Here is a 144,179-nt window from a genome sequence, read left to right as displayed (position 1 = left end):
TTGACTTATACAATGAATATTTGATCCCACATACAATGTGTGGGGTGGTTCTTGTATACACACTTTCCTGCGTAATATGCTCCTGGGGATCGCAGGTTGCAGGAGGTGCTTAGGGTGGGAGCTGGGAGGATTCACCCAGACATGCTAGGAGACCGCGAACAGCATGTGGACAAGACCTTGGGGTGAAAAGGGATTAGTGGGGAGTATTAAAACTGGGAAGGGTGGGGCTTCCAGAATCTCAAACAACCTTTTCACAAAACAAAGTCCCTGAGATTTAAAACAGACAAAGATCTTCCTCACGAAGAATTGAGGATTTGTATTTCCTTTTAAAAGCAGAAGGGAGTGGGGCAAAAAAAAAAAAGATATGTGGCTTGTACTGAGCCTCCCTCCCAAATTGAATTTTTAATAAGGCTCTTTTCTGAGCTAGCCTGGCAGGGAAAGTTGGGCACAAGCAAAGGTCCCCACATTCGCATTCCAAGCAGGGGTAAGAGATGGGGTGCCTGCCCACCATAGATACACACCATGTCTCTGTCCACACACATGCCAAGCCATGCCCGCATCCCCTGTAAACCAAGAAGAATGAGTCCACATGACTTAGAAAGAACCCTGAGGCTGGAGGCACTGACTGGGTCCTGCTAGACACTTAACAGGCTGTGTGACACTGAGCAAGTCCCTTCCCTAATAGTTCCCTATGACCAGCTAGCCTCAATTTGACCATCTGTGAAGTGCAGAATTGAACGAGAAGCTTGCCAAAGGCCCTCTAGCCAGGATATTCCATGATTCCATACCTTCTTGCTTCAGACCTCCCAGAGAAATGTGCCTCCTGGTGAAAAGGGTTGTAGGCCAACATCTGCTGGCAGTAGAGTTCCCCAGCAAGGGACAGTAACCCACATGGAGACAGTTAGCATAACCGAAATCTAATCAAATAAATGGCTAAAACTTAATTGTTAAGTGGGAGCCTGCCTATGCCATCTGACAAATGGCACACTCGCTAATCCTGCAGCTTACTGCACTGCTGGACTCCATCTGAGGGACGGGGTGGGACCGAAGCAGTTCCCGCTCACCTCCCAGTTGGCCCCAGACCACTCACGCTCATGCATTGCTGAGGCCACTTGTCACCAGAAGGCCCCATTATGCTAACAAGCAACCGAGATTAAACGTGTAACTATTTGAGGGGGCGAAAGATCCCTGGTGGGAAAGGCTCATGGTGAGAGAATGCACCTCCCTGGAAACAGATGTCCTGATCCTATAACACAAATTGCAGTATCACATCCCCAAAATACAAGCCCTCCCATAAATCATTCAGGGGAGCCTGTTTCGTTTTCCTGTTCTGATGAAAGTGACCCGTGTGTGGGGCTCAAGGCCAAAAGTGCCACACTCGAACGACTCCACACTTCCCCACAGCTTACTGTAAAGGTGCTGACCAAAACCACTGTGGCTGGGACCGCTTCCCCGGCTGCCCTTTCGAAGTTGGCATTCCCCCGGGTTCTGTCCACAGCCAAGCCCCTGCCCTTCCCCTCCTCCTGTGCCAACCCCAGCAAGCCCTCAAGGCCCATCCACGCAAGTCTCCTTTCTCCCCACCTTCCCAGGATCCTCCCACACAGAGTTGGGAGCTAGGTCTCATCTTTAAATTTCTGTGGTTCTCCTTCTGCCCCGCTTGTTTGGGCATTCTCTCTTACTCTGCCTGGCAATGTTTGTTTCATGCCAACATATTTTCTCTCTCACTGTTACGGTAGTCCCCCCTTATCCCCAGTTTCGCTTTCTGTGGTTTCAGTTACCCACGGTCAACTGCGGTAGGAAAATATTAAATGGAAAATTCCAGAAATAAACAATTCATAAGTTTTAAATTGCATGCCATTCTGAGGAGCATGATGAAATCTCATGCCACCTAGCTCCATCCTGCCTGGGACGTGAATCATCCCTTTGTCCAGTGAATCCACGCTCTATCCGCTACCTGCCCGCTAGCCTGTTAGTTAGGAAAAAACATAGTATATATAGGGTTCGGTACTGTCCACAGTTTCAGGCATCCACTGAGGGTCTTGGAAGGTATCCTTTGTGAATCAGGGGGACTACTGGACATTTTCTTTAGTCAGCTTTATTAGGTGTGATTTACATAAATAAAGCTCGCCAATTTTCAGTGTGCAATTCAATGAGTTCTGACAAATGTACACAGTCATGTAACCTCCACCACAGTCATGGCAGAACATTTACGTGACCTCTCATCCCTTTGCAGTCAACCCCCCCCATCCAGGCCCCCTGATCTTGGCATCCTGTGATCTGTTTTCTATCACAATTGTTTTGTATTTTCTAGAATTTCACTTAAATGGAATCATTCAGTGTGTACTCTTTTGTGTCTGGCTTCTTTCACTTAGCACAATGTTTTTGAGATTCATCCATATTGTTATATGCATCAGAACTTCTGCTCTTTTTATTACTGAGTAGTATTCCCTGTATAGCTACGTCACAATTGGCTTGCCCATTCATTAGTTGATGGATATTCCAGTTGTTTCCAGTTTTTCACTATTACAAATAATGCTGCCGTGAACATTTGAGTACAAGTCTCTGTGTGGATGTATGTCCTCATTTCTCTCATTAGCAGAGGAATTGCTGGGTCATACGGTCAGTGTATATTTAACATTATAGGAAACTGCCCAACTCTTTTCTAAAGTGACTGCATCATCATGTATTCCCGTGAAAGGGAGTTCTAGTTGCTCCATATCTTTGCCAATGCTTGTTATTGTCTGTCTTTTAAATTTTAGTCATTCTAGTACATACGCAGTGGTATCTCTTTGTGTTAATCTCTTTAATTTACATTTCCCTAATGACTTATGACATTAACTAGCTTTCCACGTGTTTATTTGCCACTTATATATCTCCTTTGGTGAAATGTCTGTTGTTCAAGTCTTTTGCCTATTTTTATTGGGTTGTTTGTTTTCTTATTATTAAGTTGTAAGAATTCTTTATTTATTCTGTATGCAAATTCTTTATCAGATATATTTTTTACAAATATTTTCTCCCTGTCTCTGTCTTATCTTTTCATTTTAACAGTGCCTTTTGAAGAGCATAAGTTTTCAATTTTGATAATGCTCAATTTATCAATATTTTATTTTATAGTTTAGTTTGTGTGTGTCCTATTTTAAAAGTATTTGTCTCACCCAAGGTGGCATAGATTTTCTCCTATGTTTTCTTTTATAGTTTTAGCTCCTACATTTAGGTCTATGATCCATTTCGCATTAATTTTTGCATTTGGTGGAGATTGAATGTTTTTTGGGTTTTTCTGTCTGCATATAGATTCTAATTACTTCAGTTCATTTGATGAAAAGATTATCTTCTCCCCATTGAAGTATCTTTGTATCTTTGTAAAAATTCAACTGATCATATATGTGTGGATCTATTTCTGGACTCTATTCTTTCTACTGACCCACATGTCTGTCTGTACACCAACACCACAATGTCTCGATTATTCTAATTTTAAGTCTTGAAATCAGGTATTATAAGTCCTCCAACTTTGTTTTTCTCTTTCAAAATTGTTTGATTATTCTAGGCATTTACATTTCTATATAAATTTTAGAATAAGTTTGTCAATTTCAACCAAAAAACCCACTGGGATTTTGATTGAATATGCGTTGACCCTATTGATCAATTTCTCTCCCCATTATGTTTTAAACTCTTGGAGGACAAGGAAACTATCTTACATTTTTCTATGGTTTCCGAGTCAAACGTCTACCTCTCTGTGGAAATGTGGCTACGGTTGGGGGCAGGGAAGGCAGAGGGTAGAATGGGAGAAGGCAGAGCTAAAGGAACCCAGGCGAGGAATGGTGTGGAGTCAAATGCAGACCTGAGAACAATGAATGGGAACTCTTGGGTGGTGTCATATATCCTGGAGGTGGCACAAGAAAGTAGTAACTAGGAAGAATCCAGTTTCTCTCACAACCAAAGTCACTGTGTTTCACAATAAGGGAAAGTTCCAAGATGCCCAAAACTTGGAAATTCTAGAGGGAGAAGCTGGGGTTCCCAGAGGCTGGAATCTGATCAATCACCGAGAAATGGAATAGAAATTGATTTCATTTCTGTCTGAATTCAGCTTCCCCCTAGAAAGAGTGGGAAAGGTCTAAGAGACCATCTAGTCCATGTTTTACAACTGAGCAAAACAAGAATTAGAGAGATTGAGGTCACAGAGTCAAATAGTGAGTTAGCAGTACAACTAAGACTAGAAAACAATACCAGTCTTCTGTCCCCAAGGTCAGTGACCTTCCCATTGTATCCCAGCCTCTTTTTTTGGCAACGTGTGTCCGCTCCTGTCTGTCAACTAACAGAGCCATTTGCTTCACAGAACTGGGGCTCTAATCAGATGGTTCCCGAAAGTCAGAGACTGGTCTACGGGTTCGCCTGATACTTCCTCCCTTTCTGTCCATCCTACAGCAGAAGCCATTTTCAAGAGACTTTAGTGGCTTCTCCTCAAAATCCTCAAAAGGAGCTAGTAACCTAGCTCCTTCTCTCTGCCATATGCTTCAAGCCGCCTTTGGCTTTCCCAGGTGCTTTGGTGAAACAGGAAAGGCTCTGAATCAGAAGTCAAGAGACCTGGTCTCTGGACCACCTGCCCCCCGCTCACCAAAGTCACTGAACCTCTCCAAGCCATGGTTTTTCTCCTCTGTCAAATGAGGACTGTAACACCTACCCTGTCTGCTTGAAGGCATCGTGAGGATACAGTGAAAATAGAGCAGAAGTGCCCTCCGATGCCTGTCAGGACTAACAACGGAGATTTAGGGGCATGTCCTGCATGTACGCTTTCTTCCTGCCATTAAACTCCCTCCCTGCTTGTAAGAAAACCTGATTTGGCCCTTTCATTTCCACTGTGTGTGTGCTTGGAGGTTTTGTTGGGGGGTGGGGGGTGAGTGAACATCCCAGCTCTCCGACAATCTCTCCATCTCCCTCTCTTTCTGGAAATAGGACCTCCTATTTCCACAAAAAAAGAGATATTTAAACTCACTTTTGCTCTGGTCTTGGAAGCCCCTCCCACTCTCAGATAATTGTGCTTCTCAAGTCCTCAACTCGCAGCACCCTACTCCACCTCCCCAGTCACTCCAGTGTCCTGGCCCATCGCTTGAGAGGCCTCCAACGGTACACTGATTTGTCTCTTCAAAGCTGCCCCAGGCAACCCATGGCTAAATTCCCCCATAAGCCTGCCACCATGCCTAAACTGAGGTTGTTCATTCATTGAACAGAGATTTGAGCCCACGTAAGTATTAGTAAGTGGGAAAGATCCATGAGAGCCATCAGTGGTCCCCTCCTGATACCAAGCACTGACCATTCTAAAATATCCCAGATAAAACTCCCATCTGCTTCCCAGAGATGTGTTCCTTTCGCTTGCCTTTCTCTCCCCAGAAAGGCAATCCTCCATCTCTGCTGAGACTGAACCCTGCTCACATGAATATCCTTCTTCCTGGTGACGCAGGATTCAACTCCCACTCCCGGAAGGCCCAAAATTCAGTGTGCCTGGAATTGACCCCAGGCTTTGCTATCTCTCCTGCTTGTAGCAATTTAATTACTAAATTAAGGTAATATCATTGTTTTCCTAACCACAAATGGTGTTAAAATAATCAATGTCACTAATGGGTAGCTGAATCTCCCTCCAACCACCTCCCCCCCCACCTCCTAACCCCATCCCGTCCCGTCCCCACCCCCCCACCCTCCCACCCCCGCAAGGAGAACCACACAGTCTCCTCTCCTAGTGAGAATGCCACATTTCCATGCAAATTGCGTGTCCAGAGGGAATGGGGTGGGGGTGGTGCCGGACTTTCTCCATGGCTGAGTTGCTGGAGTATTTGCATAATAAAATGCATTAACAGCTTGGAATTAATCATCGCTGCTACCCTGGATGGCCTAAAGAACTATTTTCCTGGCCTTCTTCTGTGAAAACTCTGGATGGCATTTGTAAGTAATGGAGCCTCTGTATATTTTCCTAATTATCACTGTATTTTTCTATCTGTCTCCAAAATATGCCCCCATCCCAGAATATCACAAACTGTTATAGGCTTGTTAGGATATTTTTATTATAGGAAAATCCTTAAGGCTCAATAAATTAAACCATGCATGCCTTGATGCATGAGGATTACACTGGAACAGGATGAGCAGAAGTTTGCATGATATAGTGGACAGAGTACAGGCTTTGGAATCCAAACTACCCTGGTTTGAGTCTTCCTCCATGGATGATTTAGGGGCAGTCACACATCCTTCCTAAGCCTTGGTTTCCTCTGCTATAAAAAGGGGATGTGGTAGGCAGCCTTAAAAACGGCCCCAATGCCTGGGCCTTCCGGTATTCACACCCTTGTGTGTCTCTTCCCCTTGAGTGTGGGCTGGACCTAGTGGCTTGTTTCCAACAAAAAGAATATGGCAAAAGTGATAGAATGTCAATTCCAAGATTAGATTACAAACAACTGTGACTTCTCTTTCTCTGTCTCAACTTGCTCACTCTGATGAAGCCAGCTGCCATGTTGAGAGCTGCCCTATGGAGGCCCATGTAGCAAGGAACTTAAGATGGCCTCCAGCCAACAGCCGGTGAGGAACTGAGGCCCTCAGTCCTTCAACCTATGAGGAACTGAATCCTGCCAACAACCACTGAGCAAGCTTGGAAGTGGATCCTGCCCGGTTGAACGTCAAGAACACCTTGATTGCAGCCTTGTGACGGACCCTCAGGCCACCTAAGCTGCACCCGGATTCCTGATCCATAGAAACTGTGAGATAGTAAATATGTATTTATGGAAGTGCTAAGTTTGGGGGTAATTTGTTATGTAGCAATAGATAACTAACACAGGAGATCAAACTATACAAGCTACTTCACAGGAATGTTTTCTCCTATGAGGTAATAGGGTTTTATATAGTAAGGCAATATACAGATGTATATTATCATTTGTTTTCAACTCAAGAAATAAGTTCTTTTCCTAAATGCTTAACTTGCCTCCTTTGAATAGCCAGTGGAAGTTCTGCTTGCCTCTTAAAGTCCCCATTCATATATTTTTCACGAAGTTTTATCCCTGTGGTGACTTTTGCTTCAGGGCTTGGGGTTCATTTTGTCCGGATTGTGGGCAGGACCACCTCACAGAAGATAGTGGGTAGGCAACGGTGGGAATGTATTGAGAGCAACCAGAAGGCTGTCCCCACAAAACTGTTCTTATGTGAGCTTTGTCACCAACAAACTTCTACTACTAGTAAATAATAAGAATCATAATGATAACTACTACCATTTATTGAGCAACCACTATGTGCAAACATTCTTTCAGATCCTCACTACAATCCTGAAAAAATTCAGAGGGTTTAAATCACTTGTGCAATGCTGAGAAGTTAGAATGTGTCAGAGCTGAGGTCAGAACCAAACTCTTGTTGTGTGTATTTATTCCTTGTCTTTCATGTCTGTGTGCCTAAATAAACTATTTTTAATAAAGTTAGAATTTATTTGTTTTGTGTCCATTTTTTTCCTCTTAACACTTTATTGTGAGCATTTTCCCATGTCATTAAATATTTTTGAAAACACTATTCTTTTTTTTTTTTTTGGTGAGGAAGATTGGCCCTAAGCTAACATCCATTGCCAATCTTCCTCTTTTTTCTGAGGAAGATTAGCCCTGAGCTAACATCTGTGCCCATCTTCCTCTATTTTGTACATGGAATGCCACCACAGCATGGCTTTATGAGTGGTGCTTAGGTCCACGCCCAGGATCTGAACCTGCCAACCCCAGGCTGTCAAAGCGGAGCACACGAACTTAACCACTATGCCACCAGGCCAGCTACGAAAACACTGTTTTTAAAGGCAGCATAATATTCCATTATCCAACAGATTGACCTTACCCTTATTATTCAGCATTTAGGCTGTTTCCAGGTGTTTCACTATTATAAATTATGCTGTGATAAGCATTCTTGTACATACATTTGTGATCGCATCTCTGATTATTTCCGTAGGATAAAGCCCTAGAAGTGGGACTGCCAGGTCAAATACGGAAACGTTTTTAAGGCTAGTGATGCACGTTGCCAAATTGCTTTCCCTGAAAGGTTGTACCAATTCATATTCCCAAGGAGATAAACATTTAACTTCGAAAGCAAAGGGAGTTTAAAAATGTGAGAGAAGTCAGCACCTTGTTTAAAGGAACAACTCCTTAAGTTCCCTGCAAAGGCCCTCTGAGAACCCCTGTGAACTGCTGGCTGAGGAAACATTGTTTCGCCTTCCTGACTGGCTAAATTCCCATCGTCCCAGATGTCATTTTATTCACAGTTATAGGAGGGGATTGGGTGGGGTAAGAAGGGAAATGGAAGCATTTGCATGATAATAAACCTGAAACTTAATAATCATGCTTTTACAAAACATGTATATGGTCCTTTCTTGAGTCAGCTTTTCGAGAATTGGATGACCTTCTCCAAGGGGATAAGGATATTTTTCTCTGCCAGATCTTAAGCTAGGGCATTGAAATTGTTTCTATACACATACACAAAGAGAAGGAGGAAGCCAAGGTGCAAATATTTAGTCACCCAAAGATAGGAGAAAAAATACCACGGTGGCATTAATTATCTAGATGCTACTTAAGGCCAAAGGAAGATTCAGAAACATTTTTTTTAATTGTTAAAATTCTCCACCCCAATTTGTTATGCGTTGACATAGCCAAAGAATCATTGGTCTATTTTAACCTTTGAACATTTCCATTTTACTTCTATAAATTGGGAGAGAGAAGGGAAAAGAATATTCACAAAGACAATGGGGGAAGGATGGCTATGGGAAGCAGACAGAAACAGAAGAGGGGAAAAGGCTATTTCAATTCCCTGTAGTTACATGAGTTTTCAAACCATAGGCTAGGTCTTAAGAAATCGAAGTTGGCTTCACATACAGGCCAGGTAGGGCAGGGACTGAGTGGTATGGTTTTAAGAGGCCAAGAAGATTTCAATATTCTGCTGCTATTTGAAATGCCCTTCATTGGTCAAGGTAGGCCAACTGCTATAACAAACAACCCCCATTTCAGCAGCCTAACACAATAAAACTTTATTTATTGCTTGTATCACTGTCTGATACAGGTTATCGAGAGGGTGGGGGGTGAAGGAGGGCCTGTTCCACATCATCATTCAGGGATCCAGGGAAATGTGAATTAAACCAAGACCATACCATTCTCATCCATTGGATTGTCAAAATTTGAATTTTTACAACAACAACAACAACAATATATATATATATATATATATATAATATATATATATATACACAAATTGTGAGATTAAAATAGATTTTAGAAATTATAAAATGGCTGCTCAGTGTTCTGTGCCCCCAGAACATGTAGAGAAGGCCCTTGTAAGCAAAGCTGGGAGTAGAAGTAGAATTCGACGAGGGAACAACCTGCATTGCTCCTCAACTCAAAAGAGGTTTAGAATAAAGGGGAAAATTGGCCCCAGCCCCAGAAAGAGGTGGTCTTATCCCTACAAAGAGTAGTGACTGGCAACAAGGAATAGGCTGTGCCAACACAGGCTCTTTTAGACTCCTATGGCCACTCTCAGAACCCTCCCTCCAAGAATAAATCACCCAAATCAGGACATCTCAGATCCTGGGCAAGAATCATCCATACCCACCTCTTCCGGCTCCTGCTCTCTTGTGGTCCCACATTTCTTACTTAGCAGCCCAGTCAGAGCATCAGTTGAGGTTACTTGTTCCCAGGCCCAGGGTGAGTGGCGGGAGGGTATGTGGGAACTGGGGCAGAGGCCTACCCATGGTCGCATTGGACTCAGTTGAATCTTCCCTCCCGCCCTGGACAGGCGAATGCTGGACGAGGAGGCAGTGGTGACTGAGAAGGTGGTTTCAGGGACCTTTGGTGCAAGACCCATTAGACCAGGGCCACACTAGTCTCTGGGATAGGAAGTTACTCAGTTACTCAGGCATGGGGACTGGAGGAAGTAAACCTTTCATCATTTAAATTTCAATATTTGTCTAACAGAGACCTGAAGAGACTTCCAGGGAAATACGGTAATTGCCAAGAGAAATTGGCACTTTCTAGAATTTTTCTCATCTCTTAGTGATACCTTCACTGGCCCTGACTGAGCAGCACCTTAACGCTAAATTGGTGGACACTGTCCTTCTTAGTGCAACCACCTCGTCCCACTTTGCCTAGAACTTTGCCGGTTTTAAAACTGAGGGAAACCCCTCCATCTCAGGCAAACCATCATAGTTGGTCATCTTAGTCCTTCTACACAATTTTGCTGACAGCATCAAATGGGAGCTGTTTTACCCAAAATGACAAGGAATTAGGGCTGAACCGCTGACATTCTCACCTAGAGGAGTCAAGATGAGGGTGGGGTAGGGCCACTGTCTGTGACTCTGACACAAAGTGGCATTATCTATCCTACGAGGAGACTGAATTCACAACTTTGGCCTGTAGTCATAGACTTGGGAGGGAGCTTGGAGATTATCTAATGCAACCGTCTAGATGGCAAATAAGGAAATTAGGATGTAGAAACATTAAGGAACTTGCTTAAGGCCACACAGCAGGACGGTCCAGGGCAAGGCTTCTTTTCCAATCTGATGTTCTTTCCGTCACAAAAACACCCAAGCAACCAAATTAATGGGGCCCACGAGATAAACCTGGACATGCCTCCCAAATCCCAGGGGAAAGGCTCCCAATAGTCAACAGCAGTGGCCAAGGAGAGGATGACGGTGGCAGGCTTCCCTTGGGGAGCATCAGTGTGGTGGCTAAGAGGCCGCACCACACCACCGCGAGCCGCCGTGTCCTTCTGGGGCCCCACCCCAGCCTCCAACCTCTCTTGACCAATGGTGGAGCCCAAGCTTTCCCGTACTCCCCTCCCATCCCACCTCCTTGGGGTTATACAGGGCTGGGAAAAAAGGTGAAAAGAGGGGTCATGGGGTGCAATAAGTCAGAATCACCACAACAGCCTCCTCAAAGATTTCTTTAAAGTTTATTGGCAACTTTTGATAAGCTGAATGATGTACCCTGCTCAAGTCGACTCCACAGAAACATTATTTCTGTTCTCACAAATCAAGCCAGCAGCCAAGCAACTACTTCTTCAACCATAGAAGCACCTTCTTACAAACGTCTTATTTTTAAAGGGAACAAAAAAGGTTTTGATCACACACAGAAAGGAGTCTGTGCAGCTGGTAACATACACCCCTTGGGAACACAGGGCTTTTAAAATCATTACTCTTATGGCTTCTCCTATTATTATTTCAGATTTATTAAGCCTCATCTGTGTAGATGTACCTATAGAAAGGTAACTCAGGTTGGGTATAATTTCAGGAAACATGTGGAAATTGCCATAAAAAAGTAATTATTTTATATTCTCACCCCTCCCAGCTCTCTTTCTGGCCTTAGAGACAGTCACTACTAAGGCAGATGGAGGTAAGACAATACAGGTTACTGCCACCCTCTCCAATATTTTGGGGATTGAAAGGCCATTTCAGGTAGATACATTTGAACTCAAAAGGCTGTGACATTGCAAAAGTTAAGGTAACTATTCTGGTTTTACCTCTGTACCTCACTGTTCCCCCAGCCACAGCTTGTCTGCCTCTCCTCTCTGTGCTCTGTCCCTGCAAATCTTTCCTATGCTCTGAGATCCAATTTAAGATCCTCCCGAGACATCTTGCCAAGTCTCTCCAACCCACATCATTCTCCCTAATTTGAATTCATGTAGCTTCGAAAGCAGCACTTAATTACAAAATGTTATATTGTACTTTGTTTCATGACTGTTAGATTTGTCTCCCTTGGAGTACATAGAATGCCCCACACAAAGCAGCATGTTTGATGGGAAATGCTCAATTAATATTTGTTGCATGAATGAGTGAACAAGAACAAGGATTTTGGAGTCAGAAAGACCTGACTCCACCTCTCACTAGCTAGATGACCTTTATCAAGTCACTTAACTAGTTTAAGCCTGTTTCTTTATCTGGAAAATGGCAACAATACTCCGTAAGCTCAGAGGAATAAATGAAATACCAGGTGCTCAAGACCAGAGTGTGCCCTTGACCTTTGCCCAAGTGCCCGATGAGTCAGCATTCATTTACCAATTGTCTAAACCAGTTTGTATTCCAGACTCTTTTTTTTTAAACAGTGTTTGTGCGGGGACATATCTACCAAATTTTGATTAGGACAAAGTTTGGCCTACGGATCGTGAAAAAGTTTCCAGAAACCAAGACCAAGTCCTGTAGCAAAAAGACATATGGAGGTCACAGAGTAGACATGTGTTGATGTGCCTTCTTATCTGAGAAGGAAAATTCACAAAACTTAGTACAATTCAGAAAATGATTGAGTCACCTGCTGTGGCGCTGGTATTGCTCATTGCTGTTTCCCTCAAAATATCCTGTACTGTGTCTTGCATGTAGTAAGACGTAGCAGGCCCTCTGTTTTGTGTGTGTAAACTGAATTATAGCCATGATTCAAAAGCGTTGGGACTTCAACTAGTTGGAGTGGGAGGGAATTGTATTCAAAATGCATTTAATTCTTTGTGTCCTAAACTATATTCAATGAAACAAAACTCCAAAAGATCACCCCAAGCTGTAGCCAAAACAGCCCTGGGCCACGAATTGTTGAATGGTGTCCTTTCAACCCTGCCGCATAAATACTCCCAGCCTGATGAACCCATGCCCCCGAACAGCCCCTGAACTGGTCTACTAACCCTAATACACGTTAAATTTATGATTTCTAAACAACATAAAAGACCTGATTGGATTTATTTCCTTAAAAAAAAAAAAGCATTCCGTTCCTGACCAAGTTGAGACCCTGAGCTGGGTTGTTTGCTATCAGCACCTACTTGCCCGTCACTTAGGCAGAACCTCCTTCTATAGCTTCCCTGGTCTTTTTAAGAGTCACCTTCCTTCCCTGACTGGCCCAAGCCTACTCCTCTCACCGTGGATGGCTCCTGGCAGTGACTCCTGGTGGATTCATTGATTCCTCCTACGGCTGTGCCAAGTGACTTCCTCTACCCTGGTCACCACCCAGCAGTGTTCTCCCAGGTTTCCCTCCCAGGTTCTCCCTTCTGGGGAGAGTCACAGAAAATCAGAGTTAGAAGTGACCTTAGAATTCATTTACCCACTTTATAGATGAGAAACTAAGGCTCAGAGAAGAAAATGAACTGAAAGAGCAGGAACTAGAACCCAGGTGTCTTGGTTCCACCAAGTGCCACCAGACACGTGGCCTGAAGACGTCCTCAGCAGCCCCTCCCCCAGCACATGTTCCAGTTGGATCACGTGTGAAGTCAGGCAGGTTGCCTTCAGTGCCTCCAGCTTAGCCTCCAAGATGTCTGCCTGGATAGGCTCGTTGTGGCTGCCACCCTCCCTCCCAACGCCCTGCCCACTCCAGTGTTATCTTAGCTGACTTCCCTGCATCTTGTCTTCTCCAGGTCAGAGTTTTTGCTTTTGGAATGGTTCAAATGAGATGACAAAACCTGACAAACTAATCCACCTGAGGAAAGGAGAATATGAAACAAGGGCCTTCTGAGGGAAATGGCTTGGCTATCCAGACCAGAACAGTAACTTTTAAAGAAGGCATCTGAACTCGGAGGGTGAGGCAGTGAGCTGCCCTCTTAGGGGCAAGGCGTAGGAGCTGGCCAGGCTCAGGAGTGGCCCAGAGGATGCAGGTTGTACGTAGATCCTCCTGCTTTCTCGGCCTGAATGGAATCACTGAGAACCACACATCAGTATCATGAACGCAACACTCACATTCCTTCCTTCCAGGAAAGGGTCTGTCCTCTGTTCCCATCACCTCACCGTGGCAGGGTTAGGACCAGCCCCGGGGCGAGCATGTCAGCACCTTCAAGAGCCACTCCCTAGGCCCACACTTATCCCACTACTTCCAGCACCCTCCCACTAGCACCTAACATGAGTCTAAACCCAGGAATGGGCATGTCCAGAAAGGACAAAATTAAAAATCCCAAGGAAAATCTGCAGGATGGGTCACAGTACCTGGGTCCTAATCCCTACCTGTTCTCCTAACCAGTTCTGTGGCCCCCAACAAACCGCTGGACTGCTCTGCACCTCAGTTTACTCATTAGAGAAATGAGACTAATGCAATACCTGGATAGCAAGAGGATAAAAGGAGAAAATAAAAACTCTTTGACGAAGTTTAAAATATTTTTCAAAAGTATGATTATATCATTATGTTACTAGTAATAATACAATCACTTCCTTGTCCTCCTCCCAGACATATACTCACATTTCTTTGCTTAGAGAGAACTCCCAGATTAACCAGGTAGCTCATGTGAATTAGCCTCTACTCCTGCTTAAATTTCCTTGCAGCCTGTATCAAGTGATTTTTTCAAAAATAAGATAGAAAGGGAAGATTTGACCAGGACTCAAGACCCAGACAACAAAATCATTTGGAAAAAATGAATTCCAACTCTCTGCCTCCATCACCAGAAAATACATGCTGAATGCTTCCTGAGAATAAGTCGCAGTGCTGAGGGCTCAGGGTCATTTGCCCTGGTCTCAGAACGTTAACTTCAAGTCTCTCAAGTTCCTTTGCTTTTGAGGCCAGTTCTTGACCTTCAAGTTCTTAAAGCCCAACGGCAACCAGACAAAACTCTTGCCTGCACTCCGTTTTATCTCAGTGTTCACACCTTGCATTCTGTCTACAGACTTGAACCTTCAGGGCTTGACAGGCAGGGAGTTCGATAGGGTGAGGACAGTGATGCAACCAACTTGTCGCTTAAGGGTGAAAAAAAGGGGGAGAGAATTCTAAACAAACAAGCAATGACCACACAAATTAACAGGCTGGGTGTGATTTAGAATGTCTTCCCTGATCCAGCCTGAGGACGTGTTAGAAAGCCAGATCGTGCACTTTTCCTAAGGGAAACTTTTAGAATGATAAAAGTAGATTTCATCAACTCACAGTAAAGAGCCCGGTTGTAGGGAACATCTTAGCTGTCTTTGGAATGCGCCCTGAACTTGAAGGGCCCCCACTTCTTGCGCTCCCTAAGTGCTCAGAAGTTATTCAAAAGTGAGACTATAATTAGAGGGAGCAGCAAGCGTGGAATTTGATGACTTTTCCCAGTTTCCTCCCAACAGAAACCCTCCACTAAAGTAAATGGCTCTGAGGGCGCAGTTCATCTAGAAAGCACTCATATCAACCACCGGCCTTAAAATGGACATTAATATCAGGTCAGTTTCACAGTCGTTTATCCCACTCTCGGGATAAAACACATAAATAAACTGGAAATGGACACTTCTCCCACCCCGGGGAGGTGATCCCGCCCGGGGCTCTGGGCACAGTGTCATTTAGTGAAAGAAAATCAGCTCTTCTCTGGCTGAAACTGGCTGGGCTGGTTTCCCTGCGGGAGTCTTGGACCTGGAGAGTGCTAGTCTCCCCCACAAGCCTGCAGACCCCCAGGCAAAGCGCTTCCCAGCCCTTCCCTTTCCCTCTCCTCTTCCATTTCCATGCCCTTTTCTTCCAGGCCCAGCCTTTACCATGTGCCCTTTACGCTGTGAGTCTCCGCTTGCCTTGCCTCCTCTTTTGCTTATTTTGTTGTTTGTTCTTGTTGTTTTCTGTTTGAGTTTTGTTTGTTTACTTTTTTTTAACAGTTTTTTTTTTACGGTGGTAAAATATATATAACATAGTATTTATCATTTTAACCATGTGTAAGTGTACAATTCTGTAGTGTTAAGCATTCACAATGCTGTGTACTCATCACCACCATGTGTCTCCAGAACTTGTTCATCATCCGCAACATAAACCCTGTGCCCCTTCAACATCCCCCTTCCCCTCTCTCCCCGGACCCTGGTAACCTCTATTCTGCTTTCTGTCTCTATGAGTTTGCCTATTTTACGTACCTCACGTAAATGGAATTATACATCATTTGTCCTTCTGCGACTGGCTTATTTCACTAAGCATGTTTTCAATGTGCATCCACATTGTAGCATGTGTCAAAATTTCCTTTCTTTCTGTGGCTGAATAGTATTCCATTGTGTATATATACCACATTTTTTCTATCAGTTCATCTGCTGATGGACACTTGGGTTGTTTCCACTTTTCAGCTAGTGAACATGGGGGTACAGATATCTGTTTGAGTCCCTGCTTTCAATTCTTTGGGATATATACCTAGGAGTGGAGTTGCTGGATCATATGGTAGCTACCTAGCGCTGATGAGATGCTTCCAAAGTTTGCCCAAGGAGAAGGCACTGAACCAACTTATTGTCTTGGAGGGAGGAAAAAGCAAAGCAGAGGACTTGAACTTGTCAGAGAAACAGTGGTCTACAGATCTCGTTTTATACCATCCCTACACAGTACTGAAACACCTGCCCTGGGACTTGACTTGACTTCTAACTAGCTGTGAGATCTCAGGAGAGCCCCCAACTGAGCCTCAGTTTCCCTGTCAGTGAAATGGAGGTAATAGTACCTGTCCTGTATCATATCACAGGGCTGCTGTGAGCATCAAATGAGAGAATGTTGTGAACTTTTTGTAGGCAAATATTTACACAAATGCAGGGAGTAGCAGTAATAAGAAAATGGCTGGGAATTTAAACAAAATTAAAGCCCTCCATGAACTTCTTCTCATGCCTCCTCCAAAAACCAGGGGCAGCTTCCCCAGCACTCCACGGCTATCACTTGAGCACTTCTCTCAGGTGCTCAGGAATTGTTCATTCTGATTACACACGGCAGAGTCAAGCACCTAGAGCTCTCCCTTCCAAAGGAAGCACCTGGAGAGATGGCTTCTCAAAGGTCAAACTGAAACTGAGGCTAGAGCCCGGATCTGAACTATTGGAAAAACATGAGCCTGTTAATCCACATATTTAGAAACGTTAATTAACAATCCTATTTCCACCCCCTCCTCAATCCCCTGCCCATCTGAGAGCATTTAGATCAATCTGATGGGGTAATCTGAACATTGAGAGCCTCATGAAAAATATCTTCTTTGCTTTTAAAAAATGGAAGAAAAAAATAAGTATGTTACTAACTCCAGAGACCTGGATGCATGTGGGCTGTCCTGGTGATAACACAATGAGTAAAATTCACAGGAGCGGGGTGGGATTATCCCACCAAAGGTCTTTTTGGCCCTTCCAAAGGGCCACTTACATCTGGGCATCTGTACAGAGAATTATGTGCAGACACTGTGCTTGCTCCAGGGAAAGCCACAAAGTGTGGGACAAGGACAAGTGGAGAGATAAGATATTTAAATGCAATGCTCCAATTAACAAAGCCCTAGGAGACAAGCTCCTGTATGTGAAATAACTTGGGTTTAAAAACAAAAAATAAAAACCTTCATTGAATAATGCAAAACTGAGCTGTGGCCTTTGCAGCTGCATGACTAAAATTCTTCCTTAGATACTTCCATTCCTTTCCTCAGTGTGAAGTAAACTGGGCCCCACTCATGGCTACAAGAGTGCAGTCTTCAAAATTCATGTTCTGCACCCAGCCCTCTTCTCGTTTTAGCTGAGTCTGTCAGCCCAGCAAAACCAGGGCAGGTCCATCTCTTCATCTGTCGAGGCTCGAGGATTGATTGGCTGGTTATTCTCTAACTCATTCACACTTAAGTACTACCTCAACCCAGCCTTTGCCGCGTAAGCATTTTTCCCTCCTAACTGAGTTATGAAAAGATTTTCATCTTATTAAAGGAATGTCAGGCATCGGCAGGTTAGTGGGAGCGGAGTTAGTCCAAATAGCCTCTGAAATCACTGAAGGCTTACCCAGCCTGCCTCAAGGTCAGCAAGTTTAATCATCTAAGGTGGCCTGGGGGTCCCCGCCCTCTGCCCCTTTCCTCTCCTGCCTGCCTCTCTAACTTCCACTCTCAAGGAGGCTGCTGGCAGCCTATTTCTGGAGGGGGCTAGGCAGGAGCAGACCACCCTTACGTCCACAGCTTCTTCTAGGACTTCAGCCAACACCATCACAGCAAACATGTCCCTTCAGCAGACCCTCTGTGCCCCCATGGGTTGGATGTCCCTTCTCTCCCCAGCCAACGTCAAGGTGACCCTGATGTTGTCTCATGTAGTATTTAATGGTGTGTCATACTTGTGCCCTGACAACCTGCAATGCACCCCTATGCTTCCTATAAGATTTTTTTCTATCACAAAGATTTGACTCCCCACCCCCTACCCCCCCAAAAACTAGATGTTTGGAGAACTCTTTCTTCGTTATACAAACCCTACAAACCCTAAATGATAAATGCCAAATGAGGCGCTCATGCAATAGGTCAGAGGGTGGGCTTGGCTATATTTCTCAGAAGTTAATGCACATCATTAAAGTGCAGATCATGACTCAGTAGCTCTGGGGAGAGGCTGCAGGTTGTGCATTTCTAACTGGCTCCCAGGTGATGCCCACGCTCTGTGGTCCACTGATCGCACTTTGAGTCTTAAGGGGGAGAGATCCCTTCCCCCAGAACCCCCAGGTGAGGAAGGCTTCTGACAGGAGGCGAGAGCTGAGGCTGTTGAGCCTCACAGGAACGGCCACCTGGAGAGATACGGGGCACAACCTCACGTTGTCACCCTGAGAGGGAAGCATAATTCACCTACTCAGGGGTGGAAGTGGTGGCAGGAAGTCCGAGTACACCCAGCAGGCTGTTTGTGCCACCCGAGGAAAGAGGAACTGACCTTTTTCTTATGGGGAAGTGCATCGTCTCTTCTCCAAACCACAGGCTCACAACCATACCAGCTCAAGTGAAGTTCCTGCGATGACCACCGGGCGTGGGCCTGCCTCTTCTGGCCCCCACCCACAGAAGCTCCCTCCCCACGGGCCTGGACCAGCCCAGCAGGGCCACCATTCCACTGCCCTGTTGTAGGACCCCAGCCTCCCCGCTGAGGAGCACAGCCCCACTTGCCTTCCCACGCCAATGCTGTGCCTCCAAGCCCAAGACAGGAAAGAAAGCTGTGTACACTGACACTTAAATTGGATCCTTGCAATTATCTCTCAATCCTGGCTTGCCCTGTGCTTCTTTATCACTTTTTTTATAGCTAAAGTTACTCGCCCTCATTTTAAGTACATTGTGCAAAAGGCATAGGCCAACTTCTGATATATTCCCACAAGCAAAATTAAATACCAGTAACATGTGTTTTAGTGAATTGGGTCCCTCAATTTGCATCTTATAATAAGGATGTTATCATACTGGTTTATGGCTCAGCTCTTTAGTTTTTATCTCTCTAGGGCTAGATTCCCCCTCATGAGTTCAATATAAGTCTATGAACTAATGCAATTTTTTAAATACTTTTCTTCTGTGTTAACATTAACACCCTTATGAGTGGAAAGGTTTTACTCCCCAAAGTGTACAGAATGGTTTCGTTCACTGGAGGATGGGGGGGATATTAGCCCTTAGCGGTATCCGTGGCTGCTCTTAAGTGAAAGAAGTCGGGTCAGTAATCTGGTCCGCCACTGCAGAAAAGCCTCTTTCACCTCTTTGTGCTGAGACATAATCTCTCGCGTGTTCATTCCCTTACATTTAGATTAATTATAAAACATTGTCACCAGAATATTAAAGTATGTTTAATACACAGAAGGGAATAAGGTATTCTGGAAAATGCATAATTTCCCTATGACGATTTTGCCAGTTGCATGCAATATGATCTTTTGATTGCCAGCTATAGAAATATTGTGACTAAGCTTTCACTAGCTTTTTATTTTTGCAACCATCCTGTCATAGCACTTTGAAAACTGTAAGCTTGGCCCATCAAAAAAAAAAAAAAAAAAAAAAACCTAAGGGTGCCCATGCTAAAGAGTTCTCTCAGTTTGGTTCCAAAGGAGGGTGGTGGAAGGAGAGGTGTGTGGTATATGGTAGCAACCTCCACTTCACCAGTCCTAACACAGCTGGGCAGTAGAGAAGGGACTGACCCCCACCCTCTGTACAAACCCAACACACACATACACACACGCACACACACACACTCCGTGTCCCTTGAATATGGGAAGGTGTCAATATTCCTAAATGGAAATCTCAAGTCCTCTCGCTTGCTTCAGATTTTCCAAGCTCCTGCTGCAGCCACACACCCAGGAGGGACGGTCTAAATCAACACGGAGCAGCAGCAAGTGGAATGTTCCTTGCTGGTAGGGGCTGAAATGGGACCAACACTCCTGGGGGGACCGCTCCTGGGGATTGGTTACCTCAGCCATCTCCCTCTAGGTTGCTGGGCTCGGCCTTGGCTGTGTTGGTTAACAACCAAGTGTCATCACCAGCGGAGGGCTCCTGTCCTTCGAGGTCTCCCGCCAGGTCTCTGCAGGTGAAACTTTTCCAATTCAGTAATTTTTTTTTTTAAATAATAATAATGACAGCAGAAGGAGCACTCCAGCCCACACTCCTTCCCATGAGCACTCAGTGGGTAAATTGGTGTCCCCATTCCTCTGTCACACCACCAAGAGTGCTGGCAAACTCTTCAAGCTTTTTAAAACTGGAATTAATTTTTAAATATATGTCCTATTTATCCATGCCCCCTAACGGCAATACGCCCAACACCTGCCATCTTGTTTCCATTCTCTTCAAGGCTACCGACACCTCTCTGCTCCCACCCTCTGCTCTTCAAAAACATACTGGTTGTGGGGTCGGCCCCGTGGTGTAGCCGTTAAGTGCGCGCGTTTCGCTACTGGCGGCCCCTTGTTCTGATCCCAGGAGCGCACTGACGCACTGCTTGTCAGGCCATGCTGTGGCGGACTCCCATGTAAAGTGGAGGAAGATGGGCACCGATGTTAGCCCAGGATCAGTCTTCCTCAGCAAAAAGAGGAGGATTGGCATGGATGTTAGCTCAGGGCTGATCTTTATCACAAAAAAAACATACTGGATGTATATAGGAAAATTAGCCCTCTCACGCCAAAAGGCTCAGAGTCTGGAGGCTTAATTACCTCTCCATTTGCGACACAGAGGCCCCTTGGGTCAGAATTAAATGTGATTTCCAGTAGGAGAGAAGATACGTTTACGCCACTGCCGCCCATTGCACATCTGCTCTGTAGACACAATGACTCCTCAGGCCGGGAGAAGATAAACCAACCTTCTATAGCCCGGCTTTGGGGCCTTTACTTTCAACTCCTGGAGAAGAGTGCGAGCCCAGAGTGAATTCAGTTTCTGAAGATATGACTCGGAAACTAGGGGGTGGTGAATATCAATGATCAAAGCCCAATACCATCACTGAGATCATCACAGTCATTACAGGTGAGTGTGTTTTCTGGTCTGGAAAAATGTGTGTACTGGTGGCACACACAAGACATGAATATGCTCATGTTATAAATAGGTGTATACATAAGGAATTAGAAGTGTAATTGTGCATATATACACACTTCCTGTACATACACCATAATTCTGACTCACGGGGAAAATGCAAAGGGTGATTATATGCAAACTGTTACATTAAACAACTATATGGACACTTGCATTTTCTAACCAAATATATGTGACGCTCAGGGATTATCATTTTGTTGAGGTGTGGACTGAGCCCTGTGCTGACATAGAAGAGGAGTGCTCAGCTACAGAAGGGACCTTTGTCTTCTGCTCCGCAGACTTCTTCTCACAGAGACCTTACTTACTCTCTGTCCCCTAACAAGGTCTGTAGGGAATTCTTAACTTTTCGGTTATATTTTACTCTTTTTCAGTGGGAGGGGAAATATGGGCCATAGTGGTAACATTAAAGTGTTTTCACACCTCAGGGGAATGTTTCCACGTGTGTTCAACCTCTTGGGCAGCTCCCAGCCATTCGCTTATGACTGATCCTTAGCATGTACAGTCATGCGCCGCATAAGGACGTTTGGATCAATGACGAACTGCATATACTACGGTGGTCCCATGAGATTAGTACCACACAGCCTAGGTGTGTAATAGGCTATACCATCTAGGTTTGTGTAAGTGCACTCTCTGATGTTCACACAATGAGGAAATTGCCTAACGACGCATTTCTCAGAACGTATCCCAATCATTAAGCGACTCATGACTATTTACATCCTTATTGCCAGATGACCCTCCTGAGGGATGGAGCCAGTGCTGAGGCTTGTGGCTGTGGACAAGTCACAGGAGTGAGGAGGAAGTTCTGGGAGAAATAGAGAGTTCACAACCCAGCGTCAAAAATGAATTCTTTATGTGCCTTAAATGTTCTGACTATGACGTTAGACACTCGTAGACACAATCCTGCCTCCAGGAGGAACGGGGTGGTAGGCTGGGGGGAGGGAAGTATGGAGGGTTCCCGGATGATATGACTGCAATACAAAAATGCAAAAGTTTCTATTTTTGAAACATAACCTCCGAGAGACTGAAGCCCCAGCCTGCTCAGCTTTGCTTTGCGCGGAGAACATTTCTCCGATTCCGTGTAAACATGTGCGCTTGCTTTCAATTCATGCCTTCATTATGAAACTCATCTAATGCTGTGGCCAAATGACAACCAAATCATATTATTACAGGACACGGCATGTATCAGCAAGCATATTGCAAAGAAAAAAGCAGCATAATACAACTTTTACAAATAGTCAAGGGAATCAAAAAATTCTTAAGAAGTTTTCCCCCCAAAAAAGAAAGTCCTTGGAGCCTGCTGACCTACAAAAATCTTGTAGCTTTCTCTTCTTTTTCCAGTTGAGTTTATCATTTTCCTTGAGACATGATGTGTTAAATGCTAAAGTGTTAAAAGCTTGATGAGACATGATGTTTTCCCTTTGTACTGTAGAAGTAATCAGTCTCTAGGAACTAACCAACCTGTTTGGGCCTCAAGGTCTTTATCTTTAGGCTCTTCATTGTGTGGGCTTCTAACAACAGTCAACATATGAGAAAGACCTTTTGTTGGCTTCCATAGATGGTCTGGGATGGTTCCAGACCAGGGCAAATGGGGAATTTAGATATATCATTGAACAATGGGGTCATTGTCTGCTTGGATGTGGTGAGGATGACTACATAGTTTGACCCAAATACTGCACTCTTAGCAGAGCCCTTCCTCTAGGAAATTGTCAACACCTTCAAGGATCAGCCTCCTACTGGTTTCTTGGTCTCCCCTGAGTTCCTCTTCAATCCATTCCAGACCCTGCTACACTGTTTCTAAAACTTTTCTATGGGCATGATTTTGAGAAACTACTTATTGACTATAATACAAGCCCCTCAGCCTATCATTAAAAGGCCTCCATAATATGGCTCCAAAGTAGTTTCCAACCTTACATTCCATGATTTTCTTAGACAACCCTTCTCTTCCTGCCACACTGGTCTAGCCATTGCCCTCCAAGTACCACAGCACTGCCTTGAACTGGTTTGCTCTCATCCTTTCTTTTTATCTTCTAAATCCTAGCCTGCATTGATGACCAACTAAAAGCCCAATATCTTTGTGGGCCCCAGAGAAATTATCTTCTTTCACATTCCTACAGTTTGTGTCTCTCACTTCTGAATTAATCATATTGCATCCTTTCATTGTTAATTATCTGCTTTTATGCTTACAATCTTATTCCCCCCATTAGGACCAACTATAATCCTTTTGAGGACAAAGGTTAGGTCTTACTCTTCTTTAAATTTGCCCGAAGTGCCTAGAATACCACCTCGCACACTGTAGGTGGAGAAAACAAACTTATCTTGTGCTGATGTTCTGAAAGACATCATAGGACTGCACAGAGAAGAAGCAAAGATTTCTTTGTCATGTTCCATTTAGACTGAATTAGTGGTAGGTAATCAGTTATAGGTCAGCTCAGAGGGTTGAAATACAAGGACTTACCCCTATATGGGTCACTTATCACAGGACAAGAACTATGTTTCTATTGCTACCCTCCTTCTAAATCATCTGCTGTTATTTTTTACAATAAGAACTGGGCCAAATACATGAAGAAACATCAATGTATACTCATCTCTACCATTTGAAAAACAACTTTTCAGTGTGCATCCTACTGAAAAGGTAGAGAGAATAACATTCCCATTCGTTTGGGAGTGCTGAAGCCCCGTTGCCTGGGAGTGCTGCCTACACTGGTAAAGTGAACGATATATTAGCATTTTAGAAGGCCCACTGTTCTCACCACATCAGCTTAACTAAGACTAGTTATTTAGTAGGATTCTAATTAATTTAATTCTCCACTGGTGGCAATTTCTGATGGGCAAAGACTGTGCCTTTTACCTCTTTGCATCCCCTCCCCAGCACTTAGCTCTGTAGGTTGCATATAGCAAGTACCCAATAAATATTTGTTGATTGAACAAATGAATCAGCCTTACTGCAGATGGAGAAGATGCAGGAGTGAATTCCTCAGATATGCCTCACAAAATCAAACTGGTCCTCCCAGCACCAAGGACAGCCAGAAGTGTAAGCAGCATGGGAAACACTGACACCAGCCTTACTCAATAGTTAACAGGACCAGAACTCTAAAAGCAAAGCCACTTTAAGTATGCTTCCTAATTAGTTTAATTAGCACTGTTGTCATTTTTTTTTTCATATGGTACCCTCAAACTTGGCATTTCATACGGTGACAAAATTCTAGAATGAGATAGATCCTGGAAGTCAACATGCAGAGGTTAAGAGTGAGGATTCTAGAGTCATATATCATAGTGGCAGTACCACAACCTTGGACTTGTCACTTAGTGTCTCTAAGCTTCAGTAAAATGGGAATAGTAGTAGTACCTACCCCACAAGACAATTATGAAGAAGAAATAAGAACATGCATGGAAAACTCTTACTGCTGTGCCTAGAACACAGTAAATTCTCAATAGACATTAGCTGTTATCACTACTTCTATTTTAATCTATATTTTGCTCTTTACCAGACAATCTGCCAGCTGAGGATGAGAAGAGTTGGGTGTTCAGAGATCACATTTTGGACATGTCCTGGCCCTTGATCTCCAGGCAGCAGCAGGTGTGGGGTGCTTTGCCATCCTCAGTGAGATGCACAAGGCCCTGTGGGAGTTGGCTATCCTCCAGTGCTGCCCTCCCACTGGCCGAGGAATAGAGAGGGGCCTCCAACCTAAAGATGCACCAAAGTGAAACAGTGCCCTCTGAGCACTGCAAATGTAGCCATTTCAAAAATGTGAGCATTTTTTTAAACACACTGACAGCTTTAGATTCCAAACAAAAATCACTGCAGCTTTTATTTCTCTGTGACATAAACTTATAAAGGAAATGGGTTTACTAACCAAAAGCAAAGGAAGCCCGCCTTTAAGATAGACCACAATCGCTCTTCCCCACAGTTATCGTGACTGGATGCGCTACGTAGAGTCCAGAGCACTCGGATGGCTCATACCATTGGGACTGTAGTGTGCTGTGGGCAGTAGGAGATAGGAAGCAGGGTGCGTCCTTCCTTTTCTGGAGAGAGAGATGGGCCTGGAATAGGGGTCAAGTACAGAGAGAGGGGATGCCAGGTGGGTGAGCACGGCAAAGAGAACACCAGGATTACAACCCCAAGCTGCAGGCTCAGAGACTAGCGCCATTCACTGGTCTGGACCAGAAACCCCAGGGGTCCACCCCAGGGGTCCACCCCTGGCACATCAGCCTGTCAGGAGGAGAAGAAAACATACTCTCAAAGAAGCTGAAAAATAAAAAGAATTCCACAAATAAGGCGTAGTGGCCACAGGCAAATCCACACAGAGGGCACCGCTTTAAAGGGAAATCTCTTGTGTTCCTGAGTTCTGAGCTTTGGGTAAGTTTCTGAAGAGGAGTATTTGCATTTGGGTTTTTCCCCTTTGTGTGGTGAAGCAAGCAACAGGTAAAATCAGGCCGTCTGAAACAGGAGCCTAAGCAACTCTGCAAATCTTAGAGCCGAAAGGAAGGTAGTCGCCGCGTGCCTCTCCGCAGGCTTTCTACGTATCTGAGAAGAGGGGACAGATCAGCAGGGAGAGAGAAGCAGAAGGGACCAAGACAGCAGCAGAAGTTGCCTGTGTGCATTACCAGCTCAGGAAATTCAGGGAACTCTCGCCACGGAAAAAAAATCAGGCAAATTGCTTCCTCTCAGACCCTCCTCAACAGGGAGATTTGCTTTGCTGTTGCTCTGTGAGGCTTCCCGCTGCCCTGCTCCTATGTCAGGGATGACTTTGCCCGTGCAGGCTCGAAACAGCTGCTGCTCATGGAGATGGCAGCCCCATCAGGCCCCAAGACATTCAAAGTCAACCCATGTCCATTCAAAGAAGAAAATGTGAATCAAAGGGTGGCTGGCAAGAAAAGAAATGGCAGCAGAAGAGCTGAATACAGCAGATCTAATAAAGGGTGAGGCAGAATTTGCACATCTCTAAACAGAGCCAGGCACCCCTGATCAAAATGGAAAATGAGTAAGACTTCATCTCACACAGAAAAAGAATGCACAGCCTAAATAGCATATTAAGTGGAATGATCCTCACAACCCAGAGTCGTGTATCATTTTAATCAATCCTCCCTGTCTTTCGTTGCCTTTTCACCACCTTTGACCTCAAAATTAAATATCCCCAGTAACAAGATTCAGGTCATGCTATTGGCTATTTGGATTCGCTAACAGGATGTGATGCGGGCTCGAAATTCAAATTAAGTGGGTGTTTCTCTTAAATCCTGTCTAGAGAATGGAACAGATTGTGAGATCTATTTAAGTCATTTGAGATGAATTTGGTTTGATGAGTAGCTCTTTTTTATGCCCTTTTAACTTTAAAAGCTGTCTCCCAGCAATTCTTGGTCCCTAAGTTTATTTCTACCATCAGAGGAGTGAATTAAAGAAAGAATCCTTCCAGGTAGTGACCTAAATGTTCTCTGTCATCGGGATGCTGCTTAGAAACCCTTGAAATAGGGGACATGCTCACATGCTCCCCACTAGGACTGGCACCAAAACAAGGTTTTGATTTCATTCTTAAATCCCTCTGCCGTGCACACTTTTCTGCCGTTCCTTGTTTCTGAATTTAGTAGGTCACAAGGGAGAAATTTGCCATTTGAATTCCTTTGCACAGGAGCTGGAGGCTTGGGTTCCAATTCTGGCTCAGCCACTAACTGTGTGGTTTCAAGCTTGGCTCTGACTTATTTCACAAGCTGTTTGGTCTTAGGTCCTTCCCTTCACCTTTGGGTCTCTGTTGCCCCGATCTGTATAATGAAAGATTGCTGTGGTTCCTTTCAGCTTTAGTCTCTCCTTTCCTACCTAATATCTAGAATCACTAGGAAAATTGATTCTATCATGTCTATACAGGTGCTCTATAAATTTAAAGTATTTCCTAGGAGCATTTTTGAAAGTATAAAGCAAGGGGAAAGGCAACGTGACTTAACAATAAGTTATCTTAATTTACACTAAGATAGGAAGGAAAACAATGACTGCTTCTGGATTTTGCTGGAAGTGAGAAGTTCTCCAGCTTAATGTAACCTGGAGGAGTGCAGGCTGAAGAGTGCTGTCTCTAGTGGGGAGTCAGAGAAAAGAGACATAACATTATTGTTTCTCTGTTGGGTAATAACTCAAACAGGACTGATCCTTGAAGAAGGAAGGTGTGCACGCAACATTTGTTGTCTCGGAACTTTCCATTGAACTTCACACTGACTTCACAGCCAATATGTAAATTCCTCAAATCTGTTTCTCTCACACTATACCCAAAAAGGAGCCAAACCTATGTGGTACGTAAGAGGAGAAACAACAGCCTGCAAAATATTTCAATTCTGATTCTCTCTACCACTACTTTCCGGGACACTGATTTGTAGGATAAGAATTTTTGATAGGAAAAAACATTAATTCTGAGGGAAAAAAACTATGTTAATTTTAATAATCATCATCTTCCACATTAACCTCACTATCTAGCCCTCAAAAAAATAATCATATCAATACACACAAAATTTGAAAGATATTTCTCACCACTGGAAGGGCTTGGCTCTAATACAAATGCTCTTGGAAACTCCAACCAAAAGTGCCTAGGAAATATTCTGCCAAGGTTTGGGGCACTCGATTAGACCTCAGTAGACTCCAAATTTGCTCTCCTTGCCTAAGATTTTTCTTTAAACTACCACCAGTTTTTGATACGTTCATTTCTGCAACACCGCCCATATTCAAAAGGCTGGGTGCTAGTTGCTGCGGGAGTTACTGAGTCTCGCCATCCCAGACCAGAAGTCTAACAGACTTTTTTGTGTGGTGTGACAATCTGGATGGACCACAAAATTAATGTACATAGTCCAGGCTTGGGAGTGTAAAAACAATGTCCTGTGTTTGGTCTCCACGCCCCCAAGCACCAGGGAAGTGTCCTCTAATCCGTGCTCGGTGCGTGCTGGGCAACCAGTTACTCTCTCTGCAATTTGAAGTTCCACTCTCGAGAGGGTACAGGGAGGACTCCAATCAGATTTGTCAGTCCTTTCTGCTGCTTCAACCCTTCACGGATAACCATGACCTTGACATATCGCACAGGGAGATGTCTTCCCAAATCATCAATCCTGTGTGGGTTTACAAAAGTTCTGGCCCTAGCATAACACCATCATTTCATAATGAATTTCATAAATGAATTTTGATTTTCCTTCAACTAAAAAAGGTATGGGAGAAGAGATGGTCTTTTTTTTTTCTTTAGTGAGGGAACTTTCTTCTCCAAAAGGGGGAAAACCAAAAGATATCCTTTACCCACTACACTCACCCCCCAAAAAAACTCCCCCGTCTAGAGATATCCATTTATTTATGAACTGATTCTGAGAAGAAATAAGAGGTGGAGGTGGAAACACAGACCAGAAATGAAAGTGTAGTGAACACCAAGTGCAATTACCAAGGCTGAAGTTGTCCAAAAAAAACCATGATTGTTCTGTTTCGGTCGGGTCTCCCTTTTGAAGTGGTGCCACTCTTTCTAGGTATCAACAAGGAGCTTAGCACATTCAGGGACGATGTTGTCACAGAATCCCTAATGGTCTTAGGTTTCAACAACACAAAGGCAGAACACAGGGCAAGGAGAGTGTCTCTCCACGAAATAAGTCTTGTCTGGAAGTCCCATCTCACCTGGGTGAGAGGAACACTCAAAAACTCATCAGGGTTATTTATTTGTCATGGAAAAGTCACTGGAGAAAGGAGATCGCAAGGAGGGACCCTTGCTCCAAGCTCCCTCCTGCAGTGCACACAACTATTGGTAGGAAGAGATAACTTTGCATGCTCTTAACAACGGACATCTTTGATCTGTGTGTGTGCGTAAGCCATACATGTGTGTGTTCGCCATATACGTGTGTGTTCATGAACATTTATGACTTGTGTGCTAACACAGGGAGAGACACTCCCTTTGATCAGTTACAGAGTTCAGCTGAATTAGCTCTGGACTAGACACCAGAACACCTGGCTTCTCTGCTCTCCCTGCCATTGACGTGGCCTTGGGCAAGCCCTTAACCTTGGTGACCCTCAGTCTCCTCATCCACAAAGTGAAAGTTGTGAGATCTGTCCTCATGAGGATCAGATGAGATCATGGACATGACTGCACTGTATAAAGTATAAGGCAGTACACTACTGTAACAAGTCATTATTTATGATGAATAAGCAGAAAAGAAGCCAGATGCCAATTATTTTGCTATCTTCTCACTAGGCTAGGTAATCTAGCCAGAGGGTGAGTGGGTAAGATTTTCTCCACTTATGTTCACAGCCAATATGTAAATCTATAATACACAGGTGTCTGAGTTCTATTATTTATGAACCTGTTTTAATATGCTATGCTATATTGTTTCTAGTTCTCTTCTGGATCTCCAGGCAATAGAAAACACCACATTGAGAAAAGTTCTTTGCAAATTAACTGTGCCAGAGGGAATTTTTATCACCTGTTTGTAGACCTAACTTATTTGTGTCACTAATTCCTAAGGAATGAGGACTTACTATGATTACAATAGTGTGTTCTCATGTGAGCCTCTTTCCTCCTACAATTTTTTCCCTTATAAAATCTGCCCCAGATTTCCTCATGTAAGTAATAAAGAAGTTTTATGTTTGTTTGTGTGCATTAAGATATATTTGCTGAAGGTTTGAGAACCTAAAATTAGAATATTTAATAAGCAACTACTGACATTTATCACCTTCTTTGGGATTTACCACTAACCCAATGACGTTATCTTTCTTGAGCTGAATTAAAAGACAAATTCAAATCCTGCATGGTAGCCACCAAAAGCATATATTTGAAAAACAGAATTCAGCATGCCATATTATGCATTATTTAATGGTATGCAAATTATAAGTCAGACAGTTAGGAAAACCACACTTCAGCATTAATAAACAGCAACACTACTACTACATTAATTATGATATTGCTATGATTTATTCCCAAGTTTTGCATTTTGATTCTCCTTGAAAATTTATGCCATCTGATAAGCAGTAACCTATTTCCCCTCCTACACCTTCTACCATTCCTCAAATCTGGTCCTCCTACCCACCCAAAGGATGTCTGCAGGAAACGGGTACAGAAAAACAGTCATGAGCAGCTGCATTGTCTTATAAGCATTAATAATTAAAGAACAAGCAAACACCACCTAAAGCTCCAACATTTATTGTGTCAATGTTAAGCACACTTTTTAAAAGACAACATAGAATGTATAGAAACAAGGGGTCAGGGACTCATGCTCATTTCCACAATACGGGTAATTAGGTTGGCTGGTTTCAAAAGGGCCAGGATGTCACTCAGGACAGCGATGGTCCATGGGCCCTCTGTATGGTACTGATTCACTGTTCCAATGTGGGTCTGTTTTTTTGTTTTTACTTTTTATTAAAAAATATAAATAAAATGGCACTGCAGGCCCAGGCAGGAAGGACTCTGCAGGACTCTGTTTTCGCACAACGGCTTCTTGGAGGCTACTGTCAGAAAACATCACAAACTAGCAGGATGACAGACCACGCAGATGTCGGCTGGGCGGCACGCGTCCACCCCGCCCCTGGGGGCTTCAAATTTTCTCAGAACTTAAGGGCTCTCGAGCTTCCATCCGAAAACTGCCACACATCTTGAGCTCTCTGGGTACTACGCCGAATGGGGGTGTGTGAAGAACCTAGAAAGAGGTTGGAGACAGAGGAGGGGGGAAAAAAAAATACAGGTGTGACTTGGCCCAGTGATTTTCTGTTCTCTAACTAGCTCTTTAAAATTATAACTTAAATCAACCACAGGTTGAGCCACTGGCATCTTAAACACGATTTCGAACTCAATCCCCCCCCTAAAAAAAATCTCTGACCTCTGAGTGCCTTTCCCACGCCTCCCTCCCTTCTTTCCCCCAAAGGACCCAGACCCCCTCCCCGATCATATGATAGTCCTAATAAACTCGGGACACACCTGGAAGGAAACACTTTCCCTTATGACTGAGAAAACTGAGTAGGAAACAGTCCTTTGGTTGAGGAGAACAGGGGAGGGAGGAGGGAAGGGGGACATTTCCTTAAAACAATAATAAAATTATAAAGAAACAAAAAATCAAAATTGATGTAAAAGCAGCACAACGAAAACATGAAATGTCATCAAGTTCAACGTCAAAGCAGCCAACGATTTACAAGAGGCGAACAAATCTCTGAAGAGGAAACCAGAACCCAAAATAGTTGCTCCCAAATTGCACCAAAAACTGCCTGTAGTTTCTTGCAAACATGCAGTTTTCTTTTCTGTTTTTCTTTTTTGGAAGGGGGAAGGCAATGGTGAAGGGAAGAAGGGAGTGTTATTTTCCTCCAGGGTTCCTCCCTTGCTGTGGACATTGACTTGAAGCAGCAGAACTGGGAGTCCGGATGTGGAGGTGCCGAGGAAGAGGGCTACCACTGTGGCATTCCAGCCTCGTTGCCATGGTGACCTGAAGCAGGGGCCTGGGGCCTCCTCTCCCCTGACTTGGCGGCGCAGGAGGCCCAGGGTCTGGAGCTCAGCTGCTCTCACGCATCCCCCCCTGAGCAGTGGAGACCTGGGCTGAGGGGCCTGCTGTGTCCAGGTGGGCTCTGGGGAATCCCATTCCCAGTCCAGCCCTAAGTCACTGTCATTGAGGCCCCTTTAGCTGATACCCCCATCAAACCCCTTTGTCACACCTGCTGCCAATATTTAAAGCCATAACACACAAAGTATAGCATGGGCATGTTCTGCATTCACGGTCATTTAAAAGCATAGCCCCCTATGGGTTTGAGGGGTCCTGCTTTAGAGGATAGACTTGGGGGAAATCGCTTAATTTGCCTTTTTGGCTGTCTCGTAAAAGACCTGATATATGCTCCCTTTAAGTAGTCTTTGCCACTTTACAGAAAGGAAAAACAGTATTTGGATCAACTGGATGGCATTGTGTTCAGCCAAGTTTAGGTACTTGAGTACAATGACCCATGTGAACTGTAGTAGTCTCCTTTCCCATTTGAAAGGGAGGAATTATTCGCATCCCATGACCATAGATGACACTGGGAAACAGAGAGAGAGAGAGAAACAGGCCCATCCCCTTAAAGGCTGATTCAATGGCCGTGTGTTTTACTCAATGAAAAAGCAGCTAATGGGATAACAAGCTGACAGCAAGCAAAAGTGCATATCCAACAACCCATGGCTACAATTTGTAGCTAGAGCCGCCCTGGAATAAACGTATATACTCCCAATTCCGCCTATGTGTTCTGATGTCCATTGCTCTAAAAATGGGTTCATTTATTCTTAATTGGGAAAGCTGCAGGGCCTTAGGAAAATTTGCTAAGTGGCTCATGCCTTTCAAAAGTTAACAGTCTTTCAAAAAACATTTTTCCAAGCAGGTTTAAAGAACACTGTCAATCCCATCCTCATACCAGCAAAATTCCCACTGTTTTTTTTTAATGGGAAGTTGTCTGAAAAGAAGAGGATGGGATAGGTACATTCTTGAACACACCAGGCCCAGGGACAATGGAGTAACAGAATCCTAATGAAGAACACACGATTACAACACAGTCATAATAAATCATGTTTGTGTGTGTGTATGGAGGGGGGGAAGAGGTTTAAAAAAAGAAAACATTGCATTTCCTCCTTCACTCTCTGTGAGTATTTGAAGCAGAACAGGATGGGGCCTGAGGCTTCTCAACTCCTTTTCAGGAAGGCCTGAAATATCCCAGTACCTTTTAACAAACTTTTAGTGTCTGTGAATAAACGAGCTCATTTCTTTATTTCTCCAAACGAAATGATATCTAACCCCCACCACCACTTCCTTTCAAATTCTCACTTCAAGCATTATGAATATATACAGCATGTACTTATTGCATATACAAAAATGGTATTCAAATAAACAGTTCTATCACAGAACGCCCTGGGAAAAACTCCACTACGTTACACTTCCCACCATTGCTGGTATGAATGAAGAAGCATCCACCTCACTTCTTAGCCACCTTTAAATGTGTTCATTTCAGTCCTCTTGTAGGTCTTAGGCAAAGAGAGGACAGTAAATGGTCTCAAGATGGAGGTAGTACATGCACTGGGAGAGTTTCTGGGTTAAAATCTGTGAGAAATAGTATTTGCTGTATTCCTGTTTTTAAAGTTGTTCTCAAAATGAAAATAAAAAGGAACATTTTAAGCATCAGGAGTTCAGGTATGTAGAGAACATTGCATCAACATGTAAGCAGTGTCACATAAACTTAACTTGAGAATTCTGAAAAACGTTAATATCCTTAGTATTTCCTCATTTAAAAAATTTATCATGAAATCATCCTACTCTTGGAAATGTTTTTTGTTATCTTACACTGAGATTTTTAATTTTAGGGTCCAGAGACAAGATGTCCTTTAGAAGTTATATTCTTGTTGCCTGGGTTTTCATGTTTCTATTGTTCACTTAACTTCAGAAGTAATATTTTATAAGGGGGCTTCTATAAGTCAAGAGACTAAGTACCCTGAAGAATCTGTCTCCCAATAAATTTAACTTTGGGGCCATGTAATCAAACATAATCTGTGATTTATCACCAAACGTTTGCACCCCTCCCCCTTCCCCATTTGATTTAAGAAACTTGAACGTACAAGTATACAGTATCCACCATTAATTCTGTCTGTCAGGATGCAAAACCTAATTACACTAAGAACACCATATACTGAGGAATTAAAATGAATACTGTATATGAAACCTGCACAGCTGTACTTATAGCTCCTAATAAAAGAGTAAAAGGGACACACAGTGGCTTTATGGACATTTAATATGGTGGAGCAGAAGTTGCCACGTCTACAACTGGCATGGCACTGGGGAATATTTCTATCTATCTTGAACAGCATTCTGGATTCAGTTGTGAAGTAACCTAATCTAAGACACATATATCTCCTCTCAGTTAGCTGCCGATTATCAAATTCTGCAAGGTATTCTCCACCCCATCCCCGCTCCTGTACAACACTCTCCCAAATGCTCTCTGACCGATTCCTCTCTGCCTCCACTCTCTGTTTCCCACCCAAATGGGCTTTAAAAAAATACACCTCCTTTCTCTATATTTTAGAAAGATAAAACTATTCTTGCCTCAGATAAAAGGCATTACATGAAAAGGCCACCTCACAGGCACCAGGGCATAAGAACTGAGCAACAAAAATGCTACCACAAGAAGACAACAGAACGGCTTTTGTTTTGGTTTTTACAAAAATAAGAACGATGTCGTATCCATCATCTACACTGGGAACAGGGAGACAGTATCACAGAGGTATGTGTTTAATAAAGCAAATAGATGCTGCAACATGCAGTATTTGTAAACCCGACAACAAAGATTTCTAAGGAGGGTTTTTAAAATAGACCTAACTTGCTTTTCAAAGACGTTGTTTCCTTTCTTAAATCTGTTGGCCAAAAGATAATTGAAGGGTATTCCCATCCTCATTTGCTATCAGCCAGGAAGACCTCAAAAACACCTAAAAGATCTGTCCTGCCTGGGGTCTTAGAATCTCAGAATCACGAGGCAAAAACCATATAGCTCAGGAAATCAGCAGCTGATTCCACAGATTTGGCCACATCTGGCTAAACTCGTGGTCACTGCTTTCTTTCTTTTCTCTCTTTCTCTCTCTTTTTCACCTGATGCTTTCGTTTCTGGATTTTTAGATTGGGGGGGGGGCGGTGGAGTTATTTTGGCATGAGAAAAGACTCTTATGTGGAAACAAAAGAGCTGATTTTTAAAAAAACTGTTTTTACATTATGTTCTAAGATACGGCAGGGATGGGAGAATAGAAAAGAACTTTAAGACAACAAGAACAGCAAAAAATCCAAAGGAAATAAAAGTTTAAGATGCTATTACCCGTTTTCATTTATATCTGAACGGATTACTACTAAGAGATGGAGGGAAAGTTTTTAACATCAGACTGCAAACATCTTCCATTTCTTGAAAATTATTCTAGAACTGTAAAGTCTAAAAACTATTTCCATGGTTTGAGATATGTCTATTTTAATATAGTAAGTACTTTATATTCTTTTAGGGTATAATACATGCATCAAAATGCCCATAGAAATAATCTGAAAAAGACTGACTGGCCTTCTCTTAAAACCTGTTATTTTCTTGAAAGTAATTTACAGAGTGTGTCAAATGAGGACACAAGAAGCTTACATTGTGTACTTTAATTTTTTTTATTTTTTTCAATAAAGGGACAAAATGGGTGTATGAACAGGTTAATGCAGACAACTGCCAAAAAAACACAGACAGTGGTTTTTCCAATAGAACTTAACAAAGACCAGAAACAAATACAATAAAAAGCCAGGTTGTAATGACCTTTGGTCATCCAAATAAAAAAAAATAAAAACAAAGAAAAATAAAAGATCAAATTAAGTGCCTCTGTTTTGAACAGGGCACATAAGCAATAATAAATAGTGACTCCCATAGTAAAAGATAAAATTTCAAGTTACGACAAACAGCTTTCATTACAGGAATAGAAAAGGCCAATAACAAAATATTCTGCATTGCCATTTACAAAAAAGTATTGACTAAAGCGGGCTTTCTCTTTAATATGCTTTGCATATGAAATTCTTTCCAATCTAAATATAAAGCACCATTTAGTTTTTGGCAATGAAAAAAACTGCAAAACATTGTTTCTTTTTTTTTTTTTCCTTTTTTTTTCTTTCTTTTACTGCATATGAAGGTAAGATGCTGGAATGTAGGGTGATAGAAGAAAGGGGACAAAAAGCACACTACATAACAAACCAACGTTATTAGCTTGCAGTACTGCATACAGTATGGCAGCAGGAAAAAGGAACAAAAAAGGATATGTACAACCCCTATGACAGCCATCCGTGTGACATTCTAGCAGGCTCCCCCAAACCGCCATTATATGGCTTCTCATCTGTACAATGTCACACTTTTTTGTTTCTCTCTTTTTTTTTTTGAAGCATACAAATAATTTGCACTATATTATCCTGCCAAATTAAAAAAATATACTGTGGCAGCCTGTCTTTTTTTTTTTTCCACTACCAAAAAAGGTACATTGATACCTTTTAAGAGAACAAGCAACAGTTAAAAATACAAGCTTCAATATAAATACTATAGTGCCTAACACTAGATGAACATTTAATTCAAATACCATTCTAGAAATACAGAAAAAAGACCATAAATGTGTTTTAGCATAGGAATCAACATGAGTGTGCATTTTCCTATATTTAAGTACTATATAATCTTAAACCTTTCCCCAATGTATGTTTTTTTACAACCTGAAGAGCGGTGTGTATCCAAGGCATAGAATTTCCACTACCATTTTCAAATGGATAACAAGTCTTGTAACACCACCAAGACAATGGAACCCTAAAATGCAGTTCCCCCCTAAACATAATGAAGTGTTTTTTTTTAAAAAAATTTTTCTTAACATTTATATTTAAAAAAGTTTTGTACAAAAAAATCCTTGCACTGTAGAAGCAAAAGCAATCATTCATTTCTATGTTAAGTGTATTCTGTTCTCCATTCACAGCGCTTGCAATGTTGAATCCGAGTAAGTAAGCTCATTAGTCAAGTAAATGGCTGGCAAAGTTTTTTTTAAAAATGCTCATCAATGAGATTGTGTTCAATTTTTTTTTTCAGCATTCTTGCAACTTTTCCCTTAAGTATAGACCTGTAAACTGGGAAAATTGTACAGTGCACTTAATTGTCCTATCTGAGCAGGTTTATTTTATACTCAACCTCTGTATCTCTGATTAGAGAAAAGATACAGATATTACAGGCAGAGTCAAGTGCTATTTGAACACCAACTGGGGCAGATGCTAGCTTAATAAAAAAGAAAAAATTAAAAAAATAAAATAAAAACAATGAATCCTCTTCCATGTTAACACAAATAGCACACAGTGTATGGAAAAGAAATGGAGTACAACTTTTAGGGAGCACAGACATATATACTGCTACTCTTAAAATTCTTTCTCTTCTTTTTTAAGAACGTCACATTTAAACACAAGTCTTAAGAATTCATAGTTAATCATCATTGTATCAGTATTAGCTTATATACCTGTTCTAGTTTAAAATGGCAAATAGTACCACGTTGTGCTAATAAGTCACACATCTTTTTCCTCTGTTACCCTCTGTCGAACTCTATTGTCAGCCTCTTCTTTTTAATCTGGTCTACGAGGTCTTCAAGTTTATCATTTGATTGTCCATTTGACAACCAAGTGGATCTGGATCTATTTCTTTTGGTGCCAGAATTTTTTTTAAAAGACATTACTGAAAACAAGTCTCTTCATAAAATGAATTCCTTACTAATATATTTAATCACGTTCCAGGGCTTTTGCACGGTGCACATTCAATTTAATCATCATTTAAAAAAAATAAAACTTTGGGCAAAACAGCCCATTTCTTTTAAGCTCTCACCAGGAGCAAAATAGCTTTTATACTGGTATAATCAGTGTCGCTCACAAGATTAAACTAAAGGGAAAATGATGATTAACTAGGACATAATGGGTCATATTTTTAGGTAGCCATTGTTGTGAGAAATACAATATAGAATTATATGCTAGGTCCTAAGGTTTATTACCTTACCCAATGCTGAATTAAGCTACAAGTTTATAACAAGTAGAAAGAACCATCAACATGGTTTAAATAGATCCAAGGCACTCATATTTTAAAACCAAATGATAGAATAAACTTGTTTTATTTTTCTGTTAATTTGTCAATTCAAGGCCTTTTTCTCCTCTCCAATTGATACATTTAACCCTTTAGAGACAGACATTTAGCTCACAGAGATTTTCTTTCAGTGCTGTCTATTCTGTCTATAGAGGGTTAATCCAAAGACTGTTTTTCCTCCTCACATTATAAAATAAAACTGTACATGATATGTATTACAGAATGTATGCAGCATGGTCTTTTTCTCTCTCTCTCTCTTTTTCTCTCAGAATGGAACTGGAAACAGCAACATGTTTGCTCAGCAACGAATCAGGGACAATTTAAAATAGCCATAACATACCATACATGCTGTCTAAGTTTAAAAAAAAAAAAAACATACACAACATGTAAATTATTGCACAAGAGAAAGGCTCAAAGTTTGCGTAAAATGCAATAGTATTGCCCCATACAGATCATGCATTCAAACGGTGAGAACATAAAGGAAAAAAAGAAAAAGAAAAAGAAAAAAAAAAAATAGGTGTGCTGGTGACAAGCACTCTCATATTCTTAGCTTCCGTTACTTCTGTTTGTTTGTTTGTTTGTTTAAATCACATGAACTAGAAAAAAATCCTAGAGGGAGTAGGGCTGGAGGGCGATGGGGAAAGGGGGTGGTGAAAAAAAGAGGTGTCAGGTGGGAGCGAGGGAGGGGTATTAATATACCTCTATTCAGTTTTTATATCATTATTCAACACTCGATCACTGTGCCATTTTTTCATGTGTTTCTCCAGGGTACTGTACACGCTAAAAGGCATCTTACAAATTTCACATTTGTAAACGTCCTTCCCCACCTGGCCATGCGTTTTCATGTGCCTGGTGAGCTTGCTACTCTGGGCACAGGCATAGTTGCACAGCTCGCATTTATAAGGCCTTTCGCCCGTGTGGCTTCTCCTGTGGACAGTGAGATTGCTACAGTTCTTGAAGACTTTCCCACAGTACTCACAAGTGTCGCTGCGTCTGCCCTCTTTTGAGCTGGGCCTGCCCGGGCCCGGACCACTAATATGGGGCGTGCTCCCTCCACTTCCCGTGCCGCTGCGCCCCGAGATCCCTCCGTCCAGCTCCCCGGGCGGCGTGGAGAAACGCAAGCTCCCGTTCTCCGAGGAGTGCTCCGACGAGGAGGCGAAAGGCGATTGTCTGGAGTCTCCGAAGCTAAGGAAGGGATCTTTGAGCTGCCTAGAGGCCGCGTAGCCCGCGAGCCACTGCGAGTACACATTCTCGGTGTTGGGCATCGCGGCCGGGGGCAGGTCGAACTCCTTCTCGAGCTTGATGCGCTTGGAGAAGGGGCTCAGTGAGCTGGGGCTGCCCAGCAGCAGCTTTTTGGACAGGCCCCCCGAGGCCGACTCGCCCGGGGAGCAGCCGCGGCCGTTAACAGTGCCATCGTCTATGCGGTCCGACTCGCCGGCCACCGAGTCTTCGTCGCAAGTGTCCCTGTGGCCCTCGGCCTCGGCCAGGTGGCCGCGCTTATGCTTCTCGCCCAGGACCTGGTGGAAGGCCTCGCTGAAGTGCTGCATGGAGCTGAGCACCATGCCCTGCATGACGTCGGGCAGGGCGCGGCCCTCGTCGCCCACGCCCACCACCGCGCCCCGCGAGCTGTTCTCGTGGTGGCGCGCCGCCTCCAGGCTCAGCCCGAAGCCGTAGTCCACCCTCTCGCTCTCCGTCAGCTCCTCCTCCTCCTCTTCCTCCTCTTCTTCCTCTTCCTCGTCGTCCTCCTCTTCCTCCTCGTCCCCGTTCTCTGGGATCAGGTTGGGGTCGTTCTCGCTCTTGAACTTGGCCACCACGGACTTGAGCGCGCTGCTGGCGCTGCCCACCAGGTCGCTGGTGCCGGGTTCCGGGGAGCTGGCGGTGGAGAGGCCGTCGTCGGACTTGACCGTCATGGGGGATGACTTGTGCATGTGCGTCTTCATGTGGCGCTTCAGCTTGCTGGCCTGCGTGCACGCGTGGTCGCACAGGTTGCACTTGTACGGCTTCTCGCCCGTGTGGCTGCGCCGGTGCACCACCAGGTTGCTCTGAAATTTGAACGTCTTGCCGCAGAACTCGCATGACTTGGACTTGACCGGGGGCTGGGAGGGAGGAGGGGCGGATTGCAGAGGAGGGAGGGGGGGCGTCGCCAGGAAGGGCGGCTTGCTACCTGGCTGGAATGGTTGCAGTAACCTTTGCATAGGGCTGGGCCGGCCTGGGGACAGCGGTGGGCTAGACGTGTTCCCTGCCAGCTCTCTAAGTCTCCTAGAGAAATCCATGGCGGGAGGCTCCATAGCCATTGGATTCAACCGCAGCACCCTGTCAAAGGCACTCGGGTGATGGGTGGCCAGGGCCATCTCTTCTGCCCCCAGGCGCTCTATGCGGTGGGGGTCCAAGTGATGTCTCGGTGGTGGACTAAACAGGGGGGGAGTGGGTGGAAAGCGCCCTTCTGCCAGACCGGAAGCCTCTCTCGATACTGATCCTGGTATTCTTAGCAGGTTAAAGGGGTTATTGTCTGCAATATGAATCCCATGGAGAGGTGGCTGGGAAGGACATTCTGCACCTAGTCCTGAAGGGATACCAACCCGCGGGGTCAGGGGACTTCCGTGTTCGCTTTCTAAGTAGATTCTTAATCCATGAGTGTTCTGTGCGTGTTGCAAGAGAAACCATGCACTGGTGAATGGCTGTTTGCAAGTTGTACATGTGTAGCTGCTGGGCTCATCTTTACCTGCAAAATAATACAACACCAACATCAATGTTTAATCACTGAGGAGGGCATCAGCAATTGCTTATTTATGTTCCACCTCCAGCCTTCCCTGCCCCCAGCCCTCAACCCCAAGGCATAAGCTCTCACTGACATATCCCCTGTGCCTAGATGGTGCCTGGCACATCTGGTGGTTGGTACCCAATAAGTATTTGTCAAATCAGTCTTCCCGCCATTTAACTCAGTTCTAAGAATTTTAAATCCAGTCTCCAAAGCAGAAAAATCTAGACCAATTCAAGCTTGAGGATGAGGAACCCTACATTCTAGGGAACTTCAGCAAACATCCTCTGAACTTTCCAGTCTTCCACCAGCTGTGGTTTGGGGCATGCCATTTCATCTCTGTGCCTCCATTTCCTCATTTGTTAAGTGAGGGACTTGGACAAGGTGACCTAAGGGAAACTTTTCTGCTTCCTAAATCCCATCGTTCTATTTCCCCCCCGGGTGGCAGGTGAACTTTCTAAATAGGCAATCATTTCATAGAGATATCAAAAAAGAGAAGGTCAACTCATTACAATTCTCTATGGCCCCAGAGATGCTTTTAATCTTAGCCTGAAACACACTAATTGTTGATATTGTTAAAAATGTGAAGGTACTCATAAAATAATTCTGTGAAAGAGAGAGACTAGCAACATCCTCACATCCCAGCCTGTGTGAGGGTCAGTGAGTCCCAATTTTGGTTCCACAACACCCCACGGGGACTCTCATTTTTACCTCGAGGGATGTTGTAAAATCTCAAAACAGAAATTTAATTCAGATTTAACCAACAGGCTGTATCAAATCTTTAGGAGTTGTCCCCCAGTCGAACAAACGCAAGTTAAGAGAAGTTAAGAGGAGCGGCTGGTGTCAACTTAAGCAGACACAGCATCCTAGTTAAGAACAGTTAAAGCAGCCAGCACCATGACGGGCAGCAGGCTGAGAAATGCTACACTATCCTCCTCCTCATTATTTTGAGAGGCTAACAACGTGAACCAAATTATACAACATCCTGCGCCCTCGGCTGAGCCTCAGCTCCAGTTGAGAAAGAAACAGAAAGATACAGTTCAGCTAGTCAACTCTTTGGCCAGTAGCCAAGCCGTCTGGAGAGGGGCCCTGCTTAAGTCACATTATTTCTCTCTCGCTGAAAAGAACCCGAGAGTGGTAAATGCCACTTTGGCAAAGAGGGGCCAGCTTGACTTCACAATCATTCTTTTTAGGAGATGCTAAATTAAAAAACATATATACACCCAGGGAGTAACTAACAGTTTACTAGTCAACTGCAGCATTAAAAAGGGCACAAATGTTGGTGGGCAAAGGACAAGATGAGAAAAATAGATAAATCCTTGGGGATTCCAAAAAAGACTGTATAAAACACAAACGAGGAAAACAAACGTGAGCCCTTCTTTTAAAAGGGGGCTAGAGGAGTTCCTTAAGGCCACAGCTAGTATTTGTCAGTACCCTTTTAGAAAGGAAAAAATTCACCATGGAGCTAAAGAGAGGGAATGAGGAATTAATCAATTATAATTCCTCCATTTAGCAAGTCAGAAAGAAAAGCTGGCAGGGTCTTCTCAGGAGCCCCCAACACTCCCATTCCAAAACAAGCCAGACTCGCTCAAGCGCTGGTCTGAATGATGGACTCCCTGCCCTGACCTCGTAATTTACTTTACAATGAGTTTATAATCTCACTCAATATATCCCACTCCTGGGTAAATCTCTTTAACAAGATTAGATGATAAGATACCAAAATTAGGTTTCAAACATTTGCCTAATGTGGAGGGGAAAAAAAGGCAGAAAGATTTTGAAAGAAAACGCTGACATTAGTATCACATTATCTGCCTATTTTTGTTTGCCTCCTCTCTTCAAAGGGAAATAAAAAGCATCGAGAGTATTTTCATAAATTTTTTGTTGTTGTTGAACAATGACTTGGGTCCTAAATAGACAGGAAAAAAACTATCTGGTTCAGACTACGCGACCCTCTGTGGCTTTCTCCTTTGCCTCTCTAGGACTCTGTGTTATTATCATACATTTAGCCTGACAATCTGAATTGGGTAAGTAAAAAGCAGATTTGTTAGCTGAAGCAAGTCCTTAACACTTTCATCACTCCAAATGCCTTAAAATCATGTTTTACCTTATACTATTCTATTGAAACCCAGGACTGGACCCATAATTAGCGATGCTGGTTTTGCATGCACCCTGAATGCGGCCATTGATAAATGCTGAAATCTATAGCACTCCATCAAGGATCTTGTCTGCATCCTTTCAAAAAGGCTTAAATGAGAAAAGTCCATTTTATTTTGCTGCCTTGAGCTTCCTAAAATTTTGTTTTCAGAGCCAGTTATGTGATGATGCTACAGTATGTTAACACTGTGCTGTTACCCTCCCCTCTGTCTCATACATCAGGTCAGAGAAAATGGCATTTTATCTCATAATGAGCATACAACATACAGTTTTCACTATTGCATTTTAGTATTCCCATCAACTAGATATTCTAGATCATGAGGGCAGCTAGTGTAATCATAATGTCAATGAGAAGGGCTGTTACGATTGAGACTAAAGATTACATGGAAAGAGCTGCTTTGAAACTGGTAATTATTACCAGGCCACTAATAGCAAATGATGCATTACAGTTGCATCATATAATCTGTATTTCACTCAGCTCATGCCAGTGCACCATATTATATTACAGTGCTCACAGATTCTAAATTCCTAAACTGCAGTCATCAATAAATGTGTTACTTGCCATAATTTGTGAAATTACTTTGTTCATAACATCTTTGATGGTTTAGAAAGACCAGAATTGATTTCCTGCGTGGCAACATTAGGGCTACATTGATTTATTGACGTGTAAAATATAATAATATTCTTCATTTACTCTGATGAAAATCAACTTCTCAATTTGAGAGCCTCATTGGGCATTCACGGGAATTGTTTTGATTTAAAGCAATAAACTGAGACCCGGCCCCAAGCATGGGAACTCGAGGCATCAAAACGGTTAAAATCAACTAGTAGCTCACCTACTGGCTTTTATTTTATTTCACTTTATTGTATGGGAAGAAATGACCCCATTTCTAGTTTGTCAGAGGACTTCAAAGTCACATGATCTGGGCCTCAGGATTTAGAAGAACAAGGTGGTCTGACGCCGGACCCCTGGCTCTACTGTTTACTAGCTTGTGGCTCTGGGACAGTCACTTAAGTTCTCTGATCCTTAGGCTTCCTGTTTGTAAAATAAGAATAAAAACAGTCCCTTAAAGAATTGTGACGCTCAAATGACAAACATATATAAAAGCCCTCTGTAAACTATCAGGTCCAACATGAATGTGAGTTTTCATTACTACCAGGCTTGATTAGTTACCCAGTGTGATGACTAACCACGTTACACACCCAGAAGGGCTTCCAAAGGAAGGTTGGAATCCAGAATCCAGGCCTTACTCCAGGCCGAGGGGAGGCCCTGGTTAGAGGAAGGCAGGAAGGGGCGATTTTAAGGCCTGTGACTGTGGTCCACCAGCTGGGAGGCTATGTGGTAAGTGCCAAGTGCTCTGAAAGCCAAGGGCAGCTGGTTAAGGCAGCTGAGTGAGGTGGGGGGTCAGCTTGGCTCAAGAGCTTTCTGGAACCCCGCAATCCATTTCTACATACCTTGTTCTGGTCACTCCTAAACTGGTCCTGCCAGCACGGGCACCACAAACTAGGCACCCTCCCTTTGCGGGAAGTGGGGGAGAAGACAGGGGTTCCGTATCAGGCTCCTAGTTTCCCACCCCTCAAATCAAACTCCCTGCCCTTAGGAGGATCAAGCAGGAGAGAGAGAGAACTAAACTGTTTGCCAGGCTAGCAGCCCCTGGCCTCTCAACTCCAACTTCCTCTCAACTGCCCCACTCCGTTCATTGCCTTCCCTCCAAGGGTGGCTCTGTTCCCACAGCCAAATGTGGGCCCCAGCACCCCCAGCAAAATGAGGAGAGCTCTCCCCACCCAGTCAGCATGTAGGGACTCGAAACCTTGAGTCCAACCCCCTAAACTCTGCAATCTGTGACCTAACCCAGGCTTAGGCCCAGTGTAGTGTTGAGGAGGAGCGGGGGCAGAGGTCGTGACTTTAACCCCTGTACCACCCAGCCCTCAGGACCCAAGGGCTTGTGAAATTCACACAATAACTCTTTGTTACCTAGGATTACCTAGGAATTAACAAAAGTAAACAACTGGCTTCCAATTCGGTCTCAGGGTGCATGCCCTGCCCTGCAGACACCATTCACAAGATGATTAGGTCTAATTTACCTCCCATCTGACAACCAGCCCCCTTCATGGCCCGAACTCCTGCATCTTGCTCTTCATTATTCTCTTTCCATGACACCTTCTCTTTCTTTTTTTTTCCTTCCACAAGAGGTTATTTTTCATTTACTTTTAAAATATAAATACTTTTCTTAAATAAAAATTAGATGTCACACTTCTTTTTTTTTTTTTTTTTTTTTTTTTTGTGAGGAGATCAGCCCTGTGCTAACATCCACCAATCCTCCTCTTTTTTTGCTGAGGAAGACGGCCCTGGGCTAACATCCATGCCCATCTTCCTCCACTTTATATGGGACGCCGCCACACCATGGCTTGCCAAGCAGTGCGTTGGTGCGCGCCCGGGATCCGAACCAGCGAACCCCGGGCTGCCGCAGCGGAGCGCGCGCACCTAACCGCTTGCGCCACCGGGCTGGCCCCCACACTTCTTTTTTTGTTGACCCTGCTTTTTTGCGTTTGGGGTGGAATCAACTCCCCCCCATCCAACTTTTTAGCCATGCATGACTCATACCATTTATTCCTATATAAAGAAGCAAACTGTATTACCTTCTAAAACAACATCTTTCAAAAACATTTTTATAAACATACAAATCTAAATTTCATATAAAGTTCCCCACTACAGAAGTTTGGCTTGAACAAGTAATTGGGTGGTGGTAGCGGTAGTGATGGTGATGATGGTATCTTTGAATTTCAGCAAGAAAAACAAGTAGAGAAAAACAAGTAGAAATTATATATATATATATGCACATATATAATGTACCATGTATATATAAAAATATACCATGTTTAAATACACATGTAAATGCATATATAACATGCATGAGATATAACTCTGGAGAAACTAAACTGACTCTGTTTGGTTCTGGCCTCTGCTAAAGAGGTATGCCACGGAATAAGTCCTAAATGAGGCCATGGGAGTGAAGGTCCAGCAATAAAATGGGCCCTGAACACACAGACGTATGCAGTCACCAGCCATGGAGCCAGACAAGACCCTGGGGAGGAGACCCACAGGGACGACCTGCTGTCAGCTCCATGCATCAGTGAGGAAAGAAAGAAAAAAGTGGAGGGAAAAAGTCACTGGGGGGCTGAGTGGAGTGAGGGAGCTGGTGCCAAGTGAGTAATGGAATAATACACATGTGGATGCCAATCTATTTTGGAAGTAACTCCTTTCAGTACTTAAAAAGTAAGGGTAATTTCCAGAAACTCTCATCTCTAAACACATGAACATTTGTAGAAGAAATAATGCTCAACTTACAAATACCCTGCGGGGCATATTCTGCACTCATCCCGGGCGTAGGGATTAGAGCTCCGTGTGCAGAACGAGGGGAGGAGAGGCCCCTCCAGTGCAGAAGTTTATCTGTGAAAGAAACCCAAAAATAAGCACTAAAGCCATAAACAATGTGCATCGTAAACCACAGGATATCACATTTCAATTCCATTAAAATAGATGAACATCATTATAACAGCCTTGCAGATAGTTAACAGGCCCAAGGCCTTTATCAAAAGAACAGTGGTGAGTTATTTCCCACAGTTCTGTTATGTTTTTAATTTTGGTCTTTTTTGACAAAAGGGAAGGGGTTTGTTTTAGGTATGGTAGGGTTCTTTGGTTCATTTGCTTGTTTGTTATTGTTGGATTATTGTCTTATAATAATGACATGTGTCAATAGCAATGGGACAATTGGCAATATTATAGGTAGGCTGGTAAACGGAGGGGATTTATCTGCAAGGCTGGTTTACAGGCATACATTTACTTTACTTTATAGACAAGCTCAAGCAAAAAAAAACAACATGCTAACAGGAAATGAGTGGATTTGTGAATCATTTCTTCTAGATCAGAGTCCCACTCTGCCTTCCTGTCCATGCCACTGGCCGCCCCCCCCCTTTCCTATACTGTATTTATGACAGAACCTTCAGTGATGGGGAAGCCTTAGGCATTTCAGGACTTGGTTGTGCCACATTCTAGAATTGTATCAGTGGAGTACCCCATACAGACATGGCTTCTTACAACACAAAGCAGTGGAGAATAAAGATTAGACTTCTAGGGTTAAAATAACTTTGGCCAAGTCCCCACCTTGAGGTTGAGGAATCCTACCATTAAATGACAAGAAGAGAACAAGCATTCCAATAATAGCAGCACCCCGAGAAAGTGGCCCACCTTCTCCATTCTACTGCACTTTGAGGCAAAATGACTTCTCACACTAATAAACATAAATCTAGCAGTAAATCAAGCATTTCTAGCACTGAGGTTTGTGTGAGAAAGGAAATATTTGGTTTGTGCAACCCGGGAATTATATGGTTTATGTGGTAAGTTCCTAGCTTTTCCAAGTCCACCTTGAGCTAACCAAGCATGGAGAGGTCAACCTTGAGAGAGTGGAGGATAGACAGAGCAGCAGACGCTGGGTGTGTTCTAGAGGCTTGGAGTTTTTGATGATTGGGGGAGGCAGGAGACAAGAAAAACAGACTTTGATGGTGAGTAAACAGAGTATGTTTTCCATTAGCTTAATATTAAGAGCACTTAAAAGTGTTGTTGTTATACTCGAGGATAGCAGGTCTCGAGTGTAAAACACATCCTGTTCTCCTTTATATAGATCACATTGCCAAGAACAGCCAGGGCAGTCGGCACAAGGTTTCCTTTCATGAGGAGGCTGGTGGGTAACAATGGAGTGTTGCTCATGGAAGCTCTTACACAGATGCATAAATCTGTTGTTACCAGATCTGCAAAGGGAGGCTGCTGCGGACGCTCCACCTAGCCCGAGGCCATCTCTAAAGGCACGTCTTCCTCTCTGACCCAAAACGAAATAAAAACTACAAAATGAACAACAAAAGCAGGAAGATTGGACTTAAAAAACACGTATGTCTTCATCTGACTGTTTATGTTAAATGCACTGAGAGTACAGGGTAAAATTAACCACAGATTCAGTCACAGTGTTTTCAACAAGAAATCTGAGAACCCATTTTTGCACTTGTTCTTGCCTCCGCTATTTAATGTTTGTTGGTTGCCAAGACTGAAATCCTTTTCTTAGGAGACCACACAACTGAGGTGCCTCTGTGACCCCAGAATAAAAGCAACAAGGTACTTGGACCCTCACATGGGGAGAGTCTGATTTCAAATTCCCTGCCACTTACTCTGGGAAGAGACCCTGAGGCGCCTCAAAAGGCCTCCAGCAAGAAATGGGAGAACTGCTAACCTAATCCAGGCCTGGCCACTTGAATGTGCCTCTCGTTGACAAACCTGTCCACAAACCCAGTGGCCCTGAGCAAGGTGAGCTTCAGAGGCAGCAGCCTGGCCCAGTTCTCCACAGCGCCAGGCCATGTGGCAAAGTGAGGGCACATCAAGGAGAGTTCTAGTATCTGGCATGATGGTTTGGTTTGTTTTGGTTTGGTTTGGTTTGGTTTTGTCTTGTTTTGTTGGTGAGGAAGATCAGTCCTGAGCTAACATCTGTGCCAATCTTACCTCTATTTTGTATGTGAGTCGTCACCACAGCATGGCTTGATGAGTGGTGTAGGTCTGCACCCAGAATCGGAACCTGCAGACCTGGGCTGCCAAAGCGGAGCAGGCCGAACTTAACCACTACACCACCGGGCCGGCCCCTTGTTTTGTCTTTTGAGTTGTAAAAAACCTAAGAGATCATCAAGACTATGCCTTCATTTTAGAGATAGAGAAACTAGGCCTTGAGAAATTAAGTGACTGGCCCACAGCTATACTGATGGTTAACCACAAAGTAAAGATCAGAATTCGTCTCCTGACTCACCCCCAGTCCAGTGCTCTTTCCTGGGATATCCATCTCTCTTCTCCCCTCTGCTGCTCTCGCCCTGGTCTTCACTGCCCAAGGAGTGCCAGTGAGGAGGGTTCTCAGTCTCCTGACCTATTAGGAGAAACTACCTCTCTTAACAACCCCTTGGGGGAGAGTCCAGCCCAGAGGTGTTGAATGGGCCTTTCACAAGGTCCAAATGAACTGACTCAGTTTCAAAATTGGAAAACAACACCTGTTCTGCTTCCTGCGTCTCTGGGCTCACCCCCACTATTTTCACCCTCTACCTCTGCATCCCCTGCAGAATTAACCAGCTGAAGAGAAACAAACCATTCCCATCAGCCTAACAAGCCACCAACATAGTCTCTGTGAGACAGACTCATACTCGTATTTCTCTTCTTCAGGAAGAGCGTCAGTCAAAGCAAAGGCAATGGGGCACCCCAGCTGCCTCTCCCGCTGAACACATCCACAGTATTCTCCTTGGTAAGCAGAATCGACATTCCCACAGGAACTGGAAATACTAAATTGTTAATAGCCTCCCTAGGGTTTAACTTCTTGCTATGATGCTTTCAATTATTTCATCACAGTTTAGGCAGAGTAAAGACTCACAATTAATGCTTCCAAGCATCACATTCAAGGAGCAGCTCTGCCTTTCCAGGCTGCCCCTGGTTGAGGGCCTGTTCTCCTCCCTACCGCGTTTTCATTCTCCCCAGGGAGAGGTGGGCTCAGGTGGCTGCCTGGGAAGTGGGTGGTCCAGCTATGCTCTCTTTATTTCCTTAGAATATTCTTAGGGCAGTGGTTCTCAAAGTACAGGCCCAGGCCCAGGCCCAGGCCCAGCATCAGCATCACCTGGGAGCTTGCTGGAAATGCAAATTCTCAGGCCCTATCTCAGACTTACTGAATCAGAAACTGGGTGCGGGGGTAGGGGGACGCAATCTGTGTTTAACAAGCCCTCCAGGTGATTCGATGCACAATCCAGTTTAATAAGCACCATCTTAGGGTAAGGGGAGGCATGAAAGCTGGAATCTTTGATGTTCCCCTGGCCTCTAGAGATCCAGAAGGGCTATGAGGCTGGCGTCCCTTCTGTCTGGGACGTACTTCCTTTAGGACTGAAAAAGTCAAAAACAGAGAAAGCTTAGGAAATCCCTAAGAATCCCTCCATGTGGAATCCGAGGTTCCACCCTCCCTCATTGACAGGACAGGAAACAGGCCCAGGCTCTCTATCAAGTAGGGAACCCTCTTAGCATAAGACAACAACCAAACCAGCTTATGTCAGGCAGGAGGTGTTCTCCCTGCTTCCATAAAAGCTGAAATGTTTGAGAAGGCAGCTGTGGCTCACTGCACGGATGGAGCAAGAACTGGACTTTCGTTTCCCTTTCTGGACTGTCAAATGTGACATGTTGCCCTCTTCTGAATCAATCTCTCTTCAAATGCCTTGCACTCCTCTGGAGAAAGATGTTTAACCTGTTCGGTTTTATAAAGGTCTCTCTAGACCCAGTATTTCCATTTCCACTTGGGGCCTCAGAAATGCCTCATGCATGAATAGGTTGCAAAGCTTCCTTATGGCTGAATAAAAAATAATCTTACTTTTCAGGTCTCATTAAAAATTTACAACAAATTGGGAATGGCTTTTATTTAGTGTTAGACATTGGTCACTTTACATTTCTATATATACTGGGTACCAACTTTTGATGCAAAGCTCTGTAAGCCCAGTGGCATGTCCCTGGAATTTAAGGTCATTAAAGCAAGTTTTAGGTTTCCTCAAGAACACTTCCAAGATTCCTTTACTATTGACATGCTATTTGTTTCTGAAACTAATCACTGAGCATGTAATACAGCCACATTACTGTCCACTAATCAAGTAATACTGTTGATTTACAAATGTGCCAAAACAGCTAAGCACAAAGCATCATTTCCAACACACTAATGACTGACTACTCCAGGTGCCCAACTTTTATCAGGTATTAAAACCCCAGGCCTCTCTAAAGAAGTACATAGATGTATAGATGTTTGCTGTTCACTAAAATGTATATGTGTACATATATATTTTTTTCATAAACATGATTTTTGGATAACTTTCCTGTTTTTCCAACGTGACAGGACAAAGAGAAGTTGAACTATCCTCAAGTGGAATGGCTACCTTGTGAAGCAGTGACCTCCCTTTCATCTTGGGTCTTCCAGAAGAGAATGGATAACAACCCACATGATAGGGAGGGATCTCTACACTGGTGACAGGCCAAAATAGAGGACCCTTACAGTCCCCTCCAGCTCCAAGATTCTCAAGTCCCCTCCCTGCCCAGCCAGTAGGCAACTTCTAGACTACACTTAAAATGCATCCCGAGAGTTTGTAAACTTCCCCGAACGAACCAATTACAGTTCTATCTGTATTACTGGATCCAAATCACAAACATAACTACAGTGCTGCTAGTCTAGGCTAGAGGCTTCTCTACCCAACCAGATAGCAAATCCACTGAATGTCCTTCTAGCTCCTGACCCTCTGTTTACAATAGAGACCAGCTCTTCTCTCTCAGATTCCATGACTTCTCAGAGTATCAGAGAGCAACCATTAGCTGCGCTTATGTCTTGAGTCCTATCAATCTGAACTGAAAATGTGCCAGCTTCACCATCGCTAACAGACTTCTTAATTAACCTTCTGATATTGTCAAAATCGCACTCCCTTTTGTTCTAGAAATGAGCATTTACATCAGCATTTTTCCATCGCTGCTTTTTTACAAGCTAAGGTTTTACTGAATCGCAACGCTCTTTAAAAAGCGTGTCCTGTACAAATGAAAGAAAGCGAGAATTCTAGAGACATCACACTATAGAATTTCTTTGCTACAACTTGCTCATGGTCCTTATTTTCCCTGATACTTCATCACTGATTTAATCTCATCAATCACTCATTTAGAAGCCCTTTTTCTTTTTTTGACCAATTCTATCCTTTCAGAGCCTTAATTATCTAAACAACTGGTTACTACTTTCACCTTTCAAGAGTTCTCATCCTAGGCATTCACTCTACGAGAGGGGAGGGAGAGAGGACATCTTTCATGCCCCTTTATCTATAAAAATGCAAAAAATGGGGGCCGGCCCGGTGGCGCAAGCGGTTAAGTGCGCGCGCTCCGCTGCGGCGGCCCGGGGTTCGCTGGTTCGGATCCCGGGCGCGCACCGACGCACTGCTTGGTAAGCCATGCTGTGGCGGCGTCCCATATAAAGTGGAGGAAGATAGGCACAGATGTTAGCCCAGGGCCGTCTTCCTCAGCAAAAAAAAAAAAAAAAGAGGAGGATTGGCGGATGTTAGCTCAGGGCTGATCTCCTCACAAAAAAAAAAAAAAAAAAAAGAAAAAAAAAAATGCAAAAAATGCAAGCCACCAATCTGTCAGGCCTAAACAAAATTTTCTGCAATCTGTGTCTTTAACATAAGCAAAGCATATAATTCAAAAAAAAAGAGCTTGCTTTTCTGAAGAATAACTAAGTCAAAGACATTGTGTTTCATCTTTGTGTTGAAATGCAGATTTCCCACTAAAAAGGCAAATCCTTCATTTCAAAAGGTTGAATAGGATGGTACTTAAAAAAAGAATTCCAGCTGGTTAAATTTAGGATGTTGAAAAAAGTTCACTCCAATAATATTCTTTGGCTCTGGGCCCAAAGTATTTTCACTTGATCGTGAATTAGATAAATTTTTATTACACTTTAAGCTTTTGCCTTAGAATGGTGGAACTTACTGAGGAGACTGCAAGGGCAGCTGCATAAAAAGACAAATTGTCTTAGGACAGTTTTTTCTTCTTTGTTTAACTGTGTACCTCACTATGCAAAGTGTGTGTACCCAGGATAAATTCCATTCATTCATTCTTTCATGCATTCATTCAACAACTATTTACCAGGTACGTATAATAACCAAAGCAATGGGCTAGCCTCTGTGGGTGACACAAAGAAAACTCAGACACTTCCCTACAGGAGCCTTCATCTAGTAGAGAAAGAAGATAAGGCCTGGACAGAAATTGCTCTACTCCAATGTAGAAAGTGTGTCATGAGAGAGGTACAGATAAACTGCTACAGAAATTCAAAGGAAGAGAAATTACTTCCATTTGGAAGGGAGAAGAGTGGCTTTAGGGAAGAGGTAACCCAGGAACTAGACCTGGAGAGCCAAGAGAAGGATTTTCTAGACAAAAGAAAAAGCAGGTACAGATGCACAGAGAGACACAAAGGCAAGGTGTGCACAGAGGAAATGGGGCCCAAAAAGTAGTTACATTTAAATCAAAATATTGTACACTGACTCATTCAATTGATAACAGAGGATATGGTCATTGAAATAAACCTCTGAGGACTTCTGTGAAGTCTTCAGCTTTCACAACTTCATATTTTCAAATATCACATTTCCTTAAAATCAGAGACACAGCCATGTGGACTCTTGTGAAACTCTTCATGAAAGTTCATCTGTCCTGTTTTGTTTTCCCCCCATCTTGACTTTTTTTTCTCCTGACGAAGGGTGGGTGGTCTGCAAAGGCAGAATTCCCTATGTTTTATTCCTCTGAGTCAGACAAACAAGTGTTGATAGCCATGTTCTTCTCTGCAGTACTGCTTCTCTGGCTTAAATGATCTATTTCAGATGTATCATTGCCAGTTTAAGACGGGCTTGTACTTGCTGACACATTTTCAACAAATGACTGTGCAAGAAATGTGGAGATCGTCCTATACCGCTTTGTCTCTTCAATTACCAACTTGACCTTCCCTCCAAATTTCCCCTCTTTCTTCTCTTCAAAGCCACGGGGAGGGCAGGGGGAACCTTACTCCTGCTCTGAGTCCTTCTTTGAGGATTTTGTTTGTGTGTGGTGGGTTGTGATTGAGTGTGTGTGTGCGTGTGTGTGTGTGCGCACGTGCAGGCTTGCTTCTACCTGAAGTATTTTTCAGGTTATTCGGGGGAATTTGGGAGCTACTTTTAAAGATGCCCTTGCCCAATGCGTTCCCCCATGAGCCCCACTGAAACTCACTCTCCACATTCTTTTCTTCCTTTAGGACGTCAGGGACTGGCTCCTCTGGAGAGACTGCTGGAACAAAGTCAGGAATCTAGGTTCTTTGGTCCCAAGTCTGCCACTCCCCAGCTGTGAATGACCTTGAGTAAATCCCTTCCTTTTCCGGCCCTAAGTTTTCCATCTTTAAAAAGAGAAGCCTGGATTAGACGGATGACTTCTCTCTCCTGTTCCCCATGCCAGTTGGAGCCTCTTAGAGACCAGATCTAGGACAAGGTCTTGGATGCAGTTAAGAGACCTACAATGGGCCATCCCAGAAGCTGACCCAGATGGGCCTGTGCCCCTTGTGACCTTGTAGGGATTAGAAGGAACCGCCAGGCCAACGTGGGCTGGATCAAGCCACCACGTTAACTCTTAGACTCAGAGAGTAAGCCTGGTGGAGGATTTCAACCTCCTGGGGCACAGTCTTGCAATGCTCACCTGTCTGAGCTTCAAGGAGGAAACCTAGGTGGGTCCTGAGCCAAAGAGATTGAAGGTCAGAGAGAACCAGGAAGGAACTTCCCACAAACTCAGGCTAAATGTCAAGGGAAAAGGTCTCTCTCTGCTGCCCGTGCCAGATGGCCAGTGGCAAAGCTCGGCCTCCTGCCAGAGCCCGGCACCCGCTGCTCACGAGGGCACACACAGGACTCTAAGAAAAGCCAGAGTCTTCTCCTAGCTACCTCAATACAAGGAGGCAAGGTCCAGTGTCCTGTAGTCCCTGCCCTCAACCAGCGTGAGGGGTTCCTGGAAAGCCATGTGTAAAATGGATTTCTGTAAACTGAATCACATTTGCGAACCGACACAATTTCAAAGATGTTTCATCACCCTTCTAGGCTCATCGAAAATTGGCAGGGCTTCTAACATTTTACCTTTTAAGTGCTTCTTCCTCCATCCCCTCCCCAACCTCTCTGTCAAGTAGTTAATGATCTGTAAACAAACACTTTAAATTCAGTGGGGGAGCTCACTATTTAAAGGAACCCTGTGGCGAAACCTTTTGAAAAGTTAACAATCTTTCTGTAATGTGAAAAATCACCCTCTAATTTATCAGTTTCCATTGATGAGATTTTTGTGTGTATTGGGCTTTCTCAAGGTGGGGCTCAACAGCAATACCTTTGTGGTTAGAAGAAGAGGTGAGTGATGAAAGAAGCTGCCTTGATGCATACACAAATGTATTCGAAGACAGCACTCACACCTCCCTACCCCACCTGAGACATGAAGAGAAGGATGGAAAATCATAGTCCCGACCACCTGGAAAGCCTTGAAAACCACACTTGAGTTTCTCCTGATTTAAGTAGTAGATGCCTGTGAAGGGTAGAATGAACATTTTCAACTGAGGGGAGGAAAAGGCATTTGGGCTGTAAAGATGGATCTGATGAGACTGACCACTTGCCTAGCAAATGTTTAATTCTGATAACACCAGCCAGGGCAGAGAAGGACTTGTCTATCAAAGCCAGCAGAACATGCAACTCCCAAATTACTCTGAAGAGCCCACCCCGAGCCTTTTGATCTGTGTCCACTCACAACAAATGTAATTTATGCCTCTAGATCACCATTTTCATCAGTCTCGAGAAAATACCAGAATAAGATTAAGAAAACCAAGTTTAGCACTTATAAGAAGACCCTTGACGTTTTCCAGGTGTTCTTGGGCCTTTGGAGGAGGAAGTCGGTGGGGTGGGGGCAGTGGTGCTGCTGGAGGGACAAGGGAGGGGAGAGGCGTGGTTGAAGATGTGAGCAGGCCCAGGCAGCACTGCCACCCAGCCAGCTGGAGAGTTTTCTGGTCTTATCTTCCAGGACTGATCTGTGCAATCCTTCAATGGAAAAGGGCCCAGAAGAATGGGCAGCCCCAGGAAGGCTCTGTCAGACCTCCAAGGCTGGCCCTTCTTAAGGAAGTATGTCCTGGCCTCTGTGAAGGGCTTTATCTTCTTCCCAAAGCGTTCTCCTCACATTCTGGCCCCCAGCAAGCCTGTGGGATGAGGGAAGGTGTTATCCTCACCTCCCCAGAGGGAAACGCAAGCTCTCAGAAGCCTCCAGCTGCAGGTCATGAGGGCAGAGCTGCAACTCAGAGTCCTGCCCACCTTCTTGGGGACTAAGCTTTGCCCTTCATCACCACTCACCTCAGGGGCCCTCAAGGTGGGCCAAGGCAGAGCGTCTTGTCTGGGCACCAGTCTTACAGGCAATCACTTGCCTTCCTGGGACTACCAAGTGGTATGTCTGCATCTGGGGAAGTGGGGGGGGCGGGGCATACTCTATGGGCCTAGTGCTCTGGGACAATCTTGGCCCGGAGAGTCTTAGAACCAGAATTGGCCATTCTCCAGAATTAAAACCTATTACGTCCTATGGTTAACAAAGAACTGCTAGGAAATGATGAGAACTAATTTAAGGCTTCAAAGCTCTAAAAACTAAAAAAAATGGTCTAGCAGGTCAGACTCTGACATTTCTTCAGGAACAAAACTAGGCTGCCCTCTCGCCTGAGGTGAGATTAAATCCAGGAGGGTTCTGGTGCTGCGAGGCCAGGCCTTGTCCCATGACAGCGAGTTCTTCCAGAAACACGCCTCTGCTCGCCACAAGCTTCTCCAACTCCTGCTCCCACCTCCTCAGTCCCTCAGCACCTTCTGCCCTAACCTCTCTGACACACAACAAAGGAGGGGCAGACACAGTCTGTTTATTTGAGGGCTATTTTCTTGGCTTCATAGTTATTTTCCTGGCTTTTTACCCAATTTCTAATCCTTCATTTATATCACTGACCAACCTGGAAAGAATTTCCTGAATAAAAAAAGCAATGCCCACATGTATAATCTGCAATCATTCAAGAGGCCCCAATCCAGCCACAGGGTGGTTGCTGCTGGCTGTTCTCGAGTTCACTGACTCTACTGATTCAATGGGGGTGACACCCAAAGTTATCAGACACTTCCAAGCTCCTCAAACCAAGAAGGCACCATCTCAACTCCTTTCTACCCACTAGATAGGGCCGCTTGGGAACTTTGCCAGAGGGGCAAAGTGGCCAGTCCTGCTTTCCCTTCTCCATAGGCATCAAGTGAGGGCTCAAGGGACCCCACAGCACAGGGAGACCCCAGGATCATTTTCTATTCTGATCTCTCTAAGAGTCAATGAGATTTTTTATTTTGAATCTCATTCCCTGGGAAATGAGGTCTGGGAGGGCTAGCATTCCCCGCCACACTCTATTTCCATGCAGGCCCAACCGTGAGACTGGCCTGGAGCCACCAATGTCAAGATCTCTTATGTCTACTAGGAAAGGGAGACACTTCACTCTCCCTAACAAGCCCCTCAGGCTGAAATCCTTTTGCTTCCAGAGCCTCAACTTTCGACTGCTGGGTAGAAAGCCCCCTCTGTCAGCGGCCCACAGATCTCCGCCGCCATAGCGCTCAGACCCTGTCAGGCGGTGGGGAGCGTGGACAGCAGGGCTTCAAAGAGGCCGACCAGGCAAGAACCGTCCTGTACTCCTGCCCCGGCTCTAACGCAATAAAATGTCTTTTATCAGTGTAATTCAAGGCAAAGAGTCAAGGGTCTGTCACCATTTTAAAGAGGCTTATTACATGGCCACAAAAATTTGCCTCAGGCTCAAACCTGGCATGTAAGGTATCAGCGTGGGACAGGTTCTTTTGATTTGATTTTATTTTCTTACAAAATCTGAAAATGAAACGCTTCTGTCCCTCCCTTCCACCAACCGTTTTTTGATTTATGGGGAGAAGGAAAGAAATCTGAAGTTGACAGGTTGGGACAACTCCACTCAGCTTTCTCACTCAAAAGCTGCTTTTGTTAAACCATACTTTGCATCTATGGCCTGCGGCTCTTGGCTGACTCTGGCAGCTCCCCTGGTTGGGGCAGGCTGTGGACTTCCCCGGGATGAGGCCCCACTGAGATTACTGCCCACCTGAACCCAGGGCAGGGGCACTGAACCTCAGGGGGCTGGGGGCATGAAGGCCCCTGGTTAGACAATGGAAAGAACAGCAAAGGATGTGCTGCCACTCTTCTGTCCTCAGCTCCACACTACATTTCTCCAGGGCTCCATGTGATCATCATGTATTTACCACCACTGGTTCCCCAACTAAAGTCTAAGCCTTCTGAGAACCAAGACTGTACTGTCCACCTCTCATCGCCCGGCACCATTCTGGGCAAAGAAGAGCCCTTCAATAAATACTCAGAAATTGAGCACTGTTCAGTGGACTTTTCTTCCTATGGGAGAGCCACTCTAAATGACTGGGCTGGAAGGACCTGCCATGGAGCCACAGTGACCAAGGGAACCTTCCCTTCCTGAAGTCATTGAGTCTCTCCAGTAAATGATTCACTAAGCAAGGAGCCTCCAGGTCAGCCTTGACTCAGGAGATGATTACAGCCCCTTGAAAGTGGCTGCTCACCTATCGGTTCACTGTACAATTTTGGCAATCTGTAATTGTATATTTACTCAATGGTTGTTATGGACAATCAGGTTAATAATTTACTCTCCAAATGCTGTGTAATTACACAGTTGGAAGAGTTACAATAGATGTCAAATTTCTTTAAGACTTCTGATGAATTGGTCCCAATTACCTAGTCTGGGTCCCTTTCCTCTCCCTCTCTCAATTTTTTTTAGCAATCTCCCACACTTTCCTCTATTCTCATCCCCCACCTACATCCCTATCTTTCTGCCCCGAGAGAAAGAACAGTGTGAAGTCCTGCAGTTAAATAATCCTATTTAGAATCCATAGTTTTGTTCCACTAAAAGGGCTTAAAAATCAGGCTAGGAAGCTAGCCATGGAAGGTGCATTAAAGGCTGGCTGGTTGATCTCATCTGCCTTCCTGCCTCGAAGGCAGGAAGACACCTGCAGCAGCCCACACCTCATCACCTAGGCACCAGATTCCGGCACAGCCCGGCAGAGGCCCAGGGAAGAGAGAATGCAAAGCCCTGGTGTGCTCTAGGAGGCTGGGGCTTCCCAGCCAAATGCTGGCAAGGACCTGGAATGTGAAACCGTGGCCATGCGCTCAGGAGACAGCCCTGGCAGAGATTCCCTTCCCACCCAGAGCCCCATGACCAAGCCCAGGCCTCCACCTCTGCTTGGGACATGCTGGAGAGTATGAAGAGAGAAACAGGTACACCCTGAAAACAAAAATGGGCAGGTATGCCAGGAAAAGGAAAAACATTCAGAATGCATGGCCTCCTCTCCATCCCCCAAGAGCCAAACCAGGCCTTTCACACCTCTGCTTTGTGGTTTTAACACACTACACCTCACTCACCACAAACATATAAGCTGCTTTCAAGGATCAAAGCAATTTCTGTCCCCCAACAGAGTAATGTAGTCAGCTGACCCACGTCACCCTGTGCTGAACTGAGGCCGCCCAGGCCACAGCTGCAGGGCCTAGCAGGGAAACTCAGGCAAGATGAGGGTCCTTGAACACAGCCAGTGAAGGAGGAGAGGGGACAAAGGTGACACAGTTGTGTCCACTGCTGGCTCCCGGCTAAAAATGATTGCAGCTGACAGTGTACTTTCTCCATTTCAATGGGTGGTGATTTTTTTAGTCATTTTTTTGATACTCTACCTCCTACATCTTTCTCTCTCCACAAGCGCACATAACCTAGAGCTCCAGTGTTTTAAGGGTGTTTTTTTTTTCCACAGATGAGATTAATTTTCTAAGAGACCCCCCTCCCCAGTACATTTTATGTTATGGCAGGATAGGCTTTCGACCACTACGTTGTTCTGGAATCATAAGAACTCAGCATACTCTCTGGGAAGTGAATTAGGAAAAGGACAGACAGACAGACAGACAGCCCCACAGAAAATCCTTGAACTCATAAAACCCACCTAGATACAGAGAACGTCTCCAGAACCTCTAGTCAGTTCTAATCTTGGTGTCAAAAGAATGGGGACGGACTAATGTTTCCCAGCTGAGGACTTGGCTGTCACTTTCAGATCTAACATCCCGCTCATCAGGGGCACTCCTGATGCCCAGAGAAGGGAGCAGTCTGTTAAAGGGGGGATTTCTATACGTTGAGAACATTTGGGACCATTCTACCTAGGGAGTTTAGTTTGGTTGGAGTTTTTTTGTGGTTTGTTCAGATTGTTTCTTTTCCTGCATTAAAAAAAATAATAAATTTGGAGCCGTATTTGTTTCCTGTTCACAGCGCGGACAGAAGGAGGGAGTGCCGTGGAGGAGGTGTGTGGGGAGAAGGCTGATAGATGGAGCAGGGCCGAGAATATCCGGAATTGGAGAAAAGTGAGAAATGGCACTTTTTCTTGGCTTCCAAACAGTTGTAATTTCTGCTGCCGCTGCTTAGATCCTGGGCACCAGGCATAGAGAGTGGGAAAAGGGGCATGTGACAACTTTGCACAAATCAGGATTTGGCATTTAAATCCACAGGAAGCAAGAAGAATAGAGGGACTTCTTATTTATAGATTTGCAGATGAATTGAATGAGATAACCAAAATGCACTTCTCGTGTATCTGAAAGAGCAATTCCATTTTCAGACTTGGAAAGTTTCCCATAATTGAGTATCACCTGACCCCAGCAGCACACTGCATCCCAAGGTTAAGATCTGCTTCCTGAAAACCGGCCAGAAGGCTGCTGCTTCAGTGGTAGCTCAAGAATTCAGCTTTGAAGGACAGGTTGGTACCACACTACATTTAACTGGATTCAGTTCATCTGATTATACAGTGCCTTGCTTTCTGGAATATGTAATCATCTCTTTCTGATGACATTTTAAATATCCAACTAGACAAATAATTGCAGCAATAATTGATAGCAGAGTCAAGCTGGAAGATCCCTGATTGGCAGAGTCCCCACCGAAACAAATCTTCTTTCTTTCAAACATCACAGGAACGATGCTTAAATCTAACTTTTGCTGATAAATGCTCAAAATCTGATTTACTGACAAAAGCACTGCAAGAAAACCTGCACTTCGGCCTGTGATTACTTTGTGAGCTGTTTGAGGAGAATCAGGCAGCATGATTTATATTATCTTATTTCCCATGAATAATTGCAAGGAGAGTGTGGGAAGTTTGGGGGAGAATCAACGCGAGCAAGAGTGTTGCTCCTTAATGCTGTACGTCCTGAGCAATGTGGGCCAGCATCAAGGTTACAGCCCTTTCCCCCTCAATATGTATCCTGCAGTAGAGACATGGTCTTGACAGGGGGAACATCCAGAAAGGAAAAACACACAAATGATCGGCTCTGCTCAGGCCTTTAAAAGCTGGTTTAAATCAATGCCGCAAACCAGCACTCAAATTCCCCTGCCCTGTGTAAAGCGCCCTAGATGGGGTCAGGAGGCCGGAGCTCAGGCAAGTCCCCAGGTATAGCTGCAGTACCCGCCAGCCCCAGTCTGTTTCTCCGTCCAAGGTAGAACCCAAATCAATTGTTGTCTGCATCATGTGTTCTGATTGTAATATTCAAGTCCTTACAGTTTGGGGCACTGCTTTCAACAATTCAGCCCCTGTGGAATGTTGCAACGGTCAGAAATAACTCACGGAGGATGCTTGTCTCCCGGAAACACCAAATGAACAAGCTGGCATATTAGCAGACATAGATTACAGTAAGGAAAACCTAAAACAGGAGATGTATCTGAATGCTTTGGCTAGAAACAAAGGCAAGGATTCAGGGATGCAGTCTGAGCACTGGCCCAAAGCACTAGCATGAGAATTTCTTTTCATTTCTTCCCCCTATTTTCTTTTCTTCTTCTTGTTCTTTCTTTCTTCCCTTCCTTCTTTTTCAAGGGGGTGGCGGGGCGGGGGGGCTTTTCTCCCCTTGAAAGTGAACCATTATCAGTGAGGTCGCCTCATAGCTTCTGTTAAAAATCAGAAGGCTGTGAGGTGTAATGATCATCTGCGTCGTGACACTTACCGCATAGGAGGGGGCTTGTGGAACAGCTTCACTCTAATTTAGAGCTCCTCCGTTAATTAGAAAGCCCTGAGATTTTCTGCAAATTCAGGTCACTATCGACAGCTCATGCTTTTGATGCTTCGCCTCTGACAGTCGTTAGGTTGCCCTTCCAGGAGCTGGCAGGTTGTCCAAACTCTGACGGTGGCAGAAACGCAGTCACCACGGCTGCTTCGCAGGAAGTTACACACAAGGTGACTGTCCGCACACAGTCTGTTTCCCCACAGCCAACAAGCCTGTTGAAATCTGCATTCACATCCAGCTAAAAATAGTTCCAGTTTCAATCCTCTTTCCTCCTCTCCCTCTTTGCCATCTCTCTTCCCATTTTTCTTTTCCTTTCCACCTCTCGTCTCTCTTCTTCCCACCCTCTTTCTAGCATCTCCCTCCTCTCACCTTCCCTCCCTTTACTCCCCCAGCCATCAGGGTCCTCTGTTCTTGAAAACAAGTCACATTCACCAGAAAGGGAAGTAGGTTTTACAGATAAACCAGGTTGCTTTTTATTGAAACAGCAGTGATTGTGGAACAGAAACTGCCCCCCTCCTTTTAAAAAAATATTTCCTATTTTTTTGGGCCGGTCAGCAGCTGCACCTGGTGAGGTGGAGGTCAAATCTATATTTCCAGCATGGCTCCCATGTTTTTTCTCAAGGGAAGGGGGACCTTGAAGGGGGAGAAAAAAGGAGGAGGAGGGAAGGAAAGGTTAACAACTCAAGAGAAATGCATACGGGGCTGAGGCTTTCTGCCCTTATCACCATTCAAGGTAAGACCTCAAAATTATAGGAATTCTCACTTAGGAATAGCTCATTATAAGATAAGTGCTGGGGGGTTGGTTGGAGGGGGTGATGTGTCCATGACCATCTGTGAGTAAACTTGTGTTTATTTCATCAAGTTCATCTAAATTTTATCAAATTCAAGCCAAAAAGAAATCTTCTGTGGCACTTGCCTAAGACTTCACCAAAAAAGAAATCAGTGCTTAAATCAAAATAGGAAATATAAAAACGATTTGCACACCCTCTCCACCACCAACAAAGGGCAGCCCTGGAAGAACAAGCTATCCCTTGCCACCATAGTTCCTAAGTCGACTGTGTCGACTTAGGCCAAGCCCCATTCCCTAAGCAGATCCAATTCTTCCTTGAGGCCCCCGCAAACAAATGCTAGAGGCTGAGGGTATGGGAGCCTGGCCTTGCAGTTGCCGGCTTATGAAAGGCAATGGGGTGGGATGGGGTGGGATGCCATAGGCTAGACTGATGAATTCACACAAACCCAGATTAGCTGAAGTCACAGGGACCCCGCAGGGTAGAGCAAGGTGACCCCAGCAAAAATCTCAAGGACAGCATCCTCAACAGCCACAGTGGGCCGCTAACCCCAGCAGGGGCCCATGCCTCCTCCAACATCCTGCTGCTCTCAGCTTGGTCATCAGCCTTTAGACACCAGTCCCAGGAAAGCCCTCGGTGCCTTTAAGCTAAGTGAAAAGCCAGGACTGTGTGAGCCAGGGCAGACTCCCTAATCATTTAGATACTGCCTGTGAGGAAAAAAATAAGAAAAAACCTAGACCTGGAAAATAATGTGGAAAGTGGCAAAAACCAAGTGACTCATTTAAAAAGAAAAACCCTCCACCAACGTCACAAAGCTGCTGAATATTAGGTTCCTAGGAAGCTGTCCCAGCAACCCAGATATGAGAAACAATGCTTGCTATTCTGGGGTGAGAAGTGAAGTTGCCTTCCACTCGGGACTGTCAAACATGGTCTATAAATACCAGCACTGCCCCTTGTGGACAATGGGCTGAGCTCAACCCAGAGAAGGTAAGTGTTTTCCTAAGGTCACACAGCAATTCTAGGTCCTCCAGACAAACCCCTTCACCCAATAGATGGCTTTGTCTTCTCTTGGAAATATATTTGGCTACATCTGATCGCCATTTCAACAGGAGGGCTGGGGAATGAGACTGCACATTTTAGTGTTTCTCTTCCTTCCTTTCTTTCTCCAACTTTCTGCTCTATTTCTCTCCTCTCTCACCACATACACACACACACACACACACACACACACACACATACAATATCTGTTTAGTATATTTAAAGATCTATTTCCATATCTACCCAAAGTTTCTAACACCCTTGTTCTGTCAGCAGGTCAAGAGTAGAGGACAGTGGCAAGCTGTTCTCCATTTTTGAAATGGATTTGACTGAAAGACTGCTGAAGGTCAAGATATCCAGGGGAGGCTGGTACTGGGGCTTTCAGGGTCATTGCTCTGTGGGTGGACCATGGCTCATTTCCAGAGTATGACTTGTGATTTGTTCTCTCCCCCACACATCAAATCGAGACGCCAATCACAGCTCTATTACCTACCTTGCCTCACCTCTAATTTGACAACCGTGCCTTCTTTTCACACAATGAGAGAGAATGGGGTGGCCAACTGCTGAGAGTTCCCTGTATGCACATATGTGTAGTTAAGTTCTGAAGTGAGAAATTCAAGAAACCTATACTTATACTACACGCACACACACACACACACACACAATTTAAGAGATAATTTCTAAAGACCTACTAATCTATGATATTGAAAGAAAATGGCTACCTGGAGAAGCCTTGAAATGGTCCCTTGCTACAAACCACAAGCCCTGTGGTGGACACGAGGGCCTCCGGCTTTGAAATAAATAATGCACAGAAATGGGCAGCATGATGGATTAGCTGGTAGATTATTAACAGATACATGAAGCTCCAACTCCACATCAGGACTGGCCTCGAATTTCTTTCAGGAAGAACTTTATAGCATGAGACGGTTGACCAAGGCACCACAGGTGACAGAGAAGCAGCCTACAGTCTTAGAATGACCACAGCCCTTCCCAGAGTGACATTTCCGCCCAATGCCCTGTGCGCGCCACTCCAGGGCAGCCTGAGATGGCCATTCTGTTCTCAAACCTGGCCACTGCTCCACTGCTCACTCCCCTCTCATGTATTCACCCTTTGCCCTGCTAACAGAAATGGAATCAGAATAAATTAATATTTAATTTTAAGATTACCATTCTATCAGAATCAAAAGACTTGGGAAATTCAAAGCTAAGGCAAACGCCCCTCCTATAAATCTAACTTAGCTGTTCAGACACTTCACAGTTCTACGGACAGTGAGTCTCCCGGCCTTCAATCCATTATTTGCCACGGGCCTCTGCCACGAGGCGGGAGGGGGAGAGCCAGCGCTACACCTCTGAGTGTGTGAAGTTCTAACCTTTTACCCATGTAATGATCTACTTAATATAATATTTTGTCTTTAATCAGAGAAAGAGTAAGATAATTTGATATCCCATAAAACTCCCTAACCTATATTTTGCAAGTCAATTAGCCAGTCCTTGCACATTAATGTCAGCACATCCCATGTTGCACCTCCAGTCAGGCTTTCGGGTGTCTGCGGCCCTCACTGCCACACACCACGAGCTTGAGAGGAAGACTCAGCAGGAGTAGCGGTGCAGTGGGCAGTGACTTTTTCGTCATCTGTGTGGAAATTGGGAAATCGTCTTCTCAAATGGAGATTATCTTCCCTTGGGATCCTTCTGGAGGGCTATAAATAATAGAACATACTAATCAACATTATATATTAAAAAAGAAATACAGAATCAGATGAAGGAAAAACTAAATTATACCATTATAAAATTCAAAGCAAAAAAAAAAAAAAAGAGGCATGAAAAAAAAGTCCTAGCCCCGTCCCCTTAAGTTTCACCCTATTCTCTGGCAGCCACGCCAGCCTTAACAAGTGTTCAAAACAACCATTTCTCACTCTCTTATTTATGAGCAACAGAATACAAAAAGCAAGAGGCTTAATTTTAATGTAGTCATGTACCACCAACTATTCCATCTAAGGAAGCTGCAGAAAGGTGAAGACTGGAAATTTATGAATGTTTTATGAGAAATCTGGATAAGAATTTGGTCTAAATATATGAGAAGGAACATGGACATGTGGCACAAACACAAAATACAAATGTTCCCAACTCCAGCTGTCCCATAAAGTCTGCCTCTAACGGTCTTATGACTCAGTTTTCCCGTCTCTAAAATGGAGTCCCCTAACCAAACCTGGGCAACATTATAAATAACAATTGGATGTTAACCTCTTAGATAGAGCCCTCTCTTTGCTATCACTTTTGATCTGATTTTAAAAAGGCAATAATAACACTTATAACGCATTCTCGTGATGCAGAAACATTGTTACCATGGAAGAGTCTGTCTCATTGGCTGTTAAAAGAGAATGTTTCTTTCTTTCCTTCTGGGAACCTGAGGAGTGAATCTGGCTATTTCATCAAAGCCTATAAAAGATACCTGAGTCATCATTTTAACCGAACAATTTCTCCAAGAATTCAGCCTAGAAAGAGGGAAGAAGCCCGCCTCTGTGGTGTGTTGGGAAACGTCATTGTGTTCTCTCTGATTCCCCTCCTCTGTCCTTGGCAATCCAGTTACAATTTGACAGCATTTAAAGATGACAGTGCTTGAGATAATAGGACAATGCCATAACAGGATTACAGCAAATGTGAAAGAAAGGACACACGTAGGTACTGTCATTTAGGTAATGTCATCTACGATCAGTTTTTGTTTCATTTTTTTGCTGACACAGAAGTCAGTATCACTTATACAATTCATTGTAAACCGTTATGGCTGTGAATACTTTGCTTCCCCCCGATGAAAGGAAACACTTATTATACTGTATGGGGATTTGGTGAAACTTTCTATCTTTGGTTGATGTGAAAAGAATAACATAAAAAATTTTCAAACCAATAGCCAAAGACTCAAAAATAGCCTTTACTCACTACCACCCAAAATGATTTATCTTCAAAGAAAGAAAGAAAAAATTGCTGCTGGTCATAAACAATAGGTGGCCAAAAGGTTTCTGAAAGATGTCTTAGACCTCAACGAAACTGTTGCTTTAGAGAGTTTGGGGAAAATAAAGTGGAAACACCCAACTAAATTCACATTGAGGGAGCCGGTCAACACCAGTCTACCCGCCAACAGGGTCCTTGTCAGTCACTTACGCTATTTCTCGTTCCATTTTCTTTATGTTATTTTGCCCACAGCGCATCCAAATTCATACAATATGAGCCTTCAGAAGTCAGTTCTACTCTACTTTCTAATTAACTTCTGCCACTGTGAGTTTCTCCCCAAAACCACCAAGTCTCCTAGAAGCTGTTATTCCTTTGCAGTGAACACACAGCTGCCCCGCCTGCCATTAAAATGGCTTCCTCATTGTCCAGGACAAGGAGCCACGCTGTGTGCCAAGTGACCAACCACAGACAAAAGCATGTTTGACCAACACTTGTCAAAAAAATCCTGGCTAGAAGAGGAAGTACCACAAAGGAGGCTGAAGAGATGTTCTGACCATGTCAAATCCTCACAGAGGCTAGCTCTGTGATTCCCTGGCTAATCTCTTGAGCCCCAGATCTTCTTTCCTTTCCAGATGCCTATCTACTACCCCTTTTATCAACTCTCCTCTTATTCTATCCAAAAAAGTTCATGAAATTCAGGCTAGCTTAATAACTCCCAGAGTAGGAGGGTGCTATTAAAGAGCTCATAAGGATATGGGTTTTAGTGCCTGCCTTGTTTCATCACATGCCATCTGAAGGATAAATGCCATCATGAAAAACTGTCCAGGCCCTGAACAATTCCCCAAGACAGATGCTCTGGAGGAGAGGGGCAAGGGAACAATGTGGAGCCTGATGGGCCCCTGCTTCCAAACTTCATTCCTGTCCACTCCTCATCAGTAATGTGGGTGAAATGAAAGCTTTCCAAGACTTAAAAGTTCCTCTACATTAATAACAGACCCATTGGCTAGTCTCCTACAATGTTTGGTTGTGAAAGGAAACCCTACAGTCAACCAACTCCATCCTCTAGAACGTATATGTCAACAGTAGAGAATGCAATATGAAGGACAATACAGAAAGAATTCCAACAACCCGCCCCACCCCACCCCTGGACAGAGTCCTCAATTTACGTCTCCTAGACTGCTGCTTTTGTCCCCTGCTCAGATCATTTCGATAGCCTCCAATGATCTACAGGATACAGTCCAACTCCTTAAGCCACCATTCCAGAGCTCTGTAACCTAGCCCCAAATTTCTGTTCCAGGTTTAGCTCCCTCTAATGCACCAATGAAAATACTCTGCTCAAGTTAAAATCCTTTCCATTCTCATTTGCGTTCTGGCTTTTCTTCTTCCTCTCTGACTTCATGGGATCCTGTTAATACTTGAAGGCCCAGTTAAAGGTCTACTAGTCACCTTGGCATGAAGAACCAATCTCTCCCTCCTCCAACCTCGTAGAGTACTCATTCTCTGCACCACTCTGGACTCGTACCCAGTCCTTACTTCACTGGTTACATCTCTACGCTGCTGCTTAATTCCATGTCTTCCCAACGTGCTCCTTAAGTGCAGGGACTCTGTCTTCTACGTATTTTTATTTTATTTCAAAGTACTCAGCATCTCATGTGATATATGATCTACAGATATCCTAGGAATTCAACAAATAGTGGTTAAATGACTGATTTACCTTCCTAAAAGGGAAGTTATTTTTCCAAATGTCATTTCTGCTCATAATGGTAACTTAAACCATCTCTGTACCCACAAACAGTTCCCTTCTGATATCTGCTTGAACTTCCAGATAAAAAAGGCAAGTGGCAGTAACGTGTTATGCTACACAAAGATTAGCATTAACATCCGCCCTCTTTAAACAGCCACCCCACACCCTGGAGAAGAGCAGAAGTGAAGTATACGTGCCAACCAGACCATGTGCCAGGCCAATCGAGTCTGGCTGCCAGAGTTACCAACAAATAACATCTTCTCTATGTGAAACCCAACTTTAAGGTTGTGCAACTCTCTAGCTACATTTCAACCACGGTCATCTGCAAAGTTAGGCTCACCCAAACACATCCTGAATGCAAAAAGCTAAGTTCTAAAAACATTTTTTTAATATTCTCTTAAATCCAGCACCACTAAAAAGGACTGCATTTTGATACTGGAGAGCAGCAAACACGGACGTTCCTGGCCCCCTTTAGCTATTGGGTATGGTGAAGGGAAGGCCTAGCAAAGACTAAGGCTGCAGCTAATGTAACTATTATTTGAAATGTTGCCCATAATTCTCCAGGCTGGGCTGACTGCTCACATCATCACTCCACCTGGGCATCCTCACTCCCTCTTCACAGCCAAGACCTGGAGTCTGGCCTTGTGGCCAGGTAGGACCCAGCACTACACAAGCATAGAGGTTTTCCATGGTGAGGACCCTAATCTATGCAGCCTTAGCACAGAGCCAGGTTCAGAAAAGGCACCCTACACAAGTCTGCCAAATAAATGAGGAAAGTTCAGATACCACATTTATGCTGACTACCTTGGAAACTCTCCATGAGGGACAATTTGGAGAGGAAGATGGATGTTAAAAACAAAACAAAAACTCTCACTTTACAGGAATTCACCAGTTACACGGTTGGGATCTCTACCCGAGGAGAAGATACATCACTGAATAAGGCTGACTCGAGCACCCTCTCCCCCTTTTAGTTTTTAAAGCCCACTGGAATTCTACGAAATAAATCCCCTTCCCTCACTTTCTCTTTCCCTCACACACTCACAAGTGCTCACGCATGTCTCACACAGGTACACATGCTCTGCTCATGGTGGATAAAGCCATCTCAGTCTGCTTCTGCCTCTCTCTCAGTCATTACCAACTTCTATGAAATCACCTCAGAATCCAAAGAGTGTTCTGACTTCCCTGAAATGTACTTTGGTGCTCCCTCAGAGACAGCTGGAGTCTGGAGAAGGCGTAAACAGTTAAAGGCTAGAGACAGACAGAGAGCCTTCCATGACGGTCCAACTCAAGTGGTTGGTTTTTATTTTTTAGCTTTATTGAGGCATAATTTACATACAATAAAAGTCACTCATTTTAAGTATACACTTTGATGAATTTTGCTAATTGTATACAGTTGTATAACCTCCACCAAAATCAAGATATAGAAATTTCGATCATTCTAATAAGTTTCGTCACGCCCCTTTGCCGTCAATCCCCTCTCCTATCCTCCTTCTGACTCCTTTTAATCATTGATCTACTTCCCATCACTATAGTCATGATTTTTCTAGAATTTCATATAAATGGGATCATACAGTATGTCACCTTTTGTGCTTAATTTCTTTCACAGAGCAGAATGATTTGGAGATTTATCCATGCTGCTGAATGTATTACTATTTCATTCTTATATTGATCATCCCATTGTATGGCTGTACTACAATTTACTTAACCATTGAGGTTTCGGTTGTTACCACTTTTTGCCTATTCTGAACAATGCTACAATGAGTATTTGTGTATATGTGTTTATATGAATACATGCCTCCATTTCACTTAGGTAATTATCTAGGGCAACTCAAGTTTTGAGAACATAGAAAGAGTTTTGAGTGTGAAAGTCCAGGGTGCCCCCATTTTGTCATCCTCCAGCCTGCCCCACTTCTACCCCATTCTGCTGGGAGTTCAACTCCAAAGCCTGTATCTCAGCCATTTGTTTGGTTCAATTACCAAATGTCATCTTCTTCCAAGCAGAAGCCTCTTCACTGCTCTAAGGAAGTAATGGGAAGAGACTTCAAAACTTTTTTGTAATGGGCATTCATTTGGACTGAGGCCCCTTCTGGGTCAGGGGTAACTATTAAATGTAGTGTTGAGAGCCCTAAGAGCCCCCACTAAGTCAGAGAGGCGGGTGGTTGACCTCCCCCATTAGCTGTATAGTTGAACAGCAGCCAAGGGTCCTGAAGATAACTTCTAGTTTGCCAAAGGCCTTGGGAAGAGAGACAACATCAAGGCCTCTCTCAGACAACACTTGGGGGAGACGGCTGCTGCCCACTGCTGTAGACAGCAGAGAATCAGGGGAAGAAATGAACATTCACCCTCCTCTCCCTCCCCCACCCTCAGTGGCTGCGACAGGGCAGGGCTGGGGGACAACAGGTGAACAGGAAGCAGAAGGATCCACGAAGGAGCTAGAACCTCAAGACTGGAGCTGCGGTGGCTCCCGGCGTGGCACAGTGGATTAAGGGAAGACATGGGGAGTGGAGGAGAATTGAACAAAAGAGGGGGCAGCCATCTTAAAGAGAAAGACAGTACTCAGGGGGAAGAAGCTGAAGAAAACAGAACAGAGACTGCTACTGGCAATAAACTGAGAAAGAGAAAGTGAAGCCCCATGAGGGAGGCACACCTATACTACTTAGGACCCCTCCGCAGATTCTTACTGCTGGGCAATAGCTCTTTAGCTAATAGCCTGAGGAAGCGTGAGGCGGTGGAGAGGATGGTGCCAACAGTGGTATGGCAGAGTGGGAAGATATGGCTGCAAGTCCTGGCTTCTTATCTGTACATCTCCACTACCTGGCCAGGTGACCAGGCTGGGTCTTTCTACCTCTCTAGACCTCAGTCATCCCACTATAAACAACGAGGTGAATACATGATCTCTAACATCCTAACGTCTTATAAAACTTGTGCCATTTTTGCAGAGATGGGAGTATGGGGAGAAGAGCGAGGAAATGGCCCAGGGCTAGCTGAGATGAGATATCAATGGGGAGGAAAAGTGTTCCTTCCAACTACCCAATCTCCGGTTGGCAAAGCCAGACTTGGGGAGATACAGACTGGTTCTGCGATGACACATAACTCCTGGCTCACTCCTAATGTTTCACCACCAAACTTTATTTCTTCAGCTGGAATAAAAAAATTGACTCACCTGTAAAATGGGAATACAAATAGTTATCTGCTTCATAGGGTAATTAAGAAAATAAAATGAGATAACATTTGTAAAGTACTTAGAACAGAATAAGTGCTCTATATGTGAAATAAAACACATACCCACTGGTATTTATTAGTTATCAGAAATGAGGTCATCAGCCCCTTTCCAGAGATGAAGCTCTGATCAATAGAAAAGGAAGAGGGAGAGAACAGAGGAAAAGAATGTGAGGTTAAGTGGAGGGGTCAATTGGAAATGCAGATCCCAGCACAGTAACTGGTACCTGATAGGTGCCTATATATGACAGATGGATACACAGATGGACAGATGAGAAATGGATGGATAGTGATGAGGCGGGGAGAGTGAAGACAGGGGAGCCTTCACCTCCTTCACAATTTTGGGAGGGATGATCTAGTCCACCTGGTACAGCATACAAATCATTTTATTCCCATTGAGAAATAAAATCTAACTCTCCACGGACAAGAAAGCCTTCTGAAAGAGGCCACCTGAGCAAACAGCCACAGACCCAGAGACCTACCACTCCTCCTCCACCCCACCCCAATCAGAGGCCAAACCCTTCCATGGAGACTTTGATAAAAGCAACTGTTAGCTTGCACCAGACCAACCTGTAAAGTTGTGTTGACCCTGGTGCATTACATCTAAGAGCGGATGTAATATCTCTTTTCTGGCCAATGTTGGGACTTTGCACTGGAATCAGCCACCTGCTCTTACTTGTGCACACCTGGGGCATTGACCCAGCCTGTATCTCTCCTCAGTCATATCACTCTAGATAACGTTCAACTCCTGCCTAGCTTCCTTTCTTCTCACTGGGATCGCACATAGAGTCCAGGGCGGAACCCCCAGAGTGAGTCCAGTTCAGCCACTGGGGGCAGTCAGGTTGTTTTCCTGGTTGGGGTGCAGATATTATGCGTCTGTAGTGGTCCCGTGGTTTCCCTGCAAGTCAAAATGTTCAAAAGGGACCCTCAATCTATACATATACATAAAAGGTGTTTGGCAAACCCCAATTCCCCTCCAACTCAGAGACGGGCAGTTCAATACTCCTCCCCCAACCCAAACGCCCTGCCACCGGGGGAGCCTAGGGCAAAGATGGCATGTTTAGGGCAAACTGTAACTCCAGGCTCTAAACGATGCTGCCGTTTCTCTGAAAGTCTCTAAATTACAAGGATGTTTTCATTCTTCTTAGAATATTTTTTAAAACACCTAAGAAACATACTACAGATCTGAGAAAGATTGCCAGAAAAGGGGGGAACAAACTAAAAAGAAGGGGGCCAGGGCCACCCTCATCTGTGAAAACTCAATTGATAAGGAAGGTGTTTAGGAGAACAGGAGGGGAGATGACTGACTGCTCTGCATGCCCAGAGGAGATGGATCAGAAAAGGGGGGAATAAACTAAAAAGAAGGGGGCCAGGGCCACCCTTATCTGTGAAAACTCAATTGATAAGGAAGGTGTTTAGGAGAACGGGAGGGGAGATGACTGACTGCTCTGCATGCCCAGAGGAGATGGATCAGGGAAACACAGACTTGCTCATGGAATCCCAGAATGCTAGGACCAGGGAGGGTCCCTGGAAGCCGGACAAACAAATTATGACCCACATAAGCCAAGTCCAATAAATACATTTCCAGAATGCCTTGCCCAGGGAGGTGGTGCAGGCAGCCACAGGCAGCGGGAAAGGGCAAGGGCTGAGCATCCCAAAGGTGTTACTAAAGGGCAGCGGCTAGCCTTCGGAGGCAGGTGTCCGGGCCAGAACCAGGAGCTTTCCAAAACCACTTCCCAGGCAGAGACAGGGCTGGTGCTGACCATCTGACGATAGGTCTGCCATTGTCCTCTGGTCAACTCTGCACATGGCAAAAGTGAACTCAGAGCAGCAGCCGGAAGGAGAGCAGGAAGAGAGAACTTGGCCACTGGTTCAAGATGTGTATTTGAGCCAGTTACCCCTTCTGGAAGAATCTGATGAGTACATCTCTCCCACCTTGTACAACCCTCTCTACTTAACAACTTCTCTCTCCTAGCAGCCATCAGGGGCCTGGGCCATTTCGGGAGTACAAAACCTGATCACAGAGAATTAAATTCCAGGACAGCCAACCCTCCGCATTCTATTGTGAGCTCTCTCCATGCTCCCAAGAGGAGTCTTAGGCCAACTCCTTCCTCGACTCTCCCTCGCTGTACGCAGTAGCAGTATTCCTGAAAAGCAGTATGTGAACTGGATTTTTGTAAAGCAGGTCCCATTTTCCCATCAACAATCATAAGAAATGAGTGAATACAACTTAGCCCTTAAGTTCTATCTTCACAATAGTGTCTTCACAATTCCTTCAAGAGAAATACTGATTTCAAAGGGATTCTAACTTCTCAGAGGGAAGGAAGCTCGCTCCCTACTTCTCTCCCAGCACTGAGTGCATGGAACACTTGGCAGACCCCTGTTGGCCAACAGATTCTAATTCTCTTTAACTAGCATCTTCTGAGCTAGAGCTGTGAGGTGATTTCCTTGCAGCCTTCCTTTTCTCTACCAAAATCCTTCCATGAAGTTGTTAATGACCTGTAAACACTTACGGAGCTAGGGAAACATTCCATAGAAAAAGAATGCCACCGTGGATCCTTTTGTAAAGTGAAAAAAAAATCTTTTGTGAAATGAAGCGTCACCTTTTTACAGCTCTGTTGATAAATTCAGGTTTTTCACAATATGGATAACTAGTATTCAAGGATATATAAGTTGTCTTCAGGTCAAACCCTAGAAACTAGCCCTCAATTTAGTAAGCCAGGGAAGTATCAGAGAGCTTTGAAGTCTAGACTCAAACCCCAGCTCTTGAATTGAATTGTAATGTTCCAGGTAGACAAATTCACGGCCTCTAAAATCAGGAATCAGCTGGAAACTCCATCAGTGCTCACCAGTTACCACCCACCTCATTGCCATATCCTATAATGGTGATGATAATGACCATTATGATGATAATAATAATAATAGCTTCCACTGAATGGCACTTTGCAGCTTACAGAGCAATTTAACAACTTCCTTCAAAGGCCTTCCAGACCAGGCCTCTACTCCCCCTTTCTCTGTGCTACCACCTTGTCTTCAGCACACATCTACCCTAGAGGAGTCCATGGCCTCTTTTGTCCCATTTCTCCCTTTGCCAATGACATGACAGCAATCTAGTAGAGAAATGCTCAAAAGGTCCCTGTGCATAGTCCTAAATGAAACCACGCCATCAGCCGAGGCCACCATGAGAACCCACAAAGGGCTGGGTGTTGCAGAGATTGCTGGGCACAAAACCCGGCAGGCCCAAGGAGGTGAGGGACTGGGGGACCCACAGGGCAGCCCCTAGAGAGCCAGGTCTGGTCCTTTGGGTAAGGACATTGCTCTGAGAAAGCTGAGGTGAGTCAAAGTCCCTGGAGGAGGGTGGGGGGGACTGAGGCAGACTCCAAGCAAGAAGGGCCTCTGGGTAGATGGGTGTGTGGCTCTTCAAGGGGACACCACAGCCCTGGGTGCAGAGGTGGTGAGTAGAGATAATGCCCACAGTGATAACCAGCAGGGCCCTGGCAGAAGAGGCCCTGGACACTGCAGGCTGGGCACAGCCTCGGGGCAGCTCACGGGATGTGCGGCAGTGTGCTCCGAGGAGAACTCCTCCCCACCGATGACCCCTATCAGCGCCAACCAAGCACATAAGATGCACACCCAGGCTGGGCTGGACACAGGGGTCTGTACAAGGTTGCAGGGTGTGCCCTGGTGGGGGGCGGGGGGGCAGGCGATAGCCTCCAAGCATTGCATCATCCCAGTACCAGGAAGGCACCATGAAGCACTGGGCTGCCCCATACCCACTTCCCTTCCTAGAAGTGACCTGGGACATTCACAACACAGCCACCTCTGGCACCTGTGTTTGTTTTTCAAATTTAAATAGAAATAGGTTTAGTATCCTGAAGAGAAGCGAGCAGGGGTGATCTGATCTACTCACCTACTCAGCAACAAGCATAATCAGGAAAGAGAGAAGCAGGCTGATGAGGGAGGAGGAGGGCAGAAGCCAGTGGGGCCACTGAGGTCATCTGCAGGTCCAAGGGTGTCCCGGACCCACCCCATTGTTTGCCAGGCTGCTGATTCTCCGAGGAGCCTAGAGACTTTGTTGCTAAGGGAAGCCTCTTGGATTTATGTACTAATACATGTGTACCTTGTACCTATATTTGAATCACCCATCAACCTTGATCAAACTCAGATGATTGTCCAACTCATGCAGAAATTACATTTCTCTAATAGAACAGGAAGCAACTTGGGTGAGGGGTGTGAGGCATGGGCAGCGTCTCTTCCCCATTTTCCCTTCCTCTGACTCTCTGCACATGGGCATCAAAAGGGAAGAACACTACCACAACAAACCATTGTCTCTGCCTTTTCTGGGAGATCACCCTACGGCACGTCCCCAGGCATAGTTTCCTAGGGCTGCCATCATCTTCTCCCATCTTTGGGCCCAAGCCAATGAGCTGAAGAACAATGTCTGGCCACAGACCCGGGGAAGCCAGGGGAGCTCAGGCCAGCCACGCATGCAGTGCAAGGTCAGCAGACAGCACCCTTCAGTGGGCCGTCAGGGGCCCAGGCACACCTCGTCCCCTGCCACACACTTCCAGCTCACAGTGCTTGAGCTGAAGTCAAAAGACCACCACGTCTTATGCCTTCCAGAACAATACCCCTGGGAGAAGACGCACATTCTGTAACACCTCTGAGTGAGAGGCAAGCAGAACGTTTCTTTCCAGTGGACAGGAAAGGTAATTAACCCCATTTTACAGATAAAGGGCCTGAGGCTCAATGGGGTTGATCGGCTTGTTTCAGGCCACCCAGCCAGCTGGTGCAGGAACTCAGATGTAGCTGGCTTTTGAGCCCAAGCTCCCTCAAAGTCCTGCCTTCTCAAGACAATGGCTGCCACCTGCCCTGCACCACCCCCAGCCCCAGGTACAGGTGTCAGTGAGTCACAGGGACCAGGAGACCCCCAGGACCAAAGCATGGACTGTAGTGAAGAAAACCGCTCAGCTGTGAGAGGAGTGGCTGCTGTGAAACAGCTCTGAGGGCAACAGCTGGGCCATGATACATGTAGGGGGTTGGGGGGCCAGATGCCGAAGCTGTTTGGTGCGCTGCCATCTCAGTTCTCTCTCCCCTCCTCCTCCCAACCCGCAACCTTCAAGACTTCAAGAGCCTGTGTTCATGGCCCCACACACAGCTCCAGCAGCTGGCCGGCCTCCAGCAGGACTAAGACTCTGAGAGAGCAGGCGCCAACCTGACTCCTCCCAGGGTAGGCCAGTCCAGGCCAGCCCCTCCAGCCAGGCACCCACCCCACTGCCAGGCTGTTGAGCTGGCTTTTGTCTCTCGTCTGATCTGCTGCAGTTCTCCTTGCTCCTTCTCCTCTTTTCGGTCCTCTGCCCAAACCTGCCTGAGGCTGCTTGCCAGAGCAATTGCATGTCAGGGCTATGCCCAGGGCACTGAGGGTTGGGACTCCCACAGTCTTGCTGTTCTGCCTGGGATGGAAAACCCAGAGGCCCAGAAAGGTCTGGGGTAGCAGCTGAGGCAGCAGAGGAGCTGTGTGTTACAGAAGTGGTCCTGAGAGTCAAAATTCCCAAGTCCAGCCGGGACGGGGAGAAGAACGGGGGACAGTGAGGTTCCCTGGGACCAGTTCCCTCAGGCCAGGCCACCTGGGACTCCTCCGCCCAGTGAACCACACCCCTGCAGGCTGACAGACATGCCTTCAGAGCGGGGTGGGGAGCGCCCGTGGCCTGGCCAGAGAAATAATCCCTGGCAGGAATGCACATGGGAGCAGGCGGCCCACCCAAGAGCCAGGTAGACAGTCCTTTGTGGTAGGGAAGGAAGGTGAGGCCCTGTGAAAAGACAGGGAAGAGTGGAAAGGACTAGGGGTACTAAGGCACCCTACTCCTCCCAACCCCTCAAGAGCAAGTCCAAAGCCAGGCCGGCTGTGGGCTAGCTCTAGAGACAGCACATGCCAGCAGCAGTCAAGGTGTAAGTTGATGGGCCTGGAACATCAAACCCAGAGTTCAGAGCAGGGCACATAGGTTCAAGCTGTGGGGGTCAGCAGGGTGAGCATTCAGGCTCCTGAGTTAGATTCGGGAATCTTCATCCACCACCACGTCCTGGCTGTGCAACCCAGAGCAGCTCTTTAAGCTCTCTGACCCTTGATTTTTTCATCAGTAAAATGTGCATGGCAATATTGCATGGCCAGCCTCCTGGGGTTGCTGTGGAAACTGATTCAAATAGTGTCTGTGATGCACTCAGCCCAGAGCAGTAGCTCAGGAGCTGCTGGAACTCAGTAACCTTGCCGGGTGGGCTCACAAGCACTTCTGGGGCTTCATTTCCTCATCTGTAATATGGGAAAAATTGCTGGGCTCCACCACAGTTGACTAAATCAACAACGGAGGACTCCCACTACCACATGAGCCCCTCCCAAACGAGTCGCCCTTGATGCACCTTCCAAAACAAGACCTGTTTCTAGAAAGGTGTCAGTAAATATCCAATTTTGCATTTATTTACACCATCGTTCCAGAAATGCTACCTTCATTCCACTTGATATTCGATGGCAGCCACTTTCTTTCATTTGTTCCAAACATGTGTTGTTAATGGCGGGAAAACAAAATGAGATGAGCCTCATTACTTGCCCTCAAGGAGCTCCCAGCTTAGTGGCTGTCTTCCTCACTGATCTGTAGATAGACATGGAAGTGTCCCAGAAAGCTACGGATCCTTCAGGGAAATGAAGGACCTTTTTGTAATTTGATTACTCACTTCCAAATGGTTTATAAGCTCTCTTTCAGGCTCTCACCTGAGTGGCAAGAGATAAAGGCCTTTCAAAAGCACTACATTGCTTCCTTAATTACAGCAATGTGCTCATCTCACATGAAAATTTAAGAAGGGGGAACAGGAAGACACACTCAGAGAAGTTAGACCAGCCTCTCTACGTTCCAGAATGGCCTCTTCTGGTTATTTTACTTGTGAACAATGGACCAAGGTAATACTAGGTTTCTTTCTACACAGCTTGTGTTGCATTAGGTGAAATCTCAGGCTCACAGGGTTTCAGGGAGGAAAGGCCAGATCGAAACTAATCCTTACTCCATGGAGAAGCTTTAACACCAGAAGTCCTGGAAACCTGACAGCTCTGCATCTTGTAACAACACAACTCAAGCCTGTTAGAATCATATAAATATTTGTACAGACACTTATCAGAGCAACAATCAGACATCAGGTCCCTCGAAGTGAGCTGATGTGCTCACAGTTTATGTCCTGATTTGTAAAAGTCAGCGAAACAAAGCGACACGCAGCCAACTTGCTGAGTTCCAAAGTCAGAGAGTAGGTAAATAGCACAAACGTGTTGGCTTCCCTCCCTGGCTCTCTTCTACGAGCTGTGAGCAAACGGAAAAATAAACCATTGGAAAAAGTCTCAGCCTAATAAAATTATACAGACAGAACAACTTCTTGTGGAATTCAGAAGAGTAGCACAGTGGTTCTTGCTAGCACATATCTGCACTCTGCCATCACACGCTTTGTACACACAACTCCCGGATCTCGGGTATTGCTCCAGAATTGATCCCAGTCGGCTTCCTCCCCTTATCTTCCTCCTACATCAAAAAGTATGATTCACACCCAATCCCATGCTTTCTTATATTAAAATATGCATTTAAGAAAATACCAATCAAAAAAAAAAAACACCAAATTTAGCTCTGATTGTGGTAACAGAGTAGAGCAGGAAAGCCCTCCACTGGTAACCAAATTACATAAATTCTAGTCCTGTCACTAAGAAGCTATGGGACAAGGAGGAGACACTTAATCTCTAAGAGAGTCCAATTTCTCATGGGTAAAATGAGACAGGGAAGGGGTGAGGGAGACAGAGAGAGAGAGAGAGAGACAGCGCGAGCAAGCGAGAGAGAGAGACAGCGCGCGAGCACTGGTCCATCCGGGGCTCCCAGAAGAAACAGCGAGACTTAACGCTTACTCTCTTCCAAATACCTACCTGTTTTTAGGACCCTGGGTGGACAGCTACTTGCTTGGAGCAAAACCAATGTGTCTGTCATCTTAATATGCATAGAATGTGTTTAAAATAAGGATCAAAGCCAGTCATGAAGGTATCTGTGGGGAAGGGAGGAGACCCAGAGCCACTCACTGCAATTGCCTTGGGAGTGGGAGCAAGGGAGGAGGCTACCTCCTCCAAACCAGGTCACCCCCAGTCCCAGGAGGGAGTGGCCACATCACCTCAGATCATGTCGGCCCCATTCTAAGCCTTAGCCAACTCCAACCAGGTAGAAGGACAGAGTGAGGTCCAAGCAGGAGACCCAAGAGAGAAACGGGGGGCAGTTGCATAGGAAGGTCACTTCTCCAGGGATTCTGACTTATTAAAACCCTCACCCACGCCACCCACCCCAGCCTGGGAGGGCCTTCCAGGACTCAGACGTCTCCCTGCGAAATAGCTGGCTCTTGCCTCTTTTGAGCACCATAACAAATTCCTCTGTACCCTCTCTTCCATCTATTCCCAGGACGGGGCATGAGGCTCCCGCCTACCAGTTAGCCTTCCCACGCACTGCCCAAGGTGGGAAAGAATCTGTGGTGCTCAGGTCTGAGTGCTGTCCAAGCCCCCGTACCAGTGGCTGTTCCAGAGTTTACAGTTGGTGGTTTCCACGCCCAGCAGTTCCTATCCAGGACTGAAAAGCCTTCATCAAACATCCAGATGGCTCTCCCAGGAAAATGTGACATTTTGTGAGGGCAAATTTAACCTGTTTAGAAGATCCGGGAGACAACATGCAAACCCAACAGCCACTGAGAGGGACAGTATTCTGGATCTTTTGTCAAAGTTTAATTCTTTTTGTAAAGTGTTTTTTTTTGTGTGTGTGTGTGTGAGGAAGATCAGCCCTGACAATAACATCTGCCAATTTTTTGCTGAGGAAGACTGGCCCTGGGCTAACATCCATGCCCATCTTCCTCCACTTTATATGGGACGCTGCCACAGCATGGCTTGACAAGTGGTGCGTCAGTGCGCGCCCGGTCCGAACCAGCGAACCCCAGGCCACCATAGCGGAGCAAGCGCATCCAACCACTTGCACCTCCCGACCAGCCCTAAAGTTTTTTTAATTAAACAATAATTTGCATTCATCTAAACTTTCTGAAAATTGATTACCAACTGCTTATTGATTCATTAAAAAAAAGGAAAGAAGAAAGGAAAGGAGGCAGGGAATGAAAGACACTGAGTTTCAAGGCCCAACCAGACCAAAACTCAGCCTGTCCCACTGCCTGTTGGAAGCAATCACGGCTTTGGGTGGCACATTCTGAGAAAGGGATCATTCAGCCTACACCAGCCCTGGGCCATAGGGCCCTGGTCTCCTTTCCAACTCACACTTCCTGGCAGGACATCTCCACACAAAACAGAGATGCCCACCAAGCCTTCTCACGAGAGACCAGGGCTGGGTGCTCACACTGCACAGCAGTTTCCCCAGCCATCCACGCACAGCTGCCTGCTGGCACATGTGCAGGAGCGATGATGAAGCTGCACGATCTTCCAGAGGTCTCTCTGAGTCCACCCTTCCCTTTCTAAGTTGCCTCGGGGCTTTGCCCAGCCCAGCCACCCACTGCAAAGGCAGAGGAGGTCACCAACCTGAATACCAGAATATTACACATGCTTGAGCCTTCTACCCTGCCAGCCACTCTCCCAAAGAGGAAGGTATAATAAAACAAACAAGTCAACCTCCGACTACCCGTGGTTTTTATATTTACACTGATGTTCTCCTTGAAATGGAAGCTCAGCGTCCTGGAACCCAGAAAAAGCCGAGTCTAAAGCAATGCAAATGGAAGGCCAAGTGTGCTAAAACAACTAACTCCGTGTCGGTCTCTCCAGACCCTCCTCTTCAGCGCACTCTCTCAGCATTGCAGGAATAAGCCCAAGAAACAGCTACTGCTGCTCACCAGGCAATGTACCTGAGCTAGTTACTGAGAAGCTTCTCCAAGTTAACATATCCCCTGGTGCTTAGGGACTATGACAATAAATTCTTGAAATTATATAGAAAGGGTGAATGTCAGGCACATATCTGTCCCTGCAAACCCTCAAAGACCAAACTAATTTCTATCACCTGCCTCCCCTACCAGTGAGCCCTCCCATCGACTTCCTTGCCCCAGACTGTTCAAACAGATCTTCCACCAAAACCCAGCCTTCCACAAGCCCCGAATGTCTGTGGGCGAGCTGAGGAACAGGTGGAGGGCCAAGAGTGAGGAGTCCTGGGCCCGAATTCTAAGTCTATCCTGCAGCTGTGTGAGACCAGACGTGCCCCTTAATTTCTCTGGGCTCATGAGGTAAGGCTCAAATCTGACAACACTCATCAAAAGGCTTATTCAGGAACCATAAAAACGTACCATGAGGGCCAGCCTGGTGGCATAGCGGTTAAGTGCGCGCACTCCACTTCTGCGGCCCAGGGTTCGCAGGTTTGGATCCTGGGCGCAGACCGACCCACAGCTTGCCAAGCCGTGCTGTGGCGGCGTCCCAGATAAAGTAGAGGAAGACGGGCACGGATGTTAGCTCAGGGCCAATCTTCCTTACATGCACAAAAAAAAAAAGTACCATGATTTTATTTCTATCCTCATTATTAATAGCACAAGGGATGTTTGAAAGGGATGGGCCTAATTTTTCATAAACCAAAAAAAGCCGAGGGTTAGCAAGAAGGGAAGGAACCAATACTCAGAAATTGTTTCAAGGTTGTCGTTTGGAGCCCCATTCTTCCAGATTCTTCCAAATGCCTGCTGCAGTAATAACAACCCGAAAAGAACACACCACTTTGTCAGGACTTGTAGGTGAAATGTATTGGAGCAGCTGTCATCTTGGGGAAAATCACTCATCAGGTAGTCAACCAAGTGGGGCTGCTCTCGGCTGGACAAACAGTGCCTCCACGCTGGGAATGAGAGGTTTCCCGTCCTTCCCTTGAGGCCAAACCAACTCTCCTTTACCTTCTTGTCCCAACCAGTAGGCCTCCTTCCCCTCAAGGCACACCTCCCCACCCTTCCTTCCAGCTTCCTCATCTCTCTTTCAAGGGACAGAGACCTTCAGGCCACCAAGGCAAGACTGTTGTGAAATAATAGCCCCTCCCGCCCACCCCCACCTCCCAGAGGCAGGGGAGACAAGGTGGCCACTCTGTAATGAGAATGGGTAATCCTCCATCTGGGTCTTTAATTTTAGATGAAGTCATTCATGGCTGACCTAAAGGGGAAGGGCCAATTATGGGTATCACCAGGAACAACACTACTACTTGAGGAAGGGGGAGAGTATCCCCCAAAAAACAGTGGTCAGAAAAATTTGCATCCAGCAAACACCCAGGAGCCATAGCAGACCCACCTGATTCATCCGCCAGACGCTGTGGGGGAGGCCCGGTGGCGTTTGGTAAATAACCCACACAGGGTTGAGGGTAAGGGACACCGCACTAGGCTTTGCCACCAGGGTGAAACCAGATGGTGTCAGAAGACAATGAATTACTCACAGCAAAGGATCTGTTGTTAGCACACTTACAAATTCCTTTTTGCTAGCCATCATTTGACACCCACCATACTAAATCACAGAGAGGTGGGAAGGAACACCTGGACCCCAAATAGCTTGTCCTGTTAGCCAAAGGCTGGGGCTCCCATTTTTGTCCGAGGGCATGGAGGGAAGGTAGCTGACCAGGGGCTGGGGCTCTGACCCTAGTTGCACTCCCTCTGCATCAGAGGAAGTCACCTTCCCAGGCAAGAGCTGTGGGCTGACTTGCCACATCTTCTGCCCCAGGGCTCAGCCAGCAGCTTCCATCCTGGTCCGCAAAATCCCTTGGAACCCTGAGACAGCCCTCCTCAAATTCCAGACAGGGCTGGCTTGGAGTGCCACAGAGATAAACCCAAGTGTGCCAAGCTTCAGCCCTGCAAGGTGACAAAGACCTCACTAGACGGCGTCTGGCCTTTTCAGGCTCAGTGAGCCGGCACGCTGCCTCCCAGGAAAGCCCTGGCTATCAAAATGCACCCCAGTGCCTTTGTGTGTCTCTGCTCAGAGCACTAATGATAAGACAGCTCATGAAGAAAATGGCCATGCCCAGCAGCCTCCTAAATTGCAAAGGCAGCATTTACCACTGATGAGCGAGCCCCCTCACGTTTCCTTCTAAAAGCCTGATATGTTTCCATTTTTCTGTCAGCAACCTCAAATAATGTCTATAAATGCTGAGATTTATACACGTGTACTTATAAATGTTATTTCATTATAGCCTCTGCAAAACTACCTTTCCGCCTAAACATTCAATTAATGTAATTAAATCGCTACCTGATGGCATTATCTAATTTAACTTAGGATCCAAACTATTGAAAAGCATGTGCCTTTTAACACCCCGACTGGTAAAGCATGCGATGAACGGAGCTATAAACATGTTGGCATAACTGAGCTGTTTAAAAATAAATTAGCAAACTATAAAAATAAACAGTTACGTACATATGTACTCAATTATGAACTAAGTCTAATTTTTGTTCTGAAATACTGCCTTTGACCTTAGTCATAAACAAGCACTATTAAAAAAACATAATATCTCAACAGACAGGAGGCCAAGGATTAAATGCTAACTTCTAGTTCAGCAGAATGTAAAACAAGGCACCAAAAAACAAGTAAAAAAGGGAAGGAAGGAAGGCAAGAAGGAAAGACGGAAAAAAAAGAGAATAAAAGAAAAGAAAGGGCTTGTCTTTCTTGAAAAGCTGGAAAAACGTGTGCGAAAAGTACAAAGACTGCTGTGCTCTTGTTGATTCGAAGCTGCTTCTGTTCCAGCCAGAGAAGTTAAAACCTGGCGAAGTGCTTTTGCATTTTCAGGTGTTTTGGAGTCTCTCAAGAAAAGAGGGCAGGCAAGGGGAAGCACCGTTTCCAAATGCAGCTGTTTCAACAGCTCGCCGTCTGCCTAACAGTCTCTGGTACACAGGGCCGCCTCCCCACCTGAACTGAGCTCACTGTCCCACGTCTGCTACTGCCTCTAAGTCCTGAGCTTTTCTAAGACATATGGCAGAAATGTGGAAATTGTCTTCCAAATAGCACAAGACAGAAAAGGGGGGCAGAGCGGGGAGGAAGAAGCAAAATCAGGCTGTTGAAACTGTATACAGGACACGTTTTCACACTAATCCAGCGCTCCGGTAACAGAGGACAGCATACCATGGGATAATTACCATGGATTATTATTACAGTTTCTAAAGCAAAAGAACAAAAGGAATTTCACAAAAGACATATTACACACATAGATTTCTAAGGCTTTAAAATCATATGGTCCTCGCTGCTGGTTCCTATGGGGTGACAGGTAATGCCCTAACGGAGCAGGACAGATGCAAATACAAAAAAGAAATCACAATAAACCTGAAATTCTCTCCTGTCATGGTGCTTACTGCCCTTTATTTCACAAACAAAAGTAGTTGAGCAACAGCTAAGTAGTTATTCAACTCAAAGAGCCAACCTAAAATGCTGACCGCCCCAGAGTTGTCTACTGCTCCCCCAAACAACAACTACAAAAAATGATAGGAATAAATAGAAGGAAATTCTAACCGGCCACACTTGTTTCAGAGTGTGGTGGAAAAGGCTTGATGTGAAAGGGAAGCCAGAGAAAAGCTTCTTGGGGGACACGGAATTACGCCCCAGGTCGCGCTCACTGCAGTGGTGGAAGGGGCCGCCAGCAGAGCAGTCACTGAGTCTGACATTTACAAAAACAAGGAGGTTGCCAGTAGCTGTGAGACAAACATCCCCAAGACACAGTTTTAAAGGAATGAGGCTGTAAGGTTCTGGAATAGCCAATCTGCAACTGCGTTGGACTTTTCCCTTTATGAAGAAGACTTTGTTTTCCTCCAGGATGGAAAGGATATGATGGGCGAAGGACAGATGCTGGTCTCAAGCACTTCGGCAAACTGGTCAAGGAGGGGCACAGCTGTGAGAATGAAGACATCAGGAACACTTCTCAGCCTGGTTCAGGAAGAGGCTGCTTACACAGCTGGGACATGGGAAACGTTGGCAGCCTTTGGACTTCCCTGAGGCTCTCTTCCACAACAGGGCTGGACTTTTGAGCTGGTGGCCTAGACTCTTCTATGGGCTCTCCCTGGGATCACCTACGATTCCAGAATAATTTGTTCTACATGTGGCAAAGCCAGCACCATATAGAGAGAGAGAAAAAAACCGGAGGCCTAACTTGAGGGATGTTAAAGTCGTGCTCTAAACGTTGCTACTTAAAGTCTTTATTGAGCAAAGGAGCTCCTTCTGTGATAAGGAAACTGTCGCTGGCAAAAGATGTTCACCTGTGAGCCGAAAGCCTAGAAGACCCCCTTAAAACAAAAGTGGCTGAGACAGAAACTCGGACTCCTTTTTCTCATCAGACTTCTCAAATCACTGGCTTCTGGTCTAAAGACTCAAGATGAGGTCAGGGCAAGAAAGCAATTTGTTTGATTCAGGCCCTTGCAAATTATTCCAAATAATTTACTCGGTCCCAGCTTTGGCTGGTTTGGGTGTTATAAGGATTCCAAGAATTATTTTACTTTTCCATTAGAGGGCTCTCCACTCTCCTTTCAAGGAAAAACACTCTATCTGCCAGCCAAGCTCTTTCCAGGAATGGGGAAAGGGAGGAGGAGGACTTGTGGAAAGGAGGACGACGATTTCCATCAGAAACTCCAAACCCCGGGCTGACCGGCAGACCTGAGCACAGCAGAGCCACAGAGACATAGTCAGGAAAGGACTCTTTGAAGGTATAAGACACAATGGCAGTGGATTCCTGACAAGCCTCAGGCACCGAAGAGGGTGAAGTCCAGGAAACGATGCAGCTTATATATCCATTTCCAAATCCCATGGTTCACCAGCAGCCCCTGATGGTTTCCCTGAGAAACCATGGTTTCTCTGAGAAAACAAGCTGAGGGAAAGAAATGCAAGAAACAAAGCACATATTCCCAAGTCAAAAGATCAAGTTGTGGGGCCAGCCTGGTGGCATAGTGGTTAAGTTCGCGTGCTCCACTTTGGCGGTCCAGAGTTCACAGGTTCGGATCCTGGGCCGAACCTATGCATCACTCTTCAAGCCATGCTGTGGTGGCATCCCATATACAAAATAGAGGAAGATGGGCATAGACATTAGCTCACGGCTAATCTCCCACAGCAAAAAGAGGAAGATTGACAGAGGTTAGCTCAGGGCCAATCTTCCTCACCACAAAAAAAAAAAAAAAGATCAAGTCGTCTTTGGTAGCTAAAGAACAATAGAGAAGGAAGCTGAATAAAATGGTTCAGAAAAACATCTTCCCTCAAGAACTACAAGTTAGAGTCCAACTTAAGTCATCTTAGCTACAAGCAGTCTACCAGAGCTCTCCTAACTACCCATGAGGGCCACACTCCCTTCCCTCCCAATCCTGCCTGAACAGGGCCAGTCTAACAGCCACCCATGGCCCTAAGCAGAGGAGGAGGAGGAGGGAGGAAGAAGAGGAGGGAGGAGGAGGAGGAGGGAGGAGGAGGAGGAGGAAGGAGGAGGAGGAGGCGGGAGGAGGAGGAGGCGGGAGGAGGAGGAAGAGGGAGGATGAGGAGAAGAGAAGAGGAGGAGAGAAGAGGAGGAGGGAGGAGGGGCCCCACAGCTTGGGCTGAGCACTTCCATCCTCTCAAGCACCTCCCAATGCCTTTCCCATCCCAATAAACAGCAACTCCATCCTTCCAGTCACCAAGCCAAACACCTTAGGGTCCACCTTGACTCCTCTCTAACTCTGACACCTCACATCCAATCTGTCAGCCAATCCTGTTGGTTTTACCTTCAAAACATATCCACCATCCCGCCCCTTCTCACATCCCATCATCCTGGTCCAAGCTGCCATCATCTTGCCTGGATTTTGGGAACAGCCTCCTGACTGCTTCTGCCTCACCTTCCTACACTCAAGTCTCAAAAAGCAGCCAAAGTGACCTTCTGGAAACCTAAGTCACATGAAGCCACTCTTCCAGTGGCTTCCATCTCCCTTGAAGTCAAAGCCAAAGTCCTCGCAATGGCCTACAAGGTGCTGGTCTCCTCTCCCTGGGACTTCAACTGCTACCCACCTCCTTTCCTCCTTCCACTCTGTCCACAGGGCCCCTGACTTCTCCCCCAACAGGCAGGCAGATTGTGTGCCAGGTGTCTGCATTCGCTATAGAGAGAACAGCAAATGGACGCCTCTTGGGCCCCTCTTACCCCAGAAATCCACAGAGCCGATGGTCTCATCCCTTGGAGCCTTTGCTTCTGGGTGGCACCATCCATACCATCCTATTTAAAGTGTGCCCAACACACATTCCCTATCCCTCGGCCCCACCTTATTTTTCTCCAAGGCAGTTCAGTCATCTTCTGACACGCTTCATAATTCACACGTTTATTCATCATTTATTGTCTGTCTCTCTCCCCAGCTAGAATGGGAGTGCCACGGAGCAGGGATTTTTGAATGCTTTGATCATCACTATACGCCCAACACCAAGAATAGTTCCTGGCACACGGCAAGTGTTCAAAAAAATTGTTGAAAAATGAATGCGTGAACCTCCAGAATTCCAAACTGCCAAGAGGCCAGCCGGCCACTCCATACCATAGCCATAAAACCACCAGGGGCCCAACCTGGGGGCACTCTGGCTTTGGAGTTTGAATTTCAACTTCCACTTTCACCACGGGCCCTGAGGCCCAGAGGGACCAGCATTCTGCATTATACAATAAATGGAGGGGGTCAGCTGGTTTGGGGAAACGAAAAAGAATGGGGGGCTTTTGAGAGGCGGCAGTCAAGACCAAATTAGAGTCTTTTCCCTAACGTTTAGGAGCCTCTAGGAGAAGCTAGGAGCCTGAGGAGGGGCCAACCACTAGCAGCTCTTCAGAGCTCCTCCCGCTTGGCCGTCCCCACACACTTCCCCGCAGCCCACCACGTGCCCAGGCACACTGAGACGCGCACACTTACACCCCAGGCTGTGCAGGGGGCTGGGCAGGCACAAAGCTCTGAGATCCAGCTTCTTCCACGGCCTTATTCTTCCTCCATGCATGCTTTCAAACTCTCCCTCCTCCTGGTGGAGACGAGTGTTGGGGGGGCCACGGTGAAGGGACAAATCCCTTACACCTGAGAGCCTGAAATCAGCCAGAAAAGCTGAAGTACCTCTTCCCATCCTGGCGTACATTTTGACAAGCGAATAAATGCTCCCCAGTAGGCAATAACAAGAAGTCTGAATTAAAAGAACTTGCCAATTTGAAAAGTAATGCTATTCTATGTGACTCCACTCTATTCTGTTACCAATAAAACACTTAAAGATGCTATTCATGCAGACATAAAGTGCTAATGGCCACTTGTTAACATGTTTCATAATGCTAATATTTCCCTCTGATTTCCGACAGCTCTTTTTTTTTGCTTTCTTCTTTTTTGGGGCTATTTTAAGTTAACAGAGCGCTAATCTGATTTGAAACTGAAGGCTTAAAGAGCTACACTCTACATAACTGCACTATTAATGACAACCATTGCTTTACATGTTGCACCGTTTCATGAAAACAATCATCATTCAGTCAATGGATTTTCCAAGCCGTAGAAAAGCTGTAATAAGTTGAAAACGCAGTAGGCATAGAAAAAGCTCGGAATGTAAGACATTGGTGGGGAGGAGTGCCATTTAATTCTCCTCCAAACTTTGTGCATTCTGTTTCCATGAAGGCAAGAAGAGGATGGTAAAGTGAGTGGGAATTTTTTTTTCTTTCAAAACAAACAAATAAATAAGAATGTGAGGTATTTCATCTGCTACCCCCAATTCACCAACTTGCCTTCTAGTAACTGGGATGGGTGTTAGGATATGGCTCAGTGGTAAGTACTAACTGGGACAAAGATACAGTAACTCTTCCCAAGAAATACAAGTGTCTCGGTGACTCCAAAATGAATAGGTGTGCAGCGACCTGAGTGTGCCACTTTATCCAAACAACATGGAAGGCTAAGAAACACCTGGAGTGGAGAGCTGCAAGGAAGCTTTGTGCTCACCTTCCCTGGAGAGCTGTCCAAAGAGGAAGCCTGCTTACCTAGGATGCTTTAAAGAGGCAATTCAGAAGGTACCTGGAGCCCCACCTATAACTCTGTTGAGTTGCTAAAGGTGGCTGCCTGATGTGCTAGAAAAAGCACGAGTTTGGGACTCAGAAAAAACTATTGGGTTTGCGGCTGAGCTCTGCTAGGTAGCTGGGTGGCCTGCGCAAGTCACTTCACCTCTCTTGGCCTGTGTACTTTAGATTTTCTGGCTGTATGTCTGGCTCTCAGGTACAGGGATTTGCCACCCATGCCCACACATACACAGACACACACACCCATCTCCCAAATGAGAAAGTCAGCTTCACGAGAAGGAACCTGCCTGGTCTTGCTCACCCCTGCATCTCCAGCACCCAGCCCAGTGCTGGGCATAGAGTAAGTGTTCAATAAACACATGGTGAATTAGAAATGAGATTGCAGGCATCTGCCTCTGCTCTCAGCTCTAAGTTATTTGGCCCTGTGAAAATGAAAGCCCCCAATAACTTCATGTTGCTTATCTAATTTAAGAGGCTTCCATAATGTAGGCATCAGGGCATCCCTAGGCTACTTGAAATTGGTTCAGAGCCTGGAGAGGTTCACAGGCTGGTGAAGACAGTTTATTTTCTTTCAGTTTCTCAACTATGAGTCATCTTAACCAAGGGTAGAAGACCAGGCAGGTTTGACTGCAATCCACATCGAAAGTGAAGGAATACACTTGACCACGTTGCTCACCCACATCACATCCATTTGGATGACACAGGAGAAAGGAGTTTTACTGCTTAGCCATCTCAGAGATAAATCTTCCCCAAAACCGAGCACCCGGGGCACAGCTAACAAGTCACATTTGACCACATCACCACCTCTGGTTTCTCCTGAGAGAGATAGAGAAAGGACAGCCCACAGAACAGTTTTGGGGGAGAGTTTCAAAGATAGCGAGGACTCACCCCCTCCCCCCACCAAAATCTGCAGGCTATAGAGCCTTTGAGGGGTGAATTACTCTCTCTCATCCAGCACAACTCTTTGAAAGGGTCTCCCCTGGGAGGAGGATGACCAGAGTAAGGGACTTGAGTGCTAATCAGGTTTGAGGCACACCCCTACCATGGCCCAGTCCCCAATCTATGTAGTCAACATGGCTTCAAGATGGTGGAATGTGGGACATAGAGGGGACAAGGAATTTAGTCCTAGGAATGGCACTAGATGGAGTTCCTGCCCCCAGGGGCCTACTCCTCAGGGGCGTTCACTGCCAGACAGTGAGGGAGATGCTGCTTCCATGGCCCCCTTGAGGCTACTCTGCAGCAGAAGCCATTGCCCAGTGCCCTAAAGCCAACCACCCCATGGAAGCACGTTCACCAGCAATGGGTCCTAGATCAGCCTTTAGCAAGAACTCCTGCTTCTTCTCTCTTTGGAGCATATCTTCAAGTCCTGCCAGGATCTTCCCTGTCCTGCCCTCTCCCTTCTGGATCTCCCTATCCTCCTAGGGCTGGCTGCCCACTCCCACTCACAAGAGAATCAACTTATCTCTGGCCAGGATGGAAAAAAAGTCTCCCACTGCAACTAATACTCTCATCAGGCCAGTATCTGGGAAATTAGAAGCGAGACCCAGCTCTAGAACAAAGCACACCCTATGAAGGGGTGCTGTGCTAAAAATACATTGGAGTCCAAAGAGCAGGTGACCCATCTTCTCAACAAGCCAGAGACTCACTGCTTTCCACACATGGGCACCCTCATGTAAGAGAAGCTGTGCACTGGCCTGTGGTGGGAAAAATACTCTAGAATGAGTCAGGAGACCTGGACTCTAGATCTACTATCTTGAATTCTCTAAGTCCACAGTCCTAAATTCCCAAAGAAGTGGGGAGGATGGGAAGGGAAGAGGAGGGGAGGGGAGGGGAAAGGTAGAGACAGGAGGGGAGGAGAGAAAGTTAGGAAGGAAGGCTGTCCTGAGGGAAGGCATGTAGGCTGACCTGGGCTTGGGCTGAAGCGGTACACAGGGACCCCTGGCCACACAAGCCATTTCCTCCCGGACTTCACCGAGAGCACTTCCAGTCAGCTCTTCAAGAGGAATGCTTTCATGCTGGGCCACCTCCAGTGATGTGGGTGGGAGCAGGTGAAAAAGTAACATGAGGAAGGCCATAGCCAAACTAGAAGGCTGTGGGCCGCCCTGGCCACTGATGGGACAGCAGTCTTTACCCTGGGCCCTGCTAAGCAACCCTCTGCTGGACAGTCCTGGGACTTGGAGAACAGGCCATCTAAACACAGAATACAATTGGGATTCTTTTTTCTTACAAAAGAAATCAGAGTTGTTCAAATAAACCTAGTTAGTCTGGATGACTGTCTTCACAACACACTGAAAAGGGTATCACTGTAAGAGTCAGTGAATTCCATTGATAAGAGAGGATTTCCCCACTCAAACACAAAGGGCTTGCATACACATACACCAAAAAAGAGTACACGAGAGAACCACGATTTAAACCCAACTCTGCATCAGCCAGAGCTACCAGAAGGAAAGCACCCAGTCCCTTCTGAACACAGGCAATACTCCCTTCTGGTATGTTCTGGGCTGTTTACAGCATGCTGCTCCCAGCTTCCCACACCCCCAGGGATCCCTAGCTGTCCTCCTGGTGTTTGCCTAGCCCTGCGCCTCTCCCACACTGACGTCCAGGTGAGAAGAGGCAGAAGCTACAAGCAGAGAGCTCACTGCTTGGCCTTAGAGAAAAGGCGTTCATGGAGAGAAGGCCACAAAGACGCCACCCCCATCCCAACCCCAACCCTTTCTCATCTTGTCCACAGGCAGAAAGAAGGAAAACAAACTGGCCTAGACTCAGCACCTTTCCATGACCGGGAACCCGGGAACCCAGGAACCCAATTCAAAGCCAGGTCTTTCAATTTTCACTCAATCAGCCTGAACGAAGTACAGTCATGCGCTACATGACGACATTTCGGTCAACGACGGACTGCATATACAACGGTGGTCTCATAAGATTAGTACCATATAGCCTAGGTGTGTAGTAGGCTCTGCCATCTAGGTTTGTGTGAGTACACTCACTAATGACGCATTTCCCAGAACACATCCCCATCATTAAGAGACTCGTGACTGTATGAATTAAACACCATATAAAAACCCGTATCATGTGGGGTACAAAAACACAAAAAGTAAAACATGATCCCTGCCCTCAAAAAGGTTAAAATTTGGGGAGAAAATACCAACACCCAGGAGGCAATGAGAATACTACTAACGCCCTCTCACTAATCCCAGAGCGACACTTCCTCCAAAGGGAGCAAACGACTTGCAGCCACTCCCTGATGGAGCCAGGTCCCCACTCAGACATTCTTAGTTACCTGGAGAAATGGCCTGGGAGATCTGGCCGGGGGAAGCTGATACAGAAACAAGCACTCAATGCACGTACATGAGGCCCGCCTACCCCTTCCTTCCTAGAAACACAGCCCAGCACTTTCAGGCAGGGAGAAGGTGGTGGTGAGCAGAAGGGCATGTGGAAGCAGGCTCTGACACAGACACAGGGGTTCCCAACCGACTCTTGATCGCCCAACTTCCCAACTTCCCCGTTTCTGTGCCTGTCTTGGGACTGTAGGCAGAAGTTCCCAGGCCACTTAGCCCACTGTGAGGTCACACTGTGGGGATTACCGAGTCACCCCTGTGCTGGGCAGAACGGGAAGTGAGCAAGTCAGTCCGAGAAAGATCAGATCAGGGATGTTCTCTGGGCTCTGCTGGGCCAATACCCACGAGGGGTTCCTGGGCTACAAATACTTTGGAGTCTGAAGAGCAGGTGGCCCTTCTTCTCCCCTCTTCATTTACATCTTAACTGATTGAACTGGGGTAGAAAAAAGGGAGGCAGGGATTGAAAATCCAGCCTCGTGGCTCTAAGCCTGCGATTACTCATGCCATGTTTGTGTGCTCTGAAATGCTTTCCCATGTCTGTAATGCTTTTCATATCATCCTACACACTCACTGTCACCTCTCCTCACCCCAGCACACAGCAAAGATGGGCTTTTTCACGTGCACTTAGGTTTTGTTTTATTATTAAACACAATGACCAACTCCTATTATTAAAACACAGGTTGTACTGGAAACTCAAAAAAGACTTGGCTCTGCTGGCTCACAGGGAATCTGGGCTCCGCTCCTCCAAAACCTATGTTCTCCAGATGTCAGCGGAAAGTTATGAACAGTTCTCTCCCCAGCAGTAAGTGAGGCAAGAAAGGCCACTCACTGTATTTCTCAGCCTCCATGAAGTTGTCACTGGGAGAGGAGCCAAGAGGGAGGAGGCAACTTCAGAGACAGGATCATAACTCTTTGTCACCTGGTGAAGCAGAGAAGTGGCCAGTGGACTTGGGACAGAAGTGGAGAACTAAGTTCAATATACACAAGGATCGGAGTGTAGGGGGGAGGTCGGGGAAAGGAGACAGGTGGCATCAATACAGTTGGGAGTGAAAAGTTTAACTGCACTCAAAGATGGCTGACGAAGATCTAGGATTCCTAGTGGACATCAAGCTGAGCAGGAGTCATCAACGAGGCACTGGTATTTTAAAAAGCAAGCAAGATATCGAGTGCAAATCTAGGAGTAAGGAATGTGGAAAACACTAACGTTATCTTGCCATTGTACTCCGCAGCAATCAGACTAGTGTGTGAGTAAAAGATCTGGGAAACCAGGAGGTTCTAAAGAGAGGTACAAAAATAATAAATGGGTTTAAAGATAATAGATCTATGAGTTCAAGTTCAGGGAATAGAGATTATCCAGGAAGGAGCAGTGGCAGGGAGTAGAGCAAAGAATTCTAAAATATGAGGGGTTTCAGCCCAAAGCTGGTGATGAGATACTCTATCTTCTCTGGAATGAAGAGGAAATGGGTTTAAACTGAAGCATAAGGGATTTAAGGTAGACAAAAGGAAGGATTTCTCGCTATTGAGAGATACCTTTAAAAACAGCACCTATGTAGTGGAGGAAGAGGTTGGGCTGGCCAGTTCTCAAGACCCTCTGCCCCTGAGAGGGTACAGGTTCCATCACCACCCCAATGCCATCTACCCCATGTGTCCAATGATCTGGACGAAGACGCCAAGCTGTTCCACGTGCACATAGTGCAAACTTCAGAACTGTCACACTGTGGGAGACCCATCAGGAAACACGGCAGGAAGGCCTGCCGGAAACAGGGCACAGCACACAGGGAAAGGAAAGACGTGCGATGAGAGAGCAAAGCAACACAGCCATCTCTGCAACGGCCGCGTGGTTGGGCGTTTTGTCGTTTGGGTTTTACCACAGGATCCCTAGGTCCGCACTGCCCAGAGAGCTCCGGGATCTCCATCAGCAAAGCTCCAGTTCTGAAAAGCATTCCAGCCGTCACACATAAAAGTGTTGGGAGTCTCTCGACAGAAGCACAAGAGGGCCACCCGGCTCCTGCCGGGCAAGCAGAGGCTGTGCGTGTTGGTACAGCGAGCCAGGACGAAAGCGTGAGGCCCGGGCTCTGCGCCAATTCTATCACTGCCTAGTGAGTGGCCACAGGCACATCATCGCTCCCCTCTCAGCCTCAACCTTCCTCATCTGTACAAGGAGAGGGTAAACGATAGGACTTCACAATTCCACACCTGCATTTATTGAAGATGCTCAATAAATATTTACTTCCCCTTTCACAAAGGAAAATGTCTATGCTCAAAGACCTGTAGTCTCTTCTATGACTCCTCAGATACTCTGGTCAATGAGGAACAAGAGCCTTGTCCTAAAAGTCAATTTTAGAGAAAGAGAGAAATTTTTTTAAAACACTTTAAAATAATTACTAGATTTAATTACCTTAATTTAAAAAGACAAAATTAGGCCCAGGTTTTCTCTATCCAGACTCCCTCCGACAAGGCTGGGCCTCAAATCACCTCGTCTGGGTCCCTCCATCAATGTCTGCTGAGCTCCCCTGCCACATAAGGCCCTGGAGATGAAGGCCGCACTGGATCAGACCTTCAGTTCCGCATGGGTGTGGGGCAGCCCACCGTGAAGTGAGTCCAAAGAATTTTGTTACTACTTAGCACTAATGAAATTTATTTATTTTCTAAGTGTCTGTGTTAGAGCAGACTTAGGATTATGCCTGTAAAATGACATTCCAACTCACCTGAATTTCAATATGCTTACTCAAGTGGAGAGTAAGAGGTAGGGCTCAGCCAGAAATTGCACACGGGAGGGCATCACACATGAGAAGGTCCGTTTCTCACACACATAGACGTGGGAGGACATGGCGAGAAGCATTGCGCTCAATCTGAGAATCCCCGCACACCAGAGGGGAGTGAGAGATGACAATAAACCCACCAGAGAACGTGGAAGATATTTTAAGAGCCTACTCATCCTTACGGAGCTCCCTTAAAAGTCCACCCAGAACCGGAATGTAAGAGGGGGTGCCACAGGGCATCCTGGGGACCCAGCAATTACTATTGCCTCAAGTCAAGCTGGACAGACCTCATCCACAATCCGCTGCTCGATGGGCAAAGATCGAGACACAGTTGTTCACAGCAGTAGTTCATGAGGCTGCTTGTTACTGACCTTTTGTCATTCAAGTTGAGACCTGAAGCTATAGTATCCACCAAATCTGTCTCCCTACAATCCACAGCAAAAGGAGAGTTCATTCTTTAAAAGGGCTCTGGCACCCATCTCCCAATCCTTAAGAGAAATGAAGAGAAGTGGGATTTCTCAGTCCTGACACTCTGGTAGTTAACACCAAGCCAAGAAGTTTCTCATCTCCCAAGTACACCAAGGGCCCCTTTCAAATACAGGCTACCAAAAAAAGTAGGTGTAAGAATGGGGCAAGAAAGGGAACCTAAGGGCTCTGTGTGCCCTGTATATGGGTAGCAACCTCTTCACAGCATATTGCAGCCTTTTTGATTCTATATCCTCCATATTGATGGACATAAAACACTAAACCCTATCCCTGTCAGGTGCTGTGCCCTGAACTATCTCCAGACAGCTGAAGCCAATACATCAGACTTTTAACAACAGGAAAGTTCAAGATTAAAAACATGTTGGGATGCTTACTTTATGCAGCACCAAAAATGTGTCTATAACCTGTGAGGAGAGATGGGTGTGGAGCACCACACGAGGAAGATGACAGCACTCACACGCAGAGAAAAAATAAGGTCCCCGCTTGCTTTCTTCCCTTCCTTCCATCCTTCTTTCTGAGGGAAATTCCTCCTGAAATGCTGTGCAAAAGCAGTAAGTTAACCACTCCAGAGAGTGAGGCTGGAACCACTGGAATCCTGGGCAGATTTCTGAGGCCAATTCTGTTCTGACACGTGAGGTCAAAACCACTGGTTTAGACATTCACGTGGGCAGGGGAACGTGCGTATTCAGACAAGGGCTCCAGGTCACATCCTGTATTCTCCTGAATTACTCCAGTGACAATAAAAACCCACTGAAAGCAAAGAGACACTTTTCATAGGGCATTGCCATTTGCCAATCTATGACTTAAGCATTCACAGCTGTGCTTAGTTAACTCTCTCGAGACATGGAGTATTAAAAGTTTGCATCCACTTACTCTCCCCTCTTTCTGGCAGAAAAATCATGTCACTGGTAACCAATTATTGTACCTCCTTCAAATAACTCAGCTTAAATTTTCTTTCATGGCTGTACGTATATATGTACAAATGTATATCTGATGTAGTGTTATGGCTACTTTTTTTCCAAAAATGTAAAAATTCAAAAAGCCAAAAATAACATAAATATTGGTATTTGAATACTGGTATGGGTAGAAGCCAAAAAAAAAAAAACTTGCAAAATTATTTATGCAGGAGTATTAAAATTTTCCTCATAAGTTCCCAGGCAAATGGGTACCTCTTTAATTTTCACTCTTACAATAAACTCTTCTGCAGGTTTTATTTATTTTGAGGAAATATTTCACTTGTTTTTTTCAAGACATGAAGTGTGAATGATGCAAAACAGTATTTGGATATGTAAACTGAATCATTTGCATAATGTATTACTAATCGGTGAGTATAAATTCTGGAGTCTGAGGAACTGAAATCAAGTGCCACGGAAATTTTTAAATCTAGACTGTAAAAGGAAAGAGCATCACCCTTCAGTGGAATAACATACACATTTGCATTCCATTTATAAGAAAGAGAAATTATGCCCACAGAGTTTTCTGAGAATTTTAAATAAGTGATGTTGATGGACATTGCTTTGCTCTGACTCAACAGTATGAGGCATAAAGGCCCTAAATTCACAGGCACAACCACACCAAGCACCAAGGAAAGCAAAGATATTTACATCTAAAAGAGCAGACTTCCCTCCCAACTCCATGTTGGTCTGTCTGCTGGACCTACAGCAGTCTGAGATATACAGCAGGACAGAGGAGCAGCCAGACATTCTGCCTACACCGCCCATCAGATCAGCTTGGTCACTACACTGCAATGAGCCAGAAATCGTCTACACCCTTTTTCTGTCAGTTTCCATTGGTGTTTTCATGCAAGCTTAGCCCCTTCTTTGCAGAAAAACACTGACGTGGATGTGCAAACAGCAGCAAGAAGAAAAGATTATCACAGCTTCGTACACTCCCTTCTGTCAACTAAGCACAACAAAACCAAGTTGGAGAAACTATTTGTCTGAACAAATACTTTTTTGGGAAGGGATGAAATTCGGAGAGGAGAAAAAGGAGGTGGAGCCCAGCGGTCAGCCCCAGGCAATGGCACCTTCTGTATTTCCACAGCCGTGGCTTGTAATGTCCCTAACCGCCCAAGAGTCACCTGCATGCTCAGAACTCCCATAGGTGTACACGCAAGCGTGTGCGCATGCACACACATGCACGCACACACACACACACACTGGTCCTTGAGGGTGCCAGGTTACATTTCTACAACAGCTGGTCCTATTGTCTACTGCCAGTGAAGCCAAACCAGCCTAAAATTTAATTTAATCTGCTGCAAACCCAAGTGTCAGGCACTTAGATGGCAGCTAAAAGCGCCACTCTCAGATAACTGAGTGACACTTGCTAATAATAGCCTCTACACACAGCGAGCGGGAGCGGACATTTTGTGAAACCAGAGGGACCTGTGCCTGAGAACGGCTCAGTGAGGCTGGTCCCAGCTTCCAGGCAGCAGATACGGCAGAGCCCAGGCCCACCCTGGCTCCCACGTGACCAGCTGCACTAAGACCACCAGTGACCTCGCTTTCAAACTACGCAGCCACAGTCCCGGCTTTTGCTAAACAGGAGAACAAAACGCCCCTTTACTGCTGTGCAATCATTGCACTGCTCAGTGTCATCTTTCAGAGGCTGGGCCCCAGTCCTCCTTTGACTGTGCTTTTGGTCCCCTTCTTCCCCTTCTTCCTTAGACAATCTCCGCTCAGACAAACCATCTTTCTCGATTAGCCACATGAAGGCCCAAGAGCCTTGTCTTCCTCAACACCACCAGGTAAGTGGGCACTTCCTACCTGCTTCTTCCCAATACCCACCCCGATGAAAAGAGGCACCGATACTGAAACTCAATCCAATTCCACCTCCACCCCTTCCTCACGTCCTGAAAAAAACCGTGGCATCTCTTTTCTTCCAGGAAAATGAAGCACGGTGCACAGTGTGGACTCTAAGATGACCCCCTTAAAGTGAACTTTCCAGATACAAGATTTGAGCTCACATGTACTTTCTTCCCCACAGGACACCTGCCCCCTCACCACCTCTGAGCTGAACCCTCAGGGAAGAAACAACACCCTCTGAACAAGGCCATTTTGCTCTGTATCAGTCAGGCAGCACCTTTATTTTCAGGAAAATCTCACATGTATACAAAAGTAGAGAGCATGACGTACATCGACCTCAAGTAGGCATCGTCCAGTTCAACCACTAGCAACTCATGGCCAATCTTGTTTTATCTATAACCCTATCAGCAACCCTGTCCACGGGATTATTTATGTTGATTCCAGACAGCCTATCATTTCATCAGTAAATACTTCAGTATGTATTTTTAGAAGATAAAGTCTTCTCTTTTTTAACCACAAAACCATTATCACACCTAAAAAAACTAAGTGACAATAAATTCCTTATCATTAAATAGGGGACTGACTTTAGACTCAGAAATACTTCTTTCCATCTAGTTCATGCTTTGGAGGATCTCTTCTACCAACATTCAAGACTGACGCTGCCAAGGAAAGCATTTGGAGAATTCCACTCCCTAAAAAGGGTCATGGACCTTGTTTAAAGCCACCTCGCACTTCAGCCCAAACTCCTGCCTCTTGCAATCCCTTGGCCTATTTGGGGCCAAATGTACCCTCCAGGAGTCCTCTGTGAGAGTCCTCACCCCTCTCAACATCCCATAGGGCCCAGGTCTTCCTCACTCCCCTCCACGCCCACCACCGCATCAGGCAAGCAGGTGCACTCCCAGCGTTCAGAACTGGTATTTATTTTTCTTCAAAGAAAGAGTTTTCCTGGACGGCTCTGCACAGAATTCATTCACAGAGCATGTCTTGGATATACAGCTGACTAGATATGTCAGTTATGTTCCAAATGGGTTTTCACAGGTCAAGGTTCTGCCGGCAAGAGCAAATACTATTTTTAGACAGGATAAGGTCACAGTGCTTTTAGAGACAGTGAGGTCTACAATAAAACCTATTGATCAGCCTCTGGAACTAGTGCTCCAGAGAGACACAGAGATTGAAACAAAAATTGCCTGGCCGTTTTCTCTGTAGACTCAGTGGGTAAAAGCTTGTTGGAGTTAATATCTTTAAGGATATAAAATAAGTAAGAAGTAACTGTGTACAGATTACTGAATTCCATTTAACCAGATGTAGAGGCGGGTCATAGGAAATATACTCACGGCAGAACTCTGAAGAAGGGGACTTCAAGGCAACAAGTGTTGCAGCCACCAAGAGAGAAAGACCAGACGTCTCAACTCAGTGAAGGCAAAAAGTACAGGCTGCCATCCATGACTTCAACTTGGGACTGTTGTCCGTAAATTTGCAACTGTGCCCCTCAATCCAGGGGTATATGAATAACAGACCCTCAGAGACAAACAGCATGAAAACTGATTTTCCTAGGTCGGAATTTGATGAAAAGAGGTACTCACATGAATGATTTTTTAAAACTTCTCTACTGACTATGGAATCATGGTAAATCTAAAGTTCTTCCTACTCTCTCTCTCAGTCTTTCCCTCTCTATGTATATATACTTATATACATAGAGAGAGTGTATATATATATATACACACACACACACTATAGACACACAGACACTATATATACACACTATATATATAAACATATGTATATGTATACACATGTAGTATGTATGTATAAATGTGTGTGTGTATATATATATGTTATATCTTATGATGATACTGTTGATGTATTTGGGGATTTTTTTCAAAAGGGATATCAAGTCTTTCATAGGTGTGCCACACAAAAGTCCAGTAAGGAAAATCATTCATTGCCAGTGAAACTTGAGAAATAAATTTAGAAGTCATACAAACACACAGGACCCCAAGCAAATGAATCGTCAAGGCACAGAAAGTTATTTAACTAGTTCAAAGGTTCATGAATGTACCAAAGTTTTAGCAACAAACCCTAAATAATTTATTTAAGTCAAATAGGAGCTTTAAGTAAAGACATTAATGTAATGGACTATCACATCTTAAACTTCAGCCAGAGATCTAAAACTTTGGAGTCAATGACGTCCCCATAAATACCTCTCCGTTATCAGCAGTGCTTGCTTGTTTGGGAGACTCAGGACCATAGGAACTAGTGTGAAAACTGTAGGGTATCTTCATTTATCATCCACTCCCATCTCACAGCCCAGCTCGTAAACAAAATATGCCATGGTAAACATAATCCATATATCACATTGTGACACAGCTGACCCCATTAGTGAGCCAAGGCTGTCCTGGCAGCAGCATCCTATCGTACATTAACAACACAGCAGCTGATACATTTGCACAATACAGTGAGGGGTAGGAGGAGAAGAGAGATTATCGGGCTATGAAATCCTAAACTTCATATCTGAACACATATTTTGTCGCCTATCTCTTTGGCATGAATGTTATCGTGTTTTCTCCTCAGGTAATAACTGAAGGGCCTCTGCGTGGCTGCCATTCATTCGGACTCTCCGTTATCTTCCTTTGGGTTGAGTTAGAGCTAAACATTTTCCTTCTCCCTGTTTTTTTTAACTTGTTTTTTGGGTTTTTTTTGCCAGAGACAGAAGAGCATGCAAAATTTGAAATAGCTGATTATCAGTGCCCTAATAGAGCACTCCTAATAAAAATCCCCCAAAACATTATAAATTAAAGAAGCCATAATTTAATTACTTTTTTTAATTGACGCTATCAATCTCAAGAGTGCCTGTGTCCTACAAGGAACACGTTCTTTTCACAACTTGTTCTTTTCCCCTTTAGTCTTAGCACATGGGATAATGAAAGAAAGTTTTAGATAATTATTATCCAAAGGACAACTTTGAATATTGTTTTTCAGTGTGCTTCTGAAAACATCATTTTGTATCTAGTTTAATGCCACGTATAAATGGTATTACGGTATTTGCTGGACAGCGTAGAAAACAGAAACAACCATGCTAAAAGTCAATGGTAAACACCAAGTTTAGAAAATGGATTGCAAAGATCACATGTCCCAGAACAGGCCATATGCTTTTACCTACATGATGAGTAAAAAAAGAACATTTTCCCTCAATTTATGCTGTCTTCAACACTAACAGAGGGAGAGTTCTTCTAAACATGTTGCATCGGATGCCTTTAACAAGCAAGAATTTGTAACTCCAAGAACTCAGCATATGTAGGCTATGTCCATACAGAGAAACCAGCTTTTGGGGGAGGAAGAAGGAAAATATCACTGAATTCAGTCAGTTAATTGAATTTAAAATACCTGGTTGTTTGAATTCAACTGATTTCTTTGTCGAGTGTATTTCTATTTTGACATAGCTACAGTTGCCCAAAAAAGCAAGCTTGGAGAAAATACACATTACATTCCTTAGAGTTTTTCAAAAAAAACAGCTTGCAACAATTAAAAAGGATGGAGAAATCTTGTAAGGCTGGAAACTTCTGTGAATTATCACCATTCCATTATACCATGCTTCAATCTTGCTTCCAGCAATTTGAAAGTTGCTCTTAAGCTTTCTGCTGAGGGATCATGGGCCCAAGCCTTAATCTCCACCGAAGCGTCCATCTGTGAGGCAAATTAAGAAAATATTCTTCCTTCTTTGCAGGTAGGTGACCCCCACTCAGCAGCTAGATTCCAAAAAGAGCAGGGCAGTAGGAATCTGCCCATGGTGTTCAGAGTATGCTGGTACATGATGGGAGCTTCGAGACCCACCAGTCCAAACTGCCCATTTTACAGATGACACTAAAATGCCAAGAGGCAAAGGGAACCCGAGGTCTCGTAGCTTTGGGTCAGAACCCAGGCATTCCGGTTCCCAGACCAGTGTCTTTAAACTATCATTAAAAGTCAAATTTGGTTCTAGAAAAATCTGTAATGTCCCAAAGACCTCAATCCCCTCACCAAACCAGCCTTGGTAATTATTCCATTGCCTTCACGGAAGAGTAAATATCTAGTTGTAAGGCCTTTATAAATTTTTATCTTTTTTTTTTACTTTATTGTTTGGTAATCAAAAACAGTTTCTCACAATGCTCTCAAGTGGACTGTCTTCATATTACAGGCAGATACTGCTATTTCCTAGCAAAGAATGGCAGCAGGGCTGGAAATAAGGATGCATGGGTTCTTTTAAACATCATAGTTTTTTCTATAACAATAATTTCATATTCTAGGCACAAAACAGGTATGGTTTCTCTCACCCTTAACTTCTGCAAAATCTAGATTGGATCAAATTCAGAATCTGGTGAAAATCTCATATTTTAGGATGACGTGTTCTAGCAGAAAGCTCTTGGTTGGCTATGTTTTGCTTTTCCCTCCCCAAAAGATTTTTACATAGTTTTCATTTTTAAAAGGATTTCAACTTCAGATTGTGCTGATGCCAAAGTCTCTATACATCTAATCAATCAATAAATAAGACAAACAAAGCAGCATATGTTTATCCCTTACCAATTGGGACGTGTACATTAATTACTGCAGATTGTCTCCTATGCATCTCTCCCCGTCGCAGACAGCAGTGCTCAGAAGGGTCCGCAAAATAAAAATGTATGGGGTAATTAAATGGATATTTATAATTAGAACTTAATAATTTGCATCAGGGACAAATGAGCTCTGATTTTAATCTGCAGCGCATTTAGATTAGCCCGAAGATAGCGTAATTTGACGGTTTATAGGCCTCCTCTCGGATTATGAAATAATACCAAGCCTTCCAAGACAGTGCGTCTGTGTCAGGAGTGTCTTAAAGAAGAAGATGCAATGAAAATGTTTGACAACGTGAAAGCAGCCATAAATTACATGACAACTGTGTAAAAGTCATGATGAAACAAATAAAGGGCTGACCTATAATGCGTCTGATTCATTGTGACACACACAACTCCCTGTACTAATCTCTGCCCGGCCAACGCATTCTTAAGCGGGGAACTACTTAGCACGGGGAACGCTGTAAATTATCACTAGTCAACAGCATTGATTTTTAGTCGACATTTCAATCAAGTTGAAGTAGAAATACTACCCAGCTCATCCAACAGCCTCTTAACCAGTCCGTTGCCCCTCTGCGGTCTCCTCAGTTATGGCTTTGTTAAATTTCCATTGCTCTCACCATTCAATATTTATTATAGCTTTGCCACATCCAGGCACTTGGCCTGAAGGGTCACCGGACTGCCTCGTGGGACATTAAATTCGTGCTTACCTTAACGAAGGCAGAACCAAAAAAGAAAAAGAAGGCCACCATCAGAGAGCTGGCCTGATTTTCAAGAGAATGGAGAGAAAACTAGTGAGGGAAATTAGGGCCTCTAAAGCAACGGTATTCTTTCCATCATTTCGGCTTTTCAGGCTAGGAGTCCCAGCAAACAAAGCTCAGAGCTTCTCTTCTGGCGCCATCAGGGTAAACCACCGTGGTCCTGAACCCAGGGCATATAGAGAAAACGTGGAGAGTGAGTTGAAGAGGCAAGGGGGAAGGAAGCCAGGATCCATCCGGGATGAACATGCCAGTCCAAGGGCAGAGTAAGAACTGAAATGGAAGGTTTGGAGTTCTTTACCCACATATATTCTCAGCAGCCACCTTCATCCCCAACCCCCAACTCAGAAGACCACCTGGATCCATGCCAATGACAACTTCTTGGTGGTGGATCTGAACAACCTCCCTTGCTTCGAACAGAACGGCTTATCAAGTGAGCAGAGCTCCCAGCTGACACTTGTCAGTGCTGAGGCCAACTCTTCAGCTCCCCCATGGGGCCTCTCGCACACAGTAGGTGCCTCCTAACTACCCAACTCTGAAATTATATAAATGGTGGTCTATGGTGGCCCAGCCAATTCCAAAGGATGGGTAACAAAAGGAAAACCCTGACATTTGGTTTTGGAATACATTATGTAATCCCTCTGCAACGAACCTCAGGTCTTGCTTCAGCAAATATTAATGGTGTCAGAGCAGCCTGCGGAGTGACTGGGGGAGGCCACCATGCAGTTGAAAACTTGCCTCAGGGAAAGCCACATGTGGATCATATGGAGTTGTTGACTGTAGTTTCCATTCAAAAATTCCCTCAAGTCTCCTAGCATGCTTTCCGGACTTGCCTTACCACAGCGCTTGTTTGGCCAGAAACGAAAACCTCCTTGAGGTAGATTATTACCCCTCAGCACCCATGGTCCGCAGCACCCCTACACACACACACATACCCACACACTCTCTCTCTCTCTCTCTCTCTTCCTCACAGTATAATTCTGATTCCTCCCACCCTTTAAAGGTGTGGTCAGCAAAGCAAATGTCAAAGAGACAACAGAACAGAGACAATAGAACAGATGAAGCCAGACTTCATCAGCCCTTAAAAGTCCTAGCTTGGTTTCTTGGTCAGCCTACTGCTGTCTCCTAAGCAAGTCACACACAAATAGTAAAACCTCCTCCGTCTTCTTCACAAGACCCTCGTCCCATTTCTGGCTCACTCTGGACAGATAGAGAAGGGACTACTTGCAAAGCAGAATTCCTTACATTGCAACTCTTTCCAACAGCTCCAAGGCTCCTCCAATATGCCCAGGACAGCCGCCCAGAGACTGGATGGGAACATTCCTCTCTTTCCCAGAAGACTGAAAAACTTGACCACAGAACCCACAGGAGGTCCAACAATCCAGCACCAGAGCTTCCCACCCAATTGGTGCCCGGCCCCACTGCAGAAAGCTCCAAACCTTTTGAGGAGGTGGCAGAGGGTAATGACTAGAAGCCAAGGAACCTGAGTCCTTAAAAACTGTGAACCCTCAGGGAAGTTATTTAACCCTTGATGAGCTCCAATTTCCCCCTCTACCAAATGAGGCTAATAGGACTTCCCTTCCGGGGTTGCTGTGGGATGGAGTAACTATGCATCAGATACATGGTACGGCAATGGCGACTCTCGGAGTACATCCTGTGTGGCAAGTAACTTATGAGCTCTCTCTCATTTACTCCTTGCATCGACCCTACAAAGGAGATAATCTTTGCTGTCTCCATTTCACAGAGGTTAAATGGTTTGCCCAAACTCTCCGAACCAGTCAGTGGTGAATTAGGAATCTGAACCCAGAGTGACTGTGTCACACATCCGGTACACTCTCCTGGTGATGCAGCATTTCTGTAGGGAGAGAGGCCACACACTGAGGGAGCTGCCAAGGGGGAGAAGCCCCCTAAACACCCCACCTCACCAGATCTGCAATGGCTCCTGAACAGTCTCCATGCAATGACCCTTTCCCACAGGCTCCCGCAGGAGCCCACCCTGAAGAAAAGGGGCTTTGAGCACTTTGGAACCCTCCCTGCCCTGCTGTCCTCTCATCCCAACCTGCTCACCCCCACATGCTGAGGAACTATGTGGAGACCCCAGTTCTTAAAGGAAAAAAAAGTTCTAAGCCATGAGTCATAATCATAACAGTAACGGGCTTTTCTCAAGTGCTTACCACGTACCAGGCAAGCATTGTCATATAATGCTCACAAGGTCCCATGAGGTGGGTCCTGTGACTCCCCCCATGTTACAGATGAGGAAACTGAAGCTTAGAGAGTTCAAGAAATCTGCCCAAGCTCACACAACTGGAAATGGCAGCACTTCGTTGCCATTTTATTTCACGCACTCACAGAGGCTGAAGAGGGAAAAAAGGAGGTAAACATATTTTTAAGGGTTTATTTCCCGTCTTTCAGCCCCTCTTCCCTTTCTTACCACGCAAGTTACAAAGACACCTAAGTGGAAGAGAAGACGGCATCTAAGGGCTGGGTTGAGTTTTTTGGGTTATCTGTGGGATAAGCCCAGAGGCCTCCAACTTTTCCCAGTTTCTATTTGCTACTAGATAAAGAGGGGAAAAGTTCACTTCCCTTGTGAGGCTTCAGCCTAGGGAAGTAAACATGATTTTATCATATTTTATACGGATGCTCACAATGGTGCCTTTTCAAGGCTATGGTGGGAAAAAATATTTCTTATTGTGTGAAGTGCATTTCAGACAGGCCACTTGAAAGCCCTGGTGTCCCTCAGGTGGAATTCTATGAACCCGGCTTTAGCCCCAGCAGCCCCTCATGTGGGAAGGAGAACATGCCTCCTGCCAGTAAGTAACAGGGAAATTCAATCACCTCGCCACTTGTGGCAAGAGGGCAAAGACGGCACATTAAAAGAGCTAAAAAGTCAGGAAGTTATTGGGCTGATGACTCCTGCTTGCCAACACTCAGAAGTTAATGCATAATGTCACAATAAACTAAAAAACACAGAAACTGACCAAAGAAGATAAGACAGCCGAGAACAAAACAAGCCCAAACCCATGGGTGTGCCATCAGCCCTGCACCAGAAATGCTGTGTTTCCAACAAGGGCACTTTTCTCCCCACCCCCGGCCTTTCCTGGGCCTGCTTGTGTATGATCTTTCTCAGCCACCAACAGATTAGTTCACAAGTCCTTTCCAACAAGGAGTTTAACTTCAGCCATTTAAAAAAAAAATTAGTTTCCACCGATTTCCTACCTGTCCATGCAGGCCCACTTGCCACGCCCCGCCCCGGCTTCCCACACATGTACTCCGGCACACGCACTCACACACGCTGGCCTCCTGAACACACCAAACCCTTCCAATCCCGGGCCCTCGGGTTACTGGCATTATCACAACTCTTTTTTTCCCAATGGCAAGCCAGGAAAGATGATAGAACCTGTGTGTGTAGCCCAAAGACTGGCCTCAACTGGTTCAGAGGGGAAAAAAATTGAGCTGTGTATCTTTTATTTTTTTTCTTGCCTTTAGCCAAAGACCTGGGAGCATTTGATGTACAGTCAGTAGGTATTTAAAAAAAAAAAAAAAAGAAAGAAAGAAAGAAAAAGAAAAAAATACCCTGAAAAGGCTTGGCTGCACTGGGGCCCTGACACGCTCTCATCTAAAGCTTGGCCCTCGGCCAAGTTCATCTGTTAATGGACAGCCACCACCAGGGCCCGCACCTCCCCCACCTCCCTGACTCTTCTCTGTTCTCCTACCTCTTTCGAGCTCCTAAAAACTAGACATCGATTATGTCTGCGCTTTTCCCTTTCTATTCAACATAAACAAAGTGCTTCAAGTTCAGGGCGCACCCTGGGACCCTTGACAAAACAATCTATCATTCTGTCTGCTAAACCAGTCTGGCTACACCACGGCCGGGAGAGTAACGCTCCCAATGTACAATTTTCCCTTTGTGCTCCTTCCCTCTCACCACTAACCTCTTTTCTTTACCACCTTCTCCGGAGCAGATGGACTTGACCACTTCGCTTAAGCCCCTCCCGGTAACCTCAGAAATTAAAGGAAAGAACGGAGCTCCTGGCGGCCCCTCCTCCTGCCCAGTTTTCCTCCTCCCCCCTGTGGCCCCCACGTCCCTCGGACACACGCACAATCCCCTTAGACCCACACAACCCTCTCGACCCTCTCACCACGGACGCTCACTCAGAAAATAAATTAAATGCAGGGACTGCCCCCCTCTTTTGCTCCCTGCAAGAATATTTTAAGTGAGTTTTGTTTTAAATCATATCCATTAATTTATCCTGACTTGCAATTAAATGCAAGTACACTTTTTACAACCAGTACGGAATGTATTAATTATAACTACAAATGGTCAAATGAGAGCACAGTCCCCCCTAAAAATATTAATAAAATACATAATAAATAATATTAATGAAACAAAAATAGATTCATAAGCCTTGGCCAGGGCTTTTACTATTTCACGTAAGAGGAAATCCAGCCAGTGAAACTTGCTACACGTAGTTTGGCAAGACTCTGGCCAACCACCACCACTGAACTCTGAAGAGCGGATTTGTTGGGGGCGGGGGCAGTGGTGCCCTGGTGTGGGGGGCGGGGAGGGGGGGGTGGTCTGTGCAGACGCCATCTTAAGAGGCTGCTGCACGGCCAGTGCGCGAGGCAGAGCCCAGAACGTCTCAAACAGCTTTCCCATGCAGTGGGGTAAAGTTACCCACAGGCTGCTTCTCCTTCCCAAGACAGCGCAGGCTGTTATTTCAGTGCCCACCCTCCCCTCAAAAGACAAATGAAATCCCCTAGACCCAGAGGGAAATGAGCCCAGCTAAATGCAGAGCTCAGGATTCGGGCCCCATCAGCACCGTTAACTGCACCAGCGCGGGAAGCCACCTTTCTTCCTGCCACACTGCCAGGCCCCTGCTAACCTGCCTCCACATCTCGCAGCCCCTCGCTTCACCCCCGGCACTGCCTGCCCCCTCCCCTCCCCCCCAATCCAACACACCCACCGCACAATCGAATCTAATTAAGATCAGGAAGAAATTTGCATTTTCTTTTCACTGCACCCCGAGTAATCACAGAAGTTCTTCAAATTTTGAGAATTTTGTTCCTCTGCTAATTATTTCCCTCATTTTGTATTTCAAGGCACAAAGACAGTCTATCTCACTGGTGGTCTATTAATAGTTTGAAGTTTTGAGCATCAGAAGGTGGGGTGGTTTTTTTTTTTTTCTTTTAAAATTATTCTGTCATTTCTAGTTTTGTAAAAATGGTTTTTGTTGTTATTGTTAGTCGCAGTGGTGTTAATGTTGCTTCCAAAAGACAGCTTAGCTGTGTATTATGATTTGGTCTGTCCCTTACAATAGTAACTCTCTGCCTGGTTTACTGATTTACAGAACCCTGGTATGTGAATGGCAAAAAAAAAAAGAAAGAAAGAAAGAAAATTCCTTGGCATAAGTATATGTTTGCTGATCAAATTTCAGATCATGTGTTGTTCATTATTATGACTTTACTTGAAAAACAGTTTGCCACAGTGAGATGGATTCACTTTATATGCTTTCTACCCCTCCACTCCCTTTAAGTACTTTGAAAAACAGTACAGTCTTTTTTTAAGGTACATTTAAAGCATGAACTGGTTTGGATTAAAACAATGTTTCAACATCCATAAATTCCCTCAAAATACATTTTTAAAAGACCTATGCAAAGCCACACATGATTTTGAGGGAGCTAATGAGATTGTCCCACCAACAAAATTTAATGGTGATTTAAGAAATTCTAATACTTTTCATTTACTTCCTGCAGAATTATTTGTGTACTTGACATTTATACAGTTTCTCCATTATATAACCATCTACTCTGGGTACACTAGATTATACCAATCTATTAGAATGAAATTTGTACTCCATATAAGCAGAAGTTTCCAGTCGGTTTTGACTTACCATTATGTTTCAATGTAAAGTGTTATTATAGCATACTATAAAGCACAGCGACTCCTTGCTCACGGTTTTTAACTCTAATGCTGTAATCTTTCTTGCTGCTTCTAGGGCTGTGTCAGTGTTTACATTCCTGGAAGTTAAATAAACCGACATGGCAAAACTTCTGGATAGACTGAATAATAAGGCTTGTGATGACTAAACTGTTTACTTTCTACCTTGTTAGGATCCCTTTCTTGTAAAGTTTTGGGAGAGAGACACAGAGAGAAGGAATGAAGGGGGGTGATATGTGATAGAAAGAGAGAGATTTACACACTGGCTTCCATATGTCACAAAGACCTTCCTACCCACAGCCAACGCGATCGAGGCAGCGTGCAGAAGTTACTTTTGCCTTTTTCGTTTTGTTCTGTTTTCTTCAATACCGGGTCATCTGAATCACCCGTTCTTTACTACCCTCCCCCCAATAAAAAGTATGAACATTTTTTTGCCCATTTTCAAATAGCAAATTATCCATTAGATTTCATCATATCTTAGTAAAGCAATTACATCAAGAAAATGATAGTGCGTGTGGAATCAATTATGCATGCAGTTGGCCAGAGACCAAAGGCTGTGAAGTCGGAGAGGGCAGAATCGCTCGACACACACAAATAAAAAGCCCCTGGATCTCACAGATGGACCCCATCAGTTCATCTTACTGCCTAAAAAGTTCATGCACTTAATAATTTATTTGTGTTCTGGATACTGTTTCCCAGCTGAATATTAACAACTTTGAACTGAAGCATGCTTTTAGCATGGTATGGATGGAAGTCACGGTAGGGCAGTGCTAGGGTCCCTCGGAGGTTAAAATTGTAGTTATGTTTCTTACACACTGTTCATTTTCCATCACAATTTACTTTCTTTCATTAAACATTCCTTTTAATCAGAATATCAGTTTCAGTGTTCTGATTCTGCTTGATAACCAGTGATAAACTCATAAACCAAAGATGAACATCAATAATACAGCACAGGCTATTCAACAGCAAAAGCAAACACCAAAATCACAGGCTCTCAAAAATCGGAAACCGTTAGTTAGCACCTTGTTTTCACAACCAGGGCATTTGTGTACCTTGAAGGAGGCACCCGGGAGCCCAGAGACCACCATTTACTTTAGTGACTAAGAGAGGACACAGAGAGAACAGCTGAGAGCAGAAGCTGAACAAGGCCACAGGAAAACTTACTTGAGCTAAAAGATAAAGAAGTCAGCCAAACCCAGTCCCAAGACATGTAGGTGCCAGCCATATATTTAAGAAGAAACCTAAAGCATTGTTAGAAAGGTCTGTAGTTTGTACCTGGCTCTCTTCCAAAGGAGGAGCCTGAAGTCTTAATACACTGGAATATTCAGGTCTCCTGGCCATCAAACTGCTACCAATGAAACTGCCCGACGACTTTAGTGGGGGAACGGGGACAGGCAATACATATTTCTGAACGTATCTGGATGTGCCTCAATCATACACTTAAATTTTACAGAGTTCTCCCCAAATGAGAACAACTTCCAGCCAACACTTCCACAAACTGTACTTAACGTTAACAGAAAACGGATAAAACATATGTAATTACTCAAGGTTAGATTTCTAATTCCTCAATTCACTAAAGGAAACTTGGCAAGAAGATGCATCATTTTGCTCCTTTCTACTGGGGCATCCGAGGAGGAGAGCCACTGAGGCAGCTAATACACAAAACATGATCAAAAGTGATTAACAACAGCTTCATATGCAAATTGCATTAATGAAGGAGTGCAAAGTCATCATGTAAATTAAATATGTCAAATCTCTTGGTGAACTTTCAATCTTGAGAAGAAAAAACACTGCTTTAATTTTTTTACATCATCAATTTTGCAAGATTGAAAATCTAAGAATCTTGGTGCTATAAACAATTTTCACCTTTTTTTTCTCCTTCAGCAGGCTGACAGGCCAGCCTGATGTGCACCGAATGTACATGTTAATAGGCCAATCAAAAATGCAAAACAATTCGCAATTACTGGAAGGACCTAATGGTCATTAGAATTTACAACTAGGTAATGAACTGAAGTCTGCCCACACCATGCATATTCATAAAGCAATTTAGCCTTTGAAGATTAAAGAAGTGCTTAAAATTCAAATGAGCTTTAGCAAATTATCAGTAAGATTCATCCAAAAAGCAAAGGGTTTTTCTTCCTATGATTTCCTCATTTTTTTAATGCAAAATTGTTATATCTTCCAGACTGAGCTTAAACTAAACATTGAGCTTCTAGTGAAGCCAAAGGGGCTGAGAGACAAACAGAGGCTGCAAACATCGTTACGGACTTTGTTCATAAAACTAAGCCCTTAAGAGCCAAACGTATCTCTAAACATGGTAATTTATCAGAAACAGCCCAGAGTTGCTCATAGGCAATACTGCACAGTCCTCCAACAAAACAGATTAATTCGAGTCCCACCACCCTCCCAAAAAGCCTTTTTCCCCTCAAGTTGAGTCTCCTGTGTAAACATCCACTATGGTATAAAAACAGCTTTTTTCATCGGCTTGGAGTGGCATTCATTTTAGAAGTTTCTGCTTCCAAAGGGAAAAGAGCAAGAAAGAAGAGGCCATGAGGCAGAGGAGCAAGATCTGGTTTACTTCTGAGGAGTGAAAATCCTGTCGTTTGGTATTTATCTTTCTGGGGGTTCCCCCATCCTGCACTGGCAGCGTTTAATCCGAGAGGAACGGGTCACGCAGGCATCAGCTGACATGCAGAAAGTTGTGGTGTCCACCCACCACCACCACCCCACCCTGGTTATTAGAGAGTGTCATGGGAATTTGGATTTTCAGGCTTCTCAATTACCAGTCTGGAGAAGAATCTAACTCACACCTTGAGTGCTAACTCACACCTTACTAACCTCATGACATTTAAGAAATTCTAGTGATGGAATTCCCAGTGAATTCTTCCCCTCTTCCTCCATCCCAAACACCCAATCCAGGTAAAAGCACCAAAAGTAGACGTAAGTCCCATCTCAGTCAGTGTACAAGTCAGACTGAGAATAACAGCTTTGAAAGGACCACACACCTGTGCTTACTGCTCCACTGCTGGACCCAAAGGGCTCTCTGCTTTGGTGATTGTGTTTGAACCCCTACTGAAAATATTCCAGTGCCTTGTCTTTGCCACCCTTCTCCCCCTCCATCCCCCAGCAGCAGACATTTTCCTAGAATTGATCTTACCTGAAATGTAGCTATATTAAGGAAGCAGGAAAGAGGAGAGAGAAGGGAGAAAACCTCAGGTACTACCCCTGATTCCCTGACTCTCTTATCCATGGGCCCTGCTCAGAAACGCGCCACATTGTAACGTTTATTAGAAGGAATAGGACGCAGAGGTGCATGTAGCCCGTATCCACAACCATCTGTATGAGCCACAGGTCCACAGTCCTGACCAATTCCATTTGACACTAATGTTACTCTACATGAGTAGAGTTCAATGAGGGTTGATATGGGATGTGACAGAGTAAATCAGAATTAGATTAAAAACAAAAGTTTAGAAACCGATGCTACACTGCAGAGCAAATGGGACTTGAAGGCCAAATTTCCCCTAACTGCCTTCAAGTCATTTTCCCTATTAGAGCAGTTGCCTGCCACCCCCCTGCTGGCAACGCCCAATCACATCAGAGTGTAGAGTGGAATGCATATAGGAAGGCTTGAGGTATTCCTCTTTAGATACAATACCTATATATTTAACAGATAGCAATTAACTTCTGGTCAGTAGTCTGCAGGCAGCAAGCTGCCCCAAGCAGATGGGGGGGGAGGGGACCCAGAGCTGGGACAAGCACAAAAGACAGGTCCAACAACAATGCCTGCTGTCAGCAGCTGAATTATTTTTATACAGGAATTTTTATCTCTATTGTACAAACAAGTACGTGTCTGTGCAGACTTGTTAAGCAATCCACTTGTATGTAGAATAAGATTTTTTTTTCTTTCTTGCTACCAGTCACACAGCTCCAAGATCAGAAGAAATACATAGTCTTTGAAGCTGCTCAAATGTTTTAGTTAAAAGGACAGCAGTTGTTTTCAAAGATCCAAGAGTATCTTTATCAGAATTAAATTTTTCCTTATTGATTTTTTTCCCCTTAACATAACAAAAACATAACATGAGAAGGTTACGATTTATTATTAAAATTTTTCTCAGCCTTTAAATCATTCTTCAGTAGCCAATGTTCACTTTCAAATGTAAAAGAATAATTTTTTTTTTAATCTTAGGATAGGATGGAGTAGGAGAGAGAAACTCATGAGATTTAAAATTTAACATTGGTTAATGCATTGTTTTAACTGTGAACTCAAAGACTTGGGGGGGGCTAAAATGAGCAGTAAATGGCTCATTGTGAACTGCCCCCTAAAGGTAAATAAATCATGAAATCATGGTATCCCCTGAGTTGGTAAAGGGAAATGCATCAGATATTTTTTTTTTTTTTTTTTTTTTGGCCCAAAGAGAAACTCCACATTTAAAACGTAAAAGATCAGATGTGGCATGTAGTGCATTGTGCTCCAACTAAGGTAAGAATCCAAGCTACACTTTATTTCCCTAAAAATTAACAGATGTGATTTTTTTTGCAGCTTTTTTTATGCATCATTACATATCAAGAAAATGAACAACTGATGAATATAATTTAAATGCCCTGATGCTTAGCAAGAGGCTTCCTTGTGTTTTTTAGAAAGTCCAGAAAGAAAACAGAAAGCCAAGGGCGGGGGGGCCGTGCGTTAACAGCACCTGTGTTCTTCTTGAAAGCACCTTTGCAGGTTTCACAATTATTCCATTCTTCATTTTAATGGGAGTTTTGAATCGGTGGACTCACCTCTATCTAAAACTAAGATCCAATTGTAGGTGTAATTGTTCATCGCCAAGGCTAACAACAGTGAAGATACAAACAGAAACGCATTGTGAGTGACCGAAGGTCCCCAGGTATCCCCTTCATCAACATGCCTGCTCCCGGTTCCCACTGGGAATTCCCTGGCGGACGGATCCAATTCTGAATAACACGATGCCAACCCTATGTGGAAAAGGGTGTGGAGGCGCCTTCTCGCCTCTTTTACAGGAAGTTGAAACCTGATCACCTCACCTTTACTGGCTATAATTTGTTGTTTAGCACTCTAAGAACTTGGTATTTTATCTATCTAAAGAGATCAAAGAGAAAAAAGGAGGGCAGATGAGGCAGCGAGCTGAGGCCCGGCCTGGCTCTTGTGCACGGCGCACTGCCTCCGAGCAGCAACCTGTCCAGGTAAACCTTCCAGCGGCATTGCGTCAGATCGCCTCAGATCAGTCTCTAAGGTGAACCAAGAGATGAAACACTCTGGTTCCCTGTCTGCAAACTTATTCTCCAGTTCTTGGCAGCTTATTTTTCCAAGTGTTTTGTTTCGGGAAACGTGTGTATTTTTCTTTGTACGTTTTGTGGATTTACCACAACTGCTTCTGACAGCTGTTGATTTTGTTAAATGAACACATTATAAAAATCCTCTTTAAAACCTCAAGCAACAGTGGACTCAAAAATAATGGTAAAATATTTTAATGGAGTTCCAGTTGAGAGTTGGTTAAAAAAAGTACAAATGGAGGCACAGAAGTCCTTTAAGTCAGCACTAGATTTAAAGTGAATGTGTGTGTGCATGTGTGCGCGTGTGCATGTGTTTAATGGGGAAAGAGGGGTGTTGCAAATCACCACAAATATTTACACTGTACTCCCTTTGTTCAAATCACATACTTTTAACAGGAAAAGCTGGAACTCTGGCTATTTAAAATTTTAAATATTCAAACGCCTGTAATTAACCATATGAAACAAATTATGTCGCATTTCTCCATACCAGCACATGCAAAAAAATTCTGGTGGTGGATTGGGAGGTGGCAGAGTTGGGGAGACAAATCCAAGAGGAGGAAAGGATGATGTTTTCATTTTGCTATAGATCAAAGGAGAACAAGAATGGAAACTGTGGCATATCCAGCATTTTTACATCGCTGTCTTTCACACTGGGCTATCTAAGTTTACACAATTCCCCAGACTAGCTGCATATTAAGCTTGCTGTGTACAGCTTTATTATGGTGCGGTGGTGGAAGAAGCATTAATATTCCGGCTCCGCATCTGACAGGGCATTTACATGCGCCCATCTGAGCGGCACCTGAGAGCTCCTCCAAGGTACAGTAACTGTGCGCCTATTGTAAAGGCAAATGAAGCTCACCTATTCCCTGCTGGGGTCAGAAGTGACCTCAACACCCCCCATGCCTCAAATCCTTCCCTTGCCAACCTAACTCAATGCCATCGCAGAATGACGAATGAGCTCAGAAATAGACCCCAAGTTACTAACCCTGCTAAGAACAGCAAAAGCCTTTGCTGAAATGTTTTAAAAATGCATAGGGAGTGCAGCTGGCCAGTAAAAAGCAGAGAGGCAAATTCCAGCGAACCCAATATGGAATACGTTACATTCTAAAACTGATTAGAAATACAGTCTGATGTTTACTGGCTTCAAATTGAATTTGGCATCAAGCATACTGGCTTTAATAATGCTGGCATTTTTTTTTATTATTATTTTAAATCTGCCTTTGGTCTCTAGGAGCACATGTGGAGAGCTAAGGCATTCTTATTCGTCAGGTTACATTTCCTGGAAATTAAGTTTGTGACAGAAAATGACTCTAGTAGCAATAATATGGTTCGTGCTCAAATTAATTAGGTCATTGTTGTAAAAACTACATGGCAAATTACATAGGTAAATTTACTGATATTGGCCAGAGCTCTATACCCTGGAAGAAAGAGGGAGAAGCAGTTTAAGGATGCTTATTTACCTGGGTAGGAGAAAAGAACAGAGGAGAGAGGGATACAATGGCCAATTTTGTATTTGTATTATAAATAAAAAATACTAGTCATTATCCATTAAATTATACAGTCTGAATACATTTTATGAACTTTATTAATGTCCTCCAAATTGACACATAAAACAAAAACCTGCTTGATTTGAGATGTTAAAAATGGGCACTAAGTTAAAATCTTTTTTTTAATCCTTGTAATGACAACATTGCTGACATAACCATGACCCAAATGAAATCTGAACAAGCAGAAAGGTACTAAAGACCCTTGGTGATTAAATCTCTGGCTAAAAAAATGGCGAGGTGCCAGGCTGGGTCCAGCTTGATGCTAAGTGCTTTTTATTGCACAAAGCTGGTACTACTGTATGTAAAAACAGACTTGGGCTTGGGGTAAACTTTGTCAAATGATTTCTTTGTGCAATAAAGGGTGTGAACAGACCAACCAAAGTAGATTAAATTAACATCGAATGACGCAATCTCGGTGCATCTCCCTAGCTGTGCTACTTTGGTTAAATGTCGTATTTTCCCCCAAAGGAAAGCCAAACTTTCTTCCTTTCTCACTGACTAGTGTGTGGAGCCACCACTCACCTCTTCTCCTTTATTAAACACTTTCACTAAGAAATCACGAAATTGTGAAAAATGCTTCCCTAGGATTTGCACGTTTGTTCTATATTCCAATTTAGTCCTCCCACATTAGCCAAACTACATTGATGCTGCAATGTGAAATGAATGATTTTCCAAGACTCTAAAATGTGCCATTAATATACATCCAACTCGCCTCTTCCCTGAGTTGAAGGTTCGCTGTCCTGACATCGCCTGCCCGTTTCTACACCCAGTTGCATTTTCCAGCCCATGGGCAGCTCCATAATTAAATACCACACTCACTAGGAGAAAGGTGTGCAAAACAGATTTCAGATCCTTTAAAAGGCACAACTTACAACACAACAAGGAACGAGTGATTTAAGAAATTACAGCACTGTTTTTTTAAGCTTTCACAGAATAAACACAGAGAATGAGAGGGAAACTTTCTCCCTCTGCTCCTGTTCTTGAAGTGAATACATATTTGTGTTTCCAATAAAAGGCCATTTTTACATTAACTGTCTGTAACAGCAGGAGACAGAAAAACTAACACAATCTCCACATCACACACAGGATGATCTTCATATCACGTGCCCCTATTCTCAAAACTATTATTTATAAAAGACAACTAGGAAAATGCACAGGGCCTTTTTTCTGTGTCACCGAAAGGGTAAGAACTTTGGGATCTTCCACATTTTAGATTTTTTTTCTTTTTGGCTTTCCAAAGTAAATTTAGCAGCCATGTGGGCCACTGTGTTTAATTAAGCTTTCAAAAGTCCTCTGACAATGCCAACAATTGTAAGACACTTCTGCGGCTCAATCATGCAATCACTGTGACAGTTCTATTTACAATTTGTCTTAGAAAGAGTTTCTCTGACATTGTACTTTGACAAAACATCCGAGCTGCCAGTTCACAACCTTTCTCTGTCTTATTTACAAATACAGCTTGTATACAGGACTCCCAGTCTCATGAACATGAGTCTTTGTGTAGTGGCCTCACAAACATAGGCTCCCAACGAAAATCCGAGGTATTTATTAGGAAACAATATTCTCTATTCTCTGGATTCTGAAGGTAAATAAAATGTTCACCAGTATATTGGGGGTTTTTTGTTTGTTGCTTTTTTTTTTTTTTAGGTGCCATGCTAAAAATTCATTTCAGAAAACAGTAGTTTTTATTCAGAATCACACAAAGAGAAATGAAAAATAAGTAGTCATAATAGGATACTATAATTTATAGTCTCATTTACAATTACACCATAAAGTAGACAAATACATCCTCCAGTTGAGTCTGAGCTAGGAAAGCATTAGAATGGGTACAAAGAGAAAAGGCAAGTTGATTTTCTAAATTCTGAAAAGCATAAATACATTATACTTGATTTTCCTTTAAGTAACATGCTAATGTATTTCTGTTTTGAATTAATAATTCTCACTTCATTAGAGAATCTGTCTTACATATTATTATCTAGATATGAGGTATATTGTCTAGGGAAATAAGTTTTAAATACTCTGAGATAAATGTCTATGTTCATAATTTTAAGGAGAAAAATGTTATATATCAATTGTGGTTAACTCTACTACATTTTATAGGACTTGTCATATTTTATCCCATTCTCTCAAAAAGCTAACTTTATGATAGCCCAATTTAAAGATTTTTATGTGCAATAAGCCAAAACCTCAAAGCTGACACTGTGGGATAATATTTTTTGGCCTTTTCTATAAGTGAACGGTAGTTTCACATTCACTAATCTTCAATGACTGTTTCCCCCATCATAAAATATGAGACTAGAAAACAAAACAAAACCCATATTAAAAGCCCTGACTGCCAGTCAAAGGCTGCTGATATCTGATGGTGGATATCTGAGAAACAAATTGATGAACTGGGCCCTGCGCAATGTAACTTGCTCATTTCCAGTTAAATTAATACTATTTCAATGGTCTCAGTGGATCACAGTCACACAATATTTTAAATATTTGAATAAAATGAAACGAGCAACCTGATCAATATGTATGTGTGTAGTTAACATGTGTACATGGGTGAAGTGCTACAGCACATACCCATCTATTCACTGGGTAAAAATCCTCCTTTCTAAAAAATACTCAGCTTTGAGAGGCCTACGTACAGTCAAAATGCATACCATTTTACTGAAGATTTAAAGAACTCTACCTTATTCTCCTATTTGAAAGCCCCAAATTCTAAGCTTTATTTATCTCAGGAAGATCTGTCACTGTTTTAGTCCTGCTTCCTGCCTATAAAATGGCACAGAGCACACAGTGAGCTCAAATCCAACTTACGTCAGTTTAATAAAGCCTTTCCTACACAGCGCACTTAAACGACTACCTTTTATGTGGTTGCCAAACATATTCTTCTAGAGATTCATCAATATATCTCTTTCCTAATACAGAGCATCGCTTCTCCTTTCTTTTTGTGACACAATTCAAATATCTACTGAATGATTACTCTCATTGTTTCCTTCCTCACCATAAAAAGAAAAGCAGACTTAGAATTGTGAAGACGTGCTTGAGAGAAATGGGCTGGGAGTACACAGCCGTCTTCCAGAACTTCGCTTCAGAGGCACCTGAGGGCCGCGGCATCTTAATTTATGTGCAATGGTAGAATGTTAATTTCACCGTAGGAAACTCTTAATTCATTACTGTGAATGATGAGAAGTCGTGATTCCAGTTACTGACATCTCACTTTGAGATGTGACCACGCTATTTATGTTCAGCCAATTCCAGGGTGGGAACAGGTGATTAAACACAATGAAAGGAATCAAGACTTTGTAATTATTCGTGCATGAAAGGTTTACCTCACCTGGGTCGCAGCATTTGTGCACCCATTGAATAGCTTAGATACCTTAGACAGCTTTTCATCTCAGTGAAATGATTTAGCATTAGCCCTATAAAACATATTTTAAACATGCTTTTTTTTTGCTCCTCTGGGCTCTGCTGTTGTACTAGTTTTTAAAAAAAAATAGGACCTTTATGACAACCAGGGAGTTAAGGAAAATATCTTTTCTTTCCGTACAAAGATTCACAACTGTAACAGTAAAAAGCCTTCACTATAGGGCCTTCCTCCCAGCTTTTAGATTCCTCCTCTAAGTACAGAGGCACAGAATTTTCGAGCTGGTTGATCTGAGATTGAATAACCTATTTGGGACCTCAGTAAAAAGTGTGGTTTTAATTCTTGCTTGACAGACACTGTGTTTTGTCTTTTAAACGAGCAGCTCGATATGTAAATATGATGTTACATCACACAAGTGTTACTCCATATTTGGTGATTTAGAAAGGCTTTGGATCTCCGAAGACGACAATCCCCTTCCGCTTGCTCTTGCTTCATTAATCATGCCTTACACTTCTGTTCATTTTCCTTCCAGTCACAAGACAGCACATGGAAATGGTCATTGCGGTATCCTACTGGGGGTGGGGGGAGGGGGGAGATAAAATCTCAGCCTACATGTCACATAAGCTACATGTGGTGGAGTCGAGAAAAATATTTTGTAAATGCAGCTCCCCTGGTAGCAGATTTCTCATTTCACTAAAGGAAAAGTATCTGAGTATTATTGCAGGAAGCTTTCAAAAAAGAAAGAAAATGCCACGTTTGATTTCAATGATCAAATTCCAGAGGGGGAGAGGAGAAATAATATGACATTTAATCCTCTCCAGACCACTGACCTACTACAGTTCAACTTTGTGGTCAAACCAGGGTGGGGAGACAAGTTCCAGTGAATAAATTGATTATCAGCACCACCTTTCCTAAAACTGAACCAGCCTCTGCCTTTGGGGGGATCAGGCAGGGGAAACAGAGGAAAGTGATTCACCGACAGGCATGCCATTTTTGTCACACAGAATCTGCATCCACTTTGTCTTATATGTTAAATCACTGTTGTTTCATAAAAAAATGTTTTAAGGGTCACTATGTAGTGTTGCTGTTTATCACTCAGAGTAGGGATTTAAGTCCCTCTGTTAGTTCTTAATTCCTTTTCCCTTGAGCTGCTGAGAAACCCACACACCTAGCTACCTCTCTGCTAAAATTAACCAGAGGAAGGAGAGCTGTTGAATATGTGTATGTATTTTTCCAGGAGAATTTTTACATTGTGTTATAGCAGAAACAGTGGAAGTCTGGACTGGACATTTGTAAGGGTGACATGTGGTTGTGTAAACCACAAACAAAATCAAGATACATCTGTCAAAACCACATCAGAGACAAGAGAGAGCACAGAGAAGCATTTATCATTTAGCTGAGGAGGCAGGCTGCAGGGAGCAGCCGTTCCTGTCAAACCAACCTTTTGAAATTTCCAACATGCCCTTAAACTTTTCGAGTAAGCATGTCTGTGCGCTTCAGCAACTGCCCTCTCTACTCTGGCCTGGCCAGTCGAAAATGGCATCTTAAAGTCAAGGTCACGGTGTCATCCCACCACGGGGCTGTGTTTAATTACAGCCCCATACGGGCTGACAGCCAATATGGATCCAAGGCTAGCCCTGAAGCTCAGTTAACTCTTTCCACTCCCTCCAAAATGCCCTTCCAGCCCACCCCACTTCATGGAAGCCCTGAGAACTAACTGCATCCCCTGGGAGGCCTGACCAGGTATTCTGACTCAAACAGGTCATCGGCCAAACTACAAATGCCTATATGGCCACTTTGCCTCTGACTTGTCACCAAGGCTGGAAATGGACATTGGAAACTGGGCTAGGTATAGTAAGGGTCAACACTTAAAAATGAGAAAGGGAGGAAAAAGGAAAGGAATTCAGAATCAGCAGATCCAGAAAGAGGGTATCAGGTGCGTGTACCTATTCCGCCTAGATCTGACTCAGTGAAGTGGAAAATATTTATTTTTGTGTGTTCTAGACGTAGGCAATGGGAATGATTATTTTAACATTACAGAGCTGTCATGGACAGTCACATGGAGAAATACAGAAAGCACTTCACCACTCCTTAGTGCCTGGCTACAACACCTCTGAAAAGGAAAAGAAAACATGCAAACCGCTTTTCTCCTTGCTTCTCATTTACCTGCTATGTGTTCCTGTTTGGGGCAAATTCCTCTAGATGACGTTGATAAACAATCGTCATCCTCTGGCGTGACCTGGATGCCAACCTCCACGGGATTGGATGCTTTTTTCATCTCGATTGGTGAAGGGGAAGGTGGCTTATCCACAGCTTTTTCTAAGCAGAGGCTGCCATTGCATTGTTTCCGTTTGTGCTCGATAAAAATAAGAATGTCCCCCAATGGGAAGTTCATCTGGCACTGCCCACACGTGAGGAGGTCATGGTCCCCTTCTGGAGCTCCCAAAGGGCCGTGGTCTGGTTCATCATCTGTAAGAATGGCTTCAAGAGGTTCGGCTGTGGTTGGAGAAACAAAAGCACAATTAATAGAGTGCCAGAAAGGAGAGAAAAGGGGGAGATACATTCTCAACCCCACCCCATCCCACCACATCATGTAAAGTGTTTCTAGGCTCCTCCATATAATACCCAGAAAATGTGAGCACCTAAAATGTACACGGATGTGGTAGAGGTTATCAACAAGAAAGCAAATTTATCAATGAGGCAAATCATCATACATTTAAAGAAAACTGTCTGACTTGTATAACCCCAGAGAACAGATACATACACCTACACACATTACAAATGTGTCTGGTTTGTGAGTTTAGCAAGAATGTGACTTAAATAAATAGTTAACACAGGGGACATAAAGAAAGCTTAAAAAATAACTACCCCCGTCAAAAAAACTGGTAAACACATGGATTGAAAACAAATTTGTCTCTTTTTTCCTATAGACTAAGTTGTCTATTGTGCCAAAGAATAAAAGGAGAGGTGAATAAACACACACATCCTTTGTGTGTGAATGTGTGTACTCCTAGGTATACAGAGACATAGCTTCATAAATTAGAAAGCTTCTACATCACACAGAAAGTATGCCACATGTACACCGCCGTAATAAGAAAACCACTGCATTCACCTGTGAAACGAATCTAAATAATAATCATAACGCAGCATCATTCACACCGCCAAAAACCTTTCTGATCTCACTCACAGCAGTGCCGCAAAATCAAAGAAATACCAAATTCACTGGCAATTCTTCTCAGACACATTAACTAAATGGGATACTTTTGAGTACTTAAGAAAATAAGCCAATTAGTCATTTTTTCATTCTGAAGAAAGGAATGCCTAAAATATTCTAAACATGTTTGCACTTGGTGGCTCCCATCACATAAAAATCAGAATGGTCAAGCAAATGCCACATTTCAGAACAAGGCTGAGAAGTCCGTTCTTTAGACTTGAAATACTTTGCCTAATGTTGTCAAAGTTGACTAATTTTCTGAATGAGCTCCAAAACGTTTCATTATGGGACTATTTCTGCACACATAATCACCAGCGGATGGTATAACAAGGTAGGTATGTCTTTCGATCCTGTTTCCTCCTTTTTTTTTTCCAACTTTGCACCAAAATACTCCAGCATCTATTTGAACAGCATCTATCATTTTTTAACCTTCCAACAGAGAAAAGAGAGTTGGTAAGTATCTGTTCCTGAAACCTTATGCTTATGGTATCAAAAAAAAAAAAAATCACAAAATACAAAACACATCCAGGATGCTGCCAGTTAATAAAACTGAAGCAGAAAATGTACAAGTCTTAAACAGTTAATCAGTCTGACCTTCTTTAGCAAGCTGCCAATTTCACATTTAATGAACTTAAAGCCACAGAGAATCAAAAAATAGATTTTAATTTGAGTGTAGAATATTGGAACAGATTTTGATAAAGTGCAAAAATCCAGTGAACTCAGGTTAAATTTATTTCAACCCTACCCAGGCTGAATATTGAGGGGGAAGATCTGGAGTAACTCCCAGATGTGCTGGGTGAAAAAATATTGAGAGAGCCCTGCCTAGCTGCACCTGTGCTCAAGTAGGACATGTCATAATTTCTAGCCTCTGGTACTCCTCCTAACTTAACATAAGGTCATCACAGGAATATGAAGGTTATATTCCTACCAATAAAGACAGCTAGGTAAGCACTTATGTTTCTTTGCCCAACACACTGACCAAAAGATAAATACAGAATACACATGCATACTTTCAAATAAAAGGAGACAAACAGAAGTGCTTTTGCATTATGGCTCTGTGTCATTTTTCTCCTACATTTGCTTTCATTTTGACCAAGGGAGGAACTGAATAGGGAAGTCATTCTCCAAGATCCCTGCTATTCGAATTAAGGATTTTAAGCACACATTGACAAATGTGGCTTTTTGTGTTCAGCATTAACTACAAGTTCTGAGGTTTGGAGACTGAAGAAAGACTCAGGGAAAATATTTTATTTTATTAAACTTAGTAGTACGTAGAACCTTTGCAAAAAACATTTTTTTAAACTCCACCGGTAAGATTCGTTTTTTATTCCCAAGGCCTGACACATTTCTGAAAATAGAAATGTTATTTAGGAGCAAAAGGAAATATTCTCCTAGGTATCAAATAGTTAAAGGTAATTCGGTACAAAACAGACTTGGTTGAAGTCTTCTAAATGTAGTGACTGAACTGATTTACAATCAAAACCAGGAAATGAAGTGGTAATTCAGAGGTTGCTGATTACACCTCCACATTTCACCTAATTAATTTTATAGGAGGCAAAGTTCTTGAAAATAACAAGATGATCAAATGTACAGATATAAAACCTGTAACCTCAACATTTTCTATGCTCTTAACGTAAATTATTGCTAATTAACAAGAATTATATCCTTATGTATGAAATACATTTAACATCGGGTTTCTTGCAAAACATTTGGCTAGTGACGTTCAGAGAAATACCAAAACGTGTTCTTACTATTGCTGCTATATTATTAAAAATCAGACGAAGTGGGGCACAAAGAAAATATGAAAATATAATTCTTTTGGTGTCGTCTACTGATTTGCATTGACATCTTTTCTCAGTGGCAATCAACATTTCCTTTCTGGGCATCTGATAATTTCTCTGTATTTTAATGCAAATTCCTCTTTCCCTAAAAACATTCCTAACCTCAGCCATTTTACCCCCTCCCTCATTTCAACTCCATCCTCCTTCACCCCCACAATACCATCGTTTCTAAGCTCTGGCCTAAGCTACGCTACAAAGCAGGGAGTCCAGGATTGAAGTGGAAGGGAGTGGGCAAATAATCATAATAATTAGTCGCGAATTCTCTACAAGGGGAGAAAGAGACAGAAAATAAAATGCTTCTGCGTTCAAACAGCAAGACAGACTGGAACGTCTCAATGCCCCAGCGGCTGAGTGAGATCTTCCTCTGTCTCTGCAGTTGCAAAGGAATAAATTAAAAAAAAAAAAAAAGCCTTAGAAGACATGTAGGGAAGGAGCAAGGGAAACGAGGGTTGCTGGGGGAGGGGGAGGGGGAAAAGAAGCTCTGCCTTCGAGTTTGCTTTCCAAGTCCTCCTTCCCTTTGATTGTCTTAACTGGGTAAGGAAGCAAACCGATGCTGAAATGCAGAGAGAAAAAGCAAAGAAACAAAAGCGAAGGCAGGGGCGACAGGCCCGGGGCAGGGGGCCCGGCAGGGGCGGGCTGTGCAGAAAGTGAAGTTGGGCGCCGGGAGTCGGAGGCACAAAGCGAGCAGCGTGCTGGCTGCAGGCTCCGGCCGTGCTCGCTGCGAACACGTGCAGCGGCGGCCGTGGGACCGGGGGCCAGGGGCCCGGGGGCGGCGGGCAGCCAGGAGCCCGGACTGCCGCCTCCACTCCCATCCGGCCTGGCCGCAGGGTGACCACGGTTCCCTGAGCCCGCCAGTTGGAGAAACGGAAAGTGAGGCTTGGAAAACTCGGCTGGTTAACCTGGTGCGGTCTCAGTATCACCGCACACACCTCAAGCGCGGCTCCTGAAATTCACTCTGTGTCCACAGGCTCACACTTTTTACTTTGGGGGATCTCTACAAATGCGTTTCTCCCGAAATTCCGCACACCGGTGTGCGCAGCGCGGCGGCGGCTGCGGTTATTCATTATTAATGACCCTGTTTGCCCGCATCATTAGGATGATAACTATTACTATTGTTGTGATTTCGGGCTCCGAGGCGAGAGCTACAGGAGGCGGGGGAGCCGAGAGTCAGGCTGCAGAGCCGCCCTGCAAGCCTGCCGTGGCCGCCGTGGTCCGTGATTTGCGCGGGGATGAGGGGGTGGAAGAAGTGAACCTGGAGACTAAGTGCAAACTTGCCGATCCCGCCCTTTGGCCTCGCCCCAAAGACGGAGAGCGCGCACTCCCCTTTCCTCCCTACCAAAAATGCACGCCCCAAAAGAAAGCGAAAACTGCACGCCGCTCCGCGGCTGAAGCACGGAGGTGTCCGCCGCGCTCCCGGGTGCTTCTCTGCTGCCCTAGCCAGAGCATTTTTAAAGTCAAAATGAAGAACAAAGACATAAGGGGTGATGGGGGGAGAAAGGGAATTCTGCCTAACCGTCCGTTTCCCCCACCCCCACGCTCGCAATGCTGTCCCTCCCCGGCCGAGAAACGCAGAGCAGGGGGTGGGGGAAGCTCTGGTACAGGTTCAAGTTCGCTGAGCTTTCTTGATCTTGTTCTGCCTCCTAGCGACCAAATGGCTCATTCATCCCAAGAAGCGGAGGATGGGGGGTGAGGGGGTCCTGAAGACTGGAATGGCTCCCGCCCCCTCTGTGCACCCAGAAAATGAGAAAGGAGCGACCCCGCAACCTCTCCAAACCGGCCCCTTAACACAAAGCCCTCACTGAAACCGGGGGAGAGGGGCTAACCCACCCAGACTGGAGTGTCCCGAGATAGACCCCGGGATGGGGGCGGGGGGGTCGGGGAGCAGCCTGGACTGCAAGCCTGTCTGTCCTTTGAGCCCCCAATGCATCCTTCCGAAGAAGGGCCCGGCTTTCCCGAGTCCTGCGAACACTGCCCATCCTTCCCGCCGGTACCTGGCCGGGCTGTAACTTCACACCGCTGCGCGCCGCGTCTGCTCCGCATCCGGCGCGGCCGGGGGAGTGGGGGGCGGGGGAGAGCGGCGAGGGAGGGATGCGCGGGGGTGGGGAGAGGGAGGGCCCCGCAACGTGCCGGGGCGGGGGAACTTCCGAAGTGTGTGACAAGTTCCAGGTCTCAGTGAAAAATTCAATTCTCTGTGCGCACTCCCCACCCCTTTAAAAAATACAGAACTGGGTATAGGTGGTCCTTTAAAATTGCATCAAAAATTAAAATAAGGGTCATGAATGAGGTGGGGAAAGGATGTGGGCCCTCTCACGCTTTTCTTTCTCTTGCTGCCAAACTTTCCTAAGTGCCCACTGTCCACCTTTCCAGGCGCACTCTGTTAGCCAGGAGACAGTCACACACACCCCCTTATATAGATTCACAAGGAGCCCCCCCACCCCGACTGAGCCAGGCCCCGGGTGGAGGGCAAGAACTCAAGGTGGGGTGCGCAGAGTCCCGGGATTTAGCATTCCCAAAACGCATACTAGAACGTACTACTCCCCTGCCCACTCCCCCACACACAGCTCTCCCCCCACCTGGCCTGGCTGCGCTCGGGAGTCGGGGGCTGGTGGCAAGGCCGGGTGGGAGGGGGGCAGGGAAAGCACGTGGTGACCTCCCCGCAGTCCTGAGCTGTGGACAAGAATCCGGGGGAGCGGAGAGGGGGGGGCGCAGAACACGCTTTTTCAGTTGCTTTGCAAAATAAAAATGCTTTGCAAAGCCGAGTTTCTCCCCAGCCGACTTCGCAGTCGGGTTGGCGGGGAGGAGGTCTGGGCATTGTGCTGTGGGCGAGAGGGAACCATGGACCCGGCTGGCGCGGAGTCGCGGCACGGCCTGCTGCTGTGCCGGCGGGCGGGCGCCGGGCGCCGAGTGGGCGATCCCGGGCGGGGCGGGGGCGCGGCGAGGCCCCGGCGAGGCCCGGCCGCCGCCGCCGCCCGCTCCCGGGCTGCCGCGCCGCGCTCGGTCCTCTGTCTGTTTGTTGGCAGCAGGCTCCCGCACACGCGGTGCTTGTAAACATTCAGACACGAGATTTTTCCCAATCAAAATCCACTTCCACTTTTTTTGAAAATCTTCCAAAAAATAGTAAGAGGAGGGAGTTCCTCGCTCCCTCTCCGTGCCGCCGGCGCTCTAAGTTTGCAACTAAAAGGGTTTTGGGGAAGGGGGTAATCGTATTTTTTTTTAACTCCGGTAGAGATTGTGAGATTTTTGCAGGGGGGGTGGGGGACTCAAAAAGGAGAGCGTTGCAGAAAACCGCCGGAGGAGCGTTTGGCTTCTGGTTTGGGGCAAGAAATTTTACCTTCTCTTGCCTTGTTTTATTTTTATTTTATTTTATTTTGCACTTCTTCTCGCCGCCACTGAGGTTCGGCCGGGAGGGGCAGGCAGCCGCAACCCGGGCGGCGGCGGCCCAGGCGCCCTCCCTCCCTCTCCCGCTCGCCCCCGGCCCTTGCTCCTGCCCTTCGGCGGCGGCGGCGCGGGAGGGCAAGCGCGAGGAGCCGGCACAAAAGGCAGCGGGACAAACACCCACCTCAGGCCGGAACAAAAGGCGGCAGCGCCGGCCGCGTCTCCCGTCCTTCGCGGTCGCCCGGCTCTCCCTGCCGCCGCGGCACCTCTCCAGACTCGGCGGACTCCAGAGCGCCGGGGGCCCCCTCCCACAATCCCACTTTCTCACTATTGTGGAGATGACTACTTTCTCCCAGTGCACACTTGACCGTGAGCGCGCTCGTGTCCGAGGGCCAGTCTCACCTCTTTTCTCCCTGGAAATTGTTTTTTAGGCTTGGGCTCCCTGCTCCCCCACTCCCCGTTTTCCTTCCTTCGTCGAGTGGAAGCAACCCCCCTTTCCCCTCCAGGTCCCTCCCCCAGGTTTGCAGGAGAGTTGTTCGCATCCATAGCATTGTTCATTATTTTGCAAAATTGGAGGGGAAATCATTGCATTCCTTTCCGAAAAGCGAAATAAAGCAGCGGAAAGCAAGAAAGAGGAGGAGTCAAATTTTTGTAAAATTAAATAAAATTAAAAGGTGCGTGCAATTCCAAAGTGTACATACGGCTATGGTTCGGGATGGGATGAGGTTTGGGGGTTTTTTTTTCCTCCCTTTAATCTCTTTTATCCCGACTCTCGGAGGTTTTTCTCCTGAAAAATTTTTTAAATGCATGCACACACCCCTCTCTCCCCCTCGCTCTTGCTTCTCGTCCTGCGCGCTCTCGTGATTATTAATAATTATTATTACTATTATTGGGTTACTTACGCGAGAATTCCCGTTTGCTTAAGTGCTGGGGTTTGCCTTGCTTGCGGCGAGACATGGTGGGCTGCGGGGCGGGCGGCGGCGGCGGCGGCGGCGGCGGGCGGACGACGGCTCGGTTCACATCGGGAGAGCCGGGTTAGAAAGAAGGAGACTCCAGAGAAAATATCTTCATCAGTGCCTTTTGACATCCAAAATAAATTAGAAATAATACAAAGATGGCGCAGGGAAGATGAATTGTGGGAGAGCCGTCATGGCTTTTTTTTAAGCAAAAAAAAAAAAGAGAGAGGAAAGATAGAGGGAGAGAGAGAGAGAGAGATGAAAAAAATGGCAAAAGCCCCCCTGAGCTGCAAGTTCAAGTGCGGACGTGACGTCCCTGCGAACTTGAACGTCAGGAGTCTGGATGGACAGAGACACACAAAACATGGGCAGGGCGAGCAGGAGAGAAGGGGAGGAGGGAAGGGGAAGCTCACACCAATGGACACACATCAGGGGCTGGACATGAAAAAGAGACCAGGACAAGCCAATGGCCAGTGCGGGGCGGGGGAGGTGCGGGGCGGGGGGCTCTGCAGACGCCAGACGCGGCCCCCGGGGGAGGGGCGGGCGGAGGGGAGGGGGCGCTGGGGCCGCGGGCTCACCAGTGGCCGCAGCGAGCGCAGAGGCGGCGGCGTGGCGGGGAGAAAAGAAAGGGGCAGCGAGGGTGGGGGGAGCAAGATGTGCACCCTGCACCACCACCCCCGCACGCCAACCCTAAAATGAAAGATTATTTAAAAAAAAAAAAAGGCAAGAGCGTACAGGGAGGCTGCAGCCCCGGGCCGGGGAAGCGCGGGCGGAGGGAAGCCAGGTAGAGTTGCTCCCGGACACCCTCCTCCTTGCGCACACCCACTTCCCCTCACCGCCGCCGCGGCCGCGCTCGCTCCCCGCGTGCGGCCGCCGGGGCCGAAGTGAAAGCCTTGAGCCCGCGGCTGCGCTCCGGAAACTTTGCCCGAGGAGAGGCTAGCAAAGAAAAATCACCCGAAGTTGAGAGCGGAGCCTCCAAGTTACAGCTCCGCCGCGGGTGAGGGGAGGCGGGAGGGAGCGCGCGGCTAAGCGGAGTCCAGCCCAAGTTTGGAGGGTTGGGGTCCGGAAGGGCAGCGCCGGGGCCTCCTGGAGCCCGGGCGGCCTGGAGAGAGGGGGCGAAGGCGAGGGAAGCGGTGCAGGCCCGAGCGGGAGGGCCGAGAGGGCGCCCCCAATGCCGAGCCGGGGGGCCGGGGATCTGAGCGCCCCAACAAGCGATTGGGTCTGAATGCAACTGGAAGCACAGAGTCGAGGCTCCCAAGGGTCGCAGAAAGAGAGAGAGGCCAAGGAATACAGAAACGAGGAGCCAGACCCGGGGCACTCGGAGGGGAGCGCCAGGGCCCGAGGCGAAGGAGGCGCCGAGGCGTCCACCTCACCGAGGGACCGCGGGCCAGAGGACAAAGCACGGGCAGTCCTGGGAGTTCCAGTCCCTGGGAACGTGCTCCCGGCGCTGCGGGAGGTCCCCGAGCCGGGTCCCAGGGAAGGACACACCCCCTCCCACTCCTAAGCAACTGCAAACGCGCAGAGGAATGGAAAGAAAATGTTTCTTACTGGTAGAGCACAACTATTACTGTGCTGTTACGTGGGGAAAGAAAATGGGGAATGGAGAGAACGCGACTGGCTCGCAGGAGCAGCGGGGAGGCCACGGTGGTGGGGTGACCGCCCTGGGTCAGCGCCGCGCTCCCCAGGCGCCCCGGGTCAAGGCGCCCACTCTGGAGCCCGAAGCCTCCCCTAGCCTTTCCGCAGAGGTTCGCGGGAAATTAGGGAAGACCTGTTGGAAATAAACCCCTGTCTCTTTAATGCACACACGCGCGCACACACACACGCTGCCGCTGTCAAAAAGCGGGCTTCACTCTGGCGTGGGATACTTTCAGTTTTACGTAAAATGTACAGCAACAGCACCCCCTGCGATTGGAAAGTTTATTCAGAAACGTGCCTGCAAAGTCCCCCGGCGTCTCCCGCCTCCCAGCCTCCCTGCCTGCCTGCACCACCCTGTAGCCTCAGCCGCCACCACCGCCGCCGAGACCACGCTGCGATTCCAAATCCGGAAGGGCAGGGGGGAGAGGAAAACGGACTCAAGTCCAAGGGAGGAGCGGAGGGTGCAGGGTGGAGGCGGGTCGCCGCGGCCCGCGAGACTCCGAGCTGCAGGTGGACGTGTGTGAGTGTGTGTCTGCAGAGCGAGGAGCCTTCCTTCCCTCTCCTCCAAGCGGCTCCACAACCCCTCGTGTCTTCTCTTCCCCCTCCTCAGTCTAAGGGACCTCTTTTTCGTAAATTCACCCACCGGGCGGGGGGCTTTATTGTCTTAAGCGAGGGCCCCGGCTTGCACGCGCGCACCCACCTCCCAGCCGCGCCGGCAAGCGGCTGTTTATTCATGTGTTGTCTTAGTAAAGTTTCAAGCCTATTAGAAAATGACTGGCTTGCCTGGCTCGGCGAAGCTTCGGGCCCCTCTAAGTAAGAAAAGGAGGTTTTGATGCTCAGCGTTAGGAGAGATGTGGGCTGAACTGGGTTTGTGTAAATGTGGTTTGTTGTTATTGTTTCCCTCCAGTTTAAGGGGGGGGGACTCAAATCCTGTTTAAGAGGCAGGAAGATGCACTTGCAGTAAAGCTCTGTAGCTTGTGCGTTGCACCATTTCCCCTTTTTCATGAGTTCTTCAGAGCAGGTCAGCATCTCTCTTCCACTACCGTCTATTTTTTTGTCTTGTTAAACTAGCCTTAGAGTGACCAAAAGAATGTCATTGCGGGGGGTGGGGGGGCTGGCGGGGGGGGGGCGGGGGATGAGACTTGGAGGAGAATGGTTGGAGGAAAGGTGAAGAGAGAGAAGAAAGTGCAACTGGGAGGCCTTTGAAAAATAAATAAATAAAACAAAAGCCCCTTCAGGTAACAATAGTAAGTCAGATTCTTTCAGAACTGAGCTTTTCAAATTTAAATATTTTTCCCATCCATCCATAAAAGTCCATATATAGAGAAGGTGTATAAATGGGCGAATGTGTGTTGTGGAAATATATATGTATGATTTATATACAATGGTGTGTATAAAGCTTTTCAGAGTTGGCTGTAGTGTAAAAAGTAATGACTTTATTACCTCTGAAAGGTTCTGTGGTTCACATTTAACAGTCTTCTGAATTACAATTCATTACACAATTGTGTGCTCTCTAAAACCGGCACCCTATCAGGGCCGCTATCTGTGGTTATTTCCAATAAATAACTGGCAACATTTTATTGATTTTCTTTTTTAAAAAATCATAGGAAATTAAGCACTTAGTTACAAGTAGGTCTGCTATGTTATTGCACTTGTTTCAGATTCCAGGGGGTTCCTTCCAAAACCACATCTTAAAACACACATTAAAAACTCAGTTTTGCAGCTGCTTTCCCCGGGTGCCAATGCCGAGGTACGCAGCGACGTTTCCACCATTAACATATATTTAATTTCACCATCATAAAATGCCCAGAGTGAAATAGTAGCTGCCCTCCGCTCACGCCCCTCCCCCAGCCTGATTTCACCCAGTCCAGAAAACCAGGGCTGTGTATCGGCATTTGATCCTCCTGCTCCGGGACCCCCACTCCCGGTCCCTCGTGCTCGCCCCTACGAGCGACGCCCCCTCCCTCATTGCTGCTGGATGCTCGCTAAAGCGCCCCAAAGTGGGGGAGGGGGAGGGTTTGTACGTGTGTTTAAAGAAATAAAAATATGTTGTTTTAAGAGGCTTAAAATATTACATAAGTATTGATTAATGATGCAGGTGGTTTTGTCGAGGGGTGAAAGGTCACTTTAAACGCGCACACTTGGATACACAATAAGTATATTTACCTTTCCAAAAGTGGCTTTTAGAAAGTAATAAATTATGACAGCGTTAAAATTTTCTGGCCGTTCAGTTAACTTCATTTGGAGCTGTCGAACCTTGGCTGATTCCACTGAAGGGGTAATTACGCTCGGTGGGCTCTTTCCCCAACCTTTAGTGACGACACTGCGTGTAAACTCCAGGCCGACAGACGACCCCTCCCCTCCCCTCCTCCCCCTTTTTATCTTGCCCGCGGAGGAGACTCCCCAGGACTTCCTGCAGTATGTATTCTGCCTCTGATCTCCGTACTTAATAGCCAAGTCCTGGTTTATGCTTTATAATGTGTTGACAAGTTTTCTAACAGACTTTCTGAAATAATGCACATATATTCACGTCGGTTAGAAACCCACCGTATTTTTAGAGTCGAGTAGATCTATACCCTAATGCAGTGAGAGAGTGTAAATCATAGAGGATTTCATAGTCCTTTCAGTAGTTTTCGGTATGAAGTATGAGCCGCGTGGCCTCCAGACGTAACCTTTTCGAAAAAAAGACAGTGCTTTTATTTTATGGTGTAAAGTGCTTTTAGCTCCAGGGCTCTGAACGTGAATGTGGTCAACAAACAGCTCCAGGAAGGAGACTTCACACAGTCCCAGCCCTCGAGCCGAGGATCGCCTGGCGCGGGGACTCGGGCTGAGCAGGAGAAGGAAGGGTTAAAAGGTCTGTCTCGATGGAAACTACAAGATTAAAATAAAATATTCACTGTCTGCCTTTAGGGGGAAACACCTTGATAGACTTAAAGATAAATAAATGAATGACTGAATGAATGGTTAAAAATACAATCGGTCCCACCTCGCTTTTTACCTCATTCTTCTCTCTCTCTTTTTTTTTTTTTTTCTTTTTTTTGCCTAATAGCAGTTCAGAAAATAGAGAATGGGCAGTCATCTTCATAAAAATAAAACTTAGGTTTCGATTCTACCCTTGGCATAGGTTTTGCATCTGGGGTTCTTGGGGATGGGAGCGCTAGGGTGCCATTAAGACAAAGGAAAAATCGGTTTAAAAAGCAAGAAGAGTTGTGTGTGAGGAAGGAGGTGGGCTTTATGGGGGCACCCTAAATTGAAAGGTGAGCAGAAGGGCCACCATCACCTCTTCTCCCCAGCCTCCCTCAGTCCCCACCCCCATAGCCTTTCTTCCTCCTCTACTCCAGGTGTGATCCAGAGCCTGGAACCTAAGGAGGCCCCTGGAGGGCAGTGTCCACACCTTCTGCAAAGGCACAGACATCCCCCAGGGAGGTTCCTGGGGGTAACAGTTAGTCTGGCATTTCTTCAGAGGCTCCCTGGGCCTTTGGCTACCTGGCAGGCTACTTGACATACCTGGATGGACCTGTCCAAAAAAAAAAAGAAGGAAGGAGAGAGGGAGGGAGGGAGGGGGTAAAGGAGGGAAGAAAAAAGGAAGGAAAAAGCTGAATCTGCTCTAAACAAGTCTATGTTTGCCTATAGACTGGGCTGCTGTGTGCTGAGTCAACAATGTATGGGGAAGGGGGCAGCAGTAGTCTCACTATTTAAATCAGAGGCCCCTTTGAAAACAACAAGGAGTTCTGGTTAGAACACTGCTAGGTGAAATCATTTAGCATTGACATCAAAGACACATAGGTGCTGGGCAATGACACCAGCCCAATGTACTGTGTTAGCAACATCCTAGTGCGATACTCAGCACACAGGAGATGCTTAATAAATGGTTTTTGAGTGAATAATTCCTATCACCACATAAATGAAACCAACAAAACCATCCAAATTCTATTAGTTTCCTCTAGAGACCAGTAAGGCTTTGATCAGGCAACCCTATTATAAGAGTGCATTTTAGCCTAAAAGTGATTCCCACCAAGGAAGGTGAGCTCAAAAAGATTATCCCAAATATCAGAGCAGCTGAATAATTAAGAATACTATGCAAGATATTTTCATCATCTCTAGCAGCCTACATTACCAAATATCTTCCAAGTAAACTAGTATCAAGAATCCAATATCAAGAGATTCATTTCTTTAACAGTGCTTTTTGGATATGTACAAATCTGGTTTCCCAAATGAGAGCACTTCTAAAGGAAGAAATACAATAGGAACAACCAAAAATAAAAAATATCTCAAACTTCATTCTCTGTGCCCCTCTATCATGAATCTTTTGCTTTTAACAAGGGAATAATTTTTTCAATACAAATGTTTTACACTCAATCTTAAAAACAAATAAACAAAACAACAAGCAAAAACAAACAAAACAAAAACAAATAAAAACTATTTGCCTCTTTTTGGGGGGGGTGTAAATAAAAGGAAAAGCAACACAACACACACACACACACACACACACATCTGGTCTGACATTTTATACAGCAAGTTTCAGCCCAATGTGATTTAAAACAATGTGAGTAAAAACCTCTTAAAATTTGGGTTTATAATGGAAACGCTGACAGACTCTTAATTATAGCAGCCCTGCCAGACACTGCTATAATGAAATAGTGGTGCTTTCATTACTATAGAGGCACTATAGTTAAGGGTCTGTCAGTGTTTCTATTATAAACCCCAAGTTTAAGAGGTTTATAACTTCGGCTATTTAAATGGCACTGGGTGGAATTCAAGTTATCAGTCCAGATGTGAAGTTGTTTTATAAAAGACAGAATAACTCAGCTGAGGAAGCTTTTGGAGATCTCTTTCTCTCTCTCCCCCCACCCCACCCCCTCTCTCTCTCCCTCCTTCCCTCTCTCCCTCCTTTCTCCCCTCCCTCCCTTCCTTACAGAACATCACAGAAATGATTTTTAGTGGTTTCAGATGGTCTTATTGCCAACTTCTAGCTATGACTTCACTGTCTAAAAGGAAATTTTATAGGCAGTTAGTCCTTTATTTGGACAAGTCCTCTTTGCCATTATTATAAGTTTTTAGTATTTTATTATCCTGGAATATACACAGAGAGAGAGAGAGGGAGAGAGAGAGAAACAACTAAAAAAGTCAAGACTATATGTCAAGCAATGCTGCAACCTCATGCACCTACACAGAGGTATCCATTCTGTGTTACATTCTGATGAAAAAGTATCAATTTCCTGAAGAGGAGAAATAATGCACCTCAGATCTTTTTTATTTCGTCTATCAACTGTGTGGTAAAAATACAAGAGGTATTAACATCTTATTTCAGAAAGTTGTAGCTTTCCTGATATCACTTGGTTTGTTCAGAAAGCAACAGCTAGCATGGTGCAGTCAGCACGGAATTACCCAAGGACTATACACAAACACCATATATTTCTTTGCTTGATTTTGATCGTTGACAGATTGCTGAAGAATTTATCTTGGATTATCTAATGGACGAGATTTTTTAAATATGTTCTATTAACCTGGTATACCACCACCATAATATATAATTAATGTTTGTTAGTGATGATGTGGCTGATGCTGATTCTATTGTAAGGAAAACAAGGATGGTGGTGGTAATGTGGTGATAATGGTGGTGGTGATGGAGGTGGTGGTGAAGATGTTGATGGTGATGGTAGTGGTGGTGATGGAGGTGATAGTGGTGGTGATGATGGTGGTGGTGATGAAGATGGTAGTGATGATGGTGGGGGTGGGAGATGGGGGTGGTGGTGGTTTCTCTAGTTAACATGTCAATCGGAGGGCAGTAGAAGTAGGATGAAAGATGAAGGTAAAACGCTCAAACCCTTGCTTCTCCAACTCTTGTTGCTTTAGAAAAGCCATACCATAAAGATCAGGTGGTAGACGAGTTAAAATGAAGTTTCAAAATGCATGCTGCTCTGTGCCCCTCCCCCACACACACCAAGATGTGGTCTTGTCTGGGTGTTGCTGGCAGGCCCTAAGGTCACTGACTTCATACAGAAAGACTCACCAAGTACTGTGCAGCAACCATGTCTGCATTTAGAAACCCTTTCACTTCTAGAACAGTTCCTTTTCTCTGTTCTCTCTGACTGAAATCAGACCACCGAATCAGGCCATCAAGTACCATACAGCCTTGATAATTCTCACTTCCCAATAGCTTTGGTTGGTCTCTTCTGGAATTCTCTAGGTGATAAAAGGGAAGCAGCCATCAAAACATGTCACTAGGCTCAAGTTCCTTCTCTGCCAGTTCCTCATACCACCCACAAATGCCCAGCCCCACAACCCCACTCCAGATGTATGCCAATCATTCCTAGAGGTCACTGGATTCCTTTTCCAGAAATTAAGACACCATTTTTTCCTGTTAGTTAATCATCAGTATTTTTTTTTTTCTTGCCAAATTCAGCAAAGAGAACTTTTCTGGTAGAAAATGCCTATTCCTATTTCATCTTTCTTTGGCAGCTTGGTAGAGGATAAACAACTCTCTCTAGTCTCCCATTCCTGGCTGTATACAATTTGCCTGTTTTCTCTTTCTCTCTTTAAAAAAAATCCCTTCCAAAAGGTCAGTTATCTAAGCTTCCAGGTTCCTATAAAATGAAGAATCTGGTCCTAAGAATTGTTATTCTTTCTTTCTTTATGGAGCACCGCACTAAGCAGACATGAGAGGTGGTTCCTGCTTTTGGATGGCTTTTCTTTTTAAGGCACCAAGATACACATACACAGACACAAGCATGTCACATACAGTTCACAAGTCACACACGCCAAAGCCACACAGATGCACATTATTATCCTCGTTTTGTATAGCCCTGGCTTCACAAGGCTGATTTGAACAGTTCTAAGCCTTCAGCAAGGACCTGTTTGAGGGAACATAGCTCTGGTCACTTCTGACACCAGATTTTTACTTTCTAGAGAAAGAACTTGGTTTCCCAGAAATGAAAATGGTAAATAATGACGTTTGGTCATGGATATCTGTGATAATCTATTGTTTTCAATTTTTATGATGTTATTAAATAGCTTAACTAGTTACTTTTGGGAAATGAGTTTTCTGTACTACATTTGTTTTGTGGACAATACTATAGACTGTTTCCAGCACGCATTTGTGAATGTATCATTTTAAAAACAACATTGTTTCACTTCCCTGATGCATAATGGATATTTAATACATTTGTTGAATCAAGGAATGAATTCTACAAGTGCATTTTCAGTTGCTGTCCCCGGGTGAAAAAGACACAGGTATTTGTGTCTGCTCACTAATAAATTAAATATGCATATAGTGGAAAATTATATTATTTCACTTTTTAAATAGTTAAGAGGTAAGGGCCATTTGCACTGCTATCTAACCTACACATCATAAAATGCAAGCCCATTTGCGTCAGGTGGAAACAATTGCATGTCTCTCTGTGTATATTTCATATAATAACTTGTGTCATAAAAGCCACCGCCTGACTCAAGTCCTGGGTTGTCAGTGCTTATAGGACAGAGCCTCTGTCAACTTCATCTTTTTTCCCTCTCAGCACAGAGTAGGACCATAGGAAACTGGTACATGAGTAAAGACTTACCAAGTAGATCACTCAGATTCCCAGGAACTTCAAGATTGTATCTACTATAGATTAAATGTCCTTTTTATTGTTCTCAATTCTCAGATTTTGAAATGCAATAAAATATTCAAACGACCAAAATCCAAGTGCGTTGTAACACAAAGTAACTCTGAGAGATGAATTCTGAAGCCTGATTCTCCAGATACCACCTTCTTTAAATATCAAGGCCTGTTCTAGCTGGTTCCCATTTGAAAGAGGCAAGGCTCACAGAGCCTTATACAGTATTGCCAACTGCCCTCCCACCTATCCCCCAACAGTGATCTTTGTGGCTTTGCTCAGGGACCAAGGAAAGTATCAGTATGTGCTCTTCAAACATGAGGGGAAAAGAATCATGACCCTCTCTTCTCAAAATATTGAATCTTGAACTCTGAGCTTAATTAGTAGGAGAAAACACAAGACTGGTGGATTTTCAAAATAAATTGTTTCTGATTGTAAACATATGAGGGGGGAAAAGCATATACATTAATTATTTGACTAGTAAGCACATAAAGGTGTTTTGCTAAAGATTGCAGACCTTTTGCATGTGTTGATTTAAAGATTCTAGAAAATTAAAAATATGCTCATTTTGAAACATATGTTTTACAGGAAGTCAGCCCTCCTTAATGGGAACTTACAACTCTCAATTTTTTTCTTGTCTTTTAGCAGAAATAAATCAAATTGAAAAGCAGCCTCAAACCAAAAAGGAACTACTTTTTAAAAAACATTGATACGACTTTAGCTTTAGTAACATCATCAGAATTCCAAGCTGGATTGTTTTATTTCCACCGATCTTCACATTTAAGGGTTTCAACCTCTTAAAATTAATGTGACAAAAAGAAAATTTTAAATGCTGAGCCCAGGCTGTGTTTTCAGCTATTTCATCCTCAGTAAGATTGACGTGATACCTGGTTTGTAGAAACATTCAAAATTAATACATTTCTGACAATGCTAAAAAGATTCATTACTTCCAATTTTTAAATATTCTAGAAAGAAGAAGCTTTTCACTATGGGAGCTGAAAGGGGCAAAAGAGCCCCTGATTTCAGGTGGTATCTTTGCTTCATTCTTTAGGGGCAAGAGATTGACCAGTAGCAAGGAAATAAATATTAATCCCGAAGTATATATATTTTCCAACATAATACTAAATGCCTAAACGATGTGGATAAATTTGCACTGAAATAATAAAATGATGGCAGTAATTATTTTAATGAGAATTTCCCTAGTCAGAATAACAAACAGATATATCACCTAATGTTACACTGAAAGGTGGTACGTACATACGCACACTGCTGTGGTGACTAATGTGTGATAAGAGAATCCTCCTGCCTGCAGTTTGGGCATTTATGTCACCATGTATTATTGATAGCACATATTATTTTTACTACATGGTGTCTTTATTATGTAAAGTCTAATTGCAGGAAAAATTATTTTCACCTCCTTGATTTTGATAGGCATTTCCATAGAAAGGATGGGATACAGAGAAGGCTGTATACTGTGGCATTCCACCATCGCTGAAGATGTTGGCTGATGACTGCTGATAACAGTTCTATGAACACTGAACACTGCCCATGTAAGAGAGAAGGAAATTAAGTACAATAGACTTGTGATAAAATAACGATGAGGTTCTGATGAAGATACATGGAGACTGGGCGACTCAGAATTCAAGCTTCTGCCCCTAAATTTCTACGTTCAGGTATTGCTCACTAAAGAGTGTGTGAAATCTCTCACTGGACTAAAACCTCTGATAAAATATCACATTAACTGCACCTTGATCCTGAGGTAGAGATAAGATTAGATTTTTTGGGGTGTAATTTCAATTATGATTTACTTTGGTGGAATGCTTTTCAAGAGAGTGAGCAGAGTAACAAAAATCTGGCATCCAGAACCAAAGAAGCCTGAGCGTCTGGCCCATGTACAGTTTCCACAAAGAAGGTCAAAAAGGGCTGAAAGAAAAGGTGTATCAAAGGTATCCTTGGAACTCAGAGCCAATAAAACTGAAACTATTCTCTTCTGAGACCTAATTAACTTTTATATCCAAAGCTACACTGCACATTTGTTCATTGCTTATGACTAGGACTAAAAAAATATATGTGCCATGGAACTAGGCTTTTAAATGATCTATTGGGTGGCTTTTCCATGTCTGCAAGGAATTTTCTCTTCTTTAGAGGTATTCATTCAATGATAAGTAAGTCTATGCTAATTTTTTTCCCTCAAAATGTTAAGTACTTTCTTATGTCTATTTTCAAGGAATCAGGGACTTAGTCCTGTAACTTCCAAAATATTCCCTTCAAATCCTAAAACAAAACCAAAACAAAAATGTTCCAGACACAAATTTCATGCTACAGGCTTTGCAAGGATTAGTCTCCTATTAGAGTCACTGTTCCTATATGATCCTTTTTCATGTTTTAAAGGAGGATATATATTTTTCTGTTACCTTTCCTGACTGTAAAGCAATCACAGGAACCTGCAGGAGGCACCATAAATATGCAAATTTCTGAGAGATAACTGTTTTCGTGGTTATGCCTCCAAGTAGTCGGGGAAACAGGAAAGCTGGAGCTTCCTACTTCCAAGTAATTCGTATGTTGGTAGTGCCCCCTGCTGCAATCACAGGTTGTCCAAGAAAGACAGAATAAAATTCGGAAGCATTTAGGTCTGGTTAAATGTGAAATAAATGCCCACTACCCCTGTTCCAGGAACAGCCATACCCACGTTCAGAGCTCCTCCTGCCAGTTTACAAATTCACTTTAGATGCTTTCCCAGCATAAAATTTGGAAGATTCACTTTTACCTCAAAACCTTTAAATATGCAGGTTACATTGAGATAGATTTTATTGCTCAAAAAACACACCACACCAAGATCCTAAACAGCATTTTTAAAGAATGAAATAATTTAAGAATTTTCCAGAGACTACCTAACAATAATGAATTCTGAATTAGAAGAATATCATGCTACCCACTAGTACATTAAGAGTGGGAAGGGAAAAGTTAAAGTGTTAACAGCGTGTAGAGCTATTATTCAGTTTTAAATGGTTTTATTTATTAAAGGAAAATTTTGTGAGCCATTAGCTCATAGTATGGACTGGACATTTTGATATTCAAAAATAAAATGAAATAAAATAAATAAATGAGACAACCAAGTTAGGAACATTGGAAAACTGATGGCCGTAGCTCTACAGTCACTCCATCACAGATTTTCATATTAAGACTTGTTGGGGGGTGATAGAACAGAATACACAATACAATTCAGACCTGCCCCGGTCTATTGAATACATAATATGCATTTTTAAATTGCCTGAATATATATTCACAAGACAGAATCTAATGGGTTTAGGAGGAGCCCTTGCTCTTGATCAAATCATAAAAACTGTTATAAACTTGTCTATCACATCAGATCACATACACTTATATTAAAATTGTTTTTGTCTTCTTGTTTAAATACTAGAGTCAGAATAGATAAAAGAAATTAAATGTAAAAGAAAAAAAACAAAAGCTCAGTTAGGTATTAGAAACTCTAGACAGAGCCACCAAGACAAGCCTTGATGACACAGACACTCTTAACTTTTTCTGTTGGACCCTCCCCAGTCTTCCCCAATGCCCCAAGCCCCCCAGTTTTGCTATTTTTTAACACCAGTTTCAGAAATGTAAGCTCTCTCCTGGTGTAAACCTCTCACTGTGGCTATGTACTGGAGTTTGAATTTCAACTTAGCTCCAAGCCTCATTTCCATATTCAGATCTTCGCAGCTAGAGCAAAGTAGAGGACTGAGGAAATTACCTATATAATTTCAGCAATGAGCCTGCCTTTATCTGCATCATCCAGGAATCTTGTATGCTGTCTGTAGAGCCCTCATCTGAGAGCCCGTGAGGAGAGAGAGGGAGAGGAACTGGTGGATATTGGTTACCGGGCAGAACTAATTAGGAATAGATCTTGATATTAAGGGTATCCATCTTTTCCTTACTCAAAACTTAAGCTCCCATTACTCTATATGATGAGGAGAATTTTTAACCCCCTACTCTGGGTTTTATTGCCACGGAAGGTGAACTGTTAGAAAAAGAAAACCAGTGCACAAAACAGCAGTTGGGAATCGAAGCTCCTCTTTGCCAGAACCCCTGCCATATATGTTCTGTCACTCACCTTCTAGACTCTCAGTACAACCATTCAATCTATTGAATCAAGAGACTGTTTGATCTTATCTGCATCTGTGAGCTGACTGTCAACCTGCTTAGGCTGCATATTAAATCATCTATAGTAGCTGTATCAAGCTGGGATGATCTGTTAATTCTAAATTTATTAACCCTTGGAGTGCAGTCATCATGTTTAATCTAGTGTAGCCCGCATTTATTTTACAAGACTAAATCCTTCTTTAAGATATGGCTGTGCTGTAGGTTAAAAACAGCTAATGTGGGTTTCATTATGATAATTGGGGGGAGAGACTGAAAAATGCTAGTGTGGCTACCCTAACAGGCTATGTATGTCTGGTCCCAGGCACTCTCCTAGGCTGGGGTTTGCCTGTGAGACGAAATTTTCTCCAGACACAGTTCTGTCTCTAAAAAGAATGCAAAAGGAAAAAGAGGAGAGGGAAAAGAGGAAGGCCTCTGACAGATTTCCAGTGTTCCAAAGCCAGAAAGACTGATTTCCGTGGCAGTGTCAACCCCTAATGTAATGTAACATAAATTTCCAAAGGCACACACCTGGCAAAAGATGCAAACAAAACTCCTTAAGTGAGTCAAACTTCTTGATCAATAAGGATCACCTATTTCTGGATTGAATGATTTTGTTCACACACACCTCCCCAAAGAAGAATTCCAAGCAATTCAAAATATAAGGTAGTCTTGCTAAAGGGACAGAAAAAAAAAATGTTCATTTAATATGTTAATCTGGTCTTCAGACAAAAGAAAAGAAAAAGATATCCATCTCTACTACTTGCCCATTACTGATGTTATCAACATATTCATAGCTTTTCTTTCAGACACAAACTGCTAGGCATGCTCCCTTTTTTGGTAACCACGTGCCTGATATCTCTCTAATGTAGCCTAATAACAATTTTAGCATTCAGATGAAGCGATTTCATTCTGTGACTGCCTTTTCTATTAGATTTGATTTTGAGAAGCCCCAGTGGGTGCCTTCGAGGCAGAGATCTATCTGTGAGGCTGCTACAGACTCAATAGCAGCCTGGGCTAACCTTGACCTTTCCCGAGACCCCGCTCCATCTGGTGCCAGCCTGCTTTCCACCACCCCCCCTCCTTTCTTGCTTCATAGTCAACATTGATCAAGGCAGAACGGAGCGCCTCATCTCCTGGAGGAGCTGGGCAGGCTCAGGAGGACAGCACATTTCAGTATATGGAAATGATCAAGCTTCTTATGCAATCATAAATCTACATAGGAGTCTTGTGATTTGATATTTCATTCACCTCCAAAGATTTTTTTTCTCCCTCCCAACAGGGATTTATAAGCTCTGTAAGAGCTCCCGGACAACGGCTTTCCCCAACACCTGGAAATTATCAAGCTTGCTGCTTCCTGAATGATGCTAACAGCTCTAATGCTGCAAATTCATTTTTAACAACTCACTGGCTTTTATC

At 44.7% G+C, this 144,179-nt stretch overlaps 1 protein-coding gene across 9 annotated transcripts; it reads right to left on the bottom strand.

Moving 5' to 3' along the window:
- Positions 1-30,289: 30,289 nt before the first annotated feature.
- BCL11A (BCL11 transcription factor A) lies at positions 30,290-129,722 on the bottom strand. 9 transcript variants are annotated; one of them, XM_058551174.1, is made up of 5 exons: positions 129,340-129,722; positions 122,174-122,503; positions 46,009-46,110; positions 38,575-40,469; positions 30,290-30,792 (listed from the first exon to the last, which is right to left on the bottom strand). In XM_058551174.1, the coding sequence occupies exons 1-5, from the start codon at positions 129,392-129,394 to the stop codon at positions 30,691-30,693; spliced, it is 2,484 nt and encodes an 827-aa protein (XP_058407157.1). In that variant the 5' UTR covers positions 129,395-129,722; the 3' UTR covers positions 30,290-30,690. The 9 variants fall into 9 exon arrangements, with proteins under 9 accessions (XP_058407157.1, XP_058407151.1, XP_058407155.1 ...); XM_058551168.1 differs by having other exon boundaries at positions 38,727-40,469; XM_058551172.1 differs by having other exon boundaries at positions 40,327-40,469.
- Between the last annotated feature and the right edge of the window lie 14,457 nt (positions 129,723-144,179).

This window comes from Diceros bicornis, chromosome 12, assembly GCF_020826845.1.
Source record: "Diceros bicornis minor isolate mBicDic1 chromosome 12, mDicBic1.mat.cur, whole genome shotgun sequence".
Lineage (NCBI taxonomy): Eukaryota > Metazoa > Chordata > Mammalia > Perissodactyla > Rhinocerotidae > Diceros > Diceros bicornis.
The sequence above is the reverse complement of the archived record's forward strand: the minus strand, read 5'-3'. Positions and strand labels throughout refer to the sequence as shown.

Coding starts and splice junctions, on each gene's coding strand:
- BCL11A (XM_058551166.1), bottom strand. CDS start 129,394: ATGTCTCGCCGCAAGCAAGGCAAACCCCAGCACTTAAGCAAACGGGAA. Junction 46,111..122,173: donor CAAACAGGAACACATAGCAG/GTAAATGAGAAG, acceptor TTTCTTTCACAG/ATAAACTTCTGCACTGGAGG. Junction 40,470..46,008: donor ATATGCCCCGCAGGGTATTT/GTAAGTTGAGCA, acceptor ATTATTTTGCAG/GTAAAGATGAGCCCAGCAGC.